Here is a 110,003-nt window from a genome sequence, read left to right as displayed (position 1 = left end):
ACCTCTATAAATAGGAGGGATTCAGTGGTTCATAGGCTAGAGTCTTTGCTTATCTCTCCTATTATCCTCTCCCTCTTCACCTCAGAGTAGGCCTAGAGTTTAGAGGAGTGTCGTCGTAGCCCTGCTGTGTGGATCACTACTAGAGAGGAGGGCGCTTGACCTCCTTCACCCTCTCCTAGAGATCTACAAGGATTCAGGGATATACGATCTCTTTAGATAATACAATTTGTTCCATATGTAGTTTTAAGTTTCGTAAATTTTTACGCACCAATCTTTGCACAACGATGAATGTCTCTTTGGGAATAGGGGATTTTGTTTTCTATTTTTCCACTGTGTATGTGATGTCGCCCTCAAGATTTTTCAGTAATTCAAATTGAGAGTGAAAGAGTTCTCGAGGAGAATTTGATTAAAACGAGACTCGAGTAGAAACCGTATGGGTCTAATAGTACCATGCCCGGTATATGGCATTTGAGATATTAGATGATGAGAGATTATAGGTACATGGTAACTAAGGATAGATAGGTCCAAAGGATTGGATTCCTTTATATCGTCTAGGGATTGTGGCATAATGGCCTAATACAACTGTAGTCAATGAGTCGAAATAATAATTCATTCAGCCCGAAGGAGTTCTGACAGGTATGACTCACGACTAACTCGATATTGGGCCTAGAGGGTCACACACGTATGGTAGGCATTACGACGAGTAGAGGTTCGTATATGAGATATCCACCGGAGCTCCTATCTTACTGGATATCCAATAAGCCCCTGAATTATTGGATCATATGAATGAAATTCAATAAGCACCAATGAGAGATTATTAGATAGAAATTCACTAATCTAAAAGGCTTGGGTAGTTGGATGGAGATCCAATACCCAACAGGATAGGATCCATTATGGTTAAATTAATAGGGAACCTCTATAAATAGGAGGGAACCAAACACTCATATATCATAGATTTTTGGTTGCCACCTCCCATTCTCCTCTCCCCTTAACCTCCTCAGATAGTAAGCGTAGAGTTTTAAGCAGCAATTGGAGGAGTGTCGTAGCAGCCCTATTGTGTGGATCACTACTAGAGAGGAGGACGCTTGACCACCTTCATCCTCTCCAACAGATTTATAGGGATTCATGGGTATACGATATCCCTATGTAAAACATAAACATTCATATATGTAGTTTTCAGTTTTACAGATTTTGCACACCAATCTTCGCACGATGATGAACACATCATTAGGAAATTTGGGGATTTTTATTTTCTGCTCTTCCGCTGCGCATGTGATATCGCCCTTAGACTTCCCTACAATGGTATTAAAGCCAGGTTGTTCGTGCGAAAGATTGGTTTTCAACTATATTTTATTATGTTTTAGGAAGACTTTTGGCTTCAAATCCATTGACCCAAAAGGCGAGAAAGGGCAGCAACTATTGCTACTTGCAGCGTTGGCCGTGTGCGTGCAATATGATAGGATCCATTAGGGTTAAGTTGATAGGGGACCTCTATAAATAGGAGGGAACCAAAGGCTCGTAGGCTAGAGGCTTCTTCGTTGCCACCTCCTATTCTCCTCTCCCTTTCTCCTCTTTAGGCAACAAGTGTGGAGATTTAGGCAACGAGTTAAGGAGCATCTTGGCAACCCCTGTCGTATGAATCACTGCTAGAGATGAGGACATTTAAACTCTTTCATCCTCTCCTACAAATATGTAAGGATTCAGAGATATATGATCTCCTAAGATAACATAATTATCTCACACGTGGTTTTCAATTTCACTGATTTTATGCACTAATCTTCGTACGACAATGAATACATCTTTGGGAAATTTAGAGATTTTTATTTTTTGTTCTTTTGTTGCGCATGTGATATCACCCCTAGATTTCCCTACATAGATGATGGAGGCAGCTGGTCTTGTAGCTATTCGTGTAGGGACACTAGGGCTATAGTGTAGTTGCTCATTAGAGAATAAGTTCACTAATCGATCCACTCACAAAATGCTAGATGTTTAATGATATCTTATTATCAGACAACAATTTTGTTGTCCCAATAGTGTACTTGGTCCTTAGAGTTGAGACACCAAGGATGTCTTGTATGAGTACTCCACTCTTTGATATCGAACTTATAAGCCTGAAAGTTCTAGATCTAGCACAACAGGTCATCGAGAGTAGTAGCTAACCTTACTATGACTATTGAGTGTTGAAAGAAGATCATCCACTCTTAGTGTTATAAGAGGAATATCCCATGTGTTCTTGCTTAGACAAATCCCTGACCAAGGTCATTCGGATTGAGAGAGAAAGAGTTCTTTAGGAGAATCTGATTATAGCAAAACTCAGTAGAAATTTTATGGGTCTGATAGCACCATACCCGGTATACGGTCTCTGAGATATTAGATGGATGAGGAACTATAGGTACACGATAACTAAAGATAGATAGATCCAAAGGATTGGATTCCCTTGTATGTCTAGGGACTGAGGCATAGTGACCTAGTACGTCTATAGTCGATGAGTCGAGTGAATTATTATTAAGATAATAATTCATTGAGCCAAAAGGAGTTCTGATAGGTATGATGCATAGTCAACTCGATATTGGGCCTAGAGGGTCACAAACATATGGTAGGCATTGCGACGAGTAGAGGTTCAGATATGAGATATCCACCGGAGCCCCTATCTTATTAGATATCCAATAAACCCCTGAATTATTAGATTAAATAAATGAGATCCAATAAGTGCCGATGAGAGATTATTGGATAGAGATTCACTAATATAAGAGGATTGGGTAATTGGATAGAGATCCAACACCTAATATAGCAGGATTCATTACGGTTAAGTTGATAGGGGGCCTCTATAAATAAGAGGGAACCAAACACCCATAGATCAGAGGTTTTTGGTTACCACCTCCTATTCTCCTCTCCCCTTCTCCTTCTCAGATAGTAAGTGTAGAGTTTTGGGCAGCGATTGGAGGAGCGTCATTGTAACCCTATTGTATGGATCACCACTAGAGAGGAGGACGCTTGATCTCCTTCATCCTTTGCTATAGATATGCATGGATTCAGGGATATATAATCTCCTTAGGTAAAATATAATCTTTCATATATACAATTTTCGGTTTTGTAGATTTTATGCAACAATTTTCGGTGAATACATTATTGGAAAATTTAGGGATTTTTATTTTTTGTTCTTTCGCTATGCATGTGATGTCACCCCTAGACTTCCCAACAGTAATGACCTAGTACGTTTGTGGTCGATGAGTCATATGAATTATTATAAAGATAATAATTCACTAAGCCAGAAAGAGTTCTGATAAATATGACTCATGGCTAGCCCAATATTAACCTAGAGAGTCACACACATATGGTAGGTGCTACAATGAGTAGAGGTTCGGATATGAGATATCTACGGAAGCCCGTATCTTATCGGATATCCAATAAGTTCCTGAATTATTAGATTATATAAATGAGATCTAATAAGAGTCAATGAAAGATTATTGGATAGAGACCCACTAATATAAGAGGTTTAGGTAGTTGGCTAGAGATCTAGTACCTAATAGGGCAAGGTCCATCAGGGATAAGTTTATAGGGGACATCTATAAATAAGAGAGAACCAAAGAGCTATACATAGGCTAGGCCTTTTTGGCTGCTACCTCTCCTTCTCCTCCTTAGCCAGTGGGGTGTGTGGAGATTTGAGCAGCGCTTCGGAGAACCTCTTCGCAGCCCTTATCGTGTGGATCACTGCTAGAGAGGACGATAGTTGAGCTCTTTCATCCTCTCTCATAAATCTGTAAAATTTCATTAATATATGATCTCCCTAGGTAACACAACTATCTCATATGTGTTTTTCAATTTCACGAGATTTTGCACGTCAATCTTCACATGACGATGAAACCTTTTTATGGAAATATGAAATTTTTGTTTCCTATTCTTCCGTTACGCATATGATGTCACCCCTTGATTTTCTTGTACTATGCAATGAGAATCGGATCATGATGAGATCATGATAATTAGACTGATTCGTCTTTAAACATAGGCCATAAATAATCCCGATCATAGGTCACTCGAGAGGGATATTGATATGACCGGATAGACTGATGTACTATATACTTGTCTATATCATAGAGGTGGCTGGTCTCATAGCTGCTTGTGTGGGGACACTAGGGATATCGCGTAGGTGCTCATTGAAGAATGAGCTCACTGATTGATTCACTCATGGAATATTGGATGGTTGATGATACCTTATTATCAGACAATGATTTCGTCATCCCAATGGTATATTTACTCTTTAGACTTGAGACACTAGGGATGTCATGTTTGAGTACTCCACTCTTTGATACCAGACTTGCAAACCTAGAAGTTCTAAATCTAGCACAATCGGTCATTGAGAGTGGTAGCTAACCTTACGAGGGCTATTGAGTGTTGATAGAGGATCATCCAATCTCGATGTCATAAGAGGAATATCCCTTATATCCTCACTCAGGTAAATCCCTAACTAGGGTCATTCAGATTGAGAGAGAAATGATTATCCGGGAGGATCAAATTAGAGCGAGACTCGTATAGAAACTGTATGGGCCTTATAGAACTATGCCCGATATACGATCACTAGGGTATTAGATGGATGAGAGACTATAGATATCTGGTAATTGAGGATAGATAAGTCAAATGGATTGGATTCTCTTGTATTGTTTGGGGACTACGACGTAGTAGCCTAGTATATCAACAATCGATGAGTTGAGTAAATTATTATGGAGATTCCATAATAATTCATTGATCCAGAATAAGTTTTGACAAGTATAACTCATGGTCAGCTCGATATTGGGCCTAGAGGGTCACACATATATGGTAAGTGTTGTGACGAGTAGAGGTTCAGATATGAGATATCCGCTAGAGTCATTATCTTATTGGATATCCAATAAGCCCATGAATTATTGGATCCTATGGATGAGATCCAATAAGAGCCAATGAGAGATTATTGGATAGAGATCCACTAATCTAAGAGACTTGAATAGTTGGATGGTGATCCACTACCCAATAGGGTATGATCCATTATGGTTAAGTTTATAGAGGGTCTCTATACATAAGAGGAAACCAAAAGGTCATAGGCTAGACTCCTTTTAGCTACCACCTCATATTATTATCTCGTCATCTCCTCCTCAACCTGCAGACCCTATTTGGGGGGCATGTGGACAATAAGAAGGGTCAGCCCCTTCTTGATTACGTGATGCATATAGTGAGAATATTTGAGTAGTGATTTGAGGAGCATCTTCGCAACCCTTGTTGTGTAGATTACTACTAAAGAGGAGGACAGTTGACCTCTTTCATATACTCTCACATATTTGTAGGAATTTATAGATATACGATTTCTCTATAAAAATTTAAGAATTTAGGGATATATGATCTGCCTATTAAAATTTTAAGATTTGTAGGAATTTAATGATACACGACAAGAGACTAATTTTTCTATAAAAATTTAAGATTTTTTTTTTGTTCTTCTATTATGCATGTGATATCGCTCTAGATTTTCCAGTAGTATATATGAAGTCACTCATTTTTTATACTCATAAAAATATGATATTGGTAAGTCTTATACTAAATTTCTTTTATGCATCTACTGATCATCAATTGAATCAAGGTTTTTATTATGCAAAGTCACCATTTTATGAATATGGTACTTAATCAAGCCCATGATTTTTTACAACTTTAACAATCCTCTTAAAGGAAAGGTTGAACCTCCAAAATAAATTAGTTGAGGCCAATTAAAGCTTGGAAGAAGTCATTCGACTCTAGACTTAGTTAGACAAGGCAGAAGGGGCTCATGATGCGATGTAGATGGAGCTCTCAGAGCTGAAGTAAAGATAAATTCAAATAGGCAATAATTTGATGCACAACTTGAGAAGATCTTAGTAATTAAATAAGCTCTACAAATCTAGTCTAAGAATGTCAAGCTCGTCTATCGAGTCGAAGAATATCTAATTGACTTTAACATAAATAGCCCCATAACCATATCATAAGTTCAAGGGAGTTGCTAAATATAAGAAATTGATAAGGATTGAAAGGGACTCATCGACATGGCTATAACTCCTTCAAGTATGACTATCAAATTTTTGGAGTCTTTGATCAACCACCCTAGGCTTGCATATGCTAAACACACTAGTGACTAATGTCTCAAAGACTACCTTATGGAGATTGGGATGATGATAATTTTGACAACCATAATCAATCGTCCACTCCCCTCAAAGATAGCAACATGGAGGATGACAAAGAGGTCAATGCAAAAGGAGCCCACCAAAGGTGAGAACAAGCTGGAGGTCAATGCAATAGCCAACAAGGATGGGGGCAAGGTGGCTTCTATTTATTCGGTGTCAAGTGTTATATTAAATACTAAGATTATCATCATGGTTGATGATGTCGAATCAGAGTCGGAGCAGTCTTTACCCATATTGTTTAATAAGCCTTATATCCTTTTTAGTTTTTTGACTTTTTATTTTGGTGTCAAGACCTTTTTTTTTTCTTATAACAAACATATAAAAATCTTTCCAATAGATGTACATAACCTTTTATTAATGAAATATTTTTATAAATAATTTATTTATAAACATTTTATGCGTAATTGTTGTATGATACAGAAACTCATCAAGGATAGTATTTTCATAAATTGTCTATGTTCCAAGTCTAAGAAGTGTACGAATACTTGAGGGTTTAAAGTCAATAAAGTTTTTTATCCTCTTCGGCTACTCGATAGAGACTCTCCTGGTTTGGTACCAGTTTCTCTCATGAGTGAGTTGGGTCACTCACCTTTGCCTTCCTAAGGGCCAAGTCACTAAATTTTATGTATCGATATTATATCTTCAATTGTAGTATTTTATCATTGCTCGCTTATAGGCCAAATAATTAAATGGGCATTCTCTTGAGTCTCTTTAATCTTGTCAAGGTAAACCCTTAGCGCTTGATGTCATTTTATCATGGTTTGGGTTATCAAGGTGATAATCTTGGAAGGAATGATAATTTGGGTATCATAAGCAACTCTTTCATTGATGCCTATAGTATAGTTTGATAGCTCTATAGAAACTTGAGAGCTCATTGACCCATACTCTCTTTACTCTAATGCCATATATTTTTCAACTCCTCTAGAATTGTCTATAGTTGATGAGTTTGATCAGCCCATTGGATTGAGGGTTCGTAATAAAATTTGATGTAATTAAGTTTTATATCTCTGTATTATCATAGACCTCATAAGCAAGGAGCTCTCAAGAGCCCCTTCTCCCTTATTTGGAGAAATACCTCCATGTGTGAGATATTGAGAGGAGTAAAGTCCCTCCCATAGAGTACTCGAACCCCTAAGAGGACCTTTATCTTAGGACTTATCGATTGATGATCGAGAAGGTTGATCCTCCTTCGTCAACTTCTTCTCTTCTATCTTTTTCCTTCCTACTAAAAGAAATGAGAAGGTCATAAACACTTGATAAAAGCTTATATAAGAATCAAAGAATGAGATTAAATACCATCCTAACTTTGTTGTTGAACTTAGTATAGCAGTCATATAGGGATTTGTTTTCTCCCTAAAAATTTTAAATAAAGATATTATTATCTTTTTTTTAATAGTGACTAGTTGATATTGTTAAGATTAAACTTGTTCCCCAATTGACTAAAGGAATTGATGAAGTTCGGAGTGAAGAGTACCACTCTCTTTCATTCCTATTGAGAGGTATCAAGAAGCACCAACATAGAAGGGTGTCAATCATCACATATAATGTCATCTATATTAACAAAGTGACATATTGGTCATATCTAAGTTATGGATTCAAGATTTTGTAGGTAGAAATCGTGAGGCACTTACTCTTATTGGATATTTTTTTAGTGAAATGAGACTTCACATAGATGGTAGTCTTTTAGCTTTCTTCTCTTATTACTATTCATGTTTTATATCCTAAAAGTATTAATCTAATTCATTGAGCCACTCTTAACCTATAACATATAACTTATTACTCAATCACCCCTTAAAAGGAATAAGAGAAATAGAGTGGAACATGTTAGGCATGGGTTCTATGAGTTGATTACAAGCGAAAATAGGTGTCGCTCCCCTTTATTAAGTAAGTTGCACCGACTAAGGAAGGAATGACACAATGGCTTATACTACTCCAGCTAGTACTTGAACATATTAGGTTAGATTAAATAAAACCTTGTTAAGATGATGAAAGAGTACCGGCTCGTCACTAGGCATGTGAGCCTAGAGTCATTGAATTAGCGCTTGAACACCAAAACTTTAGGTCTTTTTTAAATTGATTCAACCGTGAAATACCATGATTAATGTATCTAAGAATAGTGACTTCAAAGTCACTATTCTTAGATACATTAATTTGATTATGATCATTCCACGAAAATACGGATTGTGCCAAAAAGATTAAAAACAAATTTTCTTCTTTTTCTTTATAAATTTTTCTTTCTATTTTTATTAGAAAAAGAAGATGAAATAATTATCATGGATTTAAAATGAAAATTGATTCTTAGGTAAATCAATTGCGAATGTTTGGGTTGGTTATGTGAGGTCTTATACATGATCATATGAAGCTCTAATATAATTATCTTGTGAAACATCATCGCTCTTGATTACTGTATATTTTTATGTTGAATATAATCTTGGTTTTATCGAACTCGATATTAAGAGATGATTATATTTGATAGAGTCCAACAAATACCACATAGAGCGCATGCTAACAAAAGCCCTCCAATGATTAAGTAAATATTAAGAATTTAATCAATTTTTTTAAGTTGAGTCGTATAAAATCTCTTTATATTAAGTAGCATACAGAAAGTCTTTTATAAGATGATTTAGTAATCGTCATGAGAAAGAAAGAATTAATTCATAGGAATGACAATATAAAATCATCATGTATTATTCATAAAGAGTCAATCGAACCATCAAACATTATAGTTAATATCATTATGTATCATCGATTAAAATAAATCATTATTACTAGTTAATACTTAGAATTAAATTATAATTTAGACGTCTTATATGTAGAATTAACAAACAAAATAATGTATTCCTTTGATTAGCATGATTAAATAATTGTGTATCTAATCATACTTGCCATGATCTAACTTTACCACCATGTTTTTATTGTTTCATTTATTTTTTTGAATCAAATATTAGGCGATATGACTCATGTTTTTTCTTTAAAAATAACCCATTAATATCTCGAGAGCGAACAATTACATGCACGTCGACGACCAGCCAAACCAAGGACCAAATTGGCTTATAATTCCCGTGAATCTCCTCGCTCACTCTTCTCCTTCCCACGCTCCAACGCACAACTCAGCCCTAAGCCGCGCTCCTCAGGTGTAGGGAGGCGGCTTGGGGAGGCTGGCGACCGCTCCGCAGAGCAAGACGGTGTCGGGAAGGCTGTACTCGTCCCTCAGTGATCGCGCCGGCGACTGCACGCTGATGTAGAGCTGCTGCCCCTGGTAACGCCGCTCCCACAGCTCCGACCTCAGGTTCCACATCCCGGCGTTGTCGAACGTCAGCATGATCGCCGACCACGACCTCGGGTACACCTGGATCGTATGCCTGCTTACTGCGTCCAGTAGGTTGTAGCCCTTCCTGCTCGCCGGCGTCCATTTCCCTGGCCCCATCCTGCCCCCCAATTCACGTAGACGATCATCGTCAGATCATGCATGGATGTGAAACCAGGAGAGCGAGAGAGAACAGGGACGCATTACCCGACGGGGAAGAAGGAGTAGCCGTCCAAGTGGTAGGACTGCAGGTTCCTCTCAGGGTTCTCCAAGATAATCTCCACGTAGGTCCTGAACTCGATCGTGATAACGTTAGGGGCCAGGGTGAAGGGAGCGTTGCTAGTTGGCGGCACGTCGCCGATGAGGTTGTACTTGAAGAACTTGTCGCCAACGCCGAAGTACTCTCCGTGCTTGAGCGGGGTGTCGGCGTCGACGTGCGACAAGCCGTTGAGCGTGAACCGGATCTTGCCACCATCTACGACGCGGGAGCTGGAGAGCTTGATGGTGCGGGTGATGTTGATGCTGCCGTAGTGGTAGGAGCCCTGGGGGTTCGGCCGGGCGGCGCTGGCCGTGAGGTTCCACCGGAAAGACCGCCACTGGTTGAGCGACCACCCCCAGCCCGTGGGTCCCTTAGGGAGGACCGCCGAAGGGGGGGTGTTGGAGCCGGCGTATCGGACGACGGCAGTGGCGGTGAGCTCCTTCCTCAGGAACCGAGTGGAGGCCACCAGGTAGTAGTCTTTAGGTGCCCGGTCGGCGGTGACGAGCACGGAGAAGCACTGCCCAACGTGGATGTCGAGGGAGTCGTACATGTTCTGCATAGTGTGCGAGCCGTCCATCTCCACCAGCTCCATGGTGTGGCCCTGGATGCGGAAGTTGATGGAGGCCTTGATCCCGGTGTTGCAGATGCGGTAGCGGTAGACCTTCCCGGCCTCCATCACGAACAGCGGCTTGTCGTCCTTGCCGCTGCCATGCTTGCCGCTCTTACCGTTGATGAGCACGCCGGAGGGGAGGCCGATGCTGCGGCCCATGTCGAGGGTCTTGGCGAGGGCCTTGTGGTCCTTAGCGTACCAGTCGCCGACCAGGACGGTGTAGTCGTCGGCCGGGGGGTCGAACGGCACAGGGATGAGAAGGCGGCTATTGATCCGCAGACCACCGAAGCCACCGACCGCCTTGTGCATGGCCAGGGACGGGAAGTAGTAGAAGCTGCCGATCTGGTCCTTCACCTGGTAGTGGTACGTGAAGTTCTTGCCGGGCGGGATCGGGCAGTTGGTCCCAGGCACTCCGTCCTGCCACGAGTTCTTCCTTTGCTGGATCCCGTTCCTGCAACGATCCACAAGCAAGCAGACGTTGCAGTCTCTGATGTCTCGGACATCGAGATCGAATCGACAGGAAGATCAGAGATACGCACCATGAGAAGAGGAAGGGTTCGTCGAGGTTGTTGAAGACATTGATGACGATGTTGTTGTTGGTGGTGGAGTTGATGTTAGGGCCGGGGAACTGGCCATTGATGAGGATACCTTTCTGAGGAACGCCGACAGGAGCGATGGTGCCGTAGGTCACGTTCCACGTGAAGAAGAGGTACGGATCCTCGGCGCCGACGCCGGACAGCCCCAGGACCGACAACAACACCACCACGAGCACCACGACACGCGACATCTCGCTCTTCCTCTCACTGGGTGGAACCGGGCAACAGCCTCGCTCTCTTTGTTTCTGCCCTCCCTCTCTTTCCTTTATCGGCTACGACAGCTGAAGGAAGGAAGAGAAGAAGGGTGAATGGAGGGGACGGAACCTAACGGGAGGCCATGGGAAGATCCCAGGTAGCGCTCGGAGGAGATGAAAAGGAGGAGCACAAGGCCAACTGGGACGCTTCGGTCTTTGCTGGGCGGCCTCGACCTGCTCTTATAGCTGGTGCAGAAGGGGATTCCATCACCAGGTTTGATGGCTATAAGGACGGCGTGAGCAATTGGCGCCGCAACAACCGTTCAAACTTATCTTCTTCTTCGCTCGTTCTCCTCCTTTGCCGCTCCTCCCTACACAACAATATCTCTTCCTTCAATAAATATATTCAGATTACGACGGATATCCACACAAAGCATGTCGAGGTGGTAAATGTTGAGTTGATATAAGGGAATTGGATGTGCACCTGTCAGCCATCCGACTTGAATATTTATAATCTCATAATACAACACACTTGGATATAATCAAACGATAGCCTTTCACTCATTATTACATAGATTTGCTATTTGTGTTGAGTAGATCGAAGGCTATTGGTCTAAAATGTGCTTCCTGGAGAAGAAATCAAGTATAATGTACATATGCTTTATTGAATTGGGTGATATGTTTGGCTTCCTAGAGAAATCAAGTATAGTGTGACTCCAATCTCATTGTCTGATTTCACTGTGACATGAAAACTGAAACGGATTCTTTTGAAATATTATTCTCTACAAAATTATAGAAATATAAGGTAACAGTGCAAGTAGGGTACATATTAATATCTGGTATAAAATTAGGCTATTATCCATCATTGAGAAAGTTTTTACAAGCTTTACATTCAAATAATGTTCAATAAGCATGAAATGCTTGATAAGAGAATTTCTAATCACTTTTCCAAGATTTTCATTAAATGAAAACCCTATTTGTCCTTCAAGGTCACTGCTGGTCATATAATCCATACACACCTATCTTAATTGATTGTCATATACTTCCATGTAAATGTTATATCAAAGACTATAGTGACGAAGTTGACTTAATCCCACGCTAATCAAAGAGTTAAGAATCAATGCCTAATAAACATTTTATGGTCCACCTTAAAGTGTATATTTTTCCTTATGAATTAGGATGCAAGTATGAGTGATGAGTAGCGATTATTTTCATGAACTAATGCATTTAAAATGGATAGTGGGAGAGCCGACGACACATTGTAAATAGTACAGCCACATAATGACCCAATTATGATAGATCGATGACCGTCAATCGAGACATAAAGAGGACACACTTAGTTCCATACGACACTTGGTCAATGAAGCTTCAACATGAGCGTAGAACACACTCAAATGGTGCTTCTTTCACCTCAAATTTATATCTTTGCCAAGTGGAGAGATTGACTTAAGGAATCATTGGATGAATGCTCGCGATCTTCTGTCAATGATCTCTCTCGTTTGGTTTATAAAGCTGTTGCTTGAGCTTTACACTATGACGCTGTCCACTATTATGTGGAAAGGAGAGGGGAATGTCAACTGAATGTCAATATCGAGGATGCATATGGCGACTGGTTGTTTTCTGGTTGCAATCACATTCGATTCAGGAATTCTCTAACATGAATTTTTGGCTCTAAAGTAGGGTACGTACGCATGGAGCCTCATGCTTCGTCTTTTATATTAACACTAAGTCTTGGCAGGCCATAAGCTTAATTAGGATATAAAGGCTTTATTACCTTCTGTTTTTGGATGTATTATATGAATAAAGATTTCAATGGGGTAGTATTATCAAAGAATCCAATGAGATTGCGTTACCTTCAAAGTCGAAAGTTGTTCATCGGGTAGAAGATAATATATGACTCGATCTTGTTTGAACTCGACATAAAAACAATCAAGTTTGACTAAAGTTGATCTATCGACGTAGAATTAAGAAATCAATGCGGAACTTATATACTCTCAACGCATCGTAAAAGTAATTATAGAATATTAATGTCGGATTGTCTCGACTTGATTCTTTTGGTTATTATGTCAATTGACTTGTTTAGATAGAATGGTTTTAGATATTCAAAAAGATAAGGAGAGAGAAACTGATTGACTATTATAGAAAATGAGATAAATAGTTTTACTGTTAATATATTATTACTACTCTTGAGATAAGTGATGATGTAACCTAACCACCTCTAGGGTGATGATTATGATCGTCAAGATAACTTAACAAATATTTAGATGGTTGATAATATGACCCAATTATATTTAGGGTAGAGGTGTTCAAACTAAATCGAAATATAGAATCAAACTAGAATAAACTAGTTTAAAATTGATTTAATTTAAAGTAATTCACAAATGGTTTGATTTTGAAGACTATAAACTGTCTGGATTTGGGTACCCTCATTTGATTTGATTAATCGATTCAAATAGAATGAAATATATTTTAATTTAAAAAATATTAATCCGATTGAATTCATTATCCTAATTCTTTAATCGATTCAAACAAATTAATCAAACATACTCAAAGCCCTAATTTTACAAATAACATGGGCTTATTTTCACAAATCTTATCCTCAATTGGATCAAGATTATGATTCGATTGAATTACATTGAATCAATTTATTTAAAAAAATTAGCTTTAAAATTATTTAAGATTACAAACCGATTAATCGATTTTGAATCAGTTTAGTTAGATAGATTCAAATCGATTTTGATTTGCACTACCTCACTTTGATTAATTCGAACCAAATAAAAAGAAAAATTCGGTTCGACTTTAACGGTGATGGCTTAAGCCATCGAGATAACATAACTAGCATCAAAGCAGCGATTTCGATGATCGAAGTAGCATAATGTTCACTAAGGTTGTCAATGACGTGATCCGATCACCTGGCAATTTCGATCGTCAAGGTAGCTCGACATTCACTAAGGTGGTTAGTGACGTGATTGGTTCCGTCGCTTCATACATTGTCATCGATGTTAGTTTCCTTACGGTAAACTATGACTTGTTTTCCGAGAATAATGGGCCCCGACAGTTATCCTCTCGAGGCATGGTTCGTAATTATTTAATTAGCTAATATATGTTTCGTTTTGGGGGAAAAAATTTACCTTAGAAGTGATATTTGACGAGAATCCAAACATGCGTCGTGCACGGATTAACTCCTTTTTAAGATGACCAGTGACAATCTTTCTGTCTTGCAAGTGGGCCACAGATTTGGATATCGCCGGTGACCTACTCCACGTATCGTATGCAATAGCTTCAATGCAACATCTCGGACCATACGCCTTCTTCAACTAGCCAAAAAATTAAGCCAGCCATCTCATCAGCTATCATCACACCCCCCACCAAAGTTCAAATTTTGAAAGGGGCTCAAAAAGAGACACCCCACCCCACGCGTCACGTGCAACTCTCGTGCCGACTCACGATTCCTTTCTCCCACCCCCCCGGCCGCCCTCCCTCGTTGAATCCTCAACGGTACCTGCCTCGTCTGCTCTGAGGCCACCGACCGGCCCCACCCGGGTAGAAATGGCGGGCTGGGTTGATGGTGTGATCGTTTTTCCCACACCTCGCTCGCACGAGCCATCTCAAAAGGGGGAGTCTTCGCTCCGACCCACAACCTACCGTCTCCCACGTGCCAACCCCAAACAAATCTCCGCTCTCGTCTCGCTCCCTCTCGTCCCTCAATTCTTTTTGTTCTCTATTTCATTTTTCCTTTCTTCGCCACCCACTGGCCGGCGAAAAGATCACGAGAAGAGGAGCGGCGAAACCCTCGCTCACTCGGTCCGATTTCCTGCCATTTCTACATCTATGCCGGTCTGAGGACATTTCCTCGAAGGTGAAGGGGGGAGAGGAGCAGGGGAAGAGGGTGGAGGGCGAGCGGTGCGATGACGACGGAGGACGAGAAGTTGCTCAAGGATGCGAAGAAGCTGCCCTGGGATGAGCGGCTCCTCCACAAGAACTGGAAGGTGCGGAACGACGCCAACATCGATCTGGCCGCGGTCTGTGACTCTATCACCGATCCGAAGGATCCGCGCCTCAGAGAGTTCGGTAAGCACCGATCCCGTTTCGATCCGGTTTGTTTCCTGCTCGTCTGGCCTTTGCCATGCGCGCTTTTACTTGATCTGTGGACATGGAGTTTGTCGGACGAGTGCTGACTTGAATGTGCGGAATTTCGTCGGTTGATTGGTCGACTATGGCTCGTTACTAAATCTGGACGAAGCTGTTAGTTTTGATTTCTTTGCAATTGTGGTGGATTAGGGCCTTTCTTCAGAAAGACAGTGGCGGATTCCAATGCGCCTGTGCAGGAGAAGGCGCTCGATGCCCTAATTGCATTTTTGCGTGCGGCGGATGCTGATGCTGGGAGGTATGCTTGTTTTCTATCTGTTGATACGGAGTTTGGAAACACTACAACCTCCTGATTGTGTGTGGAGTTGTTCTTTTTGATGTAGGTATGCGAAGGAAGTTTGTGATTCCATCGTTGCTAAATGCCTCACTGGAAGGCCTAAGACAGTAGAGAAAGCACAGGCTGCCTTTCTCTTGTGGGTGGAGTTGGAGGCAGCCGAAGTGTTCTTGGTAAGAAGATGGTAACTTACACCCTTTTGCAAGAAGCAAATACTTAACTACGAAGAAAATTTCAAGTTACCAAGACTATTAACTTGGTTAGAAGAAAATAACGTACCTAGGCACCATTTTGCTGCTTTGCTTGCTTAAAACTTAGCTACTTGAACGATCGTTTTAAACAAACAAAACATGTCTTCTGGAGCATGACTTGGCATTCTGCTTCTTGTTGATTGTAATGTTGCACTTTTGAGGCAAAGGTTCCTGTTCCTTTTTCCCTGCTTGGAATTCTCTTACCATACACCTCCAATTTATAGGTGTATACATGGTTCAAACTGTTGGGAACTCCATGTTTCGGCTGGATTTCTTGTCATATTGTTGACATGATTCACTTTTTGAGCTTGGAAGAAGAGCATATTATGCTTCTTTAACTGATATAGGGATCTCTCCTCATGCAAGTTAACTGTTAACTCTGATAATTGACATGAAAATTAGAATATGATATCTTCATGCGTAATTTAGGTTCCAGAATTAGTTCAAGTCTTGTTTTCTAGCCGCCACTCTGGGAAGATGTTGATGATGTTGCCATCATACTGAATATGTTTCAGAATCTCCAGCTGTCCATCCATTTTTGGATGCTAACCAGTTGATGCACAGACTTGTTTGCAGATGTCAGAATCTGAATACAATGGCATGTTGCTGTGTGCTAGTTAAAAACTGCTATATTTGATGCTTCATAAGGAGGAAGTAGGATAAAACGATATTAGGTATAGACAGATATTGACAATAGTATCATATTTGATCCGTTTAAGCTTATATATGCATCTGCTCAATCGGTCTGGATGCATGCAAGTGGCAGATGGCTGAAATAATCAGTATCAGTATTTGCTCCAAATGAGCATAACCGTTAATCCGACAATTGTCAGATATTAGATAACCATTATCTTTTTAATACCATACTCCACAAAACTGATGGAGATATCAATAGTAAGTTTGCCAATAGAGACTTTTAAGTCCATACAGAGGAGAGCATAATGATGACAACTGCTTAAGGAACTAAATAATTCCAGTACTTATTCCTGGTTTACATTGGTATTTAGGGACTATGGTCTGTCATTGGAGATTTGTGATTGAATTGTGACATTTTGCACCCTCCAAATGTGTGCCGGCACATATATTTAATTCTTCCAGAAACTTAAGATTCAAATAAATAATACTTTTCATTTAGATTATTCTGAATTATTTTCTTCTTCCCCTTGTTACCTAGAGCACTTCACAAAAGTAGCCAAGCTTCCAGTGATACTGCTGTGAATCCTGAGGATGGTGTTCTGCAAATAGTATCTGCCAGATACCCTGTGATTCTGATTCTGTACAAAAGTTGCTTAGCATCATGTTTCAATTTAATTTCAGGCTTTCCGTATTCTATTTTTATTTTTTACTTTTTATATTTGGGTTGAGAAAAGGAGATGTGCGTGTTCGTGTGGCCGGGTTTGGGAGTTTGTTGAATGGATGGGGGTGGGCTGTTGAGCTATATCTATTCTTAACTAAGCTACTCAATGCCAGCATCAAATGTACCTTTGTTATTGCCACATTGATTTAATTTTTTATAGGCTAGCAAGTTTTCTTGTTGTTATGTTTGGTTAGAAATGTATCTAGATTATTACATTGAAGATAAACAGCAGTTGATTTAGCTATAACGTACTCTTCATTTTCTAACAATGTGATGCTATGTGGTCCTTTTTATACTTTACATGGAGCAATGTCTATTCTTTCTATTTTGCTGTGACTTTTACCTCCTATTATTGGCTTTTGGCTGTGGAATCCTTCAACATTTGTTAGAAAACTTTCTTACTTCAATTGTCTGGAATTTCAGGAAGCAATGGAGAAAGCAATAAAAAATAAAGTTGCAAAAGCAGTTGTGCCTGCAATTGATGTGATGTTTCAAGCTCTTAGGTGTATATGTTACTCATTCTTAATCTCTATTTTGTTTCTTTTAGTTTTTCAATTGATCTAGATTTTAGAACTGACATTCTTTTACTTGCTTACAATCTCTAGTGAGTTTGGGGCAAAGGTGGTTCCTCCCAAGAAAATCCTTAAAATGCTTCCTGAACTTTTTGATCACCAAGATCAGAATGTCCGTGCATCTTCGAAAGGTCTTACACTTGAACTGTGTCGTTGGATTGGAAAGGAACCAGTAAAATCTATTTTATTTGAAAAAATGCGAGATACTATGGTGAGATTTCAGCTGTTTTAGTTCTTAATTGAATCCTGATATGCACTTTTGAAACTATTCTTTATAATCATTTGAAGAAAAAAGAGCTGGAGGCAGAACTTGCCAATGTTTCTGGAATTGCTCGACCTACTCGCAAAATAAGGTGATGTATTTTGTTCCTTTTAGTTGTCTTTTCAGTATGCTTATTCATTGTCTGATGTCTAAATTATATTGTAAAGATTAAATAGCATTTTTTTGGTAACTTATAAAAGTGAAACGTAGTTGATTATTGACATGTTATGTGCGACTACTGCTTAGTCATTACCCAATTTTTAATGGATGATTTGATATAGTTTATGTCATACTCCTGACTTATTATGCATTATACTCAAATCTTGAAAGAGGTGTTATTATATGTTTGTCATGATTATGGAATTTACAGTTAAAGTTACATAAAGTTTTGTAATTGTCTTATTACGAAGGCAGTAATGAAATTAATCATCATTGATTATATATATATATACATATATATACACACACATACATATATATACATATATATATATATATATATATATATACATACATATATATATATATATATATATACATACATATATATATACATACATACATATATATATACATACATACATATATATATACATACACATACATATATGTGTATACATATATATGTGTGTGTATACATATATATGTCAGAATCCTTCTGTAAGGATTTCACCCTTGTCGATATTAGCATGAACCAAGATGGTGGGACTGGGGCTTTTAAAGATCAACTTCCTAATCATGATCTAAAGTTCCTTGAACACTTGATCTAGAAAACAATGCTTCAATTTTGATATATAATGCCTATTCATCAAATCACCCGTGGTGTAAAACCTTCTGCTTGGATGTGTTATTTAGATAATTTCAAGCAGGAGCTGTTTCCATCACTGCAGTTTTTGATGCCTATTCATAAGTTAATGCATGCAGTAGTAAATGAAGCACTTACTAATGGTACGGCTTGTTTTGGAACATGCATTTAATAATGTTGCATATGCAATCCTGTTTTTTTTGCATCCCTGCATTTTGAGATTGCATATGCAAATCCGGAGCTTATAGCGTGCATCACAAGGACATGGATAAGAGATGCCGTGTTGATACAAAAAAGTCATGAATATAGAATTTTATATAAAAAAGATGAGGAGAACAGAGGCCTGAATCAAATCCATGCAGTTACTCATGCTTGCATATTTTTTTTCATTTAACCAATTTGATTTCATGGCAAGACTTAGGTAATTTGTTCCCAGGTTGCATACAGAAATGTACTTACCTATGTTTTAAACAAGGTGTTCTGCATTTGCAAATGCAATGAAGGGTAAAGGTAGGGATCCAAAGTTCCAAACAGCATTTTGTGATTGGAAAGGGTGATTTTGATCTATATACTTAGATGCATGCATACAGAATTTTATTTTGTTTTAATGCTTCTATGTTATTCATCAATTTGAAATATGTTTTATGCTATCAAAACCAAGGTTCGCAATACCGTACCGTACTGGCGTTTCGACGTTCGCTCGGTATGGTACGAAATGTTATATATATATATATATATATATATATATATATATATATATATATATATATATATATATATATATATATATATATATATATATATATATATATATATATATATATATATATATATATATATATATATATATATATATATATATATATATAACTCGGCGACGTTGCCTCTCTCTTCTCGCAGACGGGGCGACGTCACCTCATTTATATATATATATATATATATATATATATATATAAATTAATATATATATATATAAAAGATTATATATATATATATTTTTATTTAAAAGGCGATGTCGCCTTTTCCTTCCCCACGCGGGGCGACGTCGCCGAGTTTATTTATATATATATAAATATATATATATCCGAAATAGGTGCCTAAGTGACGTCGTCGAATGTTGCCTTTTTCTAATATATATATATATATATATTATTTTATTATTATTTTTCGTTCCGTCCGGTAGCGGACGGTCCGCGTACCAGTATGTTGTCGGACCGGTACGTACCGCACGTACCGAACGGTATCATTCGGTATTGCCTACCTTGATCAAAATTGCTTATTTCTATAGTCTCCTTGAACTTTGTAAGGTTGCTTCAAGAATTTAAGCTTTGTTGAGGATTAGACTTATTCATTTAACTTTGTTCTAGTAGAAGTGACTTATTTGAAGATGTTTGAGGATTTTCAATAGGTTCTAGGATTGGATATGGAGATAAAAATTAAAATTGAAGCTGCTAGAGAGATCTAAAGCTTTGTTGAATAAGTTTTTAACATTAACAATTTTATTTAGAGGAGATTTGATTTTGAAATTAGTTGAATGGTTAGAGTTTGGAGAATGAGCCTCTGCACCATATTAAGATTACTTCTTTTTGATTTGACCCTTCTTTTGTATTCCATTGCTGGGAGTTTTCTAAATTGGCATGCCCTTCTTTAGAGAACTTAGAGAGAATTGAGTAAACAATGGATCAAGAAGGACTTAACTTCAACTTTTGTTCATCAAATCAGGACTAAATACAATCATCCATGCAAACATTTGCTAAAAGAATTATTAGTCCTAAATTCTAGTTGAATTATTTAACTTATGGAACAATTTTCCTACAAGAAATTTATGATATTGCAAGGTCCTATTATAGACAGGGACAAGGCTTATTGTCATATATAAGAATGTGAAATAAGTGCAAAAGAGAGAAATTGTAGGACAGAGAAAGGAAAAGTAGCCCTCCTTGTGCTCTTGCTCAGGCACCTTGTTGATATTTGACGACTTAGACAATTGTACATCAGGCTTTAGACGTCTCATTAATCATTATTCAATTTAGCTAATATAGAAATGTTGCTTTTTGAACTTTTAACAATTATATTACTTGTATGTTAGACATAATGCCTGAAGTGTCAGAGTCTTGACCATTATACTTATTTTAGGATGCATAAATAAAACATGTATAGCATATCGATGGTTTGAATGCTCAAACAGTTAATGATGCATTGTCTTAGTTTTTGCATCAACTTTATCTGACATAGTGGTTATTTCTTCTTCTGCAATCAATTTAGAGGTGATATCAAGAAGTCAGCTTGTATTCCTTTTTTTTTTTGGCGAGAGTAATATTTGTAAATATGTTTTAGATCTGAGCAAGACAAGGAACCGGAGCAAGAAGTTGTTGCAGAAATTGTGGGTGCTGGTGCTTCTGAAGAATCTACTTCCGATGGTTAGGAACATTTAAATTATAATTTTGTCAATTGATATAATTTGAGCTACTAGTTCAAACATACTGTACTTATATATAAGTGTTTCTTTTGTTTGTTTTGCAATCTATGCTAATATAGTTCATCTTTCAGCTCCTCAGGAAATAGATGAATATGAACTTGTTGATCCTGTGGATATCTTGAACCCTTTGGACAAGTCTGGATTTTGGGATGGAGTGGTTAGTGCTTTGCTTATGTTATTTTCTGCCTATGCTATTTGTTGGTTCATTGTGCATCTGCAGTACCAGGTCTTAACGGTGGGCTGTATCTTTGCATCGTATTAAATGACAATTCATATATGCCATTGCGTTATACTAGAAAGCTGCAAAATGGTCTGAAAGAAGGGATGCTGTTGCTGAGCTTGCTAAACTTGCTTCAACTAAAAGAATTGCTCCTGGTGATTTTAGTGAAATCTGTCGGACCCTCAAAAAGGTATTCTTATGGTGTTTATAGTCGTAGACTTGATTTTATGGATTGGTATTTGCTTTTCTGATGTTGATTGTGGATCCATTTTCTGTATAATCCATCCGATTTTAGTGACTTGTTCTGATTTAGGGTTTCTGCTTTCATAACTTTAGTGTTCTGCAATATGCAACGCAATGTTCCCTGAATTTATGAAACGGGGCTTGTGTCTCTGATTTATGGATTAATTTGCTAAGTTAATACACAGTCTTTCAGAGTTTATTTTTTGTGCTCATTACTTTGGTTACAGCTTGTCACAGATGTGAATCTAGCTGTTTCTGTAGAGGCGATTCAAGCAATAGGGAATCTGGCAAAAGGTCTGAGAAATCACTTTGCTGCAAGTTCACGGTTTCTGTTACCTGTTCTACTTGTAAGTACTTGAAGTCTTCTTTGCAACCTTTTTGACATCATTAGTTCTACACTTTTGGTGTATCCTCTATCACTCTAGGTTATGGTTACTTGGTGTCATAAATTAATCACTTGTACTATGTGAACTATAAACTGTTTGTACATGTTGATTTTATTTTTCCTTGTATGAAGATTGTAGTTTTTTCTTTCATAAAGTTCTCTTTTGAACCTACATTTTGCTGCAAATTTTGTTATGCTATATGGCTCATTAATATTTTCTTCTATTTTTCTTGTAACAGGAAAAGTTGAAGGAGAAAAAACCAGCTTTAACAGAAGCCCTTTCTCAAACTCTTCAGTCAATGCACAAGTCTGGATGCTTGACACTAGTTGATGTCATTGAAGGCAAGTGTTATATCAGAGCATGTCTGCTGCACCATCAGTTTTTAGTTAGGCCCATGCTTGCCACACTTCAGTTTGTGCATTTTTAGTTAGCATGTATAATATACCGCATGATGTGGCTTTAATTATGTAAAATAAAGTACTCTTGTTCTTTTTTGTGTGTGTGCATTTGATTTCATTTGTTAATCTTGTCCCTCATGCCTTCAATAACTTGAATTTTCCTAAACATTTCAAACGTTTGTTTCAGATACAGTTATGACATTAATGGTCTTATATGCTTTCATTTTTGGATTAAAATCAAGAAGAAATGATTTAAATCTTTAAGATCTCCTTACCAAAAATGGCAGTTGCTTTTCTTTTTTACCAGAATGGGGCAGCCTCATTTTTCTAAAAAGATGATGCCATTCCCAGCTTCTTAACTCATAAGTTGACTTGTCAACGAGGGTTCGAAGTTTATAAAATTTTGTAAATCAAGTTCATCCAAATCTAGAGATAAATGCTGCAGCCGCACGTGAACAGACATCTGATCATCTGGACCCCTGAATATATACTGAAGAAGACACTTGCAGAATAATCATCTCCATATAAACCTGAAATTTCCGTCTAATTGTGACAAATGGACTGCAAGTTTCATGTTTTGAACTGTTCTTAACATTAGAAAAAGTTTGAGCTATAACTAAGTTGGCCTTTGGCTTATCATGAGTCGTAAAATTACTAAAATTTGCTGCATAATGCATCCTAAAGACCTTTCTAAGGGCAACACTGAGTCAGAAACTATTAAAGCTATATTGTAAGATGAGCAATCGTGACTAGTTCCAAGACATTCAAGGTTTAAATCTTTCTCCAGTATTTTTACCTGTCATCCTTGTACTGACAGAATAGCAATAGCAATGTCAATACGGACCACCCTCTACCAATTTTGAAAGCTGAGAACTTCTAGTTCTATAGTTGTTGATTTTCATATTATCTTCTGAGTAACCATCAAAATATCTTTAAAACCTATTATGATCCTTATGCCAGAAAGAGTGTGAATTAAGCATATGGCTAAGCCATATAGTTGTTCATGGCTAATTAAGTTCTGTAGTTGTTGTGGTCCACATGATTCTTATGCTTGCAACTTCCACAGTAGTTGTTCATGGCTAAATAACATCAAGAGGCAAATCTAATTTAATGACAATAAAAAAGGTGCTTGAAATGTAGTAGTATGCTTTAATTTTACCTTAACCAGAGGGAATTGGAGGATAATTGCTGATGAATTTTAAAAGACTGAAGAGGAGAAGCCTGTGGTAGCCTCTGCAGCATCCTCTGCAGCTTGAAGAATGATATGAGGATGCTTAGTTTCAGCCGAGGCACCTTTTTGAATAATGGGTGTTAGCTATGATGGTGTTTGGTAGTAAGCAGTATGCTTACTGCTTGATACAAAACTGTTATTGATCAAACACTTGGTGGTAAGCCTGGTTTTTGAGAAGTACTGGTCAGTAAGGCTGGCAACGATGCATTCTGACTGGAACATGCTGATCTACATGCGGTACTAAGTTGGACCAGTAAATACTGGTTCATATGGTTTTGGATGGTTTATAATTCTCTCTCTATTTGCAGGAGTGAAAGGACAGCTTTAGCTCCAAGCAACAGGCAGGTGTCCAAGGAAAAGCAGCTGAATAAGTGTAGAATTGAAGAATGACCTTGTTTGTTGACCAGATAACAAAGGAACAAAATAGTTGGATGTAGATTTCCTAATCCCTGATAAAAGCTCCAACAGATTCAGGGTTTATCGAACTTATTTGGGTGCTGTTTAGCCTGTTTTAAACACATTAATTGGCTAAATGTCTTAATAATAAAATTTAACAACCTGCATAGGGCTGCGTTGCAGACAACTGTATCAATCTCTACAGTCACCACAAATATTACTTATGTTTTCCTGGAATGAGCGACAAGTCCAATTATCATATATATTTATTTTTCAGGTTTTGACTTATTTTCATTGAGATAGCAATTATTTTTTATTCATTTTATACTTGTGGTCCAAATTAGTTATGTGGAAAACAAACACTGTAAGCTATGTTTTCCTAGATGTTCTTGATATAAGAATTCTGGTATGGCTTCATTTACTTCTCTCTGCTTTTTTTATGACACTTGTTGTTGCTGCAGATGTTAAAGTGGCTGTTAAGAATAAAGTTCCACTTGTGCGCTCATTAACATTAATCTGGGTTACATTTTGTATTGAGACAAACAATAAAGCAACTATTCTCAAATTGCACAAGGATTATGTGCCTGTATTTTTGGAGGTCAGCAAGAAATAGCATTTATTAGTTAACACAACAACACCATACGTAATTAAGTGGTTGTTACATCTGTTGCTATTTATGGGTACAATATTCTCATTGAAATTTGCAGAGCCTTAATGATGGTACCCCTGAAGTGAGAGATGCAGCTTTTGCTGCATTGGCTGCTATAGCTAAGGTGCTTATATTTGAGAGATGTCTTTCAACGTTTTTATTGGTAGTTAGTTTAGGACGTTCTTATTGCTTTGTTGTTCTAGATGGTCGGCATGAGACCTTTAGAAAGGTCATTAGAGAAACTTGATGATGTCAAAAAAAAGAAGCTTTCTGATATGATTGGAAGTTCTGGTGGTGCTGAGGCCTCGACATCTGGATCAGGTGTGAAAATCTTGTTATATCCTTGTTAAATTTATAGTAGTTAGCTTTTTCTTTTTTGAAGTTTTGTCATAGTTTCTTTGACTCTTTGTTGCCAGCTCCAACTTCAAATTCAAGTGCTAGTATATCCAGTCATGGGGTAAACTTTTTTTCATATTACCCTTTCATGATCGTGTTATTTCCATTATTGTTTTGTCTGCTTAACCTCACTCTGAAATGCAACAAGTTAAATGTTTGCGGTGATTAACCATATCAATATGTTTTTTTATATTCATGGTTTAATTGGAGTACATAAAACTAGATTCTTTGATCGGAAACTTGTTAGCCATGCTGCAAATGATATGATACTCAAATGACATGATAAACAAATGAAAAGTGCATTTCATAGTATGACCTCCTTGATGATAGCTTTATTAATGTAGATAAGATGTTTTATGGGGTTGGTAATGGTTGTGATCGTGGAGAGAACCATTGTGGCGGTTAGGGGAAGTTGTAAGGGCAAGTCAGACTGGTGTCTTGTTCTCAGGTTGCTGTGATAGTCTCATTTTGTCAGATTTTATGGACTTGTTTTGGAAATAAGTTCATGTACATTTCAGACAATTGGTAAATGGTTTTGAACAAAAATGTTCTGAAAAACAGAGATTTTGTCATTTAGGTAACTTTATCCTCCATGACTATTATCTTTTTCTACATTTGTTCGAGTTGGATTTCTTTGGTTTTTACAACTCGTGTATGCTTGGGGCTCATCTTAATGAAATTCTGGATTGTGAATAGGTATCTTCACAATGATGCTGAAAAGATCAGTGATAAAATGTTTTCCGTTAACGAGCTTGCAAATGGTGTTAATATTTTGGTCCCTACTTTAGAGCATAGGTAAATAGAGGCCAGGCAAAACAGAAAGATAATATGAGAAAACAGCAAAGACAACATAACAAGAGAGAGAAGATCTGAAAAAGAAAGAGCAAGGTAGAGGGATAAATTAAGACAACCTAGATGTGCATAGTTTTACATTTAATCTTTCTTGCACCATGTTTAAGCCTTCCTTTTTTCTCCCATGGTCTAGTTGGTGGTGGTTGAGAATTTGGTCATGAGACGACAGATTGCTTGCTCCTTTGGTAACTTTCAAGGATTATTTCTTTAGCAAATTGAAATTCAGTCAATATTGAAGTTCACTTCTAATAGGTTATACATTTGGTCCAGTTTTGGGAAGATCATGATTTTACTGAATTATGTATATGCATGTGTCAGTTATTTGTGTATGTGGAACTATGAAAATGCACTTTGGACATACAAAATAAAAAAGAAACTGTATTACTATCTTCTTTGTCTATCATTAATTGTTTTAAGTCTCAGTTTGAGGCCTGTGGTCGCTAGCTGGATCGATGTATGCCAGTTTACTAGTTGGCACTGACTGAAGAGAAAAAGGGTGGGAAGTAGGGAGGAGAAGGAGAAGAAGAGTAGAAGAGGAGGAAGATGAGGTGAAGGGAGAGGAGGTGAACGGTTTGATGTACTGGAGAAGGAGGTAGCAACAACAATGAGGCGGTGGATTTGCGTTGGTGAGGTGGCAGGGAGGAGGAGCAAGGGAGAGTGATAAAGAGAGAAAGAAAGGGTGCAGGCTGGACATGGGAGGAAAGATTAAGAACTGCAATAAAAAATGATAGTGTAGTGGGTGGTTGACTTGACATTCAGTACCCCTGGTATTAACAATTAAAATCGGATGGTAAACTTAGTTTGGTAAAGTTAAAGGACATTCACCTCTGTTCCGGACTGGACCAGTTGATTTCATCCCTTTTTCTGGTTGGATCAGTAAACACTCATTAGTATGGATTGGTCCCATCAGATCTTTTTTCCTTGATTGTCACCATCTTTTATGCCTAATCTGTCTACATCAATTATTTTCAGATCTATCAATCTTTGCATGTCTAAAAGACTGCAGCTTATGATTTAACCAAATAACATTCAGGGACCTGGTAGATACTAGATTCTGAATTCCAAGTGATCTGCTTCTCCTCTCTTTAACTATTACTAGTGATCATTGATCAGTCAATCTGAGAACTGGTTGTGAAAGATTTTGGAATCCTGTGAAGAAGCATAAATTATTACTTCAAAAGATGACTCCTTTCAAACATATGGTCGAACTATGAAGACTTAGAAGCAAGATTTGCAGTTTTGGGTTCTGCATCCATGCTGGTCCATGACCATACTAGTATGGTCCACACCAGGGTTCTCTATTTTTCCTAGTATCAAATGGGCGGTATGAGTGGTATGTGGATAGTCTCGTTTCAGGTTGTCCAATCCAACCCAATAAAAGTCCTTAAAACTTAAAGCTTAAATTAGGGCTTGCCAACGTGAGCCTTTTCTTTCAGGGAGCATGTAACCGACATCGCCGTTGCAGTCATTTGCCGCTGCCTACCTCCCCAGTATGCTTCCTCTTCTTCTCTTTCTCCTTTTCCACCTCCATTGCTTCTTCTTCTTCCTTCTTGCTCCTCCACTGCTTCATCTTTTTTTTCCCTTCTTACTCTTCCTTCAGCTCCTCTTCTTCATTCCTCTTTCTCCTTTGTCCTCTTCCTCCACCACCTCCTCCCTCTTACTTCCCTCTTCCTTTTTATTCCTCCTTCTCTCTCCTCTTCCTTCATTGTGGTTTCCTCTTCTTCTTCTTCTTCAAAACATCGGTATGTACTGGTGCCTATACGGCGAAACCGATCGGGATGTATTGATCCGACCAATGATTGGTATGGGTACAATATGTGATTGTACGCCGGTATATATAATGGTACCGAGTGGTTTGAAGGGGAGATGTGGTGGGGGAGACTGAAGAGGAGTACCAAACACCCGTGATTTGATGGGCGTTTGTGGCGACGAGTGGTGGATAATGGAGAGTTGCAGACAGTGTCAACTCATGTGCATTGCGTACAATTGCTAACCCTAAGTGATGTTTAAAAATATCTAAACGAGACTGGATTGTCCAAAAAGAGGCGGTTTGCATTAGGATTCACAATATATATAGGCAGGTTTGAACCAATCCAGGTGGTTTTGCAATTGCTGCTTGGAAGTATGGAAACCTTGAAACTTCTCATTCAAAATCAATGATGGATGACTTGGATGGGATATTGGCATTATAAAGTGATATCTGTTTAGACTACAGTGTACAGATACCAAACTTTAATCCTCTTTGTGATTTCTTTTCTATTCACCAATTCGTAATCTCTTAGCTTGATCTATCGTGTAGAGCCATCCAAATTGGTTGAATTTGTTTGGATTTGCAATTAGAATTTAGAACTAATTTTTTCAAGGTGTTGATTCAATTCACACTATCCATTTTATTTTTATAAAATGCATTTTCAAGCTGTCATGGAAAGGACTGAAAATCTGCTCCTAGTAGGTCAAATAGCTCACACCTGATGGTGTTGATTTTCCAATGTGTGCTCCATCATTGATTTTTAATGGGAAATATAGACATGTATTGTTAGAATATCGTAGTCAAAGTTGTTGAAAATCTAAGGTGTATTGAGGCATCAAGGTCACAGGGAGCTAGGCACCAGACTTGTGCTAAGATGTACTCCTTGTTTGAGCAAGGCATGCAACAAAACTATAAGTTACTCATGTAAAATAATTTTAAAAATCTAGACCTAAGAGGTAATTGTCATTCATTAGTATCTAAGTAACCAAAAAGAATTGGTTCCTTTGCAGAAAGGGTATTGGTGGTAAAAATATAAGGAACACAACAAAAGTTCCAACAATGAAAGAACGACACAAAAGATTAAATGAGGGCGATGAACTGATATGTCTCAACTCATTTGTTCACTTTCTTCTTTGTTTACAGCGAAAGATAAAGTTCCCCATCATTTGGCTTTCTTAAAGTGCTAAACTTAAATATATTTTATGAATAAAACTAGTATGATCTCTTGTGCCACATAGTTATCATTGTGGCTGATGTCTGACGCAGATAAAACTAAAGATTATGGAGGTATGCTTTTTAGGCAGTAATCCTTTTCCAAAAAACCAGCCTGAGTGGCAACTCATCAATGATTATGACTGTCAATTTGAAGTGAGGCTTTAAACATTGAGCCTTAATGAGTCTCATCCCTTGTTATGCCCAAGGAAAGATTTTGATATTGCTGATCCTAGTTGAACTCTCTCTCCTTGTATTGCTCACGCCCTGGTCACATTCATGTGAGGACCAACTTATCCAGTTATTTGTTTAGGTTTTGTAGTGAAAGCATTGGAAGTGGGAGTCTCTTGCCTCAGCTTTTCTTATAGCTATAACATAACCATGCATGTGAACAACTCAGCTACTTCATCAGAGAAGAATTAGCTAAGCCGCTCACTGTTGGCTGTTCTTGTGAGATGTGTCTTATTTGTTTGCTTATCTTCATTTCTTTCCGTTCATTTTCTTTGCATATCGATATTCTGTTCTATATAAATATTTTCTTGTGCAAGATGCATCTTATTTGTTTGCTTATCTTTCATTTCTTTCTTTTGATTTTCTTTTGCATATGGATATTCTATTCTATTTAAATATTTTCTTAATCAGATAGTTAATTCTGCAAACCTTGACTTCTCTTTAGCTTTGTACTTTATGCTCTTCTTCATTAATACTTTCACCAAGGCAGATTTCTTCAATACTCCTGTGGTTTATTATATATTTGTCCATGGAGTCATTTCTTTTTCATTTTTTCTTTGATCAATTTTTATTCTTCCAGAGTACACAAACTGAAATATGATCAATTGCAGTGGTATTAAATGCCTTTTTAATGGGTAATTGCTTGAACCAGATAGGAGGCTGTATTATATGTTGGTGATTCACCTGTTTAGTAACATCTTTTGTTGTGCACTCGAAGAAAAAATTCTTTGCTTCACATATTGAATAATATTGAACTATAAAACCATTTTCCTTTCTTAACCGATGATGTGCAATTCTGTTTTCAGCTGTAATAGCCAAGCTTCCTTTTTTACTTTGCATCTCTTTTGTACCATGAATGTATGCAATAACTCATTCATTAATATGTAATGTAAACATGTAATTATGTTCCTAGCCGTTGCATTTAATAGGGTGCTGATAGCTCATTTGTGAAGAGATCTGCTGCAAGCATGCTTAGTGGAAAGAAGCCTGCCCAAGCAGCAGTGAGTTATGATGAAACTAATGGAGTATTAAACTACTAGAAGTATTTGACTGAATAATTTTGTTTAATCAGTTGGCTAACAAAAAAAGTGCCGCAATAAAGACTAGTGTGAAAAAGGCTGATGGGGTTGGGCAATCAAAGACTTTTGGATCAGTTGAGACTGAAGATGTTGAGGTAATTTGTCATTGTGAAACTGAATAATTTGATTTTAAAATTGAAAACATCCTTTTCTGGAAAGAATGCAGTACCAAAAGAAAAAATAATGCACAATTTTTTTGTTTTTAAAAACATCTATTTTTTACAATGTCATCTGTTTGGATGGGATTTTTGTTGGCCTGTTATGTGATAGTGTTGACTTATCTTTTCATTTACTTGATCTATAACAGCCAGGGGAAATGAGTTTGGAGGAAATTGAAGGGAAATTGGGTTCTCTCGTAAAGGCTGAGACTATTTCTCAACTAAAAAGTGGTGTTTGGAAGGAACGCCTTGAAGGTTCTTTTATCACTATCACTTGCCTACTGTTTTGTTCCTTTTTCCCCATAGAATTAGTTGACATGAAGCGATACTCTGTATTTATGTATTTTCACTTTAAATTTCATGGTATCTTGTAGTCTTTTTCAATACCTGCATTTTACATTTTGCTAATGTTGTAATTAAGATTCCCTTCAGTTATGTTAATTCCCTTGAACAGTTGGAGAAGTTTCTTGTGATGTTCTGTGCCATATGCATAATTTCATATGTTGTAGCAAAGGAATTGTCTATCATATTATTTGTCATACAACTAGAGGATGATCTTGTTTCAAACAATGAGCATATGTATGCTAGCTTGTTCTGTTCTAATTCTCTATTGAATTATTAAATCTGCAGAATTATCTGTTTAAACGTTCTTAAAACCACATAATTCCTGTGGCAACAGTGTACCTTGATTGCAGTTGCTGCTTAATATAATCTCATACTCAACATGCCTGTAATATTCTCGCTGTGGCCTGTAGGTATGATGTTCCGTGGACTCTATCCTAGGTATATTCTTGTCACTTGGCATGGCATACAACAATTACATGCCCATTTTGGGCCCACACTTCTCCACTTTCATATGCAGTTCCTGAAGTTTTCGATGTATTTGCATGAAATTTTAGTTTACCATTTTTTTATAGTACCTTTCTGCTTCAATTGTTCTTTATTGCTTAAAATTGTCATAGTCATCATACATGTCTTTGCTTTGTAAAACAAAAAACAGAATAGTGTTTATATTGGTCAATTCTTGCTTTTTCTAATTTTCAATCTTTGCTTTTTAAGATTAGGTGACATTTTGCTATACCATTTATATAAATGTTGTTTTCTGATCTGCCTTATGTGTTGTTTGCTTGTCTTATCTATGCAGGTATTTTGCTTTCATATAAGAGGATTAACCTTCTATGCATTTTGTATCTTATTTATGATTCTTTTATCAATTCGTATGATAGAATATCAATGTCTTAAAGTTAAAATGTGCACAAGGATTTTATTTTGGGCTCCAAGTTTGGGCTGACATTAGAGCATCGTATGCGTTCCATGCACGATCAACTGAATACTGAACAAGCCATGCTTTTGGCAGCTATTGGCTTACTGAAGCAGGAGATTGAGAATATCCAGGATCTTGATCAGTCTGCTGAGATTTTAATTCGTTTTCTATGTGCTGTTCCTGGATGGAGTGAGAAAAATGTGCAGGTAAATTATACACGAATCTCAGAAGGCTAGCCACCAACTTATGATCCTTCATGTATATTATGCAATATAGTTTTTGTGCAACAGGTTCAACAACAGGTCATTGAGGTTATCACATACATAGTTAGCACTGTGAAAAGATTTCCAAAACGATTTGTGGTGCTGTGTCTTCTAGGTATGCAATAAGCGTTTAACATTTTCTTGATTTTCCATAACATGGAGTCAAAAAGCTCATTTGAGTTGGTCTATTTGAGGTTCGGAAGCTCATCAGGCTTGGCCTTGCCCTGACATGAATGTGCCCCAACTCAATGTTCCTGGGCTGGTTTGCAGGCCCATTACCTACCCTAGTTCTAGTCCAAGTCATCATTTTTTGTTTAGTTTTGAAGCATATTCATATTTGGAATGAGAATGGATAACACAGCTGACAAAAGAATAGATAACTAAATATTTTCTTTTCGACCGTCATGTGACTTTCGATAAGTGGTTTGGTATTTCGTCTTATATTTATGCCTAATATTTTATGATTACTGATTTGGCAATTTTTGAGAGATGCATCATGTTGACAGGCATTAGTGAAAGGGTTGCAGACATTAAAACACGTTCCCAAGCAATGAAATGCCTTACTACTTTTTCCGAGGCAGTTGGTCCAGGATTTGTTTTCGATAGAGTAAGTAGATTGCTGTAGTTTTTGAATTAACTTTGTTTTTTCCTTGTTAGACTTAAACACTCACATGCTGTTTCTATGACATTTAAGCTCTTCAAAATCATGAAAGATCACAAGAATCCAAAGGTTCTTAGTGAGGGTATTTTATGGATGGTCTCCGCAGTTGAAGATTTTGGAGTTTTGCATATAAAGTTGAAGGTGCTATTATGTTTTTGTTATCTCATCAGTGGTTTCCAGAAAACTCGTCTTTATATCTTTAAAATCAATTCTGGGATTGCAGGATTTAATTGATTTTTGCAAAGACATTGGGCTGCAGTCCAGTACAGCTGCAACAAGGAATGTAACAATTAAACTTATTGGAGTCTTACATAAATTTGTTGGTCCAGGTAACTTGTCTTCGATTTGTCAGTTTTTTGTTGGTCAGGACTTTAACAGTATTTTAGTTTTTGCTTCCTTGCAGATATTAAAGGCTTTATGACTGATGTCAAGCCTGCTCTTCTAAGTGCACTAGATGCTGAGTATGACAAAAACCCATATGAGGTACAAAATAAAGGGCAGAAGATGACCATATCCTTGGATCTCTTTGAATCACTACTGCTGGTACTTATTATGTTAATTGACAGGGTTCTGCTGCAGCTCCTAAGAAAACAATAAAAGCCTTAGATTCTGGGTCATCTATTTCTGCTTCTGGGTCTGATGGGCTGCCACGTGAAGATATTAGTGCAAAGATGACACCCAATCTTTTGAAAGATATAGGAAGTCCTGAGTGGAAAGTATGAGTTTCATAGATCTTAGTTAATCTTTTATTACAGTCATCATTATTGTTATGCAGCCTGAATATTGTTTCACTGGTCTATAGGTTCGTTTGGAGTCCATCGAATCTGTTAACAAAATTGTGGAAGAAGCACATAAACGTATCCAGCCTGCTGGAACTGGTATATTTCTGTCCATATGATTACAATTAATTTACTAAAATTTTCAAATTCATTTTGATCTCAATGTCTATTGTGACCCTTCAATTACCAGTGGAGTTGTTTGGTGCTCTTAAAGGCCGTCTATATGATAGCAATAAAAACTTGATAATGGCAACATTGGCTACCCTTGGTGGTCTTGCATCTGCAATGGGTCCTCCTGTTGAGAAATGTAGTAAGGTAGCGTTGACTCTCAACTTTTTGTTCTTCAATCAAGGTACATTTATGCCTTGTTGATGTGATCACTTTCTTTTTTTATAAAGGGAATTCTATCAGACGTACTGAAATGCCTTGGTGATAACAAGAAGCACATGAGAGAATGCACTCTAAATACTTTAGACTCATGGTGTCTTGCTGTTCATCTTGATAAGATGGTACTTTTGAGTCCATATGATTTTTTACTTAATTTCTCCACTATTTCTCACTAACATGTTTGTCTGCTGCATTTTTTTCTAGGTTCCTTACATCACAGTTGCATTGGCTGAATCTAAACTTGGTGCAGAGGGGCGAAAAGATCTTTTTGATTGGCTAACAAGGCATTTATCAAAGGCCAATGATTTATCTGATGCTTCACACCTCTTAAAGCCAACTGCTACTGCTTTGACTGTGAGTCAACTTACAGATGACCAGTTACACTTTCTTTGAGAAAGATGTATCATAAATAATATATATTTGCTTTGTTTAGGATAAATCAGCAGAGGTTCGAAAGGCTGCTGAATGTTGTTTGGGTGAAGTTTTGAGGGTTTGTGGACAAGAGGCAGTATGTGAACTTTGCATCAACTGCTTTTAACCTTACCTTTTCTCTTCCACGCCATGATGGCATGGATTGCTGACATAACTTTTTTTGTGTGTTTATAACTGAGTAGGCTATCAAATGCATGAAGGAACTCAAGGGACCTGGGCTGGCTCTTGTACTTGAGAGGTTAAAGCCTTCTGGGCTGACTGAAGGTATATCCTATTTCAAGTGTACAAGAATAACAACCAAACCATAAATTTGGGGTTGGTTACACGGATATTTTGCTACCTTTTCGCCATTAGGATTTGTAAAAGACTATATGTCTTGTTAAGAGTATTTAAATCTTTATTTGTAGTCTTTATTAAAGTTTTTTAGTCTTTCCCTACCTCTCCTCATAACACTAACAACAACCATTTTATCTCTTCTAAGTACCACATCTCTATGTCTCTTGAACAATTCTTTCTCAATTTATTCTCTCTGTTGATGTGATACCCAGTTGATCATGAATAAAAACATTTTTTTTCCTTATCTTTTCTAATACTCCACACTTCCATACACCACACTCAGATCTTATTGCTAGTGTCATGTCTTAAATTTACTTTTCTTGACTTTGCTAAATGCATTCCAATTTTGCCTATGTTTGCCTACTTCAGAAATTTTAGATTCCACAAGATCTGTTTCTGGTGGTCTGGCTTCGAGATCCACCATAAAGAATGGAAAACCAGGATCCAATATCAGCAACGACCGTGGCTTGAGACATGGCATGAAGGCTACAACAATGGTGTGTTCTTCTTCCTGGTCATAAGATAATTTTACATGGAATGCTGCTTATCTTAATATTTTTGTTTTGGCAGAGAAGTGTTCCATCAAGGGCTTCAAAATTTGAACCTTTTGTTTCTGCTCAAGATCTTGCAGTCCAGTCACAGGCTTTATTTAACATCAAGGACTCAAATAAGGTGTATTTCCATGGAAGGGATAATGCTGATATGTTGCTGAGATTTCAGAATTTTATCTTTTCTGTCGGGTACTTTGCAGGAAGATAGGGAGAGGTATGTTGTTCGTAGATTCAAGTTTGAGGAGCCACGTGTTGAGCAAATTCAGGACATGGAGGTTTGCATCTCAAAATAAATCTTATCTTAATGTGAAGGTTATTAAAAGCTGTCAGACTGATATTAGTGTTGGTATTTATTGATCTGACCAATTATTGGTGTTGATGCAAATGTACCAGACCAATTAATTTATGGTACATTTATAATTTTTTTATTTTTTATTATTTATCCAATGATGCCTAGAGGTATGGGTTGGTATACTATCTGGTAATTGGTACCATGCTGATCTGATAGTTTACTGAAACTAGATTACCAGTATTTAAACCCTTGGTTGAATACAAGTTAAATCATAGGCTACCTGTATTGAAATACCAGTTAAATCCTTGGTTAAATTCTAGGTTACGGTATTTAAATACTGGTATCTGATGCTGATCTGATAGGTTACTAGTATTTAAATCCTTAGTTAAAGTTTTCTTGTGTTTGTCTCATATTGTTATATCTATAAATCTCTATCGGGAACCACTAGATGCTACTCCCATGAGTTTGTGGTACTCTTTGTCCCTGAGATAACATGGTTTATCTGAGTATGAAATTGGACAGGATGACAATCAAGGTAGGATTTAGGTATATATGTCAGTGCATCTATTTTGTTGACAACATTAAATGTCAATACATATATCAATTTAGTTCTGTCAATATCTCGATGTCTAAACATCCCAACATATAAAGGATTTTGAAAATATCTGTATTGATTGTTTGGACTTTGGAATATTCATTTTAATTGTTTTTCCTTTTATTTGAGCATTCATCCTTTTCTGTTTTACTTGCTTGTAAGTCTTCCTATTCCTCTCAAATGAATAGATAAGTTTGAGTTAATTCTTTTATTAGTCGTTTGGTAAATTCATGAGTACACATCCATATCAAAATTTACTTTGGATCTGTATTTCTCTTGCATCCATCTTTAAACTGTCTACAATTTAAAGAAATATGGTTGCAAAATACAGTTGCTGTCCAATACTCCAACCTGAATGCATAGAAGCAGAGAGATGTTTTTATCACATCCAATTTATCTTTGCCCATATATGAACCAGCAAGAATCTATTCATGCAAAGTGGTCAATAAGTTAGAACTGCTTACTAACATTTGGCTATAAAATGTACTACTGGGAACATATATCCTGTGGGCCCCTGTTCATAACGTCTTGAGAATTTCCAGAATTTCCTTAATTTGTGGCTTCGCGCAGTGAAGGCCTCAAAGTATAACTGATGGAAGTCCAACAATACAATACCTAAGTGTAGATTAGTGGTCTGTATGTTTCTCATAATATTCATGTTGTGCTGATGGGCATTGATGTTTGCCGAGATTCCATCTTAGTATACAGGTCAATCCCATTTTATGTGGGTTTTCCCCTTCATTTTAGGAGACTTGTAAAATTGAATCTGAAAGTAATGCACTGGGTGAGAGGATACTGTTTCAATTGAACATAGAATTGTTAGAATTCATTATCATGGGCCCTCTCTTACATTAAACCTTTCTAGTCATCAAAGAGGTTTTTCTTTCTCATATGTCATCTTCTTGAACTGAACACTGGTTCACATTTTTATTATGATTTGACATCAATACTCTATCTAGTTTGCTCTAGCTAACCAGCCAAGGTCTTAATCAGACTCGAAAGGAACTTTGCAAATCAATTTGAAACATGGGTCATCTGAATTGTGGAAAGGGTCTTAATCAAACTCAAAACAAACTTTACAACTATATTTGGAATATGGGGCATCTGGATTTGTGTAGATTTGTAAAAGTTGAGGTGGAAGGTTCCATACCACTTAAGAATTTTGATAAAGTTGTGCAAACAAACATGTATGCTGCAGACATGGGACTGGAAGAAGATAGTTTGGCTCCACGATCATTATGTGTTTTATTATTTTCTTTCAAATTTTGTGGGTCTGTTAGGTTCAAACCTGGTGTAAAAATGACACTAGCCTTTTTCTATCCAACATAGAAGATGAACCACATCGACGGTGTTGTTGCATTACACTGGTTCAAGTAGTCAGTATAAGCAAGTTAATGAAGCTGTTTGATTAAATGCTTTGGAAGTAATAAAGAGTATTCCAAGCAGAAAGCACATACATGAAAACAAAGTACACAACTGTGACTAAGATGCTACTTATGCTTGAATGTGTTTTAAATAAGGCAAATCCTATAATGCTCCAGACAACTTTAACTGGGCCTTGCATTGGTGATTGGCCAAGCAGCTGGCATCATTTTTGGGGCACCGTTCATGGTCAAGTACATGGGCCAGGACGGTGCAAGGCTTTCACAAGCCTCAGTTTATGATGGTTAGGAATGCCAAAAAAAAAATGTTTTAGCAATGATATAGTTTTATTTATTGAGAAATTCAAATATTCCTGTCATTTGATATCGATTTTTTTTACTGCAGTATGATTTTGTGAAGCATTTCAGAGAAGACCTACATAGGCGACTTTTAAGCACAGATTTTAAAAAGCAAGTAGATGGGCTTGAATTATTGCAAAAGGTCAATTTACTTTTTTCCTTTTTAATAACAATAAAGTTGTGCATGTATCATTTATAGATTTTATTCTCACCAACAAAACTCGTCATCTTTTTGTTCATGTAGGTTTTACTGTCAAATAGGAAAGAAATAATTGAACTTCTTGACATACTCTTAAGGTGGTTTGTTTTGCGGTTGTGTGAGTCCAACACAACATGCTTGTTGAAGGTAAAAAGTTTTGTGTCTATGTTGCAATTGTTTAAGAGTTCGGAGTACTTTAACTTTATCTGCTTAAACATGACATGCAGGTGCTTGAATTCCTTCCTGAGCTTTTTGGTATTCTAAAGGATGAGGGTTACACTTTAACTGAGGCAGAAGCCGCAATGTTTCTTCCATGCCTAATGGAGAAGGTTCATTTGCATTTTTTGTGTTTCTTTTCTCTTATGGTTTGATCAAACATATAACTGTGAGAACTTATAATGTTAAGAATTCTCTTCTTTTGCTTCATTATTTAATATTTACAAATTCATCTGTCCTTAATATATTTGAATCATATTCTATAGCTGCTGCATGTTACTTTATGTGTTCGATAACTTGATCTTGTTCTGCAATGCAGTCTGGTCACAACATTGAAAAAGTCAGGGAAAAGATGCGTGAATTGATGAAGCAAATTGTTAACATTTATTCAGCTTCAAAGTTCCTTCCTTATGTTTTGGAGGGCTTGCGATCAAAGAATAATCGTACTCGAATAGAAAGTGTTGATTTCATTGAATACTTGATTGATCATTATGGAGCTGAGGTCAACTCTAACCGTCATACTTTGCCAGTATTGCTCATCTGCAAAATGCTTATTGATTTCTTTTTGCAGATTAGTGGACAATTAAAATGTTTGCAACTTGTTGCTGGGTTAACATCAGAACGAGATGGTGAAATCAGAAAAGCTGCTCTTAATACAATGGCTACTGCTTATAAAATTATTGGTATGTGTCTTTGGTGCATTGAATTTTCAACAGGTTCTAGGATTGTTCTTTCATGGCTGAGGGCACCTTAATTTTTGATAAATTAATTCCCTTTGGCCATATATGGTAACAGAAGAAAATCACCAAGTTGATTGCCTGATGATATGTTTGTTTAACATGATTTGTTCCTTTCTTGAGCAGGGGAAGATGTATGGAGATATGTTGGAAAGCTATCTGATGCACAAAGGAGTATGCTAGACGATAGATTTAAATGGAAGGTCGGTATATACTTTTCCATCATTTGCCTTTTTGACATGAGAGTCGTAGAAATGTCTAGAATAGTGGTAAGCTAGATTTATAGTGTCATGGGTGCTTCCTATTAACCATTACATTTCTTTTGCTCTTTTTCTTATTCTTAACATGTCTTGTTTTGTTATTGTTTAGGCTAGGGAGATGGACAAGAGAAAAGAAGGGAAGCCTGGAGAGGCCAGAGCTGCTTTGAGGCATTCAGTGAGAGAGAATGGGTGACTCTCCCTCCCTCCTTTACTCACTTTCCTTCAGTCTTCCTCTTCTCTCTCTCTCTCTCTCTCTCGCTCTCTCCTCCCACTCTCCTTGGGTATATACATACATGTGTGTGTGTGTGTGGTCCTTCATCTACTATGAAAATATATATACGGTTTTTAACAAAAGTCCCTCCCCTTGCCCCCTTGACGCCCATGCTACCCATGGAACACACATTCATATAGGTTTTGCTTCTTGTCCTGTCGGCAGTAGTAAAAAACCAGAGGGATGTAGCGCCTTTACCATCCTTTATGACCTAAAGCAATCCAACCAGCTTTGCCTTTTTTCTCTGTTGGACGCTTTAAAAGTGATGTAAATGTAACCACATGGAATGGCAAGGAGCTGAGGAGATAGACGTGTCTCCAAGTCTTTTAGTAGTTTTTCCTTCCTGGCGCTCCCTTACATTTTTCTGAAAGAAGACTTTTTTCAGGACAAATGGGAGCTCTTACCTTTTGATTCTTGTAGATTAGGCTGTCTTGTTCAGTTCATATTGGAATTTCATCCTCCAGGTTTTCTGGGTGAGCAAGCATGCTTCATCTTTCGTGCTCCTGCTGCTTTTGATCTAGAAAAGCTTGGCTCGCAGGAGGCTCTCTATGGAACAAAATTGCCAGCCAAGCCCCTAAAAATGAGAGCAGGAACCAAAATGGTAGGGTTTGTAAGCAGCTCAAGCATGGCTGCAGTAGTAAGTGAACCTTCTTCAAAAAGGTATAGAGGATAATCTACATAAGCAAAAGGTGGATGCCTGTGCCTACCCACCTCGTCTCAAGTCTGATAGTATGCCCTGCCAACAAGCACCAGTGAATCTTAAGTCAGCCAGAGAGTTGAATAGAGCGTGGATAAAACAGGGTGCTATAGTTCCTTTTCAAAATGAAAGGAGGCTGATCAAATAACCAGTCTGAATTTCAACTTTCTCTGGATGAATTGCATTTTGCTGTACTAATCTTAGAAAATCTTAACATAATGGCAACCTAATATATTGGCACATATTGTTTCACCATTTTCTTTATGCTAACAAGTCAAACTCTTGATAAATATTACTAGATTGAAGCTAAAATATAGTAGCAAATTCATTTTCCACATTTTTATTTTTTTAGATATGATCATCTGACTTTTTAAATGCTTATTGACTAAAGTTGATTATAAAACTATAATCAGCTGAGTTGATCCATCATTCACCAGTAAATTTATATTAATTTTGGGATTTTGACACTAGTGAGAAAATAGTAAAACATGATTTCCCAGTTTGCCTATTGAGTTTTTGTAACTTCATGAACTTAGGATAAGTAGATCTTCCATCACTGGGTTTTATTTTAACTAATCTTCTTTGGATTGGCATACAACTTATTTGAACTTCCGTCATTGGTATTTTTTCATGCTATTTTAAATGGTGCATTGTTTCAAAAAATCTGGTAGAAATATTTATTTAGGATCACAATTAATGCCATCCTTTTTTGGTGTTTGGTACTGAAATTTGTTTGCTATTCTTTTATTATTTCGGTAATATTGTTTGCAATTTTCTTCACATACTTTGCTATGTTAACATGTGTTTTAATTTCTTTGTCGATTTGCAGTCTAGATGTAGCAGAACAGAGTGGAGAAGTTTACTTACATTCTGTCTCTGTTCCTGTGGCAACAAGGTATGTATAATTCTTTGAAGATGTAATAATGAGATTTGAATTCTGATAAGAACCACTCATATGTGTATGATACGACTTTGTTATTTATTCCTTTTTATCTGTTTTCTTGATAATGAACTGTTTATCGGTAGGGAAAATGATGTTTATGCTGACTCCGACGAAAGGCACATTTCAGCTCGACAATTTGCTACTGCACATGGTCTCACCGACTGGCTTAAAGCTCTTGATATCATTGCAATGGGTTCACCTGAACAGGTTCATTGTTTCTTGGATTTAACCACTACTTTAATAAGCATCATGGAGTAAATTGTCGGTCATGGTAATCTGAAAGAAACTTTATAACATTAGAGTTCTTGGGTTATTTGCCTCAGGTATCACATTGCTTCTCCATCCATCAACTTGCTTTTTCTACATATACTTTGGGTGTCATCAGTCAGACTTTCAGTTTTTACTTAATCAATACAAAGTTACTTTGTGTTCATCCCCTTCATTTTTCTAATGCCTTTCATTCTTCATTTTGGCCTAGATCCGTCTCAGGTTGGCATTAGTGATAAGACCCTAAGGTCTTATCGTGGAAGAAAGGGGAGAAATGAAAGAAAAGGGGATGATCACTTTGAGAGGATCGGCCTCCTTGATCGCTTCGAGGGGATCGGCCTCCTAGGGTTTGTCATAACAAACTGAAATAATATTTCATTAATTGATTGATTTAAAGAAAGGGTTACATCACTATTTATAGAGTTTCACCTAGAGTTCATCAGGACTTGGACTCATAATAATAATTAAATATTAAATAAACTTCTACCCGACTCTAACTGAACTAAACAGACTCAATAAACAACTGAACTAAACTGACTCAATAAACATTATTCAAAAGCTTAGAAAAAGGGTCATAACAATTCCTCCCTCTTCAAATCAGCCTTGTACTCAAGGCTGAGCAGCATCAAACTCGAGGAGCTTCTTTTTTAGCACTTCAGTCATAGGCTATCTGCAACGCATCACAATCTATTGATCAAGTAAGTATGGTCTCCACTTTTTGATAGTGTAAGTAACAAGTCAATCTTTCAGTGTAGTAATCGTTGCAAGAAACTCCTGGCCCTGTATAATCAATATTATCTTTGAACATTTACTATCACAAGTTAAAATCCGTCCATCAACGATCTTTACTTCGAATTTGCCACAGCCTTCAATGTGATAAGCTAATCGGGCTACAACTTTCCTGTCCATAAAATTATTAGTGTTACCAGTATCAATCAAAACTATAACAGGCTGATGTTTTAGAGTTCCGCCAACTTCCATAGTTTGCGGGTTAGAGTAGTTGGCTAATGCATGTATTGTATGTATGGTAGGTCCAACATCTTCATTAGAATTTATACCTTCATGATCGGAGTCCACATTTTTAGTTTTCGGTTCCTCTCCAATTGGTTCAATCATCAGAAGTTACCCTTGTTTACATCGGTGCTCCATACTCCACTTTTCATCATAGTACAAACCCCTTGCTGATCTTTCCTTGCTAATTTTTTTCTCATGTAGATGTGCAAATGAGATCGCAGCTATCATAGTGCGGGGTTGACGAGCCTTAACTTCACACCGGATCTCTGGAATAAGCCTTTCAATAAATGTACCCAGAAGTTGTCGGTCCGACCAATGTCTAGCTTGATTTGACAATCTTTCAAACCTACTATGATATTCCAGCACTGTAGAAGTCTGACGAATTTTGGCGAGTTGACAATCAACATTCTCATATTTGGATATGCCAAAGCGAACAAAAAGCCCTCTTTTGAACTGCTCCCACGAAGGAACTTCGTGGAAAGTTTCATACCAATCGTACCACTGGATTGCATCTCCATCGAGCTGGATTGAGGCCACTTCTACCTTAGATTCTTTTGGGGTTCTGTGAAATCGAAAAAAAATTTCTGCCTTAGAGATCCAACTAGTCGGATTCCCATCTTCCCATCTCGGAAATTCTACCTTCATGTGTGAGTAGTTTGTGTCACAATCTTGGGGTCCTTTTTTTGTATTTTCAGATCTGTGCAACGTAGAACTTGAGCCCCCATTTTGTTGAAATTTGTTGAGGCTCTCCAATAGGCTCTTTTTGAAATCATTAAGTGTTTCTTGCTGTCGATTCTCAATTCTGATTTTCAATGCTTCCATTTGTGCTTTCACTGAGTTATCGGTGGCTATTGTGTAAGATTGCAAATCTGTAATCTTAACTCCTGTTTTTGATGTCGGTTAAGGGTATCAACACTGTCGATGCGAAGTTGTCGAGGAGGTGGACGCCGAGGGCAGTGTTGCGGTCGCTGCGTTGGAGGAAGAGTTGCTGCCTTGTTTTTGTTGCTGCGTGGGGTGAGAGCACCGAGGGCTGGAAGGCGACTGCGTCGGTGTGGCTGCAGTTGCTGTGACCCAAGGGGGTGATCACCGAGCAACCGGGTTGAGGCTGCGGTGATGGAAACCTGTAGTGACGGTTGCGGCCCAAGGGAAGGCAGCGACGATGGTGTGGTTGGGGGCAGCGCCGCCAAGGGCTCGCCGCTGTGGTGGCTGTGACGGTGCGGATGGGAGGCAACGATGCTTGTTACAGTCGCTGTGTGGAGGGATCGCTGCTATTGAGGGCTGGGAGGCAGCGATAGTGGTGTGGCTGGGGGTAGTGCCGCTGTGGTGGCTGTGACGGCGCGGATGGAAGGCAGCGTTGCTCTATCTCTGGCGCACTGTAGAAGGAGGCGCTGGTGACGTCGAGGGATCACGTGCAGTTGAGGAAATGGCTGCGATGGTCGTGGTTGCCTTGTTTTGATCGCCACGTGAAGGGATGGTCGAGCGATTGCGGCTGCGACCCAAGGGGGGGCAGCGATGGTGGCGCAGTTAGGGCAGCGTCGCCGACGGTAGAAGTGACGAGGGGGTGGTCCGCTGGTTGCGAAGTAGCGGTCATGGCCCTTCTCGCTCGAGCGAGATGGGGCAGCGAGGGGGCGAAGGTCGCTGGTCGGGGAGCAGCGGCAGCGGTGGTAGAGCGGCCAGGAAGCAACGACGGTGGTGGAGGAGTTGCCTTGCAGCGGTGGTGGGGAAGAAGGGAAGCAGCGGTGCGGCGGGCTGAAGCAGGGGTGCGGGCTGCCGGGAAGCAGGGGCGGCAGTGCTGGAGAGGGGAAGAATGGTGGCCGAGGAGCAGCGGTGACGGTGGTCGAGCGACCGGGAAGCAGTGGCGGCAGTGGAGAAGGAGAAGGAGGCAGCGAGGGCCACGGCTACGATCGACAAGGGGCTGTGGCAACCGGCGGTTGTGACCAAAGGGGGGGCTGCCACGATGGCGGACTAGGGAAGCGTCGCCGATGGTAGAAGCGACGATGGGGTGGTCCGCTGGCTGGGAAACGGCATCGGCGGTCCTTCTCGCTCGAGCGAGATGGGGAAGCGAGGAGGAGAGGTCGTTGGCCGGGTGGGGGCAGTGGCGGCGGTGGTGGCTGCTTGCTGGGCAACAACGGCGGCAGTGGTGGTCCCTCAACCGAGAAGCAGCGGCGGTAGTGATCGCTGACCGGAGAGCAGCGGCGGCGGGTGGGCTGGCCGGAAGCATGGGAAGCAGGGGTGCATGGTTGCGGCTTCTTCTTCCTCTCATCGTTTCCTCTTCTTTTTTTTACGATGAAGATAACTGCAGTGAGGGGCCAGCGGCGGCAGCGGTGGTGGTTGTTGGCTAGGCAACAACAACGATGATGGAGAAGGGGCAACGATGGTCGTTGGCCGGGATGCAGAGGTTCCTTCTCGATTGAGAAGGATCGACGTTCATGGTTGTCGGCTTCACCGTTCCTCCCACAAATTTCTCTCTTTTTTTTTTTTTTTTGATAGCTAAGACAACACTACAGCGAGAACGCCAAGAATCATCGCTCTGATACCAAATGATAAGACCCTAAGGTCTTATCGTGGAAAAAAGGGGAGAAATGGAAGAAAATGGGATGATCACTTTGAGGGGATCGGCCTCCTTGATCGCTTCGAGGGGATCGGCCTCCTTGGGTTTGTCATAACAAACTGGAATAATATTTCATTAATTGATTGATTTAAAGAAAGGGTTACATCACTATTTATAGAGTTCCACTTAGAGTCCACCAGGACTTGGACTCTTAATAATAATTAAATATTAAATAAATTTCTACCCGATTCTAATTGAACTAAGCAGACTCAATAAATAACCGAACTAAACTGACTCAATAAACATTATTCAAAAGCTCAGAAAAAGGGTCCTAACAATTAGATCCAAAGTTTTGTCTGTGTAAAGAACTCTGATTTGATGGTGGGTCATTTGAAAACAAACCAGAGGAACATGAAAAAACTATACAGTGATAATGATAAAACTTTATGAAAAATAGCATAAAATATGAGAAAAATGAAGATATTATATGCGAAAATGATTCGTTTATCTTGATATTTCACAAGGTGTTTAACTTAAAAAGTATGAAATTAAAATATAAAAGAAAAACATCTAAAAACTATGAATAATGCATGAAGAACTAGTCATGCTGTAATTATCAAAAAATAAATACGACACATATCATACAAATATACTATCATATGTATTCTATGATAATATATGTATGAGGCAATACAAAGACAAATAAGGAAAACGATTATGTGAAGAGACCATACTATGAATTTGAGACTAGAATTTGGATCCCACGATAGCCCTCTTATTATTACAATCATCCCTATACTTTTTTTCCTTTTCTTTTCACTCTATATCATATCCAACATACATGATTGTGGACAACAAACATTGCAACACTAATGAGAAAACAAATATGATTGTTTTAACAAATAGCAAATGCAATACTAGTGTCTCTTATTATGTTTCACAAAGGCGTGAGTTTCTTTTTATCATACTTTCGTCTATGCTTCCCTCTTGTTTTCCTTGCACTCATTTCACTTATCGACTCCTCTTTTTTTTTTTTAGGTTGCTTTGCATGACTCAGGCTTGATAGGCTAACTAGCCTATCAACTTAGTTTGGTTCAATCATTGGCCAAAATGCTTAAGCTAAAATTGAAAGTAGTATACTCGTTAGACCCTTATAAGTCAATCTTAATCTTGCTCACTTTCGATATGGGACTAATTGGGATGCTACGATCTCTTCCACTCAAGAGCTTGACGTTCTCGTCAAGGTTCAACATAGCTCAGATCAAGCTCTAGCATGGTGCATGTGAGTCGTAGCCCAATGGTGGCTCTACGTAACGAGTCCTCTGACTTCATCCATGGGTAGTCCTTTCCTACTTGAGCCTCCTCACTATGCCCAAATATTAGGTCGGCTCTGATACCAAATGTCATGACTCGGGCCTGATGAGTTAATTGGTTTATTAACTTCATTTGACCCAATCACTAGCCAAAATGTTTAAGCTGAAGTTAATAGTAGAGCACTCATCAGACTCTTGTAAGTCAATTTTAATCTTGCTCACTTTCGATATGGGACTAATCAGGATGTTACACTGCTAAATTTGTAGAATTGGTCAATAACAACCAACTCTGATTGAGAATAACTAATTATAGCTGATATTGATCAGTTTTTGATCAAAAGGCTGATAAATCATCCAAAATTAGATTAGTCTTGGATGATGCTAAGGTGTATCTGCCAATTGGACTTCTATTTCAGCATAACTCATTTGTTGCATCTTGAGAAAGCATTTCCCCCACGTACTTGTTGAATTCACTTCTGTTCAGTTTACGTTACATTTGGAAGGTTATTTAGATATGTTTATTATATTATATTTTCAGTTTCTTGATAGTTTATTGGTTCTTTTATGGTTTAAGATACATTCTTTTACTTGAACACTGGAAAGAGTTATCAGATTGACTAAAATTGGGCATGCACAAGATGGGTTGGATCAGTTCTGTTCTTAAGAATAACATATGCTACTTCAAATGATGCATTTCGTTGTTGTCATATTATCTGAACCTACTATATTTTGGTGCTTTTTCTTAGATATTCTTTACTTTGTTGCAGTCAGTTGAAGGTATGAAAGTTATATGCCATGAGCTAACACAGGTCACAGGTGACCCTGACAGCGGTTCAATTGAAGATATCGCTAAAGATGCTGATAGATTGGTCTCCTGCTTGGCGACAATGGTATTTGAACCTGTTATTTGTTATCCTCAGCTACAGATGTTACTGTTTTTCTGCTCATATCTCCAAGGTCAACTTATGCAGGTTCCTAATACCTTTAACTTCAGCCTCTCTGGAGCTTCTTCAAGATCTTGTAAATATGTGCTTAATACACTTATGCAGGTGTTTATTTTTCAGTGAAAATTTTTATTTTGCTTTTCAGTCTTGAACAGAATTTACGAGAGCTAGTTTTCTGCAGGCCTTCCAGATCAAAAAACTTGCACATGCTGTGAAAGAGAATACACTAGACAACCTGATCACTGAACTTCTTCTTTGGCTTTTGGATGAAAGAGTGCCTCTGATGGATGATGGTAGCCAATTATTGAAAGCACTTAATGTTTTGATGCTCAAAATTCTGGTTGGTATTGTGTCTATTATACTTGTACTTTGTCTTTTATTTTCCACTCGTTATATCATTGAGTATCTTTATTTGAGCAGGATAATGCAGAAAGAACATCATCTTTTGTGGTGCTAATTAATCTATTGAAACCTTTGGACTCCTCGAGGTGCTCATCCCCTGTATCTTCTGAAGCACTCATTACCAGGAATCAGAAGTTCTCAGATCTAGTTGTTAAATGTTTAATTAAGCTGACCAAGGTAGCATTTTAACAATACTTTGAAGCTCATACATAGTCCACTGCTCTTTTTTTCGTTTTTCTTGTCTTTTGCTTCATCCAAGGTAGCCATTACAGGTTTTACAGAGCACAATTTACGAAGTTGATCTTGATCGTGTTCTTCAAAGCATTCATGTATACTTGCAAGAACTGGGAATGGAAGAGATACGGAGGAGGTATATTTATTGTTTACTTGTGAATTAAGAAATTTATCAGTTATTTTGCTATCATTATATACTGATCCAATCTAATGTTACACAGGGCTGGAGCTGATGACAAACCACTTCGGATGGTTAAAACTGTTCTGCATGAACTTGTGAAGCTCCGTGGTACAGCTATAAAGGGTCACCTTTCTATGGTACCTATAGATACAGAGCCTCAACCTATCATTCTTGCTTATATTGACCTAAATCTTCAGGTAAAGTTAACAAAGTCGAGAAGCTTGAACCAGAATCATGTTTATGTGATTAGAGCTAGACTGATATATGACATGTTACATGTTCAGACGCTTGCAGCTGCTAGAATGCTGACTCCATCTGGTCCCATGGGCCCAACAAATTGGGGTGATACTGCTTCAAACAGTCCAACTCATGCAACACATTCAGCAGATGCTCAACTGAAGGTGTTCACCTTTGGTGCTAATGACTTCAATTCTTCAATTTTTTGTTTTGTATTTTTTTTACTCTGCAAGCTACAACTTAATTGACTGTAGTCTGTTATGTGACTTAATGACTTTTGATTTTCTTTTTGTTTCTTAAATTGCAATAGCAAGAACTTGCTGCAGTATTTAAGAAAATTGGTGACAAGCAAACTTGTACCATCGGACTATATGAACTCTACCGTATTACTCAACTCTACCCCAAGGTAAATACTTTAGTTAGAATATTCTGATTTTCATATGTTCAGGAGTTTTGTAACTCTTGTTCTTGTGTTATATATGATGAAATTCTCTAGTTATTTTATAGGTAGATATATTTGCTCAGCTCCAAAATGCTAGTGAGGCTTTTAGAACCTATATTAGAGATGGATTGGCTCAGGTGAGTATTTTCTTTCTTTCCTGAAGAGTTCCATCCTAGCACTGTGAAATGTGTTTTATTGTTTTGTTATCGTTCCACCAGATGGAGAAGAATGCAGCTGCTGGAAGGACACCTTCTAGTCTTCCCATGTCGACTCCACCTCCCTTAGCAACTCTCCCATCTCCAAAGTTTGGAGCCCTATCTCCTGTACGCACAAAGTCAATTAGTGCAAAAAGTGAAAGCATGTACTCTAATGTTGCTGTTCCATATGCGGAAGATGATGCTGGTGGGACAACAGCAGCTTTGAGGGGTCAAACTGATCCATCAGAGTTTAGGTCTCACTTAGGAGATGATCGCATGGACCGATATCCAGCTGGTTCTCTCTCTCTCTCTCTCTCTCTCTCTCTCCTGTGTGTATATGTATGTGTGCATGCATGTGTGGGTGACTTGGTGCATGCATGAGCATGTGGCTATGTATTAAGTTGGTGAAATGACTAGTAACTATTGTTGTCTGGTTATGAAATCTTGCCAGCTCCTGCAGTAACAATGGGGACTCTGGATGCCATCAGAGAGCGGATGAAAAGCATTCAAGCTGCAGCCGCTGCTGGCAGCTTGGATGGTTCAGCCCGACCATTAGCACATATCAATAGTAATGTGCTTCATGGAGTTGATCATATTGATGGGGAAACCCTGGCCCAGATCAATGTTCTTCCAATGGATGAGAAGGCATTATCCGGATTGCAAGCACGAATGGAAAGGCTAAAAAGTGGATCCCTTGAAATGCTTTAGCTGACGGTGTCACACTAGTACAGGTTATATAGACCAATGTAAACGACAACAGAGAGCTACACTTCCAGTTTTTTGGTGCACTAGATGGTGGGCTTGCGGAAATGTGGCCTGGTACAACCTGGTGCCATCTTTATGGTGATGGTACGTCAGGTGGTTATATTCATATATGAAATGATCGTACGTTTGTTGTTTATAGTATTTTTCATTGGTCCAATGTCACAGGGTGATTCTTTGACATGTCCATAATTTGTCTTGAAATCGTGTACATGCTAAAACTCGCTGAGTTCATTTGTTCAACCCACTATCCTTAGTTATTTTGCTGTTCTCGTGAATCACTGGTTTTCTTGTTTATGGGCAACTGAGTTTATTACGTTACATCAGTTATAGATTCCTTTTTTGTGGTTATTCGCCGGCCATCTGTTGGTCTGTTCTCCCTAAGTGGTGCTAAAATGCATTTTCCATTCCTCTGGTTTATTGATATTGGTTTGCACAAGTTAAATTCTGAAGAAATTGTTCAGTATTGTCAGGCATATTATCGAGACCAGTGAGTTAGTTTAGACCAACCAGAGTTTCTTGCAACCATCACAAAACTATTGCTTAACATATATAGCCAATTTCTTTGTTTCTTTTTTTCTTCATTTTGCTATAACCATGGCGGTTTAGTTTCATCTAGTCATCAAAAGAACGAGTCCATGTGCTTTTGTTTATAGGAGTATCCACATATCATCCCATAAATTAGTTTTCTTCCCACCACCAGTTGTGATCAGGATCAGTTTGTATTTTAATTAAAATTTTCATCTTCATGATAATTATTCCAAGTTCAAGAGTGAAATAGCACTTCAGCAGTTAGGACCTAATCCTCCTTTCTTCGCACATCAAGTAATAATAAAATAACAAAAAAATCGTATCGTAAGTATCTTACTATCGTGAAGTATCTCCGCACATCAAGTAATAATAAAAAATAAATATCCGAATTGGATGTAGGTAAATATTCTTTTTAATATTCTTGTCTCTTTTTTTGTTGCTCTGATCTTAGATCAATCCCATGGGTCACATGTTAATCACCGTAGGGATGGCAACAAATTGAGTTATTTTTATATATTATTTTGCTCTCTCTCGCTTGTTTGAAATATATATATATATATATATATATATATATATATATATATATATATATATATATATATATGTTCGTTCATTCGAGGAGTTGATTGGATTCGGAAATGGGTTCGGTAAGATTGTTGGGTAATTTAATGTGTCTTTCTGACAAACTAACTTTTCCTTGAACCCGGTCAATGTGCCAGATTTGGGTCAGAGGATTTTGGAGGGCAAAGCCGCCGTCGGACCCAACTCGGTCGATCGAAACGCGGTCGTAGCGCCGTGTCGTGCATATCTTTTTCTCCGGGTCTCTCTCTCTCTCTTGCATTCTCGTCACCTAACACGATTGATTGCACGCAGTTGAAACACCAACCGCGGATCTCTTTTGCGGCAAAGAGAGAGAGAGAGAGAAGAGAGAGAGAGAGAGAGAGAAGAGGCAGACAGACCAGAGGAAAGAAAGTACCGATGGCGGTGGTGGCGAAGATTGCGCCGTCGATGCTGTCGTCGGACTTCGCGAATTTGGCGTCGGAGGCCGAGCGGATGCTGCGTTTCGGAGCCGATTGGCTTCACATGGACATCATGGTACGGGGTTCCCCGGTCTCGCTTCTCATCATCTTTGGTGCATATTGGTTTGCCTTCGCTTCTTGAGAATCTGGGATTCAAATTGATCCCTTGATTTGGGCTAGTTTGGGCCAACGCATCGGATTCGGCTGGCGATTGTCTCTAAGGAGTTGATTTTGGAGATCAGGTTGTGAAAGTTCATCTTTTGGTTGACTTGGTAGGGCAAACATTGGGTCTAGGTTCTACCACCGGATACTTGAACGAACCTTAGTATCCTTATCCCATTGTGGTTATCTTAGTTTACTGCCAAAAAGGCGCAACTACAACACGATATCTTTAGTGGTTCTTTAGGGTGTATGTCAAGACTTGAGTGTTAGATCTACTCCACCTACATTTATCAATAATTTCCATGTCATTATTAGTGTTATAGACTGGTTTTTTACGTCTGCCATCTAGTTGCTAGTAACCAACATGAGATGTCTTGTTGGCACGTGGAGTAAAGGCTTAGATTTTGATGCACTTAATTTTTAATTTATATTATTATGACTCTTGATTTTTCTTTCAATTATCTTCTAATAATCTTTCTACTCTATTTTGTTAATTGGTTTTTAGATTTCAAACTCTGTCCATCACATTCTAGATATGTTCTAATTCAGCAGCTTGAACATTTTGTGCCTTGTGGTATGCTTGATAAACTGATATAGACTTTTATGCTTTTTGCAGGATGGGTGAGTGATCTTTTTCTCAATGGTAAAAGTAGCATTGTGAATTTTGGCACCCAAAATGATATAGGAGCCTTCTGCATTAGGTTTTTGCTCATCAAACATTGCTATCTGATGCTTTAATTAGTTCTTAGTTATTATAGAAATCTCTCGTGAGATAGAACCTTAATAGTCTCCTACATTTGTTTCCTCTTCATTTTTCAAGATGACTTCCTTTAAAATTGAGAACATACCTCATCTGTGGGAGTTCCATGCATAAAGAGTAATTTTATGCCCAAAGGCATGTAAAGTGGAGGAGTCTACCAGATTTAATATATTGGTGGAAAACAAAACTTTTGACTATTTAAGAAACATGACCGATGCACAGGAAATAGTTCAACATACTTTTGTATATTGTCTGTGGTTCTTCATAAGTTTATAATTTGTTCTTTTATCTGATACACACAATACTAGAACATGTAGGAATTTGATTTAACTGACCATTAAAAAAGTTGCTGAATAAATAGTTGTTGGCTTTTTTGCCTCAAGTCCAGCCCAATTCTTCTGCTAAATGGATTCTAGTCTTGGATTCTTCTGCTAAACTGATAATGAGCCCCAATTATTTCATGACATTAATTCTTTGGATTCTTATTACTTTTTGATCTTTGACTGTTTTGCATTATTTTATTATCAATTTTCTGTTGCACTGATGAATACACAAAATGAGATATACCATGACAGATATACAATCAGATACAACCATTGGGTAGAGACACATTGCCCTAAAGAAAGAACAAGTTTTCTATAATTGGACACCATCATATTATGCTGTTCATTCCATCATAAATTCTGTACGCATATTTTCTATTGCATCTTCCAACAATTCATCTTCTTTTGTTAGATTGATAGTTCCTCTTCAGCAACTAGTCATCATTCTTCCTTTTGAAGCGAAAACTCACAAAGACCATCTCCTTTTTCACTTTTAATAAGGTAATCCAACTTAAGGTGTTGACACTTTGTTTGCAAACTAAGATATTAACTGCCTCTGTGGTTGTGACTTTTCAGTCCTATATAATTCAACTTCCCATCCATAACATATCCAAATATGCTTACTTAATACCTTCTTTTCTGAAACTAGGGTTTTCTTAAAAAGTGATTCACGAACCCACTTGAACTCCTGCATTAGTGATTGTTGTCCATAGACCTGATTGCATTACCCATATTTGATACCGATACATGATGTACAGTACATTTCTATATAATGTGACTGCCAGTGCTGCATATGTAGTCACCTTAGCTGACCAAACCTATTAGTTGACCAACCTCATCTAGTAGACTATAACATTAATGGACAATCTATTATGATGCTTAATCTACACATTAATAGTTTATATTAACATTATGTTGATTTGATTCACTTGTAGAGAACAATTGTTACCGCATGAGGCGTGATTTTTAAAAGTATGTTAGGGTATAAAATATTGCAATTGTTTTCTTTTTCTATGTTTTGGTTAGATATGTCTGATAGCATAATTCATGATAATTTATCATGACATGAATACGATGAATTTGAGAGAATGCAATGTAAGTTAATAAGTCCCACTTCTGATGTGGGACTAATCGAGGTGTTACAATTTCCCTCGCTCAAGAGCTTGATGTTCTCGTCTATTAGCTCAGATCAAACTCTAGCATGGTTAGTCCATCCACATGTAGTCCTTTCCTACTGGAGCTCCCTTAACATACCCAAATATTAGGTCAGCTTTGATACCAAATGTCACGACCTGGGTCTGATGGGCTAATTGGCCTATCAATTTCGTTTAGCCCAAACTACTAATCAAAATGCTTAAGATGAAGTTGATAATAGTACACTCATCAAACCCTTATAAGTCAATCTTAATCTTGCCGACTTCCAATGTGGGACTAATCGGGGTGTTACAATCTCTCCCACGCAACTATTGTGATATAACACGCTCATTAGTTCCACAATGAAAATGGGCAAGACTAAGATTGACTTATAAGGGTCGGATGAATATACTACTATCAACTTCAGCTTTAAGTATTTTGCTCAGTGGTTTAGGCTAAACGAAGTTTGTAGGCCAGTTAGCCTAGTAGGCCTGGGTCGTGACATTTGGTGTTAGAGCCGATTTAGTATTTGGATATGGTGAGGGGGCTCGAGTAGGAAATGACTACTCGTGAATGGAGTTAGAAGGCTCATCACGGCGTGGAGCCACTACTGGGCTACGTCTCACATGCACTATGCTAGGGTTTGATCTGGGTTATGTTGGGTCTTGACAAGGACGTCAAGCCCTTGAATGAGAAAAATTATAACATCCTGATTAGTCCCACATAAAAAATGAGTAAGAATAAGAGTGGCTTATAAGAGTTTGATGAGTATACTACTATCAACTTTAGCTTAAGTATTTTGATTAGTGATTTAGGCCAAACGAAGTTGATAAACCAATTAGCCCATCAGCCTCAAGTCGTGACACTAACTTTCTGAACGTTTACTTGAAGTGCCATCCTTCATTCATCGTTTTTGACATTCCTTATCATCATTTATTATCAAGACACTTTGAAAGATACAAATTTCTAATAGTTATTGGTGTTTGACAAGCTAAATTTCATGGGTCTTGTGCATGAGAGTTGAGTCCCAATGTTGATATTTAGGCATGTGTACTAATTGTCCAACACTGTGACTTAGGTGAAGTTTCTTCATAAACTGAGCAGCAATAAGATTAGGTTTTCCAATTATGAGAAAAGGTTGCCAATCACAATTTAACAATCATAATACACATTAAAATTAGGTATTCTATTATTAAAAATTGCCAGGCCATGTGTTCCACATATTGGAACCAGGATGGCTATGCGCATAACATAGCTTAGGATTAGTTGCACAGAAATTAAGTGGAAGGACTCTCTCACACTTGTTTTGTTCAAGTATCTTGAGGCACAGCATGAGATGATAAGGCAGGTATATATTTCCTCGACCAGCTTATTTGATATTTGAGACATGCATTAGTATGCATCAGATTTTGTTACACCAGGCGAAAAGCTTATTCTTTCATACTATCTTTATTGCTCACCTTCACAGGCACTTTGTCCCCAACCTGACAATAGGAGCTCCAGTCATCGAGAGTTTACGAAAACACACCAAGTATGCTTACTTTTTTTACTTTCAAGCTTCTTGTATGCTTCAGTTTTATTATTATTGTTAGAAATATTTGCTGATGTAATGGCTTTCATCAATTCCCAGGGCATACTTAGACTGTCATCTTATGGTTACAAATCCATTGGATTATGTAGAGCCATTAGCAAAAGCTGGCGCTTCAGGCTTTACATTTCATGTTGAAGTGGCTAAAGGTGATATGAAAATTCATTTCTTTTAGCTGCAAATCAGTTTTTATCTGGGTTCAATTTCTTACACAATAATTCTGTAGACTATTGGCAAGATCTCGTCCACCAAATAAAGGTGAAGGGCATGCGGCCCGGTGTAGCTTTGAAGCCAGGAACTCCTGTCGAAGAAGTTTATCCATTGGCAAGTTCTCGTAACCAGGGTTTCTTAATCTCATAAATCTGTTTTTCCACAGTTGTCGATAGTTATATTTGCTACCTCTGTGGTTGGTTGTAGCTTACAAAGTCAATTGATACATGCATGTTTTAGTATATATTACACACCTTAATATATAATAAAGTCTATTGATACATTATACTGCTGTGTTAGTATATATAAGCACCTTAGTATGATGAATAATTAGTGTAGTTATGTTAAAATGTATGGCAAAAGAAAGAATTTCAAGATCTTATATACCGGGATGTCCTAGGAGTCAGATAGATATCAACCACATTAATTTGTATTTGATGGCTTAGGATTAATATTATGATAGAACCCACAAGTCTCACTTTTTCCGAATGATGTCGTTATCCCACTACGTGAATCATGAAGATGACCATCTGAAACTATGGTCTACTGTACATGTTTCCATGTATTGATTGGTTATAATGAAAGTAACGATAGCCATAGTTCTTTGTATGTGTTTTGTAGGTGGAAGGAGAAAATCCTGTGGAGATGGTCCTTGTCATGACAGTGGAACCTGGCTTTGGTGGTCAGAAATTCATGCCTGAAACGATGGATAAGGTCTATTTACTTTCTTTCTTTCATACTGTTATTAGTTATTGATTTCGTTGCATCCTGGTTGATCTTCTTGATTAATCAGGTGCGTGCATTGAGAAAGAAATACCCTTCCCTCGACATAGAGGTAAGACAGTCGTCAACATATTTTAGTAAGTGCATCATGATCTTTATCAACCATGCTTGATAATTTACTTTTTATCTCTTAGTAGTTTCTGGTGCCTTATTGGTTCTGAATAATTGTATCTTGGAGTAAGATGTATTTATCATCAGCATTACTAAACTTGCATCTTGGAACATCCATTATGGATTTATGATGCTTCATGCCTCAACCAGTATATTTCGGAGGTCAAAGCAATCATGTGTCAACTTAAGAATGATTTTTAACATTATGTGTGGATGGAATATGGCCAGAATGAGGAATGAGCATACATAATCAACCGAAAAAGTACAGTTAGTTCCAACTAGTTCTGTTTAATATATGTAGGAAAGGATACTACATGTTTCTTTCGAGACAACCTGAGCACAATTGACCTTAACACGATCTTATTTTATGATTGTCCATGTCATAGATTTAGTTAAAATAAGAAAATATTTACATGGAGTTAGAAATAACTTGTGTTGGTAATATATTCATCATTTTAACCAGTAACCCTAGTTGTAGCTGAGTCTAGTTTCAGTAAATTATGTTTTACCTGCTAGGTTCGATTGGTGGGGTGGAAAAGAGAGGATTTCCTAGAAACTTGTTCAACTCGCAGTCTGTTTTGAGGTTCCATTATAAGATAGGAAAGATGTTTATTTCTTAAGCTTGTCCGTAAGCAGGATCGAGCCGCGTTCTGTTGTCAATTTTCATGCTTGAGAAGCTTGTAATTTGTCATTAGTCACCTTCGTGGTATTTCAGTATGTCTCAGTCTTAATCCTTACAGCCTAGTTATATATATTTTGTTTGTACCAAAGGTGGATGGTGGCTTGGGTCCTTCAACCATTGATATGGCGGCTTCGGCAGGAGCAAACTGCATCGTAGCAGGGAGTTCAGTATTCGGAGCAAAAGAGCCAGCAAATGTCATATCTATTCTAAGGAAGAGTGTACGAGATGCTCAACAGAGCAGCTGAGAAACTTTGACCTCTCCAGTTATGCTTCTATTTCAGATATGATGGATCAATCATAATCAGTTGAAAAAGGAAAATAAGAGTCCATTGGGTATGCCTTTGATGTGAATCTGAGTATTTAGTTGGATTGTTGAAAAAGAAACAACAATTTTTCGATGTAATTTTGGTTTCTGCAGTACCAGTAAAGTCTTTTTCAGTGTTGGTAATGATCCATCCCTCTTTGTTTTTTCCTCTAATTTTGGTTTCTACAGTACCAAACTTTTTATGGACATTTTCGTTTTACGCACAAAAAACGTCCTAATTGAGTAAAACTGAAAAAGGAGGCAAATTGCAAAACTAAAGATTTTTTTTCAAATAATAAATGTTAATATTTAATCTTTGTTATTTATTCTTTATATATATATATATATTATATTTATAATTTTTTTGAGTTCCTTTTCTTTATATATATATATATATATATATAGAGAGAGAGAGAGAGAGAGAGAGAGAGAGATATGAAGGCGAGGAAACTGGAATCATAGAAAATTCTTTTTGTAAGATACAAGACAACCATGTTGGCTTGAATAATAAACTTGAAGTATCCGTAGTTCAGAGGATGTAAGCCAGAAGACACCAAGCACACATGCAAAAGATTTAGACCCAACATTTGGCATCACAAATTTTCTTGAAATTTCAGATCCAGTTTCAATAAAAGTGTCTCAACATCTTCCACTACATTAAATTTCGAGTGCAGAAAAGCTAAAAAATGGTGGCGCCAACCATAATGTCTGAACCAGAATTTGTGGACTGCCATCTGCTATTTCCGTAGGTAACTTTTAGATCAGTGGAGGTTTACATGAATACAGGTTGAGGCCCCAAAACTGACAAAAATGGTTTTACGCCGCAAACTATATTGGTTAATATATATAGAGCTGAATACAGTTATTAGCTTGATTACAGATGGGTATAGCAAATGAAATTTGAATGCATATATAAACACATCGACTTAAAAATTTAATTGGAGAATGTTCCAAAACCTGTAGAAAAGAAACTAAAAAACTGGTATCAGAATGGAGAACGAATTCAAGAGCATGGCAATGGGAATCGATAGGAGGCCCCCGTCGAAATGCACAAAAGATCTGCTTGGGGTGGTCACGTTAATGGGTTGCTGGAAGGTACACGCGATGAAAACTGCTCATCGTAAGCTTCCTCCGACAGGTTGGGCATTTCTTCTGTGCCTGAATGGAAGACTTTATGCATTGCAGGCAAAAAATATGGCCACAAATAGTTGATGATGCATCAACCAAAGCATGCAAGCAGACAGGGCAGGTGAAGGTGGGTTCCTTCCTAGTTAACACCACAGGCTCTGGTTTGGATTTCTTCCTCTGCAGTTTACAAGTCAAAGTTCGGTGTGAATAATTAACAAGAAAGATCATAAAAGCGAACAGACGAAAAGAGAAACATAAACAGGTAATAACTAAGATTTTCAATGGTTATGCACATGGATTACTTAAAACTATTGATTTAACAGCTATGTATATGAAGAGCAAAGAGGATTAAAACTCTTGCTCAGCTATTCAAATGAGGACTCTGCCCTTGCACCAAAGGCCAGGAATAATTTGTTCCCGTGACACTGTTTAACTAAAAAGAAACCAGTTTATAAGTTTCCCCAAGGCATCAATGTACTTAGACTTCAATAACAACCAAGGAAAACCCCCCCACTCCTAATAGCAAATACCAGTTAATGAAACATTATAGCAGCCTAAGATCATCCAATGCATATATATAGTACCATATGATGGAGAGCCTGGTTGGAGAATGGGCATCTGTTTCACCTATCAAAGTAAAAGGAGCCACTTCCAGCATTGCTTGTGTGGCTGTTAGGAAATAGGGGATAAAAAAGAGAAAATTCTGGCAAGTATTATAGCCCCTGTACAACATGAAAGTTTTTAAGGGCATTATCTTCTATGGTTCATAGTCTGATACCGTCCAAATGCCAATCAGTCACTTCCACAAGGTAAGAAAACTAGGACTGCTCAATGGTTTCATTATGTAAATATCTGAAATTTGGATTTTTATTATCTCATTTGGAAAAGGCAGAAAGCAAAGTGTTCATTGCAAAACACGAGAACATTAATATAAGCCTCACATCTGGGATGAAAACAATGTCATGTTGCGAGAGCAGCAATGTGAATATAAGTTGAAGGAAAATTATCACTATATTAGTTTCTTCATTCCCAATGATTGGAAAGGTCTAATAATAACAAAAAGCAAAGCACTCCCATCTCATGATTGTGTCTCTAGAAAGGAAATCTAGTTGCAACTACATGTGTAAACCCTTTTTGTGAGACTTACTTTTTGATATGCCACTTATAACCTCAATCTAGGCAAGGCACAAGTGCCTTGATGGGCCTCACACCATGACAAGCCTTTAACAACAGTGTCCAGTGCTGCAGTGGAGGGTCCAAATGGTCCAGACATCTGAAGGTACACATGAAGATTCATAAGAGGATTGATTCACCACCAACTTGTAGTTGCCCGATCCCAAGATTTCAGTTCAATTGTAAGTTCACGAGGAAAAGAGAAATTGTTGTTGAATGGTTTGATACAACAAGCACTAGTAAATAAACAAAAATATTTTCATATGTCATATCCTCATGACACAATTATTTATTCATGCAATTTGGACTCCTGTCATGCTTTTCTATCTGGCATGTTTTAAAATCCTGCTTTGCCTTTTTAAGCTCCAATTGCAGTAAACAAGTTTGCTTCTTTTGAAAAGTCCTTTAGGTGAACTGATTGGAAAAGCATCAGATGGCCAAGGGCTTGCTAGTCCTAAGAAAATGATAGAGGAAACCAATATTCAGTTATGTTCTTATTTGAAGAGGGATTTGCAACCAGGGGCAGGTTCATACATGATCCCATAAAAGTAACAAAGAGCACGGTCTCTTGTCTCATTACTTCTCTTTCCATCTTATTCCAATTTACTTATCCCTTGGTTACTCTCTCTCTGATCTCTTTTTCTTTACACAACTATTCCTGCAATTGAGAGCATTACTTAATATTTTACTTCAATCCATTTGCAAACATATTCCCTTACTAGTACCACAGAGCATATCATATAGTAGCATCTATTCTGCTGTCCTGATGCTGATCGATGCTGTAAACCAGAGCAAAGTTTCAGATAATACGATATTATTCAGAAATTATGTCTGTTTAATTTCCTTCTATAACTGAAACTTCAAATAAGGAAAGCTCACAAGGCTATTATTTAGATATTGTTTGATTCCTGATATAATAAAGCTGAAAATACAGGAAAAGCCTACCAAGACATCATTTAGATAATTGCAAAATGATTGAATTAATTACCTTTAAAATAAGAGAAACTGTTTATAGCTAAATGGAAGATTAAGCAACAGAATGTATTAATATTACAAAAAAAAGGAAAAACCATTTTTACCTTTGCAATAAGATCCTGTTCTAAATCGGGATAAAGGTCACAATTAATAATTGTCCTGCTCGTTGAACTTCTTGGACGCTTGTTGCGAGTGTTTGAAGATGATCTAGCCACTCGTTGTTCTACAACAATGACAAAAGGATGAGTGAATACCAGACAAAACAGAAAGAAAATAAAAAAATAGCCATATGGCAGTTATAATAGTAAAAGTAAAAGCAAATCAATTAAATTTCTCAAGATTAATGTAATATTCATATAACACATGGTTTTTGGAAACACACAATCAAGATTGGACAAGAACTTTGGCCACCAAAGTTGGTCAGATGATCAGACAATCCAAACATAATCAAGCAATACTGATGGGCTGTAGCTATTATAAACTAAGTTGGGTGATAGAGTTATGCCTTCCTATTGGTAATGTATCAGCTCATCTATACTTATGGTTTGAAATTAACTCCACAAACATTTTAATGTTTTATTTCTTAATCTTTCTTACTTCTCTTTCACTTTTTTTTTGGGATTTCTAAGTATCGAATCTCCACTTTTTTCACTGTCATTACTTTCCAATTGAGATGCCACATTGATTCAACCAATTTGGACCAATACCAGGAACATGTCCTACAAGCAATAGCAGAACTATTCTCAACTTTATGAATCTTAAAAAAAGAAAGGATCTAAAGGCTATCTGCTTTTTGACAAAGCTTGTTGTCATAAATGGATAAGAAGTGGGTGAATGTCACTCAACTCTGTTTGCCAGTGCACAAAAACATTGTTGTCCATCATTAACACCCTTACAAAAATTCATCCTATCCAAGCAGGAGATCATGATTCCTATCAAGGAACTGAATCTAGGAGGAGAGAGAATGGAGGGGAGAGAATATAACAAAAAGTAAACATGAACAGTAGTTTAATTCATGAACAAAAAGTTCATTTACTTTCCAAAATCAAAACCAAACCCTTAAAAAACACTCATGTAGCAACTTAAATTTTTTTAATTCATATTATGTTTCTATCAAGAACTCCTTATCACCCAAACCAATACATAACCATTACGGGCACGAAACTCGCCTTCTCCTTCTCTTCCTACTCCCTGGCTTCGCTCGACCTCCATCGACAGCCTTTCCATCCGCTACTTGTCTCTTTTCAGGTAACCTCCTCCTTCTTCCTCCTTTTCCTCTCTCTTCCTCCCTCCTTCCTCTTCTGCCACCATCTCCTCATCCTTCCTCTTCCTCCTTTTCCACCAGCGCTCCTCTTCTACCTTCCTCTTCCTCCTCTATCTCCACCACCTCCTTCATTAATACATAGCGGTGTACCAATTGTCAGGACACTGGTACCAACAATACATACCGAATCCGGTACAGATTGTGCTCCTTAGTTTCTATCAAATATCCTATCAACATAAATTGAATATTTGCTTTGCCACCTATATTATTGCATTTCTCTGTAATCATTGAACTTCAACCATATGAATTATGTATATAAACCATACTTCACACCAAACCAGCGCATAATATTTTGGTTTAGGATGGATTCCAGAAAGAAACAGTTTGCTTACATTTGAAAATTTTTCAAGCCACAATTTACAGGTTCGGTCTGCAGTTCCCTAGAAATAAGACCAAACTGGACCGTCCAGAAACTTATACATGTATTGAACCATGTCAGGTTGGATTAGGCTATCCAAGACCTCAACTGAAATCTGGCTGAAACCAAATTAGACTACCATGGATTAAGTTTGTTCTCAAAGACATTAATTTTAAAATTTTATACACACAACCAAGGACATCATCACAAGGATTAGTGTTAAATCACCCATGAATTTCTTAGCTGCATAAACCTAAAAAATGTACAAGGTGTTTGTGCACTTTTGCAGTCAGAACAGTTAAGACTGTTGGGCTATTGTTAACTAACAATATGACTTTGTAATAAAGAGATGATAAGAAACAAAAGACAAAACCGCAGAATAGTTATGCCAACCTAGTGGATAGAAAAGACTTAGAGCTTAAAAAGGTGTAGTCCAGCACCATACAATATTAATAAAAACTATATCTATCCTTGAGCCCAATCTCTATTTTCTTTTTAACTTTCAACTCAATCAACTTCTCCAGAGCCTACTACAACATCAACAAAAACCATTTTTGCATCCAAAGTTGATGCTTAATTCTGAAAAAAAAAAAACAAAGATAACACAAATGTATAATTGACTTCACAACATTAAGCAATTTAAATAATCTTCTTCGAAATTTGTGGTGACATATGAACTATGGGAAAATAAACAGAGTACCAAAATGATCAATTGCAACATTCTCATAGCAAGGGCAATTTATATTTGCACTAGCACTTGGGATCTCATACTTTACATTCATATAGTTCATCAAATAGCAACAACAGCATAAACAGACCTGCTCTTCTATAATTTATCCCCAGGTCTTCATCCGGGACGACAATCACAGGCTGGCTCCTTCTAAAGGAGTCCCTCCCCTAAACCAATAAAAACAGAACTCATTACCAAATGAAGCACAACAAAATGCTTGAAAAACAATCAACCACATAGATACATTGGTTTACAACATAATAATAATAAGAAATATAACTCAGATCATCAAACAAATACAGTCTGAGGCATCCTAGCAATGATCAAGTTCACATATATGAATGGTTCATTACAAGACAATATATAGTGCGTGACTCCAAAGATAAGATTGATCTTCAACTCTACTAAATGAAAGCAAGTGTTTCATCCTATCTAGTAACTCTAATAAAATAGAGAAAATTATTCCAAAAACTAGAGATAAAGCTAATGCACTTATACACGAAATAAGTCTCCTCCACATAGGTTACAAGTCGAAGTACCTGAGGAAACCCTCTTGAGGATGCGAGGGTCACAACCTCATCCTCTATCGATTCTAGATCAATGATCGAGTTATTTAGACGATCACTTGGTGGTGCGGTAGACCCTTGCTGCGATTCAATAGCATCACCAATCTGGGTAATGGAAATCCATGGATGCCTAGAACCAGAAGTCCCCTCAGCCAGCCAGCACTCTAGCGGCGGAAAGTTGAGGTCCAAGTTCAGAACCATCTTCCCACTTATATCATCCCGCAGGGACATCGTTGCACCTCGCGTTGATGGTCTAAGCGTGTTCATGCTAGACATCAGTATGCTTTACAACACAAGGAAAACATAGATTTTCAAGAACGATACATTATAAGAAAACGATCTGTGCAAAACAAAACGGAAACAGAAACTCTTATGGCCTATTTTTGACTTTCAATCAAATAAAGGGAAAGTATAAAGAAAATAGAATAAGATTGTATGATCGATCAAGAAATTCCAAAAGGTCAAGTTTTTTTTTACTAAAGAAGAAATTCCATCACGATTTACCAAAAACATGAGATTGATTACCTAACGTAAAATAATAATAATAATAAATTAATAATAACAATAACAAGTTTTTGCGCCAACCAATTCTTAAAGGTATTCCTACATTGATTAACAAAAACTACCACCAAATCTACAACAAGATCACAAAAAGAAGAAAAAAAGACCCATATTATATGTGGTCCACAAAAGCTCATACATGTGGATGGTAGAAATCCAACGAAGAGCGAAGAAATCCAGGAAGTATCTAAAGAACCTCGAAGCGAGTGCAGAGTTTTCAGGAATAAGGAGCAAGAAATCGCACCCCAACCAGCGAAATTGGGGGTACGAATCGACGGAAAATGAGACGATCTTTGCTGGATACGGCCTTTAGGGGGCTAGGGTTTTAGTGGACGATCGAGATGGATCGAAGAGGGGCGCGAGGGGGACGAACGCGACGACGGAGAGGCCAAAAAGAACGACAATTTTCCCCGATTTCGTTCGCCGACAAATTTATAGCTCGTATTCCGCCACCCACACCGCTGCTGAAATAACAGGTGACGTAACGGACCGCACACGTGCGACCTGCGTTGCGTGTGCGGTTGATTCCCGAAGCGCGATTTCCCTTGCATAAATCGACGGATGTTAAGTGTGCCACGCGTGCACACGTAAAGCCATCGACGGTGGAGGATTCCGTAAAATCCAAAAGATCGTGTAGACTACGTGTCGCAGAACAAGTGTTCACAAGGCCACGGACAATGCACGTGTGGCAGCGCTCCGATAGACCATCTTTCCATGAATCAACGGATGATAGATGCGCCACGCATGCACGTAGATAGCTACGGACGGTGTAGATTTCCGCAAACCGTATGGATCGTGTGAACTGCGTGTCGGAGAACAATTGCAGAAGCCACGCGTCAAGCAGTGCCGCTGATTCACGCAGCGTTCCGCTCGACGCCAACGCGACACGCATACACGTAGAGAGAGATGAACGGTGATGGATTGCGCAAATCCGATTGATATCGTAAATTATGTGTCGCAAAACAGATGTTCGGACTGTCAGGGGTGACGTGGCATGTAAAGACCTGACCTGTGAAAATTTTCCAGGGTGATTGTATCCAGCCCTAAATAAGGCAGTCCAACTAAAATATTTTTGTGCTTTGGTAAGGAAAAAAGTTATTAACGTTCTATTCAACCTGATATGACTCATGACTTAGATTGAGATACCCCCGAGGTACAAACTCGGTACTCCTCGAGGTGAGTACATGAAGATTAAGATCGAGATAGGTTCTCAACTCGATCTCTTTCACATCCAAGTTAATCCCACAGGTGAGATGAAAAAAATAAAAAAAAAAAGTAAAAACACTATAAAAGCTCATAATCATATTGAAACTAGTAATAGAGTGACAGAATATTTCATAAAATATTCTACAGAAAGATAGTCTCTAACCGCTTCTAATAGTCTTCTCTTAGGTTTTTGTTCACATAGGCGATAGAGGGAGGAGATAGCCAATAACTAATTGTTCTAGACTATGTTCACGTGGACTAACTGAGAGAGTATGCTTTGCCTCTCTTATGCTAACTCGATTGTCACGTGAAGATCATATATCAGGTGATAATTGGTCGATGAAGGTATGCTTCGATTACTCTTACGGAGAAGTGTTGAAGCACAATGGTTTCATTCGATTTGTGGCAATGTTAAGGTTGGAGGGAGGGTCCTAATGTTCTATACAATTCTTCGAGTTGGTCTAAAGCTGCTTGATCTATGTGTCTCAAGTATCTCTCTTAGGGGGTTGAGTTTTTAGACCCATGTGTCTCGAACATGACTTCGTGATCTATGCCTTGGGGTCTCTCATCAGGATGATTGGGGCAATATAACCTATGTCCCTTGAACATGCTTGAGGGGGTCGAGGGAACTTGACTATGATATGTACGAGAAATGAATGTTCAACATCACGCCGTAGGAATTTTTATTCTTGTTTCTCGAAATCCTACCAATTTTGCTGTGTGTGGTTATTATTTAATATTTATCACAACTTCAATCCAAAATATTTGCTTTCAATTTTGGACATTTTGTTTATATTTCATATTTCTTTTTCATCTGCTCTCAAAGTTGAATCATACACAAATTCATTGTGTTTGTCAGCTAAAACTTAATCCTCCTAAATTATCAAACTTACAACTTCATTCTCTACTTATAGTCGTAATATTTGATGTATTAATACATCCCAAACTCCGTCCTTACCTGTTTAAGATTTGGATTGTTTCTTGAACAATATCCAGTGTTCGATAACTATTTAAGACCACTCAGCATTGCCCATTGACACAACTATTAAGCGGATTAAGCATAAGGACATGGAAAGACAACTAGTTTCAATCTCATTTAATTCACCAAAAACACACAAATAGTGCACTGGCTCTCGTACAATCATTTACATTGTTTAACAAGTTTAGCTCTTTACAAATAGATCAAGTGTTCAACAGACAACGATGCCATGATACTTTCTGCAACTTTAACCAGCCGAAGAACCATGCAGTTTATTGGCAACATAGAGGAGATGATTGATGTTTGTTTGTGGATAATTCTGCAGTAGCTTAAGGTTGGAAGTGAAATCGCCGGCCAAGAGACGTTTTCTGACCAGGATCAACATGGCACAACACACCCTAAGTAGGGTTTCCTGCAATCACAAGGATACTTCACGTTAACCGAGCAAAGGAAACAAAAAAAATGACATCAATACCTGAGGACCATCGGGATCACTTAAAAGTGCATCCCATATATGAAGGCTGTCCACAAAATTGAACTCCTGAGTCAAAAGCAGTGTAATCCATCTGAACGCATAGAATTGGGGATTGACCTTCAAAAAAAGAAAAAAAATTCATTGCCACCAGTTAGATACCTTTGTGTTTCGACAACTTCTTAAGAAACCAATGCATACCTTTAAAGTCATATTAGCAGGAAACAACGCTAGTCTCCAAAAAATTTAAACTAGAAAACCACTTAAGAAACCAAGGCAGACAGACATTTAAGTCATACTAGCAGGAAACGACAATAGTCTCCAAAAAGTTAAACTAGAAAACTACTTATGCAAAGCATTTAACAGAAAGAATCTAATTTCATGTACTGGTAGGTAGTATACTGGTCCTTGGGCAGACATGTGCATACCATCGAGCATTTCGTGTGCAAATTAGTGCTAGTTATCAAGGGGGCAGTGGCAAACTCTCAGCACAGCACAAAACTCCTCATGATGATGATGCTTGGGTTGTCAGTATGATATTCTTAATAGTGATCAGGAAAACAATCTCAGAATCAAGCATGTCTAACTGCAAATGCAACATGATTTTCCATACTATACCATATATCAAGACAAATTGCTTCAAGCATAAGCATAAAAGACAACTGGAAAAAGAATTTGGCATGATAATTGTTGTTAATTAATCTGTCTTTCCAAAGGGCCACTAACAGTATGATTTGAGGGTAACACAATCCATATTGATACTATCCGGCAGAAGTCACAAAATTGCATCCTCATCTAAGGGGAAATTATTCAATGAAAAAAAAATTCATAAAAAACCAGCAGTAAACTGAGATGACCACACTTCCCTGATTTTCCAAGAATACAAATTAACCTTCCTCAAATGTGCGTACTACCAACAAATGAGTTCCGAGGTCCCCAAGCTACACATGATTATCACTTAATTAACATCATATTAAATTTAAGGCAACAAACTACAGAAATCAGGGGAAACTAAAAATTGAAGCCTGCTATATGCTTGATGCAGCTCTGAATAAAGCTGTCAAGATTAGGTTAGATCTGATCAGATCCAATTAGATCGAACAGCTTAATTTTAAAAGTACTGTAACTATCATTTGCTGTTTGTACTAAGAAAGCACAAAAACATCAACAAAATAAAACATCTAATCCCTACTTGAACCAATATCTGATAGGCCGGATCAATGAGGTCAAATATAACCTGTCCAAGACTAAAGTTTGATTTATTTACTGATTTTACCAAGAAAATTACCAAAAAAATTTGACCCCCCACCCATTAGGATAAATAAAATCTTTTCTGTGCCTTCTCTACAGCAGCGGAGGTTTCTAGGGAACCTGCACAATACATGCTCTAGCCAGCGGCAAGCAACACAGCTTGCTAACGATGGCTCTGGGTTTTCGTTGTAATATAGTGGTTCATACAATCGGTTTTCTTATTTTATGACACCTCTGCTTATGGTGAAAAAAACAAAACATTGCATTCTCTTCTTTGATGTGTCGACTGCACTCTGCTGCACATTTCATCTTTGCCCCTAACAAAACTGTGACATGTGAACCAGTACTGTCATAAGGATGACAGAACAGATGAGATATAAAAAAGGGAAAAAAAAAAAAAACAAATAGACAAGGGGACTATAGAATAGTGAAAAAGAATTGAGAAGTTCAAATAAAAACCCAATATTTAGTTGGTTTTGAAAAAAACAGAAGCATGATGGGAGATAGAGGAGACAACAGGAAAAGGAAAGAGTGATCCAATTAGAATGAAGTGTACATTAAGTAGGAATCAATTTTGGTTATTGCCTCTGTAGTCCAAAAACACCAAGTTAGCTCAAGTTGGACTTCCTTATTACTAAAAGAAATAAGTGGAAAACATTTAAGAATAATTCAATCCTGGCAAGGCATCTCATATAACTAGTTACCTAGAACCTGATGGATTTACATGCAGTAGAACTTTTCCATAATTAAATCAACATTCCAGGGACAAATGCCAAAGACACCATGTAGTACACACTACCAAGTAACTTGGTCCATAAAACTGAAAAACAAGATGTTATATGAAGTGTACCACAGAGGCAGTTTCCAAAATGTTAATCACAATTACAGGTGGATGACATAAAAATAATTCTAGTAATTTCTCTTACTTTTGTTGTAATCTCTAAATGACGCCAAAGCTCCCCATCATGTTTCTTTAGTAGCTCTGATAGTTTACTGATTGTATAACGAATGCCAACTACACTATTATCAAGCTTTTGACAGAAATTGTCTCTAAATCCACTCAATAACTCAACAAAACAAAAGAAAGCATCTGCTTCAGCATACACCTGCACAAAAAAAACGAAAGTTAAAGTTCAAGGAGACCAAAGAAAATCAAGAAAATGATTTGACACCACAAAATAGGATTAGAAAAGCACAAATTTGTCATTTGAAAGAAAAAACACTGTAAAATAAATTGTCTATATCTTCCTCGTTAAGTTTCATATAGAAACATGTTAACAGATACCATCACATAATGTTAACAAAATAACTTGGTCCAAGAGAATGGATATTTATCAAGATTAAAAAGCGACAGAAATGGTTCAAATCCAATCACCTAGATTTGGCTCATATGCACTCATCTGCTAACCTGGAAACTATACCATACTTAAGAAGAAGAAATAAAATGATGATACTACTGCATACGTTATCATATAGCCAAGTAATAACCAATGAGAGTAACCTGATATATAGCAAAATGTAATAAAAAGTCTTGAAGAGTAGTTTGAAAAAACAGTTGTTATAAACAAAATTTCTATAGTAAATGAATTTACATGATTCAATATTTCATACAGAATAACATTCTGTAAACATTGCAGATAGTAGTAAACATGAAGTCATGTACACTATCTGTCAAAAGAATATGAGAAACTACACCATACAAAAAATTTCTACTTTTTTAATATATTTACTAGGCTGTATGGACATAATTCATATGGAACTGCAACTCATTATGAAGCTAAAATGACTCTCTAACAGCTGCCCACCCAGTTAAGGCAACCATCATGCCATCTCACTATGAACACTTAATATATGTCAAGAAGGATCCATGAAAATCGAATAGTCACAGTAGGTATCAAAAAACTTGGATCTTGAAAACAGGACCATGGAAGCAGAAGACCTCACTCTGTACTGGAGATACTAATATTTTAATCTAAAATGGATATGACTAATAGGACTTGACTGTAATAAAGTAATGGATTCTACCAAAAACATAACGAGTTTAAACAATGTTGAGTGAATAAAGAGATAGTTTCTGAAAGAACTACAAAGCCTATTGAAGGCAGAAAATCTTAACAGTTTCTGAAAAAGAAACTTGTAATGCAAAGGGAAAAAAAATCAAATATATCTTAAATATAATGAGATCTATTAAAGAATGGAAGTATTTTGCTATTAGTGGGAATAACATATGGTGTCCTAACAGATTCTGTATTCACAAAACAACAAGAAATTTATGAACAATGTCGCATGGGTGACACAGCAGTCGTTTCAGAACTCATACGGCGTTATTTTGATCTGGATCATTTCTCAACACGTAGAAAAGAGGTGCTAATATTTCGTTCATCCCTTGTACATATCTTATGCCTGGATTCAACTTTGCAAAGATAATGAGTATGTGCCTCAGGGCCTCCTGCCAAGAATAGAAGTTAGTTAATTAGTTAATTAATACAACCAACTTAAGAAAACTACTCTCTGTTGAATAAGAAACCACTTGCCTGATTAGACTTCGCAAGGGATGAATCCCCACAGAAAAATTGCATGTCAGGATGAGTGCGCTTTACATCTCGTTCAATCTGTTCAATGATCTCTGTCTCCTTAAATAAGATGAAATGAATACATATTAGAATTAGATTGATATCCCACAACTACAAAAAGGAAGCCAATTACGAAAACAGAAACTCTAAATGTGGTAAATTTATGAAACATCCCAATTCAGATATTGTTACAGAATCAATCTGTAAGAAAATGCCAATAGTTGATAGAAGTATAGAACAATGTTAGAATCGTGTGGACATCAGCATCACAATTATAATTTGGGTAAACATCATAATGCATGATGCCTGTAAACAAGCAAAGATTTAACAAGTAATTGAAAAGCAATTTGTGGACAAATACCATTTCAGGGCTGTAGCTTCACCTTGCAGAAATCTTGATACCAAAATACATGCAGAAGGAAAGAAAACTAGAAAAAAAATTTGCTTGAGAAAGATTTTCCTCTCCGTCTTATTTTTCTAAGAAATTTTCTTTTCACAGTTTGGAAAAAATAATCTCACCGCACTATCACGAACGGTCGTCGTGCACCCGCAACAACTTCGTTCAACGAACTGTTCGTCGCTTTTACATGCTTGTACAAAGATATGGCAGCATGTTTTGCCTTGGTTTTGTGTGTTTTGGCTTGAAAAATGTAAGCAATGACAGTTCGCAGCGCTACAGTGCGACCACTCGCCGCGCCGGGCCAAACTGCCCCAAAATGGCTCTGTTTTCATGTGCCACGACCTGTTTTCTGTAGACCGCAACCTCATACGAAACGTCAACCATCTCAGCACCCTGGAACCCCCCGGGTGGCACCAAGGGAGATGGGGCTTCGGGGTAGTGTTGGGTGTTAAACAATCTTCACAAGTTTGCACGATCACTTGACGAGAACTTGCCTTCGCGCTCAACAGCCGGTGAGTAGTTGTTTATGGACTTGCAACTGTTCGTTCTACCTTATAAAGTTCTTATTTTCTCCTTCCTCTCTTTTCTCTCTTGCACTCAAGGTGCTCGCTGAATTGCTTGTAAAGCTTCCCTCTTCACGAGACGTCGGGGTTTGTCTGTCACTCGTTTTCAATCTAATCAACTTTCTATTTTAGGTCCTTCGGGACCTGCACGAGGCTGTAACTAGGTTGACCCTTTGCGGACGCATATGTCGCAAGGGCGCCTCATGACTTAGGCAATCCCAGCTAAGTCTGAGGAGTTGGCGCAAGGGTGCTTGACGACTTAGGCAACTCCAGCTAAGTTCGTGACTTTGCTGCAAAGGTGCCTCACGACTTAGGCAATTCCAGCTAAGTTCGTGACATTGTGATATTAGAGCAGGCAAGCAATTCGAGCAAGCAACAAAGAAACTTCGTAATCTCGCCATAGTAAAGTATCGTGGCGAATCGAGCAAGACGGGGCAAGCCGGACCATTGCCCCAAGCAGCCGCAGGTGGGCTGCAAGTGCAAATTCGCTCTCATGCAGGTGGAGCCGCTCTGGAGGATCGTGGAAGCGAACATGATGAGCGAGAAGTTGGCTACTCTCCGCGAGCAGAGGAGGCGCAATCTGAAGCACCAATCGGGAAAAAAATCCATAAGGAGAGACTCACGACGGCGGAAACCCGCCTAGATGTTCTTGAAGCGAGCTTGGAAGAACTCTACCAAGGCCAACGAAGGCTTCTTAGGATAGAGAGCTCGCAAGAAGAAGGTGAATCCCGAATCGACAAGGTTGAGGCCCTAGTCGATCGACTTACAAACGATACCAAAGACTCTGTGCAACATTTGCACGAAGTCGTGGCGGAACTCACTTTTAGAGTGACAACGCTCACAAGGGCACTAAATGCAGAAGGGAGCAACACCCACGTTGCAACGTCACAAAACTTGAGGGCACTTGAGCCTCATTGCCATGGAGGTGCTAGGGACACAAAGGAGCTTAAGAATTTCTTGTTTGACATGGAACAGTACTTTCGAGCTATAAGGCTCGATTCTAAAGTTACCAAAGTTTCAATAGCAACTATGTATTCGAATGGGGATGCAAAACTTTGATGGCGAATCCGTTGGGAGGAGATCCAACAAGGTCAGTGTCGAGTGGACACATGGGAGGAATTGAAGCAGGAGTTGAGAACTCAGTTCCTACCCGAGAACATAGAGTTCGTCGCAAGGAGGAAGCTGAGACAACTCCGCCAAAGTACTTCCATTCGAGACTACATGAAGCAATTTTTTGCACTAATGCTGGACATCCAGGGCATGTCCGAGAAGGATAAGTTGTTCAGCTTCCTCGATGGTCTGAAGCCATGGGCTCAACAGGAACTGCATCGAAGGAATGTCACCGATGTGATCGGGGTAATTGTGGTCGCAGAAAGGCTCATCGACTTTGTTTCCTCATAGGACTGAGGGAAAAGTAAACAATCTTCAGGAAATCGCCTTCCAAAATATTCTCGAGGGAAGGAGCCCGGGGGCGAGCAAAGGAAGAAGAGTTCCCACAAAGGGCCAAGCTCAAAAGGCTAGGCCCCAAAACCTGACGGATGTTGCATGTGTGAAGGACCGTATGTGGTGAGGGAATGCCCACAGAAACAAGCACTCAATGCCTTAACAGCTTTAATCCACCCCCCAAATCGAACAAGGGCAAGGCCATCGCTCTTAGTTCGAGTAGTTCGGAATCCAGCAATGACGATGAGGAGTCGCAAGGACCCGGATGGGAGCAATGCGTTTGTTGAATGCTTTGTGGAATCAAGTGGGGGAGAACACGAAGATAAAGTCACATAATGCAGGGAGCAGTGAGCTGATGTACGTGGACATCAAGCTCAATGGCCAAACAACCCATGCAATGGTGGACACGGGCGCTACTCACAACTTTTTTGCCGATCGAGAAACAAAGCGACTTGGGCTGATTTTGGAGAAGAACCCAAGTCGGATGAAGGTGGTGAACTCAGAGGCTAAGCAGATCTCCGAGTTGGCAAAGGGAGTTCCCATCAAGATCGGAACATGGAGCGGGAGCATAAACATGATGGCGGTGCCACTAGACGACTTCCAAGTGATTCTCGGAATGGAGTTCATGCACGCGGCGAAGTTGGTGTCAATGTCGTTCCTGAACTCCCTATGTCTGATGGGAGGCGACGACCACTGTGTGGTTCCCGTCTCTCAGAGTAGAACCAAGGACCCCTAATAAATATCGACATTACAATTGAAGAAAAGGGTAGGAAAAGGAGAGTTAACCTTCGTAGCTTCTGTGAAGCTAGAGCCACTCGACGGGGAGGCCATTCATGAACCTGCTGTGGTCGCAAATGTTCTGAAGGAGTTCACAGACGTTATGCCACCTGAGTTGCCGAAAACTCTACCGCCACGTAGAGGCGTGGATCATCACGTTGAGTTGGAGCCTGGAGTGAAACCTAAAGTGAGACCGCCATATCGCATGTCCTCTCCAGAGTTGGAAGAGCTCAGAAAGCAGTTAGACGAACTACTAAGCAATGGTCTCATCCGCAATTCCAAAGCACCATTCGGAGATTTAGTCCTCTTCCAAAAGAAACAAGATGGAAGCCTCCGACTATACGTCGACTATTGAGCCCTCAACAAGGTAACAATGAAAAATAAGTATCCCATCTCGCTCATCGCGGACTTGTTCGACCAATTGGGCAAAGCAAAGTATTTCTCCAAACTCAATCTTCGGTCGGGGCATTGGCAAGTGCGCATCGCTGAAGGCGACGAAGCGAATACTACTTACGTGACCAGGTACGGAGCGTTTGAGTTCTTAGTGATGCCTTTCTACTTAACCAACGCTCCGGCCACATTCTGCACTCTTATGAACCAACTATTTAAGGAGTATTTAGATAAGTTTATGATCGTCCACTTGGACGATATAGTCGTCTATAACCAAACGCTCGAGGAGCATGTCGAGCACCTTCGGACAATTTTCAAGGTTCTCAGGGAGAACACTTTGTTCGTGAAAATGGAGAAGTGCTATTTTGCTCAAACGGAGATTTTATTCTTGAGGCATCGAATCGATGATGATTCCATTCGAATGGACAAATCAAATGTGCAAGCTGTTGTGGAATGGCGAACTCCAAAGAAGGTACCGAAGCTAAGATCCTTCCTTGGTTTCGTCAGCTACTATTAGCGCTTCATAGTTGGATAATCGAAGCGCGCAACTCCACTGACGGAGTTGTTGAAGGAGCGGCCTTGAAGATGGTATGACATATGTGAAGTTTAATTCCAAGATCTAAAGGCTGTTGTGCTGGAAGAATCGGTGCTCAAATTATCGAACTATGGGGAGCCCTTCGAAGTCCATACAGATACTTCAGACTTCGCTATTGGGGAAGTACTCCTGCAGGAGGGACACCCGGTAGCCTACGAGAGCCGCAAGCTCAATGAGACCGAGCGGCGGTATCTGGTGCACGAGAAGGAGATGACAGCGATGGTCCACTGTCTACGAGTTTGGCAGCACTACCTTCTCGGATCACGATTTGTGCTAAGAACGGACAACATTGCTTTGAGTTACTTCCAAACTCAAAAGAAACTCTCCTCAAGGCAAGCACGATGGCAAGACTTCCTGACCGAGTTTAATATGGCAATGGAGTACAAGCCCGGAAGAGCAAATGTCGCGATCGATACGTTGAGCCGGAAAGTGGAGCGGGTGAATGCCATACAGCCGGAGGGCGGAGGCCAAGCAAGTCAGCTACACTCCAACTTCCTTTCTAGGATCAAGGATGGACTGTACAGTTATCCCCAGGCAGTAACCCTGATGCAACTAATCAAAGAAGGTAAGACACGACGATTTTGGATCCAGGCTTGACTCATCTACACAAAAGGGAATAGGGTTTATGTTCCTCGAGTGGACAATTTGAGGCGTGAACTCTTGAGAGAGTGTCACGATTCCCTTTGGGCAGGACATCTGGGCATTCACCGAACATTGGCTCTCGTGGAGAGGGCCTTCTACTGGCCGAAGATGAGGACTGATGTGGAGGAATATGTTCGAACGTGCCTTACTTGCAAACAAGATAAGGTGGAGCAACGAAAGCCGGTGGGACTTTTGGAGTTGTTGCCCGTACCAAAAAGGCCGTGAGAGAGCATTTCCTTGAACTTCATATCAAGCTTAACGACGGTAGGGGGACTCGAATCGATACTCGTGGTGGTCAATCGATTTTCAAAGCATGCAACTTTTATTGCTGCACCCCTACATTGTTTAACAGATAAGGCGACCAAGCTGATGATGAAGAATGTGGTGAAGTATTGGGGAGTCCCGCACAATATCATTAGTGATCTTGATGCTCGGTTCCTAGGACGATTCTGGACCGAGCTATTCAAATTATTATAGTCTAAGCTATACTTCTCCATAAGCCTACACCCCTAGACCGATAGCTAATTGAAAGGATAAACTCGCTCCTTGAGCAATATCTTCGGTATTACATGAGTGCCAACCAATGGGATTGGATGAAGCTGTTGGACAGAGCCCAATTCTCTTACAACTTGCAGCGGAGCTCTACGTCCAACAAAAGTCCCTTCGAGATCATTATAGGACAACAACCGTCGACTCCTCACACCTTGGCTATCGGGTATACAAGGAGTAGTACGTCAGCATATCACTTTGCAAAAGAATGACACCGAAATGCAGATATTGCGCGGGCTTACTTGGAGAATGTGGCCAAAAAGATGAAGAAGTAGGCAGACTTGGGAAGGCGACCGCAGGAGTTCAAAGTCGACGATTTGGTGTTGGTGAAGCTTCAACCAGCATCACTCCAATTATTTAGGTACAAAGTATACAAAGGATTGGTGCACGAGTATGAAGGAACCTTCCTAATTATCAGTAGGGTGAGCAACGTCTCCTACAAATTGCAGCTACCGGCGTGGCTCAAAATTCATAATGTTTTCCACGCCAGCAACTTGAAGGCCTACCACTCAGATCCGTAAGATGCTTCCCGAAGTATTCCAACTTGGCTAACCCTAACCAGAGCCTCCAACGATATGCGCGTCGAAACCATTTTAGTGGATCGCAAGACGAAGCTACCCAATGAAGCTAAGCAGATTGAGTACTTGGTGAAGTGGAGAAAGCTTTCTCGGACCGAAGCCAGTTGGGAGCCTAAAGACACCCTACGACATGAAGAAGCAGCCATCAAAGCCTTCCAGCATGCATCGATGAGGGCATCAACAACTTAAGTGGGGGAGTATGTCACGAACGATCGTCGCGCACCCGCAACAACTTCGTTTAACGAATCGTTCGTCGCTTTTGCATGCTTGTATAGAGACATGACAGCATGTTTTGCCTTGGTTTAGTGTGTTTTTGCTTGAAAAATATAAGCAACGACAGTTCACAGTGTTGCAGTGCGACCACTCGCCACGCTGGGCCAAACTGCCCCAAAATGGCTCCGTTTTCACATGCCACAGCCTGTTTTTTGCAAACCGCAACCTCACGCGAAACGTCAGCCATCTCAACACCCTGGAACCCCCCGGGTAGCACCAGGGGGGATGGGACTTCAAGGTAGTATCGGGTGTTGAACAATCTTCACAAGTTAGCACGTTAACTTGATGAGAACTTGCCTTCGCGCTCGGCACCCGGTGAGCAGTTGTTTGTGGACTTGCAACTGTTCATTCTACCTTCTAAAGTCCTTGTTTTCACCTTTCTCTCTTTTCTCTCTTGTACTCAAGGTGCTCGCTGAATTGCTTATAAAGCTTCCCTCTTCACGAGACATCGAGACTTGTCCGTCACTTATTTTCAATCTAATCAACTTTCTATTTTACAGGTCCTTCGGGACCTATACGATGTTACAACTAGGTTGACCTTTTGCGGACGCATATGTCGCAAGGGCGTCTCATGACTTAGGCAATCCCGGCTAAGTCTAAGGAGTTGGCGTAAGGGTGCTCCACGACTTAGGCAACTCTAGCTAAGTCCGTGACTTTGCCGCAATGGTGCCTCATGACTTGGGCAATTCTAGCTAAGTCCGTGACAGCATGTCGACATTTACATAAAAATAAATGTCATATTTTAAGCAAATATACAAGGATTTTCCACATCTTAGGTTTTACACCAAAAAAAAAATAGAAATTGGATTTTCTTAATGAAAATTACCTTCCACTCTTAAGTAAAATCCATTCCAAAATAGACATAAACCTCAGTGACACTTAGCATGCATTTTTTTGTTATCATCGGATGATTCCTCTATATGTAGACTATGCAAAGCATTAGAGTTTGCACAAGTAGTTCCAAATATGTTCATAATGTGAACTAAAGAAATCCTTAGAATAGTCAGTTCCATGGCCAAGGGCAAAACTTGGTACAATGGTAAGGCTACTCTTTTATGACCTGATGAAAGTTTGAGCTAAGGAAAAAGGGGTCTCCATTTGTAGGGTTAAGGCTGTATATATTGATTCCCGAAGTATTGATGAGACTCTCATGATTAAGAAAGATACCATGAAATACAAGTTTGAAGATTCACAGGCAGCCATGATCCAGGTACCTAGAAGGAGTTGAAGGCCCATTGTTGATATGTTGTGGAAAGCCCATTGTTGCAATTCTTTTGGTGGTTAGCTAAATAGGACAAACAAGATTGTGAAAAGGATCCATGAAAGCTGCCTCTCTACTTGCATAGGTAAGTCTATGTATATTGACCTTCCTCTATACCCGTATAGGCACGAGGTTCATACATATGGTTGTCCTTATGGTTGTAAAAAGGGGTTCCTTAGTTTTTGAGGTCTGGAGTACCTGCAAAGTTGAAACCCCTAGTGCTATCAAATAAGGCCCACGCCACCAGTGAGTCAAGATGAATACCCACGAGTCACTTGACCAACTTATCCTTGGGTTTATTGTATGTTCTGATACTAGTTCCACTACCATTGCAAGTGCTTGTATTACTGGATCTATCCAAGCTTACATTTGAAATGATAATGGCGTCAAGCAAACAAAGACCTAAGGGTAGTGAATGTCAAAAGACCATCACAAAGGCAGATTCCTTAGTCATGGTGTAAATCCCCAAAAACAGGAGGGAACCCATGGCACATTAGATCTTTTGTGAATCAGTTGATTATATTCTAATTTCAACTTTTGCAACTTTGTACATAAAATTCATACATACAAAGTATACAATCTATGCATGAAAATTCATAGGTAGTTGATGATGCAAAAGGGCTGCTAATAAACTTGCTTATTGAAAAACTCTTTTGAACTAAACTAGTTATGATTGATGACTATACATATCTTCTATATGAGCACAAGATGGGTACAAAAGTATGAAGTAGCAGCTTACCTGTAATGAGAAAAACATTCTGGCAGACCCAAAAGCCTTACCTGAAAGAACTGATTCCAGACACTGGTCTTCCCAAGGCTCAAAGGGTGCTCATCATGAGTTATTTCAGATCTCATCAGGAAGCCACGACCTCCAGTTTCCAATGCTTCATTTTTATGGCCAACAGATTCTTCCAACCTTCGTGCCATTTCCGACTGACTAGCAAAAGCAATCTTTCAAAAATTATAGTATGCAACAATAGAAAACAAACACAAAAACAGCGGTAATTCCAAACTTCCTTCTGTAATCAGAAATTTTCATGAGCCATGTATGTCTCAAGTGTCAAGAAGTAAATCAGCAGACTAAAGGTCTATAGCTCCAAAGATATAAAATCTATAATTTTAACAGTCAAATAGTAAATCAAAAAACAGAATACTGAAGAAGACCAACAGGGTTCATTAAAAACTCCTCCTTAAAAGCCTTGTACTGAGACCGCTTCTTGGCCAGTTCTTGCATCCAGAACTCACGTTCATATGGCAAATAACCTAGTAGAAGCTGTCATCAACAAAAAAAAAAAAAATGTCACTTTCTAGCGCCAATTTCAAGAACAAGAAATTGAAGAGCTCGAATCCTTTTGAATGCATGACATAATCCATTGCCAACAAAGCAAACAAACAGTTTTTTGTTTTTTTCTTGATGAGAATAATAATGAGAATCATATAAGAATTGTATTCAATTCAAGGCAAAACATGTGACATAAAAGGTTCGTATTCAAGAACCTCAGCTTTTTTCCATTGCCAACAAAGGGAGGCAAAAACTTGTAACCAAAATCTTATTTTCAAGGGCAATTAAGCAAAAGAAATCATCAAACTCAGAACAGTGTTAACTAAGAACGTGACAGAAACATGGATTCTTTCGAGACCAAGACCTTCCACACTATCGACCGGATTCCAGTGCCATCAGGGATGCCCTGCGAGGCCAATCTCCGCAGTTCTCCAATATTTACCACCTTCTTCGACAACTGAACACGGATTCGTCAGCCATAAACAAAAAATGGAACGGAAATAACGAGAAAATGACGTATTATACTTCGGCTAAGAGCTGGAACTGGCGGGAGACCTCCTCCTGCGACAACCGCGAGGGGCTCCGATCATCTGGCGGAGCATCGACCGAGGGCCTCGGGGCCTCCGACGGAGGCTGAGGCGGCCGAGGGGGCGGTGGAGGCTTGGGGATCGGAGCCCGCGCGGGGGCTACGATCTTGGGAGAGGGCGGCGAGCGGGGCAAACGAGCAGCGGCGGTAGTGGAGGCAGAGGCGGGGGGCGAGGATGAGGACGCCCAGAGCGAGCTGTTGAGCCACTCGGGCACGCCTTTCTTCCCCATTGCCTTGGCGTCGCCGGTGCCGTTTCCCGGCGCTTCGGCTTCCATCGGAGTTTCCCAAGCTCGCTCTTCATACAGAACCGAGAGATCCAACTCGTCGCTATAAAGGCATCTTCGTAGACAAAAACTCACGGAATGTACGTGGCACCTTTTGATTTGGTAAAAAACACCCTATGCTGTTTCAAAACGAGTAGCACACGCGGAAATTATGTATGTGATCAAACCCCTAATCCAAAGTTAAATATTGTTAGTAATTAAAATTAATGATGTGGGGATAATAATTATTAAGTGGAAAAAAATTAAGACGATAGCCCAAATAAAATATCATTTTTACAAGTTCACATGAATATTGAGAGTCCTGATATGCTCCTAAATCCAATATGGTGGAAGAGGATAAGTCTTAGCTTAATTTAGATGGATGTGAATTTTGATTTAAGTAAGTGATGACTAAAAATGTATGAAAAGTACAAATAAATATGTAAATAATGAAATATATACTGTGTGCATTTTAATATTTTGAATAAACTTTTTGATGATTTATTTCTCTTTCGTAATTAATAATCATATATTGAAAATAAAAAATGTACATAATTGAAAATTCATTTTGCTAGTCGAATTAGAGAAGTATAAACTCTAATTCCTAGAAAATTGATTGTTTTCCTAGTTTAATTTTCCCAATTGAATCATACAAGATGTGATATTATTTATTGGATGGTTTTCCAATATGCTAGCATATTTATTTGAATAAATCCTTATTAAATAAATTGAATCACAATTTATTGCTTAGTAATAAAAATATAGTTTATCTTAAATTGAAATTTCTATTTAGTCTCAATCTCTATTTATAATTAATTAAAGGAAAATTCTAAATATCATAAAATACAATTTATTTTTTTTATAAAATAGGAGATGAATCTATTATTAAATCATCTTCATATTAAACATTTTATTAAAGCCTGATAATTAAAAAAAAAAAAAAAACATTGTCATCAACCCAATTCACATATAGAGACAATAGATCAAATATATGAGATGAAGAAAGATATGGATTCCTAACTAAATAATAATATAAACCTTTTTTACTTAAATTACAATATAAATTAACCAAAATAAACAAGCAGAGTATTTTTGGGATTGAAGTGGCTTTTACTAATATTAAGAAATTGATGTTTCAGTTAATCCCAAAAGAGAACCTCCTTTTGATTGTTTTAATATGTCATTTAATTTAATTAAATTAAAAGCACAGCATTAAGTATAAGTTAATTTGGATTTAGTTTAAAATTTAACAATAATTGAAAATTTCAAACCTCAAGATAATTATTTTTCAGCAATTAATTTAACAATTCATGTTTTCACATGATAATAAAAAATTAATGTCAAGATAATTATTTTTCAGCAATTTTAATAATATTTTTTTTTCAAAAATTTAGGTAAAAAATATTTAGGTTAGTAATTAGTATAGTACGTAATGATGCATGGGAAGCGGTTTAGTTAAAGCATTCCGGCGGCACACCTGTCTTCCACTCTTCGCTTCTTTCTATTACCGGGAAGTCCCAAACCATTTGTTCTAATCCCATTCCTGTCGCTTGCTCCCCTTGCCCGGCTCTCCGCCCCCCTTCAAACCCTAGCTCGCGATGTACGCCGATTTGGTCGCTGCCGGAAGGAAGAGGTCCATAAAGGACCGCCTCTACGTCGGCTCGGCGGAGGATCCCCGCCCGACCGCGTCGCCGATCACCAAAAGGTGCTAGTTTTCCATCGCGAACTTGGTTTCCCTCTTAATGCCTCTGTTGTTAACCCCGATGGAAATTTAGATCCAACGATGTTTATCGGTCAGTGGATTTCCGGTTGTGAAAATTAATTCTTTTTTCCTGTTCTTGAGGTGTGAGGGATTGATTTCTTCCCCTCTATGTTTTACTTCAGGGATTCGAGAACATTTGTGCTGTTGTTGAAAGTATGTGGGTCTTAATTTTCTATCGGTATTAGGTTTAATTCGAGAAATTTACGTATTTTGTTCATTTTTACGGGTAATGTGCTGTTCGAAATGGCATGCCTGAGTTTGTTGACTGATGATGTTTGTGCTACATGTTCAAATGGAAGAGATAGGAACTTCCATATTAGTTAAGGGAAATGTTATCAGGCTATTGCAGTCTAAAGGCCAGATCACGAAGCTAAAAAAGGTTTCTGGCAGTGAATGAGTTTTTTTATTTGGGATTTACAAGCTATCAAGCCACTGCTGTTGTGGTCGCCAGCTTATTGCATGTGGAATTATGTTGCAGAATAAGTTAGTTGTTTATCCTCATGGTTTGGAAATTTTGGGGACTCAAAGATGACTTCAGTAAACCACACATGACTGTATCTCTGAGATTTTGCTCTCTATGTACTGTTTCCATTATAATTTCATGGTTAACAGGTCTGCAAAACTTGGCATTGATTTATGTTACCATGAGAAGTTATAATTACGGAAAACGTTAACTAACGCTATCAAGCTTCTTGATCGTATTGAAGTTGGCTCTCCGACTTTTAATTTATGCCCAAAGGACTTCCTTTGTATTTGCCTTTTTGCTTCTTTCTATAGCTTAAGGAACCTTAAGACTGTTGTAGATTTTCTTGCAATGGTGAGCTTTTTGCAAGTTTTGCAGGGAATAAAAACTGGAAGATGAGAGATGCTCACATAAAGCATGCTATTACGTTAGGCATCTTGATTTAGATAATAGTTTAAGATTCAAGCCATGAACATCGAAGTTGATTTTGAACTTTGAGACATTGATTAATTATGTTGGTTTCCTCAAGTTTGGCAAGCGTCCACCCCTATGAATATCATGATTTGCATGATAAAGATCAAGTTGAGTCAATTGTACGTGGTAAGGAGTAGGTTAGGTACAAATTTGACTTTGGATTGTGCCAGAGTGCGAACCTTTTCTATGAAAAGAATTGAGAATTGATGGTATGTTTATTAACTGATATATTCTTGCAACAATAAAGGAATCAGAGCTTTACAATTTAAATCAAGATAAAGTTTCATTTATGTTCCGAGTCACACAATAGTTGATGACAACTCAAGCCTCATACTTTGAACTTGGTTTTGACCTTATTGGATGAATGGTTTGGTTAGATCTAGTTTTGGGTCGACTGATCCAGCTTGAAACTACTTCAAAATGTTTACAGCCAATCAATATAGAATTAGTTTACTTTAAAAGCTTTCAAAGTATTCCCTCATGTTTGAGGGAATTTCCTATGTGTATTTTGTAGTTTGTTCCCATCACTTTCCTCCTAAAAGATGAAATATAATGAATTTTCTTCAAAATATCACGTGGGCTAAAATGTAGGAAGCCTTTTCTAAATCAAGGTTAAAAGTTTCATCCCAGTTAGATTTTTGTTTATTCGTTAGATGTTCATTAGGGTTTCAAGGAACATGTCAAGGTCTACTCTCTTTACATAGTAAATTGCTGAATTTTGTGAAAGAAGATACACATATAAATTTTATTGCTTTTCTAAGTGTCTAAATCTGTTGTGTTTAATTGCAAACTACAGACCTGTATTCTATATAATGGACTAATGGTATTCTTTAGCTGGTTATGTTAGTATGTTTCTTATAATGAGAACATCTGGTATTGATGACTTTATTGTCCTCGTCATTGTTATCTATAGGCTTGAGTTCTAGTATCGTATTAGTTATAGACTTGTAGTTGTTCTTAATATTGTCATGATGCAAGTTTTCCTTCTCCCCCCCCCCCTCTTTTTTTTTCTGGTTTCCTTACTTTTCTTATATTTATTTTTTTAAAACTACATATAGATGCCCTTATATGAGGATCTACTCAGTCATTATAATAACTCAACAATAATTGTCTTGAAGTACAAGCAATCAAACTACAGATTGAAAAACTATGACTGATTATAGATATGCAAGACTCTCTGCTGGACCATAAGCCTTCATCATCTTTTCAGTAGCTCGAGGTCTAGGCTCTATTATTGGATGCTCTTACTGATCTATGAGGTTTTTGTGCAGGCAACGCCAGACTGAAGGGATACTGAGATATGATACATTTAAGGATGATCAAACTGCGTCTTCAAGTATAAACGTAGCCGAAGACAGGAGTTTTTGATTGATGTTAAATTCTCTTATCAATTTATTCGATGCTTATCTGCATTAATCTTGGATTTTATGAATAAGACAAAGTTGATGCTGGAGATCTACGATGGAAGCTTCAAAGAAAAGGTCTGCAGCAAGGGACAGAATCAGCATCATGCCTTCGCGAGAAGCTATCTGGAACTGTGCACCAACAGCCAGTCAAAAGTCACAAGTTTTCCGGAACTATGCACCAACAGCCAGCCATTAGTGATCTGCCCAAAACGAAGGCAGTAAAAGAGATGGGTCGACCTGTTCAAAGGGGTGGCCCTTCATCAAAGGAAACTGTACCTGTAACCAAAAAGTTCCCTGGCCCAGTTGCTTCCAACAAAAGCTCACAGACAAAGGTAGACTTCTTCATTTTGCAGCTAAATGTTCTGTTCACAATCTTTGATACCATATAATATTCTTTCTTATTCTGGGAATCCATGTCCTTTCTCTTGTGGAATATCATTTTCATTTTTATGAGAATATATCAGAGTTGAATTCTATGCTTGCATTTGATTGCTGACACTTGCTGAATAACTGGATATGAAATTGATGTCCTTTTCATGTTGATGGTTTCCATGTAGGCTTGCATTTGATTTGTGACATATACTGAATATCTGGACATGAAATTGTTGCCCTTTGGTTATTTATAATTTCCTTTTGGAATTTTTTTCATCTCCATCTGTCTTTCTTATGATGAGTCTGCTTACTGTGGAATGTGACTTATTTTCCAGCTCTCCCCTTACTTATCTTAAACGTTTGCTTTTGCAGACTGCTCCAATACCTACCTGTATCTTTACTTTAATTTTTATGTCTCTGCAGTCTGATATGTCAGTTGACAGTTTGCTGCAATCATTGGGTCTAGAGAAATATTTAATAACATTCAAGGCAGAAGAGGTATGCATACTTGTTTTATAATTGTTTTGCTGTACTGATGTATTGTTGACTTGTAAATACATCTTAACTTCTGGATTTGCAGGTTGATATGACAGCTCTTATACATATGACAGATGAGGATCTAAAGGCTATAGGTCTTCCAATGGTAATCCTTTAGTTGCTAAGTTTTAAAGAACCTTTCCAATTTCTATTTTACACGTTTCAACAATTCCACAATTCTTTCTTAGTTTAGGCTTCTCATTTCATTTTTTTTTCCATGGGAATCAAAATCATTTTTTTCTGTTTTGCAGTAAATAATTATTCTAGTCTGTATAGTCCGAATAGTTTAATTTCTGTTGTTAGAATTTTGCATCAAAGTCACATATATTGCTGTTCACACAATTCTAATGTTTCTTGCTCAGTATATTCTTGATGTGTCCCTTCAAAAACACTAAATATCTTGTACACCATTCCAAAAAGTAAAATATTTTCAAACCCCTTTAAATCTCAAGATCTCCATACCATTATTGTTACCATGTTAGATTATTAGTCCTTACTTAAGCCATATTTCGACCCTAGTTAACCTTTCGAATTGATATCGTCTTCACTTTCTTCTCCCTCCTCCCTTCACCTTGTTCAACTGGCCAGGGCCCATGTCTAGTCCTCGGCCACCACCTCCTTGTTAGATGCCACTACCACCACTTTCCTTTATCTTCCTCTCCACAGATTTGGCTTCTGCCCCCTTGGTGGAACCCATCCTATCAAGTATCTTCCTTCTTTCTCACACCCCCCTCGCTTTCCCACCTTCGTCTTGTTTCTCTTCAAGTCTCTCCTGAATCCTAACCTCCTGAATCCTAACCTCGGGCAGTGAATCCACATTATGTTGGATCTGAGCTTCCTCATCAAGAAACATCTAATTTCTTCTTTGCAGCCGTGATGATAGATTTTAGGCTAGTAGCCATTGGATCAAGGTTCCTTCACCATGGAAATCCACCATCTAACTCCTCCATTATTGTTGCAGGGACAGTAACCTACTGTGCCTTATCTAACTATGCAGACATTGCTTGGTCCCCATAATTCAGCCAATCAAATGTTGTATGCCTCATTTTGACTTGCTCCACAAACAATGCCGTTGTCTTGGGTGCATTGGTGTGATTGCACGTGTCGGTCCAGCGGTCCTTTACCTCAATTTGGTTGACCATCTAACTCATCATCACAATTGTGGTTGTCAACAAGCACAAGTGAATTGGATCTCAAGATGCTTTAGACCATCAATAATCTGGGTTGATGGTGCTTGGTAGCCAGAGCTTCAGACCAACTAGGGCGGCCAGCAAAAGATGAAATTCTAGTGTTCATTTTAATGTTTTTTTTTTTCCTATTTAGTTTATGCAAGAATAAATTGATCATTTATGGTGTACTACAGAGTTACATCCTAGTATAAACCTAGACTGATTAACTGATTTGATTTACCTAGCTTTAATTGGATTTATGGTAGTACATAAACCTAACTATAATTCCATTTACCTGGCCCTCTTATAGTTTTTATGTCTTTTGTTCCTTTTTCTTGTTTTTACATTTGTGCTAATTTAAGTCATTCCATGGTGATTGCTTTTGGACTTTGTAACACCATCAATTCACATGCTTTTACTTCACCATTTTTGCTTATTTTTTCCTGAAAAAAATGCGGTAAATTTTCCACAAAATATTCTGTGACCATCTGTTCTTCCAAATTGTCTGCACATTTGTCTTTAGACTTCATATCTCATGTGGTTGATGCACTTGTCTGCAGGGTCCTAGAAAAAAGATACTGTTGGCTTTAAAATCCAGATCTTAGATTGGTGGTAAGCAATGGACAACGGATTTCATCATCTGCAACGAAATAGATGACTGCTGAAATGGGAAATGTTCTCATCCTTATCAAGCCTGGAATGGAGCTTTTGGAGTTTTTGTGGCTGCCGTAGGTGAACATACCGATACTTTCCACCTGATCTCTGGCAATCTGCTAACTGATTTTTGCTGGAAGAAAAATCCAAATCATTCTTAGATTGTGATGTTGAGTAGGATTTATTTCTTTCTGTTAATTGTCCTTTCTTCAAGTTGTATGTTATGGATTAGCAGAACAAGTTTGCAGTGAGGGGAATGGATATAATCATTGGTTAGCCGGTGGATCATCATCAACTTCAATATGAACCCTAATTGCAAATTTCCTTGCTCCATCATCTCTATGGATGCTTGCTTCAACTTGGGCTCAACATGTACATTGATCGTCAAGAGGTAATGATTTAAATCTCAATCCAATATTACTTTCTAATTATCTATCGAATTGGGTACAGTGATATATACCGAAGGAACGATATATATCGTCGTCCTGTACAACTCAATATCTTTTAGTAGAACAATAGAAGATAAAACTAAATGGTATTGTGCTGGTTTTGATAATGGAGTTGGTGGGATCGATAAATACTGAGATTTGAAACGATTAAGATACAAAAGTGGTCTCAAACATCCAAGGCTTAAATATTTTTTGTGTTGTGTGTAATAATCGGACTTATTTCTGACATGGGCATAAGGTTGCTCCATATTTCTCACTGCCTGCAGGAATCGCATGCATGTAACCTCTATAGTTTGCTCAAGCCTTGCGCCATTGTTTCTTCTCTATTCTACCATGCATATATGCTTATGGTATCCACGATCATGTGGACTATGGTCACACGAAGTGCATCCTAAGAGACCAACGACGAACATCGTGCGGGCAAAACTAAATCATTGTTACCCCTTTGCCCTCTCTTTTTAAATCTCTTACAACTGCTAAAATTTGATCGATCATTTGATTTGGCACATCGACTTAGATCCGTATCGAAAGATGATACGTATCGTATCTTTAAAAAATAAATGACTGATATCGACAATGTGTACCATCCAATTTATTCTGTTCTATGTGTCACGATTGGTAAATATCATTTAATTATATATTCATCTGAAGATGTCAATTAGATAAGCTGATTAGAAATCTTGGTGATTGATATTAAAGTCTTAGATTCAATATTTATCTTTATCAAATTACTTATCCTCATTAAACCCTAAAGACTCAAACACCGAATGAGTAGATTATTTATAATCTTATTTTTTAAAAAAATTAACACTTCTTATTGAAGGATGACATCGAGAGAGTGATGAATCGGGTTGGACGATATTAGGCGACAACAGCAATGATAGTGAGTAATGTCGACAGCAAAGATAAAATAAGGGGTTGTGAAAAATAAAATAAAATCGATTATATGAAGATTGTTAATAATAAAATAATATTTTAGTATATTTTAAAAGATTGTAAATAGTTAAAAAAAAGATTGTGAATAGTTAGCTTCTAAAAAAAAAAATAATCGCATATTGAACAATGTGTCTGGTTATGATGGGGCCATCAGCTGACAAACAAGATTCACTAATAACCAATAGTTAAGAAAAAGGGAAAAAGAGAAAAGAAAAGAAAATTGAGTATGAAACAGTCAAAGATATATCTCTTGAGTTTTAGTAACATTTAGAACTGAGGTATACAAGGTATCTAATTGTCACAACAGGAACAACTCAGCTTGGGTGCATCCAAAGGCTTAAATTCATCCACACAAGATGTATAGAACAATTGAATAAATCAGATTTGTGAAGCTATATTTTCCCTATAACACCAAATCCACACTGCTTTTCACCCATCAGATCTGAACATAATATGCACATACAAACCTCAAATATAACTCTGTATCGGCCCGCAACAGTCAAGCTTTTAATCAGATTGAAGGTGGGTGGTGGGTCTCTTGTAAGTTCATCGGCAAACGAGTGTTCAGAACATCCATCTTGGAGACATTTGAACAGCATTTTGACAGGGTCTCCTTGGGTTCTCCGAGCCATTCCGCTTCTTCATGCTTGACGAGACGGTCGAACTGTAATAATCGTGGCTCTTTCGGGGCAATGCCAAGGTCTGTGAGCACGTCTTCCTTGCAGGAATTGAGGTGTGCTGCTTCCGCAAGACTGCTTCCCGTGCTGTTGAAGGCCCCTGAGACGATGTCCATCTGCTGTAGCTCACACAGCTGTGGCTCCTGCCTACCTGTTGAAGCTTGGCTTTCCTGGGGCTCGGAATGTTTCTGCTCTCCATTGTCTCGGCCGAGTACATTGTCTGCTCCATGCTGCTACAACCATGATCCTCATTCTGCAACTCTGATATCTCCAGTGGAGATGAACTGGACTGTACGCTGTAGTGATCCTCTTGCCAAGTACCAACTGGGGGAAGCTTATACGCTGCTTCCCAACTGGCTTGTGGTGCATCAATTGCTGAAAATCCATTTTCTCTTGATATGTTTTCGGTTGCAGGCCCTCGCATATTATTTCCATCAGAGAGCAATGGTTTACGAGGCAGAGACAAAAATATAGATCTTGGGGCCTTTGGAGGGAAATTAATGTCCAGGAGCTGGATCGGGGCATGTTCCTTCTTCTGAGGTGGGTCAGAGATGAGTTTTGGTGACTCAAAAATCTCTGGAGTTGGAATCCCCTGCTCATGGTTGCAGTGTAAATTAACGACTGGCTCTTCATCATGGGAAAATATTGCGTTTGAATTAGAGGAGCAGCTCGGTCCAAGTTGATATTTAGATCTTCGATCTACAGGTGACGATGATGAGTCATCATGATTTAGCTCCTCCGAAGCCTTCAAGAACCGCCGAAGGGTGAAAGAAGCACAAGAATGATCATTCTTCTGTCCCGTTGACATCAATCGAATTATAGATAACTTGGGCTTGCTAACCTCATCCAAGCTCCCTTCCCAGTGCTGATGTAACCAATCAACGATAACTGAAATGGGGATCCCAAACTGCATAGGAGCGTCCTTCTTCCATGTCAAAGACAATGAAGAGGATGCAGAAGATCTTCCGGTGGGAGATGATGCAAGTTTCATAGGATCACATACCATAAAAGCTAAATTTCCTTGAAAATCAAAACCAGCTGATCCGGGGCACCATGTCACACCATCCGTCGACAACTTTATGAGGTTGTCGGTGGCTATTACTACTTTTCCCTCACCAACTGTCAGCTCCTTTCCATCCGTGTGGCCTAAAACATAAACTAAATTACCCAAATCAAGATTAGGGTGGCAGCAGGTCTTCAAGTAATGAGGCTGCTGCACCTGCGAAGCTGAGTCACCATCCAGAATATCAAGCCCCACTATAGAGAGGTCGAGGATGGAACTTGTTATGAAAAATCTGAGACAAAAATTCAAAACATAAGTTGATGGTAGAATCGAGTTAACCAAAGAATGTGAACACACCCTCTCGTTGAACAAAATGGCAAATTACAAATGCTTAATGTACAACATATGTATTTAATGCCGAAAACGATATCAACAGAGAACGACACCAATCAAAACTCAATTTGTTATATAGGTTTATGATGATAAGGCAATTATTGAATCAGCACATTTTTGTAACCCATGTGACACAGTACCTTCATGCCTAAATCCATGGATTGTCACATCATGTACCTACATTTTGTTGGTTGACCTCCATTATTGGAGTACTCCATTGGCCCTACCATTGTAATGTAATTTAGTGTTTAGTTTAACCAAACAAAGTCTGATATAAGAGAGAAAGAACTTTTAATCTAGTCAGAGCTTATCATGAATCATCTCTGCTTGCTACATCTCTTATGACTAGGATGCAGGCGGAAAGTAAAGAGACCTTGGTTACCACTCATCCATGTTCCAACTCAAGCTAGAAAGAGGAACAAGTGAACCAACCTCATGCATACATCTCTTTACTATCTTCTTTGCCCCTGGCCTTTCTGTGCTCTTATTTTCATGTTTTCTTGACTGCAAGTTTTCCTTTTTTCTGTGGTGAATGGAATTTCTGATCCATCTTTTCCTAAATAATTCCCCTTGGGGGATGAGACGACTAATACAAATATGACAACATTACATCCCCAGTCATAAGCAAGAGGTTCACTTAATATGCACTAATCTTGATGATTGGACACCTTGTTCCTCTCTATTTAATGTGCAACAATCTTTCTACTAAAAACAGTTAGTTAATGTGCTCCAAGAATTCAAAGGGGACAGAATGACTTTCATATACTCCTGCTTGAAAATTTGGTGAAAAATCAAACTGAATCAAATAGTACAACACTACAGCTATCGTGTAGGGTCATGGAGGTATATGTTAGTGCAGCTGTCTTGCACTTTGACTTTGCAAGATATAAAGACATAAAGAATATCTTTCCTGAGTTTGCAATAGAAAAGTTGTTTCTGACAAGCATCTTGTATCTGAGAGAGGTTAAACATGAACTCAACTTTGCAAAGACCAATTAAATCTAAGATTTCACTCCAACTATCCTAAAAGAAAAAAAGTGCTTATCGGACTCCAATGCTTTATAGGTTACATGCTAGTTTTGATAGAAGTAAACATCTTGCATTAGGATCAGTTTGTGAGCCTGTCATAATCTGTACTGAAATTCATAAGGGTAGTAACTGCCCATGATTCGAGGGATAATAAAACAAAGCTCCAGCACCAGAGCGCTCCATTACGTAAAAATCAGCCAGTCAAATGGGTTGCAAATTTGCTAATCCCAGGTCAGGCCAATCAAGTCATCTATGGTTCCTGCAGATCGCTACTCACAACGATCGGACAAGGTAAAGCAAGTACATCGAAGAGCAGATTTCAAGTTACTACTTCTGTGGCCAACACATAAGAAGATAGAGGAAGACAAAGATCTCTGCAATTAGATAACGGTGACAAATATACAAGCAAGACCAAAGAAAACAATGGTTTCACACTATAGTTGAATCATCAGTTCGAAGGCATGTTTAAATAATAGATGTAAACTATCATTTCACTTCCTCATAAAAGAAACATCCTTCCCCAATACTTTTCAATGCTGGAATTTTGTATGGTCTCCAATCCTCACTCAAGTCCAGCTGACAGAGGAAAAAAGGACTCCAACTAATTGGCCAGTCAAAAGAAGCTTCTATGACCGTATTCTAAATAGAATTATGGATCTTGGGAGAACAATACATGACCACAACCACAGTGGCATGATTTCATTTCGCCTATTTCCACATCTACCTGCAATTCAATGCCCACAGTCCCAATCCCAAGCCCTAAGTAAAGATGATGCTTTTAGCATACATAATATAGAGAACGTTAAAACCAACTACTTTTCTGTTAGGAAAAAGAATCCAAAAAAATGCATGCGAAAAATAGGGGCATGAAAAGAGAAAGCAAACTCAAAGAGGTGTAAAATGAATTTGCTGAGCAAGGGTTAGTAACCGACCTCTGCGGAACAAGGCGGGCAGGGAGGCGGCCATGGCAGAGGCGGATCTCAGCGGCCTCGGCGACGGGAGCAGAAGGGAGGTTGGCATGAGTTGTGAGGAGGAGGTTGCGGTGGATGAGGAACCCGGTGCCCAAGCCACCACCGCCACTCCCGCCTTCGGCGACCGAGATGGCGGCCAAAGCGGGACCTTTGGAAGAAACAATGCCATCTTTCACCCTCTCCGACCTCCCCACGCCCGAGCAGAAGCACCACCTTGACCCCTCTCCCAGAACTCCCATCTCAACTCCCCCCTACCCCCTCTCTCTTCTCTACTCTTCTTCGCTCCAATCGAAGCAAGAAAGGAAGAAAGGAAACGCCCAATGCAGCGCCTATGCGGAGCTCAGACGATCCTGTAGCGGATTCCAGCGCGTCGCCGGTGTCGGCGTACCGGGGCTCCGGCAGAGAGATCTAGCGCAGGAGGTGGTCGTACTCTTCTCTCTCTCTCTCTCTCTCTCTCTCTCTCTCTGGTATGGTATGGTATGGTATGGTAAATAAGGCAAGGACTGATGCTCACACCTCCTTTTTCTCTAAATGCACACCTTTCTCGCTGTGGTGAAAGTAGAGAGATAAGAAAGGCGTCTTAGAGAAGTAATGGGGTGGTGATATCAGGATGGATTTAGTGCATGAAAAAAATGAAATCTGGGTCAGAATTTGTCTCAGTATTCATGTCGTGTTGTACTATCACCACACCAACATCTGCTGTGGAATGTGATGTTTGTATTTACTGCATGTGAAGGTTTTGCTTCGAAGTGGAAGGACGGATTAGGGATCGTGGAAACAAAAATATTTAATTAAAATAAAATAGATCGAAAATCTCGTTTCTTCTCGTATCGTCGTCGACTTTACTGACAGAAATATGATTTACTACTAATCACGTATTGACTAAAAAGAAACAGAGTTAAATATTTTATTTTCGTAAGTATAAAAATCTTAATATAATTTTTAAAAATATATTGATCAAAATATTAAGTATAACTAATTACAGAGGATAATTTATAATTAACTCAAATTTTGTTAACTTATTCTTATGAGATTATGATTTTTCAACTCCTAATCCTCCATCAACCCTACAAATTATATAACTTAATATTAATTTATTTTTCATACTTGATATGTGTTTATGATTTAATCTACGTTTTGAGTGACGTAAGGTACTTCGATCAGGATGAGATAATTAAAGTAGAAAAATCATGTTGCGCCGGAGGAACATGTCAAAAGATTGGACGTCAGGCCAGTGGATCGGTTGACATATCGACAGAAGACTTCGGGCCGTGGATTCGGGTATCGGGCCAAGAAGAGCGGAGATTGTGCCAAGGAGATCGGAGTTACTGAGTCAACTGTCCGATTGGGCAATAGGCCACAAGAGAGGACGATGTGCCGAAGAATCGGATGAAGCGTCGAGGGACCAATGACATGCCGAACAACTTGATTAATTGCTTAGGATTAATTGTCTCGATCGAAGTTTTATTTTAAGTATGCATGATTAACTACGATAGCTTGAAGACATAAAGTAAGTCTACCGGAGTTAAGTTTGATGGGTGTTCGAGATTCCGTCGAGAGTCCGAAGATTCGTCGGAAGTGTTGCCGGAACCAACCGAGAAGAAATCGAGGACTTACCAAAGTTTTCGGAAGTCCACCGGAGAGATTGTCGGAGGTTTGCGGAGATCACCGAGAAGGTTCGGCTACTTGCCAAAGACTCGCTGAACTCGCTACAAGACCGGGAGCCTACTAGGAGTCCGCCGGAAGAAATCCGAGGGTGTATCGGAAGTTCGTCGGAAGTTTACCGAAAAGCTCGTTGGAAGGAAACTTGACGTTGCCGGTTAAAAACTTGCTTAGGACTATGTCTTAATTTCGTAGTTTGTATGTAATTAGAGTTAGGATTAATGGTTAATCTTATAACCCGGTTTGGGGCTAATTTGGCCCAAGTTCGGACTAGTTTGGGCCAAGTTTGGAGCCTAACCAGTGAGCTGAAATAGTCTAGGCGGTGGCACCGTTAGACTGGGCGGTAGCACTGCCCAGCACCCGGGAGGTCCGACGGTGGCACCGTCGAACTGGGCGGTGGCACCGCCGATACACTATCAGTGTCAGACACTAACAGGCAATGGCACCACCAGCATCGGGAACCCAAGATAATTCAAAATTTGGAACCCAAATTTGAATCCTCTTAGGGTCTATAATTACCCCTCAATTCTCAACAGAGAATACAACCTTTGAGAAGTTAGAGATTGAGATAAAACCTTAGCAAAGTCTTATTTTCAATTGCTTGAGTGTTCACCTCCCTCTTTCTCTTTAAAAATATGTAACAGTGTGAACCACTTGTAAAATATTGTAAAAGGGGTATTTGTCCTTCCCCTTCAAAGTGATTTGCTAGTGAAAGTTGGGAGCCTCATCGAAGAAGGCTTCGCAAGTAGATGTAGGTCATTTTGACCGAACCACTTTAAATTGGCGTGTTCCTTGAATGTGTGAGTGTTTACCTTTCTTAAACCGTTATTTACATAGCAGCAAGCTTTCGGTTTTTATCTTCTCACTTTACTCAAACTACTTTCACCAAGTCATTTAAGAGTTTTAATCTGCTACACTAATTCACCCCCCCCCCCTCTTAGTGTCACTCCGATCCTAACAATAATAACAATAACAATAAAATTTGCAATGTCCTGAATTTACTTATCGTTAGTGAGCTCACCAAAACCAAAATCAATATTGTCTCATATTTGGTACAATCAGGTATCCGAGTAGAGTTATTTGATACAGATGTGCGAGAGAAGGTATAGTTTAACACCGGTGACAGGATCAAGACAATTGTAAATTTCCATCTGCAGATCAAGCTCAAATACAAAAATGGATAGATGCACTCCGAGTGAATCTGGACTCTCAACATACACTCTTTGTCATTCCACCAATAACATACAAGCACATCAAAGTCCAGAACAAAGAATCACAACGTAGGATGTGTCTCCACAATGTACTAGGAACCATCATCTTCCTATAATGTGTCTCCACAATGTACTAGGAACCATCATCTTCCTATAATGTGTCTCCACAATGTACTAGGAACAAAGAACCATGATGTTCTCTCTCTTTCTCTGCAAATGTTGCATGGCTTTCAATGAAGTAGTCTCAAGAACAATTTGCAAATGATGTTGCTTGGCTGGTGAGGGAGTTGTATTCCCAGAGGATCTGAGCGTTAAGGTGTTGCTTGACACTAATATTGATCAAAGAAGGAAAGAAGAAATGATAGTCTGTGCTGCTGTGAATGCTATAAGTTGTTTGGAGGTGTAGGTTCTGAGGGCGGCTTCACTCCCATGTCCATTGTCTTGTGCAGAAGGAAAGTCCCAGAGAGTATTGTGATGAACCCGCAAATCTCTGTTACTATCTGTGAAGCATTCTGTGAGTCCCAATCCTGGTTCATACCATCAATGTTGAAGTTAGAATCAACACTCGAGACTTGGTATTTGACTCAAAGACATGCTTCTTAGAAGTTTGGGCCAGACAGCAGTAAATGCAGGGAATCACATTAGCTGACAATGATTTAGGAAACATATACATGACGAAAATATACAGAAATCATCCTTAGACAAAGCAAACATCCACATCATGTATATTATTTCATAATCAGCAGTTGTTCATTAAAAAATTTGTCTTCCTTTGGTGTAGAAGGAAGCAAAAACCCTTTCAGTTGAAAAAGACACTTGTAAATTGGGAAAGCCAAAACAATTTCTTTTAAATGTGCAGAAAAAAGATAGATAATGCGTTTAGTAGAGCTTTAGTCTTCGCATTTTAGTGCATCGAAACTCAAAATGATTGATGTTTAACTTTTATTTGCCTGAATGGTAAATAGACCATTCAGAAGTATGCAAGTGAGAGAAAGGAACAATTTTGAAATTGATGAGGCAGCATTAGTGATTAGTTATGGTAGTATGCTGTGATGGTGACTGCAGCACTTAACACAGTGATAAGATTAATATTCTTGCCAAAAAGAGCAGAAGAGCAAACTTTTGGAGGTGTAGGCATGTACCTAAATTTTTGATATTGCAAGATTGTTTTCTACCACCATATACAAATTTAAGTTTGGCAGATGATCTTAGATGTTCTAAGCTTCATTTTGTTTCTAAAGTAACAAGCAGAAATCAAGGATCCTAGCAATAAGTTTACCAGTGTTTAAAACTATGCTCCATAGAGATCAAATGCAGCAAAAGTTTAACCTCTGTATCAGCAGACAAGCCACAGATATTGAAAAATGAACTGAGAAGGGATCAATGGTCTTTCCACATTATAAAAAACAAATGCTTTTGTCTCAAACTCAGAAGGCACAAGAAAATTAGGAAAACAATGACAAACATAAAACAGAGAGTAAAAGATTACCTTGAACATGATCATGCTAGCAAATATGGTGAGAGAAGTGAACATTACATAGTAAACCGGGGATATGACAGCAGTATTAAAGGTGTCAAGTGCCTGCACAGATGAACCCGAACTTGAAATAAGAAGAACTGTGTCTTGGTGCCAAATTTGAGTATTGAAAGCACCGACCTAGATATTTGTATAATTCTACCAAAATGAAATACCTATCTCTTTATTGATTTGATAGTCTATCATCTCTAGACTAGAGAACTTGGTACGTATACAAAAGCATACAGCATCAAAAGTCAATTTTATATGTAATCAAACTATTTACTATTGACTTCATGTGCCCATCAAAGTACAAATTCTATTTGATCCATACTCAAGCAGAGACAAATTTAGAAATCATAGTGCAGATAAAGTTCAACAAAACTAAACAATCCAGTCCAGAAAATTTTGTTTCAATTAATCAGATCCATCTAATAATAACCATTTATATTCTAAGAAGAGAGAACCACCATTAAGATAATACTTAAGACTACTCCAAAGCACTATATATTTCCCATATAACCCATTTTCAGGGATTCAAGTTACAATTCCAGTTGTTCTTGAAATATATATCATGAATTGGCGATATAACAAGAAATAAAACAAAAAATGGGAGAGAGAGAGAGAGAGAGAGAGAGAGAGAACAAGGAATTTAAATGCATATGAACATATGTCTAAATGGATAAAATATCATATCCACCTGCCCCTAAGTTATGCTCCTCAAAAATTTAAAAAGAAAAGACAACAAAGAAATAATTAAAATATCTCCTATTGTAATGCCCAAGTTTTCACACATAGCAACACCCCTAGCATGCTAATAGAAGCACAAATATATACATATGTTACCATCACTTAAAAATATATTTTATGATATCCAGACTTAAGAAACATGAATGTATGACATGTCCATATTATCGATTTGAAAGTTTTAAGTATATTGTTTTCAAACATGTTATGTACCAAGTTCTTCGAAATACTAGTTAAAGTATATAAAAGCAATGACGCCTATGTTAAGTATGTTTTGTAGTGAAAAGACATGATACTTCGGCTTAACAAACCTAAGTATATTAGTGGACTTGAGTATAAGGCTAAGTCATGACAATAAGCATTCACATAGTGATTAGAAGAAACTTTCACATTATGGTAGACCTTAAGTGTCTCTCAAGACTTGAATGAATTTGATCGTGTTTAAAGTAAGAAAGTTTGAGTTTTAAGCATCATATATGTAGAGAATAATAAGTTACTTATACATAGATAAAGTAATAAAAAATTAAATAAAGACGAAAATTAAAGAGAAGTGTTACATTAAAAATACTGAGATCTATAACTGAGATTGAAAGATGAATTTAGATCAAAACATATCATGCTTGTCAAACCAAATTAGGCTCAAATTAGACTATAACACTAAAATTATGTAAAGAAAAGAAAAAAAAAGAAAAAAATTAAGATGAGGCTCAATGGGATTGAACCCATGACCTCTTGCTTGCCTCTTAAGAAGCCCTAAATAAGCACCTCTTTGTTTCGGCTTATCTTCCTCATCACCTAATAACCGATGGAACTTTTCCCTCCTTCAAATCTCCCAGCTCTTCACCTCTCCTTCGTGAAAGCTAAAACCCTTAGCTCTAAGAAAGTTTGAGATAAGAAAACTTAACTCTTTCATAGATTGTAGACTGATAATTTTGAATGCTTTTGAGTAATCTAGGTTTCGATTTAACCTTTGATTTTCTGATATGTGGTATATGTATTTGTTATGATTTTAAGACCTCCAGTATTATTTTAATATAAGATGGATACATAGAGTTATGGGTCTTCTAATTTAAGATACTCAAAATCTTTTTATATTTTATGAAGGGGTTTTATTCGAGCTGAATTGACTCCCTTAGGAATATATAATTAGAACTTATTCTATTGATATGTCTTAAATGGATCACTTGGGGTTCTGTAAGATTTATAGTTAAGTAATAATAGCTCTATGGACCAAGATATGAAATTTGAAAGTTCAGGCAATCTCAATTCAGTTTTAACAGAATAAAATAGGTGATAATAGTTGAATTAGGAGGGTACTTTAACCATCTAATGATCCTATTTTGAATTAAAATCTGGCATACATATAGTTTTATGTCATTTGAGTTCTTGTAAAATTTAATGGTATTCTAAGATGGTTTGGCTAGTCATAACAACCAAACAATATTTTTTCGTAGAACTATATGGTTAGTTGATTGATAACTATTATGTCATGGATTATATGTTGAATTGTTAGCCAATTGGTAATAGAATTTAGATGAATTTATAAGTTGAGTATAGTCTAATATAGAGAGGATTCTACCAAAAATTTTGCTATGAATCATTGTTCATATTGGGAATTCTAACTTCTAAGTGATTTAAGATGTAAGGTACTTGATTTAAGCATATCATGATCTTATGTTCTAATTTGATATGTTTTTTAAGCTCTCTAGCACACACAATTGCTGAGAACTGTGGCCTTCAATGAAAATCTTAGTTTAAGCTAAATCAAGTAAGTATATTACTGTAAAATAGTGGTTATATATATATATATATATATATATATATATATATATATATATATATATATCAAGATCATATGAGCTCAAACATATTTTAAAAGCATGCCTTAGATGATAAGATAGTCAATGACTTAATCTATGTTGGAAAGCATGTCTTGAAGGATAATAACATAAGGACCTTAAGGTATGTTTAAAAGCATATTCTAAATGATAAAATAACCATGAGTTAATGTATATTCAAAAGTATGTTTGAGTGACAAGATCATCATGAGTTAGGTCTATACTCAAAGTTAATGTGTGCATTATATAAGCATAAAAATATATAAATTGCAATGAAAATGAATGATATTCATACATATGTTATTACATGCGATATAAGAGTACATATACACATTATGACGTGCGACGTGGGAGTACACGAACATGTTTACATGCGATGTAGGAGTGCACATATATGTTATTACGTATGGAGCAAGAGTGCACGAACATATTTATGTACGGTGTGGGAGTGTACGTACATGTTATAATGTGTTGTCACGAACGATCATGGCGCAACCGCAACAACTTCGTTCAATGAACTGTTTGTCGCTTTTGCAGACTTGTACAAATGTTTGGCGGTATGTTTTGCCTTGGTTTTATATGTTTTTGCTTATAAAAATGCAAGGTCGAATAGGTTGCAATGCTATAGTGCGACCACTCACCGTGCCGGGCAAAACTGTCCCAAAATGGCTTTGTTTTCGTATGTCATGGCTTGTTTTCTGCAGATTATAGCTGCACACCAAACGTCAACCATCACAGCACCCTGGAACCACCCGAGGGGATAAGGCTTCAGGGCAGTGTTGAGTATTGAACACTATTCACAAGTTCGTACGTTAACTTGATGGGAACTTACCTTCGCGCCTGACACTCGGTGAGTAGTTGTTTGCGGACTTATAACTGTTCATTCAACATTCTAAAGTTCTTGTTTTCTCCTTCTCTTTTCTCTCTTGCATTCAAGATGCTCGCTGAATTGCTTATAAAGCTTCTCTCTTCGCGAGATGTTGGGACTTGTCCACCGCTCGTTTTTAAACTAATAAACTTGTTATTTTACAGGTCCTTTAAGACCTACACGAAGTTGCAACTAGGCTGACCCTTTGCGGATGCATATATCGCAAGGACGTCTCATGGTTTAAACAATCTCAGCTAAGTCTGAGAAGTTAACGCAAGGGTACTTCATGACTTAGGCAACTCCAGCTAAGTCCGTGATAATCATCGCAAGGGTGCCTCATGACTTAGGCAATTCTAGCTAAGTTCGTGACATTATGGTATCAGAGCGAGCAATCAATTCGAGCAAGTAGCGAGGAAACTTCGCAATCTTGCCATGACAAAGCATCATGGCGAATCGAGCAAGATGGGGCTAGTCGAACCATTGCCCCAAGCAACCGCAGGTGGGCTGCAAGTGCAAACTCACTCTCATGCTGTTGGAGCCACTCAAGAGGATCACGACAGCGAACATAATGAGCGAGAAGTTGGCTACTCTCCGCGAGCGGAGGAGACGCAATCTGGGGCGTCAATCGGGAAAAAGAGCCATAAGGAGAGACTCACAACGGTGGAAACCCACCTAAATGTTCTTGAAGCAAGCTTGGAGGAACTCTACTAAGGCCAACGAAAGCTTCTTGGGATAAAGAGCTCGCAAGAAGAAGCTGAATCTCGAATCGACAAGGTTGAGTCCCTAGTCAATCGATTGACAGAAGACACCAAAGACTCCATATAACATTTGCGCGAAGTTGTGGCAGAACTCACTTCCAGAGCGACATTACTCATAAGGGCACTAAATATAGGAGGGAGCAACACCTACGTTGTGTCGTCATAAAACTTGAGGGCACCTGAGTCTCATTGCTATAAGGGTGCTAGGGACGTAAAGGAGCTTAAGAATTTCTTGTTTGACATGGAGCAATATTTTCGAGCTACAAGGTCCGATCCTAAATATTCCAAAGTTTCGATAGCAACCACATATCTGAATAGGGATACAAAACTTTAGTGGTGAACCCGTTCGGAGGATATCCAACAAGGTCAGTGTCGACCGAACACATGGGAGGACTTGAAGCAGGAGTTGAGAACTCAGTTCCTACCTGAGAACATAAAGTTCAATGCAAGGAGGAAGCTGAGATAACTCCGCCAAAGCACTTCCATTCGGGACTACGTGAATAGTTTTTCGCACTGATACTGGACATACAGGATATGTCCGAAAAGGATAAGTTGTTCAGCTTTCTCGATGGCATGAAGCTGTAGGCACAATAGGAACTGTACAAAGGAATGTCACCGATGTGATCGGGGTGATTGCAACCACAGAAAGGTTCACTGACTTTGTTTCCTTAGAGGACTCAGGGAAAAAGAAACAACCTTCGGGAAATCACCCAACGAAATATTCTCGAGGGAAGGAGTCTGGGGATGAACAGAGGAAAAAGAGTTCCCACAAAAAGCCAAGTTCAAAAGGCAAGGCCTCAAAACCTGAAGGATACTTCTTATGCGAAGGATCGTACATAGTGAGGGAGTGCTCATAAAAATAAGCACTCAACATCTTAACAACTTTAATCTACCCACCAAAATCGGACGAGGGCAAGGTCGTCGCTCTTAGTTCGACTAGGTTAGAATCCAGCAACAATGATGAGGAGTTGCAAGGACCCCGAACGGGAGTAATGCGTTTGTTGAATGCTATGCGGGGTCAAGTGGGGGAGAACATGAAGGCAAAACCATAAAAAGCAAGGAGTAGCGAGCTAATGTACATGGACATCAAGCTCAATGGCCAAACAACCCGTGCAATGGTGGACACGGGCGCCACCCACAACTTTCTTGTCGATCAAGAAACAAAGCGACTTGGGCTGATCTTGGAGAAGAACTCAAGTCGGATGAAGGCAATGAACTCGGAAGCCAAGCGGATGAGGGAGTGCTCATAAAAATAAGCACTCAACGTCTTAACAACTTTAATCTACCCACCCAAATCGGACAAGGGCAAGGTCGTCGCTCTTAGTTTGACTAGGTCAGAATCCAGCAACAATGATGAGGAGTTGCAAGGACCCCGAACGGGAGTAATGCGTTTGTTGAATGCTATACGGGGTCAAGTGGGGGAGAACATGAAGGCAAAACCATAAAAAGCAAGGAGTAGCGAGCTGATGTACATGGACATCAAGCTCAATGGCCAAACAACCCGTGCAATGGTGGACACGGGCGCCACCCACAACTTTCTTGTCGATCAAGAAACAAAGCGACTTGGGCTGATCTTGGAGAAGAACTCAAGTCGGATGAAGGCAATGAACTCGGAAGCCAAGCGGATGAGGGAGTGCTCATAAAAATAAGCACTCAACGTCTTAACAACTTTAATCTACCCACCCAAATCGGACAAGGGCAAGGTCGTCGCTCTTAGTTCGACTAGGTCAGAATCCAGCAACAATGATGAGGAGTTGCAAGGACCCCGAACGGGAGTAATGCGTTTGTTGAATGCTATACGGGGTCAAGTGGAGGAGAACATGAAGGCAAAACCATAAAAAGCAAGGAGTAGCGAGCTGATGTACATGGACATCAAGCTCAATGGCCAAACAACCCGTGCAATGGTGGACACGGGCGCCACCCACAACTTTCTTGTCGATCAAGAAACAAAGCGACTTGGGCTGATCTTAGAGAAGAACCCAAGTCGGATGAAGGTAGTGAACTCGGAAGCCAAGCGGATCTCCAGGCTAGCAAAGGGTCCCCATCAAAATTGAAACATGGAACGGGAGCATAAACATGATGGCGGTGCCATTGGATGACTTTCAAGTGATTCTCGGAATGGAGTTCATGCACGCGACGAAGTTGGTGCCAATGTCATTCCTAAACTCCTTATGTCTGATGAGAGGTGACGACCCTGTGTGGTTCCCATCTCTCAGAGAGGAACCAAGGACCCCCAATAAATATCGACATTATAACTGAAGAAAGAGGTACGAAAATAAGAATTAACCTTCGTGGATGTTATGAAGCTAGAGCCACTAGATGGGGAGGCCATTCATGAACCTGCTATATCGACGAACATTCTGAAGAAGTTCACAAACGTTATGCCACCCGAGTTGTCGAAAACTCTACCACCACGCAGAGTCGTGGATCATCATATTGAGCTGAAGCCAAGAGTGAAGCCTCCAATGTGACCACCATACCGCATATCCCCTATAGAGTTAGTAGAGCTCAGAAAGCAGTTAGACGAATTGCTAAGCGGTGGTCTCATCTACAATTCTAAAGCATCATTCGGAGCTCTAGTTCTCTTTCAAAAGAAACAAGATGAAAGCTTCTGACTATGCGTCGACTATCGAGCCCTCAACAATGTGACGATAAAGAACAAGTATCTTATCCCGCTCATCACGGACTTGTTTGACCAACTAGGTAAAGCAAAGTATTTCTCCAAACTCGACCTTCGGTCATAGTACTGGCAAGTGCGCATTGCGGAAAGTGACGAAACAAAGACTACCTGTATGTCCAGATACGGAGCGTTTGAGTTCTTAGTGATGCCTTTCGACTTAACCAACGCTCCGGCCACATTCTGCACTCTTATGAATCAACTATTCAATGAGTATTTGGACAAGTTTGTGATCGTCCACTTGAACAACATCGTCGTCTATAGCCAAACACTCGAGGAGCATATCGAGCACCTTCAAACAACTTTCAAGGTTCTCAGAGAGAACACTTTGTTTGTGAAAAAGGAGAAGTGCTACTTTGCTCAGACGAAGATCTTATTCTTAGGGCATCGAATCGGTGATGGTTCCATTCGGATGGACAAATCAAAGGTGCAAGCTGTTGCGGAATGGCAAACTCCAAAGAAGGTGTCGGAGTTAAAATCCTTCCTTGGTTTCGTCAACTACTATCGACGCTTCATAGTTGGGTATTTGAAGCGTGCAGCTCCACTAACGGAGTTGCTGAAGGAGTAGCCTTGGAGATGGTCTAACAAATATGAAGCGACATTCCAAGATCTAAAGGTTGCTGTGTTAGAAGAACCGATGCTCAAATTGTCAGACTATGGGGAGCCCTTCGAAGTCCATACAGATGCTTCAGGCTTCGTTATTGGGAGAGTACTCATGCAGGAGGGTCACCCGATGGCCTACGAGGGCCACAAGCTCAACGAGACTGAGCGACGATATTCAGTACAAGAGAAGGAGACGATAGTGGTGGTAGGCTGCCTACAAGTTTGGCAGCACTATCTTTTCGGATTGCGATTTCTGTTGAAGACAGACAACATTACTTTGAGTTACTTCCAAACTCAAAAGAAACTCTCCCTAAAGCAAGCACGATGGTAGGACTTCCTAACCGAGTTTGATATGGCAATGAAGTATAAGCCTGAAAGAGCAAATGTCGTGGCCAATGTATTGAGCCGGAAAGTGGAGCAGGTGAATGCCATGCAACTAGAGGGTGGAGGCCAAGCAAGTCAATTGCACTCTAACTTCCTTTCCTAGATCAGGGATGGACTGTACAATGATGCCCAAGCAGTACCTCTGATGCAACTAATCAAAAAAGGCAATGCATAATAATTTTGGGTCCAAGAGGGACTCATCTACACAAAAGGGAATAGGCTTTATGTTCTTCGAATGGACAATTTGAGACGTGAACTCTTGAGAAAGTGTCATGATTCCCTTTGGGCTAGACATCCAAGCATTCGCAGAACCTTAGCTCTCGTGGAGAGGGTCTTCTACTAGCTAAAGATGAGGACTGATGTGAAAGAATATGTTCGAACGTGTTTCACTTGCCAACAAGACAAGGTAGAACAGCAGAAGCCGGTGGGACTTCTGCGACCATTGTCCGTACCAGAAAGGCCGTGGGAGAGTATTTCCTTAGACTTTATATCAAGCTTACCAGTACTAGGGGGACTCGGATCGATACTCGTGGTAGTCGATCTATTTTTGAAGTATGCAACATTCGTTGTTGTACCCCTACACTATTCAGCAGAGGAAGCCCAAGCTGATGATGAAGAATGTGGTGAAGTATTGGGGAGTCCCGCACAATATCATCAGTGATCGAGACGCTTGGTTCCTGGGACGATTCTAGACCGAGCTATTCAAATTATTGAGGCCTAAGTTATACTTTTCCATAAGCCTCCACCCCCAGATGGATAGCTAAACTGGAAGGATAAAGTCACTCGATCAATATCTTCAGCACTACGTGAGTGCCAACCAACAAGATTAGGTGAAGCTATTGGGCATAGTCCAATTCTCTCATAATTTGCAGCAAAGCTCTTCATCCAACGAGAGCCCCTTCGAGATCATTATAGGACAACAACCATCGACTCCTCACACCTTGGCTATCGGTTATACTAGGAGTAGTCCATCAGCCTATCACTTTGCAAAAGAATGTAACCAAAATACAAATATTGCTTAGGCTTAGTTGGAGAAGGCGATCAAAAAGATGAAGAAGTAAACAAACTTGGGAAGACGACCGTAGGAGTTCAAAGTTGGTGATTTGGTGTTGGCGAAGCTCTAACCAATATCACTCTAGTATTTTAGGCACAAAGTGCACAAAAGATTGGTACGCAAATATGAAGGACCCTTCCCAATTATTAGTAGTGTGGGTAACGTCTCCTACAAGTTATAGCTATCAGCATGGTTTAATGTTTTTTATGCCAACAACTTGAAAACCTACCAATCAGATCCGCAAGATGCTTCTCGAAGTGTTCCAACTCGGCTACCCCCCACTAGAGCCTCCTATGAGAAGCGAGTTGAAAATATTTTAGCATATCGTAAGACAAATCTACCTAACAGAACTGAGCAGACCGAGTACTTGGTGAAGTGGTGAAAGCTTTCCTGAACCGAAGCCAATTGGGAGCCTGAAGATGCCCTACGATATAAAAAAGCAGCCACCAAAGTCTACTAGTAAGCGTCGACGAGGGCATCGATAGTTTAAGTGGGGGAGAATGTCACGAACGGTCACCGTGCACTCGCAATAACTTCGTTCAACGAACCATTCATCGTTTTTGCAGACTTGTACAGATGCTTAGCAGCATGTTTTACCTTGGTTTTATGTGTTCTTGCTTGTAAAAATGTAAGCTCGAATATGTTGCAGCGCTACAGTGTGACCGCCTGTCGCACTAGGAAAAATGCTCTAAAATGGCTTTGTTTTCGTATGCAATGGCCTATTTTCTGTAGACCGCAGTAGCACGCGAAACGTTAGCCATCTCAACACCCTAGAAACCCCCGGGTGGCACCAAGAGGGATGGGGCTTCGAGGCAATATCGAGCGTTGAACACTTTTCACAAGTTCGCACGTTAACTTGACGGGAACTTGCCTTCGTGCTCGACACCCTATCACGAACGGTCGTCGCGCACCATCAACAACTTCGTTCAACGAATCGTTCATCGCTTTTGCATGCTTGTACCAAGACATAGCAGTATGTTTTGCCTTAGTTTTGTATGTTTTTGCTTGTAAAAATTCATGTTCGAACAAGTTGCAATGCTGTAGTGCGACCGCTCACCGCACCGGGCCGAACTGCCCAGAACAGCTCCATTTTGTATGTCACGGCTTTTTTTCTACAAGCCGCAGTTGCATGCGAAATGTTAGCCATCTCAGCACCCTGGAACCCCTCGGGTGGCACAGGGCTGGATGGGGCTTCGATATATTATCGGGCGTTAAAAAATTTTCATAAGTTCACACATTAACTTGACAGGAACTTACCTTCACACTCGACATCCGGTGAGCAGTTGTTTGTGGACTTGCAACTGTTCGTTCTACCTTCTAAGATCCTTGTTTTCTCCTTTCTCTCTTTTCTCTCTTACACTCAAGGTGCTTGTTGAATTGCTTGTAAAGCTTTCCTCTCCGCGAGACGTCGAGACTTGTCTGTCGCTCCTTTTCAATCTAATTAACTTTCTGTTTTACAGGTCCTTCGGGACCTGTACAAGGTTGTAACTAGGCTAAACCTTTACAGACGCATATGTCGCAAGGGCACCTCATGACTTAGGCACTCCCAGTTAAGTCCAAGGTGTTGGCATAAGGGTGTTTCATGACTTAGGCAACTTCAACTAAGTTCGTGACTTTGCCGCAAGGGTGCCTCATGACTTAGGTAATTCCAGCTAAGTCTGTGACATTGTGATATCAGAGCAAGCAAGCAATTCGAGCAAGCAACGAAGAAACTTTACAATCTCGCCATGGCCAAGCATCGTGGCGAATCGAGCAAGGCGGGGCAAGCCGGACCATTGCCCCAAGCAACCGTAGGAGGGCTACAAGTGCAAACTCACTCTTATATTGGTGGAGCCACGTTGGAGGACCATGGTAGCGAACATGATGAGCGAGAAGTTGGTTACTCTCCGCGAGCGGAGGAGACATAATTTGGAGTGCCAACCGAGAAAAAGAGTCATAAGGAGAGACTCACAGTGGCGGAAACCTGCTTGGATGTTCTTGAAGCGAGCTTGGAGGAACTCTACCATGGCCAACGAAAGTTTCTCGAGGTAGAGAGCTCGCAAGAAGAAGCTGAATCTCGGATCAACAAGGTTGAGGCATAAGTTGACCGACTGTCAGACGACACCAAAGACTCTGTGCAACATCTGCACGAAGTCATGGCAGAACTTACTTCCAGGATGACCATGCTCACGAGGGCACTGAATGCAGGAGGGAGCAACACCCACGTTGCACCGCTACAAAACTTGAGGGTACCCGAGCCGCATTGTTATAGAGGTGCCAGAGATGCTAAAGAGCTCGAAAATTCCTGTTCAACATAGAACAAAACTTTCGAGCTACAAGGCCTAATTCTGAAGAAACCAAAGTTTCGATAGCTACCATGTATTTGAATAGGGATGCAAAACTTTGGTGGTGAACCCGTTGGGAGGAGATCCAACAAGGTCGGTGTTGGGTGGACACATGGGAGGACTTAAAGCGGGAGTTGAGAACTCAGTTTCCACTTGAGAACACAGAGTTCGTCGTAAGGAGGAAACTATATGAAGCAATTTTCTGCACTAATGCTGGACATACAAGACATATCCGAGAAGGATATGTTGTTCAGCTTCCTCGATGGTTTGAAGCCTTGAGCTCAACAAGAACTGCATTGAAGGAATGTCACCGATGTGATCGGGGCAATTGCTGCCGTAGAAAGGCTCACCGATTTTGTTACCTCTGAGGACCCGGGAGAAAGGAAACAATCTTCAAGAAATCGCCCCCCAAAATATTCTCGAGGGAAGGAGCCTGGGAATGAACAAAGGAAGAAGAGTTCCCACAAAGGGCCAAGCTCAAAAGGCAAGGCCCCAAAACCTGACGGATGCTTCTTGTGTGGAGGGTCGCACATTACGAGAGAGTGCCTACAAAAGTAAGCACTTAATGCCTTAACAGCTTCTATTCATCCCCCCAAATCGGACAAGGGCAGGGCTGTCGCTCTTAGTTCGAGTAGTTCAAAATCCAGCAGTAATGATGAGGAGTCGCAAGGACCCCGGATGAGAGCATTGTGATACTTGCTCTTTACCGTCACTTTGTTGAGGGCTCGATAATCGACGCATAGTCGGAGGCTCCCGTCTTATTTCTTTTGGAAGAGAACTGGGGCTCCGAATGGTACTTTAGAACTGCGGATGAGACCACTGCTTAGCAATTCATCTAACTGTTTTCTGAGTTCTGCCAACTCAGGAGGGGGCATGCGGTATGTGGTCTCGTTGGAGGTTTCACTCTTGGCTCCAACTCGATATGATGATCAATGCCTCTGCGTGGCGGTAGAGTCTACGGCAACTCGGGTGGCATGACGTCTGTGAACTCCTTCAGCACGTTAGCCACCACAGCAGGTTCATGAATGGCCTCCACATCGATTGGCTCTAGCTTCATAGTGGCCACAAATGTTAATTCGTCTTTTCGTACCCTTTTTTTTAGTTGTAATGTCGATATCTGTTAGGGTTCCCTAGTTCCTCTCCGAGAGACATGAACCACATAGGGGTCGTCACCTCACATCATGCATAGGGAGTTTAGGAACGACATTGGTACCAACTTCACTATGTGCATGAACTTCATTCCAAGAATCACTTGGAAGTCATCTAGTGGCATCGTCATCATGTTAGTACCCGCTCCATGTTCCGATCTTGATGGAAACTCTCTTTACCAACCCGGAGATTCGCTTGGCCTTCGAGTTCACCGCCTTCATTCGACTTGGGTTCTTCTCCAAGATCAGCCCAAGTCGTTTTGCTTCTCGGTCGGTAATAAAGTTGTGGGTAGCACCCGTGTCCACCATCACATGGGTCGTTTGGCCATTGAGCTTAATGTCTACGTACATCAGCTCGTTGCTTCCTACTTTTTATGGTTTTGTCTTCATGTTCTCCCCCACTTGACCCCGCATAGCATTCAATAAACACATCCTGCTCATCGCGGACTTGTTCGACCAATTAGGCAAAGCCAAGTATGTCTCCAACCTCGACCTCCGATCAGGGTACTGGCAGATGCGCATTGTTGAAGGCGACGAAGCAAAGACTACCTGCATGACCAGGTATAGAGCGTTTGAGTTCTTGGTGATGCCTTTCGGCTTAATCAACGCTCCGACCATGTTCTGCACTCTTATGAACCAACTATTCAAAGAGTATTTGGATAAGTTTGTGGTCGTCTACTTAGATGATATCGTCATCTACAGCCAAACGCTCGAGGAGTATATCAAGCACCTTCGAACAATTTTCAAGGTTCTCAGGGAGAACACTTTGT

The 110,003-nt window shown here is 39.0% G+C and overlaps 7 protein-coding genes and 1 long non-coding RNA gene across 18 annotated transcripts; 3 read left to right on the top strand and 5 right to left on the bottom strand.

Annotated features, from left to right (window-relative positions):
- Positions 1-9,137: 9,137 nt before the first annotated feature.
- On the bottom strand, positions 9,138-11,344 carry LOC135627175 (L-ascorbate oxidase homolog). The gene is made up of 3 exons (XM_065133175.1): positions 10,895-11,344; positions 9,694-10,806; positions 9,138-9,607 (listed from the first exon to the last, which is right to left on the bottom strand). Exons 1-3 carry the CDS (start codon positions 11,140-11,142, stop codon positions 9,310-9,312), a joined length of 1,659 nt encoding a protein of 552 aa, XP_064989247.1. The 5' UTR covers positions 11,143-11,344; the 3' UTR covers positions 9,138-9,309.
- A 3,454-nt stretch (positions 11,345-14,798) lies between these two features.
- On the top strand, positions 14,799-49,921 carry LOC103971536 (protein MOR1). The gene is made up of 54 exons (XM_018820783.2): positions 14,799-15,216; positions 15,427-15,532; positions 15,618-15,741; positions 17,600-17,679; positions 17,782-17,959; positions 18,037-18,101; positions 21,153-21,235; positions 21,366-21,451; positions 21,591-21,704; positions 21,985-22,104; positions 22,382-22,484; positions 24,630-24,766; positions 24,876-24,941; positions 25,021-25,138; positions 25,234-25,274; positions 30,188-30,259; positions 30,331-30,432; positions 30,645-30,750; positions 31,853-31,965; positions 32,050-32,137; positions 32,529-32,629; positions 32,717-32,824; positions 32,907-33,012; positions 33,087-33,166; positions 33,250-33,399; positions 33,486-33,561; positions 33,653-33,777; positions 33,861-33,971; positions 34,054-34,203; positions 34,283-34,357; positions 34,464-34,545; positions 34,987-35,114; positions 35,188-35,289; positions 35,369-35,443; positions 37,823-37,918; positions 38,021-38,122; positions 38,203-38,304; positions 38,511-38,693; positions 38,763-38,874; positions 39,055-39,131; positions 39,298-39,377; positions 40,986-41,051; positions 41,183-41,306; positions 47,012-47,134; positions 47,216-47,293; positions 47,370-47,528; positions 47,609-47,767; positions 47,863-47,960; positions 48,046-48,202; positions 48,290-48,406; positions 48,553-48,648; positions 48,750-48,821; positions 48,903-49,176; positions 49,333-49,921. Exons 1-54 carry the CDS (start codon positions 15,054-15,056, stop codon positions 49,587-49,589), a joined length of 6,066 nt encoding a protein of 2,021 aa, XP_018676328.2. The 5' UTR covers positions 14,799-15,053; the 3' UTR covers positions 49,590-49,921.
- Positions 49,922-50,966: 1,045 nt separating this feature from the next.
- Positions 50,967-57,401, top strand: LOC103971533 (ribulose-phosphate 3-epimerase, cytoplasmic isoform). The gene is made up of 8 exons (XM_009385569.3): positions 50,967-51,269; positions 51,972-51,976; positions 55,041-55,103; positions 55,203-55,309; positions 55,387-55,484; positions 55,992-56,084; positions 56,164-56,205; positions 57,036-57,401. The coding sequence occupies exons 1-8, from the start codon at positions 51,153-51,155 to the stop codon at positions 57,189-57,191; spliced, it is 681 nt and encodes a 226-aa protein (XP_009383844.1). The 5' UTR covers positions 50,967-51,152; the 3' UTR covers positions 57,192-57,401.
- A 651-nt stretch (positions 57,402-58,052) lies between these two features.
- Positions 58,053-64,503, bottom strand: LOC135626445 (uncharacterized). 7 transcript variants are annotated; one of them, XM_065131744.1, is made up of 6 exons: positions 64,205-64,503; positions 63,478-63,787; positions 63,027-63,105; positions 60,631-60,749; positions 59,526-59,651; positions 58,053-58,555 (listed from the first exon to the last, which is right to left on the bottom strand). In XM_065131744.1, exons 2-5 carry the CDS (start codon positions 63,778-63,780, stop codon positions 59,541-59,543), a joined length of 612 nt encoding a protein of 203 aa, XP_064987816.1. In that variant the 5' UTR covers positions 63,781-63,787; positions 64,205-64,503; the 3' UTR covers positions 58,053-58,555; positions 59,526-59,540. The 7 variants fall into 7 exon arrangements, with proteins under 7 accessions (XP_064987816.1, XP_064987810.1, XP_064987813.1 ...); XM_065131738.1 differs by lacking the exon at positions 59,526-59,651 and having other exon boundaries at positions 64,205-64,497; XM_065131741.1 differs by lacking the exon at positions 59,526-59,651 and having other exon boundaries at positions 63,478-63,757; positions 64,205-64,497.
- A 1,837-nt stretch (positions 64,504-66,340) lies between these two features.
- LOC135626444 (uncharacterized) lies at positions 66,341-80,203 on the bottom strand. 4 transcript variants are annotated; one of them, XM_065131733.1, is made up of 9 exons: positions 79,825-80,203; positions 79,664-79,756; positions 79,186-79,290; positions 78,798-78,968; positions 70,508-70,606; positions 70,294-70,422; positions 68,900-69,079; positions 66,726-66,842; positions 66,341-66,662 (listed from the first exon to the last, which is right to left on the bottom strand). In XM_065131733.1, exons 1-9 carry the CDS (start codon positions 80,158-80,160, stop codon positions 66,498-66,500), a joined length of 1,395 nt encoding a protein of 464 aa, XP_064987805.1. In that variant the 5' UTR covers positions 80,161-80,203; the 3' UTR covers positions 66,341-66,497. The 4 variants fall into 4 exon arrangements, with proteins under 4 accessions (XP_064987805.1, XP_064987806.1, XP_064987807.1 ...); XM_065131734.1 differs by having other exon boundaries at positions 78,798-78,950; XM_065131735.1 differs by lacking the exons at positions 66,341-66,662; positions 66,726-66,842 and adding an exon at positions 66,849-67,663.
- Positions 80,204-81,673: 1,470 nt separating this feature from the next.
- On the top strand, positions 81,674-87,261 carry LOC135627028 (uncharacterized). 2 transcript variants are annotated; one of them, XM_065132967.1, is made up of 6 exons: positions 81,674-81,853; positions 84,119-84,183; positions 84,284-84,585; positions 85,049-85,123; positions 85,206-85,268; positions 86,892-87,261. In XM_065132967.1, the coding sequence occupies exons 1-6, from the start codon at positions 81,747-81,749 to the stop codon at positions 86,934-86,936; spliced, it is 657 nt and encodes a 218-aa protein (XP_064989039.1). In that variant the 5' UTR covers positions 81,674-81,746; the 3' UTR covers positions 86,937-87,261. The 2 variants fall into 2 exon arrangements, with proteins under 2 accessions (XP_064989039.1, XP_064989038.1); XM_065132966.1 differs by having other exon boundaries at positions 81,675-81,853; positions 84,998-85,123.
- A 1,336-nt stretch (positions 87,262-88,597) lies between these two features.
- Positions 88,598-92,916, bottom strand: LOC103971530 (uncharacterized). The gene is made up of 2 exons (XM_009385562.3): positions 92,405-92,916; positions 88,598-90,342 (listed from the first exon to the last, which is right to left on the bottom strand). The coding sequence occupies exons 1-2, from the start codon at positions 92,680-92,682 to the stop codon at positions 88,935-88,937; spliced, it is 1,686 nt and encodes a 561-aa protein (XP_009383837.2). The 5' UTR covers positions 92,683-92,916; the 3' UTR covers positions 88,598-88,934.
- A 2,314-nt stretch (positions 92,917-95,230) lies between these two features.
- LOC135627062 (uncharacterized) lies at positions 95,231-96,918 on the bottom strand. Its single transcript, XR_010492525.1, has 2 exons — positions 96,806-96,918; positions 95,231-95,843 (listed from the first exon to the last, which is right to left on the bottom strand). It is a non-coding gene; the product is annotated as an uncharacterized LOC135627062 (long non-coding RNA).
- Positions 96,919-110,003: the final 13,085 nt, after the last annotated feature.

Source organism: Musa acuminata, chromosome BXJ2-11 (assembly GCF_036884655.1).
Source record: "Musa acuminata AAA Group cultivar baxijiao chromosome BXJ2-11, Cavendish_Baxijiao_AAA, whole genome shotgun sequence".
In the NCBI taxonomy this organism is placed as follows: Eukaryota; Viridiplantae; Streptophyta; class Magnoliopsida; order Zingiberales; family Musaceae; genus Musa; species Musa acuminata.
Note: the sequence above shows the minus strand (reverse complement) of the source record. Positions and strands in the feature narration are given on the sequence as shown.

Bases quoted from the DNA above. Each gene is read 5' to 3' on its own strand.
- LOC135627175 (XM_065133175.1), bottom strand. From the start codon at position 11,142: ATGTCGCGTGTCGTGGTGCTCGTGGTGGTGTTGTTGTCGGTCCTGGGG. The intron at 10,807-10,894 runs GTGCGTATCTCT...GGATCGTTGCAG, and splicing joins GAACCCTTCCTCTTCTCATG to GAACGGGATCCAGCAAAGGA. The intron at 9,608-9,693 runs GTAATGCGTCCC...ATTGGGGGGCAG, and splicing joins TACTCCTTCTTCCCCGTCGG to GATGGGGCCAGGGAAATGGA.
- LOC103971536 (XM_018820783.2), top strand. From the start codon at position 15,054: ATGACGACGGAGGACGAGAAGTTGCTCAAGGATGCGAAGAAGCTGCCC. The intron at 15,533-15,617 runs GTATGCTTGTTT...TTTTTGATGTAG, and splicing joins GCGGATGCTGATGCTGGGAG to GTATGCGAAGGAAGTTTGTG. The intron at 47,961-48,045 runs GTATATTTATTG...AATGTTACACAG, and splicing joins ATGGAAGAGATACGGAGGAG to GGCTGGAGCTGATGACAAAC.
- LOC103971533 (XM_009385569.3), top strand. From the start codon at position 51,153: ATGGCGGTGGTGGCGAAGATTGCGCCGTCGATGCTGTCGTCGGACTTC. The intron at 55,310-55,386 runs GTGATATGAAAA...ATAATTCTGTAG, and splicing joins TCATGTTGAAGTGGCTAAAG to ACTATTGGCAAGATCTCGTC. The intron at 55,485-55,991 runs GCAAGTTCTCGT...TGTGTTTTGTAG, and splicing joins TCGAAGAAGTTTATCCATTG to GTGGAAGGAGAAAATCCTGT.
- LOC135626445 (XM_065131738.1), bottom strand. From the start codon at position 63,780: ATGTCTAGCATGAACACGCTTAGACCATCAACGCGAGGTGCAACGATG. The intron at 60,750-63,026 runs GTCTGTTTATGC...TCATTGTTGTAG, and splicing joins GATAAATTATAGAAGAGCAG to AACAACGAGTGGCTAGATCA. The intron at 58,556-60,630 runs GTAAAAATGGTT...TGTAAACTGCAG, and splicing joins AACAGGATCTTATTGCAAAG to AGGAAGAAATCCAAACCAGA.
- LOC135626444 (XM_065131733.1), bottom strand. From the start codon at position 80,160: ATGGAAGCCGAAGCGCCGGGAAACGGCACCGGCGACGCCAAGGCAATG. The intron at 79,757-79,824 runs GTATAATACGTC...ATCCGTGTTCAG, and splicing joins AGTTCCAGCTCTTAGCCGAA to TTGTCGAAGAAGGTGGTAAA. The intron at 69,080-70,293 runs GTATGAGTTCTG...TTTTTTGTGCAG, and splicing joins ATCCAGATCAAAATAACGCC to GTGTATGCTGAAGCAGATGC.
- LOC135627028 (XM_065132966.1), top strand. From the start codon at position 81,747: ATGTACGCCGATTTGGTCGCTGCCGGAAGGAAGAGGTCCATAAAGGAC. The intron at 81,854-84,118 runs GTGCTAGTTTTC...GTTTTTGTGCAG, and splicing joins GCGTCGCCGATCACCAAAAG to GCAACGCCAGACTGAAGGGA. The intron at 85,269-86,891 runs GTAATCCTTTAG...ACTTGTCTGCAG, and splicing joins AGGCTATAGGTCTTCCAATG to GGTCCTAGAAAAAAGATACT.
- LOC103971530 (XM_009385562.3), bottom strand. From the start codon at position 92,682: ATGGGAGTTCTGGGAGAGGGGTCAAGGTGGTGCTTCTGCTCGGGCGTG. The intron at 90,343-92,404 runs GTCGGTTACTAA...TTTTTGTCTCAG, and splicing joins GCCCGCCTTGTTCCGCAGAG to ATTTTTCATAACAAGTTCCA.